General features: G+C 42.9%; 2 protein-coding genes across 6 annotated transcripts; one reads left to right on the top strand and one right to left on the bottom strand.

Annotated features, from left to right (window-relative positions):
* Window positions 1–19413: 19413 nt before the first annotated feature.
* On the top strand, window positions 19414–62516 carry LOC131202131 (solute carrier organic anion transporter family member 1C1-like). Of its 5 annotated transcripts, none has more exons than XM_058190764.1 (16): window positions 19414–19535; window positions 23750–24080; window positions 25507–25626; window positions 29174–29315; window positions 30809–30941; window positions 32369–32490; window positions 35149–35295; window positions 36464–36562; window positions 38910–39152; window positions 41742–41906; window positions 43894–44089; window positions 46808–46973; window positions 49297–49472; window positions 52225–52289; window positions 55759–55876; window positions 57950–62516. In XM_058190764.1, the coding sequence occupies exons 3-16, from the start codon at window positions 25516–25518 to the stop codon at window positions 58164–58166; spliced, it is 2100 nt and encodes a 699-aa protein (XP_058046747.1). In that variant the 5' UTR covers window positions 19414–19535; window positions 23750–24080; window positions 25507–25515; the 3' UTR covers window positions 58167–62516. The 5 variants fall into 5 exon arrangements, with proteins under 5 accessions (XP_058046747.1, XP_058046746.1, XP_058046749.1 ...); XM_058190763.1 differs by having other exon boundaries at window positions 19519–19535; window positions 23747–24080; XM_058190766.1 differs by lacking the exon at window positions 19414–19535 and adding an exon at window positions 23356–23461.
* A 1727-nt stretch (window positions 62517–64243) lies between these two features.
* LOC131201972 (solute carrier organic anion transporter family member 1B3-like) lies at window positions 64244–102938 on the bottom strand. Its single transcript, XM_058190455.1, has 15 exons — window positions 102856–102938; window positions 98196–98331; window positions 95085–95226; window positions 94184–94316; window positions 92547–92653; window positions 89605–89754; window positions 86978–87076; window positions 85345–85587; window positions 82294–82458; window positions 79996–80191; window positions 78834–78996; window positions 77411–77595; window positions 75018–75082; window positions 69092–69209; window positions 64244–64863 (listed from the first exon to the last, which is right to left on the bottom strand). Exons 2-15 carry the CDS (start codon window positions 98322–98324, stop codon window positions 64656–64658), a joined length of 2103 nt encoding a protein of 700 aa, XP_058046438.1. The 5' UTR covers window positions 98325–98331; window positions 102856–102938; the 3' UTR covers window positions 64244–64655.
* Window positions 102939–113852: the final 10914 nt, after the last annotated feature.

Here is a 113852-nt window from a genome sequence, read left to right as displayed (position 1 = left end):
AAATAAATAAAAGAAGTCCACAAGTCTTAAAGCTGCCAAAAAAAAAATTCCCCCATCGCCCCTTGGTTTTGCCAAAGGTGATTCAGCAGAAACAAGGGTTCCAGGTTTCATTATCTCATAATAGTAATGCAATCCACTTCCTCACAAGCAAGAATTAAAAACCTCTTCAGCGTTTCTCTCTTGTTACTTGCTTTGTGTGCCAAGATACCCTGGGAAACGGTGAAGGATACACTGTGTTAAGTCTCACAGCGTGGAGAAACAACTCTTTGTTATTTGAACACAGTCTGATCTCTCCCCCACCCTCTGCTCCATGTTTTTTTCCCCCCGGAAGGTTGCCAAGAATTTTGCAGCCCTTGCATGACTCTTGAACAAAGCCAGGGAACGCTTCAGAGAATCTTAAGGCTCCGAATGTTTGTTTAAAAGCTGGAAACAATTGGTCCACTGTGGAGAACGCGAACATCTGCTGACCTCCTGCGGCCTAGACCGTCCCCAGTTTTTCCAAAATGTCAGCTTCCATCTTGCCGAGCGTACGTGTTTCTCCTGCAGTTTGCAATGGGCAGTTTGCAGTGTCTTGCATGTTTCTCCTGCAGTTTGCGACTTTCTCTGGGCATAAGAGAGTTGTTGCTTTACAATGTCATCCGAATTCCTTCCTTCAAATATGACAGGGGTGTCAAACTTGATTTCATTCAGGGCCGCATCTGGGTTGTGTCTGACCTTCGGGGGCCCGGGTGGGCGTGGCCATGGTGGGTGTGGCCAGCTTGACGTCATTTGTGTCGGGGACGCCTGTGGCGGCCCGAGGGCTCTGCCAGCAAAAACAGGCTCCCAAGCCTTGTTTTCAGCTGTGCTGGCCTCCTGCAACCCTCTGCCAGAGAAAACGGAGTTCAGGAGGGCCGTATGCGACCCTCGCTAATTCCATTTTCTGTGGGCCAGTCCTTTGCTGTTTCCAGGGTGGCCCTACGGGGCCAGATCTAGTCATGGATCTGGCCTGTGGGCCTTGAGTTTGACACCCCTGACGTATGACAAGAAGTTTGCTTGGACGTGGGCCAAGGCAAGCACAACTGCACAATCCCTACACAAGGGAGATGTATCTCTAGGTTTGGGGAAACCCTGTGAATGATTGAGATACAAGTAAAAATAATATGTTTTTATTTAAAAAAAAAGATTTGTCTTATTAATCATGAGGGGGTGTGATGGCTCAATGGTTAAAGACGCTAAGCCTGGGTTTTGAAATCTGAGTGTCACATGGTGAAATGAGCTGCCGTTACTTGCCCCAGCTCCTGCCCACTGTTATGTACCATATGAGGAGTGAGCTATAGGCTTCACTCAGGTCCTCCAAAAAGGCGGGAAAATACTTGAAGCTCATTGGTTAAGCCGTCTGGCAGCCCTCTATAAAAGAGGATGCTGCCAGACAAGCAGGTTGTTGGGTTGTACTGGTCTACTAATAAAGGGCTGTTGTTACTGAAAGAGCTGTGTCCGTCTTTTCTGTCATCGAATCTAACACCCACCTAGCAGTTCGAACGCATGAAAATGCGAATAAATAAATAGGTACTTTGGTGGGAAGGTAACTTGTGTTCCTGATACTTCATTGTGTAGACACGCTGGCCACATGGCCACGGAAGTGTCTTCAGATATTGCTGGTTCCATCGGCTAAGAAATGGAGATGAACACCACACCCTCAAGTCTGAAATGCCTGGAATGGGGAAAAACCTTTCACCTTTTATTAATCATGATTAATTGTTAGCTTAAGCCCAGAAACTCATGCAACCCTGACAACATCAGAAGAAAAACACTTTTATTTTTTAGTTGATTGAGATGCATCTGCACCTCTATAACGGTCTGGTTTGGTTCTGCAACCCAACAAGACAGACACAGACTTCAGAGGATCATTAGAACGGCAGAAAAAACAATGGCTACCAACCTGCCTTCCACTGAGGATATACTGCACGAGTCAAAAAGAGGGCTGTGAAAATGTTCACAGACCCCTCAAAACCTGGATATAAATTGTTTCAACTCCTACCCTCAAAACGACGCTATAGAGCACTGCACACCAGAACAACTAGACACACCAGAACAACTAGACACAAAAGCAGTTTCTTCCCGAACGTCATCACTCTGCTAAACAAATAATTCCCTCAACACTGTCAAACTAGTTACTAAGCCTGCACTACTATTAATCTTCTCATTGTTCCCATCACCCATCTCCTTCCACTTATAACTGTATGACTGTAACTTTGTTGCTTGTATCCTTTTTTTTTCCTCAAAAAGGTTTTTATTGATTTTTTAATTTCCCCCCTACACACATACATGGTTTATGAACAGAGTATTGGCCATATCATGTCTTATACAATTCAATGTATTCAAATATATTTTACTTACTTACAGTTTTTGCCAAAATATTCTTTTTTCATAATTTTTATTCATATCTTAATATTTCCTTGTGGGATGCGGTGGCTGAGGGGCTAGGACGTTGAGTTTGTCGATCAAAAGGTCGGCAGCTCAGTAGTTCGAATCCCCAGTGCTGCCATGTAATGGGGTGAGCTCCCGTTAGTTGTCCCAGCTTCTGCCAACCTAGCAGTTTCGAAAGCACGTAAAAATGCAACTAGAAAAAATAGGGACCACCTTTGGTGGGAAGGTAACAGCGTTCTGTGCGCTTTTGGCATTGAGTCATGCCGACCACATGACCACGGAAACGTCTTCGGACAGCGCTGGCTCTTTGGCTTTGAAACAGAGATGAGCACCGCCCCCTAGAGTCAGGAACAACTAGCACGTATGTGCGAGGGGAACATTTACCTTTAATATTTCCTTGCTCATTTCACTAAGTCACATCTTCTTTCGCCCTCGAGTTCTAATTCCTCAATTTTTATTAGTATGCATTCTCTTTCATTCTTTTTTTTAATCTGTTTCAATTTTAATTTTTATCCTAATATATTCAAATATATTCGGGGTTACCGTTCTCCCATTTCATCTTGTATCCTTAAGATTTATATTGACTGTTTCCCTATGACTATCATTAAGTGTAGTACCTTATGATTCTTGATGAATGTATCTTGTCTTTTTATGTACACTGAGAGCATATGCACCAAAGACAAATTCCTTGTATGTATAGTCACACTTAGCCAATAAAGAATTCTATTCTATTCTATGAGACGATGGACTGACTGAACTGGAGGAAATGAGAGGAAAGTTCCCATTGTTTTTACAGATGATAAATAAAACGATTCTTGAAACAGAACTGAAAATTGTCCATAAACTTCAGGGGGGGGGGGGAAGCCAAAATTTTAAACAAGCTGGGATTTTTACAGATGCTTCTATGTTCCTCAAAATCCTTCACTCAAAAACGATGGAGGAAAAACTGGGAGGGACTGAATCCTGAACTCCTTCCTCATTTCTTAAATGCCATCATTTTCCACTTGTTCCCAAATTAATAGATGCTCATTTAGATCGGAGGTCTTCAAACTTGGCAGCTTTAAGACTTGTGGATTTCAACTCTCAGAATTCTAGGAGTTGAAGTCTCTGACAAGTCTTAAAGCTGCCAAATGTGAAGACCTCTGATTTAGACGATTTGAGGAAAAGCAACACACACTCAGCAGGGCTAATACTCAAAGGAATGTTCCTTCATTAGCGCGGCTCCCAAACTTTCAGGTTCCCCCCCTCCCTTCACAGTTTTGGGATGAAGACCAGTTGAAAAGGAGAAAGCATGAATACACTTTTTGGAACCAGCGGGAGGATAACCCAGTTTTTGAGACAGGTGGCTGATCAAAGAAAATAAGGGGAATGAAACCTCTTTAAAGTGGATTTTGTAAAGGGCAGAACATTTTTGGGCTGTTTCTAGAGGTGAAAACTGAGCAGTGGCCTACAACCAGCTGGATTACCACAAATTTCCCAAGGTTGCCTCCGTAGTACAGTGATTGACATTCACAATCATTTTTGATGCATTGTGGGCTATGGAGGGGGGGAAAAAAGGAGAACTGCAAAAATAAAAGGAAATTTTGGAGGCTAGCAATAGAGTTCATTCCGTGCCCCAATTTTTCTTTTTGTTACCTACTTAAAATTCTTCGCCTTAAGAGCATATCCAGCTCTCATTGTGTGTGTTGTGTGTGTTGTGTGTGTGTTCTACAACTATTGGGGGATTTCCTGAGCATACCAATTTCTTCCTTTTCTTCCTCCCTCCAAAAGATTGGCTTGGCCATCCCTTCATTAATTTCCAGGTTGGACATGCTGCTGGGCAGAGAGAGAGAGGGACTGAAAGTTACTCAGTGAGATTCTATGGAGGATGATGATGATGGAGTCTACCCATTACTAATCTGGCATGTTAACCGGTACGCTGTACTGGTTATTTATGTTCCCCAGCAACTGAGGTTGAGCAATCTCACAAGATATTGCCAGCCTCAGCTGAAATTGGAAGATTTAGAGAGCCACTTTGATGTAGTAGTTAAGGTACCAGGCTAAAACCTGGTGACTGTGAGTTCTATTTATTTCTTTTATTTTATTTATTTTATTTTGTCACAACAATATATGTAGGTATTATACAAAAAGATTATATAGTATATAAACATATATGAGTAAATATAAGGAAGTATAAGCATATATATAGAAAGAAGAAAAGAAAAACAATAGGACAGGAACGATAGGCACGTTTGTGCGCTTATGCACGCCCCTTATGGTCCTCTTAGGAATGGGGTGAGGTCAATAGTAGAAAGTTTTTGGATAAAACTTTTAGGATTATGGGAAGAGACAACAGAGTCAGGTAAAGTATTCCAAGCACTGATGATTCTGTTACAGAAGTCATATTTTCTGCAATCTAGATTAAAGCGGTTGACATTAAGTTTAAATCTATTAGTTGCTCTAGTATTATTGCAATTAAAGCTGAAGTAGTCTTTAACAGGAAGGACATTACAATAGATGATTCTGTGAGTTAAGCTTAAGTCTTGTCGAAGGCGACGGAGTTCCAAGTTTTCTAAGCCTGGGATTTCGAGTCTGGTGGGATAGGGTATTCTATTGTTTTCAGAGGAATGGAGAACTCTTCTTGTAAAATATTTCTGGACACGTTCAATTGTATTGATGTCAGAGATGTGGTGAGGGTTCCAAACAGTCGAGCTGTATTCTAGAATTGGTCTAGCAAATGTTTTATATGCTCTGGTTAGTAGTGTGGTGTTTTTGGAAAAGAAGCTGCGCAAAATTAGGTTTACAACTCTTAGAGCTTTTTTTGCTATGTAGTTGCAGTGGGCTTTGGCACTGAGATCATTTGACATGAAAACTCCAAGGTCTTTAACGGGATGGGGGTTGTCTGTAAGGTAATGTCCATCTAGTATGTACTTAGTTTTTGGGTTCTTTTTTCCTATATGTAAGACTGAGCATTTGCTGGTTGAAATTTGGAGCTGCCAATTTTTAGACCAAGCGGTTAGATGATCAAGGTCGTTTTGAATGATAGAAGTATTGTCTGTGATGTTAAATAGTTTAACATCATCAGCAAAGAGAACACAATTACTTGAGATATGGTCACAAAGATCATTAATGTATAGTATAAAGAGTGTTGGTCCAAGAACGCTGCCTTGAGGGACGCCACTCTTGACAGAGATTTTTTTTTTTTTACATTTATATCCCGCCCTTCTCCAAAGACTCAGGGCGGCTTACATTGTGTAAGGCAATAATCTCATTCTATTTGTATATTTATATACAAAGTCAACTTATTGCCCCCCCAACAATCTGGGTACTCATTTTACCTACCTTATAAAGGATGGAAGGCTGAGTCAACCTTGGGCCTGGTGGGACTAGAACTTGCAGTAATTGCAGGCAGCTGTGTTTAATAACAGGCTTCTTACAGCCTGAGCCACACCGCGGCCCTTTGATTTGATAAAGCATTGCCAATTTTGACCACTTGTTGTCTGTTAGACAGAAAAGCAGATATCCATTTGTGGAGGGGTCCTGAGATGCCATAGGTTATTAGTTTTAGGAGAAGTTTATCGTGTACTACTGAGTCAAAAGCTTTGCAGAAGTCTATGTAGATTGCATCTATTGATTTGCCTTGATCAAGATTTGAAGTCCATATGTTTTTGCAGTGTAGAAGTTGTAAGTTACATGATAATTTTTTCCTGAAACCAAATTGTTTTTTGGAGAGTAGGTTGTTTGTTTCTAAGTGTGAGGTAATGGATTGGTTGATGATAGATTCCATGACTTTGCAGGTGACGCAGCAAAGGGAGATTGGTCTGTAGTTTTCGACTAAGCTGGGGTCTCCTTTTTTGAAGATAGGGATGACTGTGGCTAGTGACCAAAGTTTGGGAAGAGAACTGGTAGTGAAAGCTTTATCAAAGATAATACTTAGGGGTTCTGCTATATTAATGGAAAGTTTTTTTAAGAAGTATGCACACAGTCCATCAGGTCCAATAGATAGCGATGGTTTTAAGTTATGAAGAGCTTTTCCAACGTTGTCTTCTGTGAAATCTATATGAGTTAAATCATCATAATCATTGCTGGTACGTTTGTGGAAAGTCGGATATGTGTTATCTGAGTTAACAAAAACTGAGCCAAAGAAAATGTTGAAGAGGTTTGCTTTGACTGTTTCGTCATTGCATTCTTTGTTGTTAGAATCTTTTAGTGGTGGGATGGATCTTGAGTCTTTAAGTTTATTGTTAACAAAATTATAAAAGGCACGATTGGAATTTGTGCGCAGAAGGTTCTCTTCTTGCTTGGTGTGGTAATTTGTGCATTCAGTTTTTATTTGGTTGCATATGTTTCTGTAGTGGTTTTTGAAATTTGCAACATAGTTCTGCCTTAGAGGAGGAGGAGGAGGCCAGGAGGTGGGGGAAGGGAAAAGGGAGAGGGAGGAGACAAAGACAAACTCCTGTACTTCTGAAATCTTATGAAGAAAACTGCAGGGATTGATCCCGGCCGCCGCCAGGAGTCAATGTTGACTTGAAAGCACAAACAATAATATGAATTTTAATTTGTGCTTTCCTTAAAGCAGTGGCCTCTTTGTGTTCAGGCTTATGCAGAAGCCTGCAAAAAGTCAGGCTAATTTTAATATACAGCAAGAAGGAGGAAGAAATCTCCTTTCTTCCTTTCTGGTCCAAATCTCTTAATCTTCAGCTACATTCAACGTTCTGAGTCTGAGACAAATGTAAATCTTCCAGCATTTTGCCCATAAAGTCCAGGATTCCCATCATTCTCAGTTTCTCTGCCTCGCCTCGCCAGATATACATAATGGATAAATAGAGCAAATGGATTAAGATAAATCTAATCTGTTTATTTGTTTTGCTTTTTGCAGATTTTTTTTTTGAGTCTTCCTTTCTCCCTCAAATAACCTCGGTAGATTAACTCTCCAGATTGTTTGAAAAAGAAAATTGGATATATTTTGTTCAACGGTATAAGTTCCACTGTAAAAAACACCTGTGTTGCATCACCCATGGGCGGCGGGGGGGGGGGGGAGTGCTTTCCAAAAGTATGCCCATAAAGAGGGAGAAGGATAATCTACAAATAAAAACAATTTCTTTTCCCTTGTTTTCTTTCCTTTTTCCTACCCCTCTAGTGGCCATTTATGGAGATGCTGGCCTTCAAATCCTCCCTTTGCCCCAAGAGCAGCGTTTCTCAATTTCGGCAACTTAAAAATGGGTGGACTTCAACTCCGTGCTGGCTGGGAATCCTGAGAGTTGAGTTCCACCCATTTTCAAGTTGCCAAGGTTGAGAAACACTTGGCCAGAGAGTTTTATATTGGCTGCATGCACATAAAACATTTAGATGGGATTAGAATCTTTGGCTAGCAACTGTAGGAGAAGCACAGGCAGAACCAGGGAGTGTATGTGTGGGCGGGGTGGAGTTTATTTATTTATTTTATTTATTTATTTATTTTGTCACACAGTATATATAAGCATAAGCATGAAATAACCATACAATATATAAGCATATATATAAGTATGAGTATGTAATGACTATATTAATTGGATATAACAAAAGGAAACAATAGGACAGGAATGGTAGGCACGCTTGTGCTCTTATGCACGCCCCTTACAGACCTCTTAGGAATGGGGTGAGGTCAATAGTAGACAGTTTTTGGTTGAAGCTTTTGGGATTTTGGGAAGAGACCACAGAGTCAGGTAGTGTATTCCAAGCATTAACAACTCTGTTACAGAAGTCATATTTTCTGCAATCAAGATTGAAGCGGTTAACATTAAGCTTAAATCTATTGTGTGCTCGTGTATTATTATAATTGAAGCTGAAGTAGTCTTTGACAGGAAGGACATTGTAATAGATGATTCTATGAGTTAAACTCAGGTCATGTCGAAGGCGGCGTAGTTCTAAATTTTCTAAACCCAGGATTTCAAGTCTGGTGGCATAAGGTATTTTGTTGTATTCAGATGAGCGGAGAACTCTTCTTGTAAAATATTTCTGGACACGTTCAATTGTAATGATGTCAGAAATGTGGTATTGGTTCCAAGCAGTCGAGCTGTATTCAAGAATTGGTCTAGCAAATGTTTTATATGCTCTGGTTAGTAGTGTAGTGTTTTTGGAGAAGAAGCTACGCAAGATTAGGTTTACTACTCTTAAGGCCTTTTTTGCGATGTAGTTACAGTGGGCTTTGGCACTTAGATCATTTGATATGAAAATTCCAAGATCTTTAACAGGGTGGGGGTCATCAGTGAGGTAATGTCCATCAAGCTTGTACTTAGTGTTTAGGCTCTTTTTTCCAATATGTAAGACTGAGCATTTGCTGGTTGAGGTTTGGAGTTGCCAAGTTTTAGACCATTCAGATACAAAATCAAGGTCTTTTTGGAGGATAGCTGTTTTGCTGGTGGTGTTAAATAGTTTGACATTGTCAGCAAAGAGAACACAATTACTTGTAATATGGTCATAGAGATCATTAATGTATAATATGAAGAGTGTTGGTCCAAGAACACTGCCTTGGGGAATGCCACTTTTGACAGGAACCGGATTTGATAGAGCATTGCCAATATTGTTAAACAAGTCATCAGCCTAGTGTTGTGGTATGCCAGCAGCCTGCGAAGCTGGCAACAGAATCGGACAGCGATGAGGCTGAGGTGAGGCCAGGGCCATCGGGGAGTGAGGTACGGACTCCAGAGCCTCCAGAGACTGATAGTAGTGAGGCAGAGAAACAGGAGGAGCCTGTTCCTAATGCACGCATGAGAAGAGCTGCCAGAAGAGTTGCCTTTCCTTTTAAACTCCATCAGCAGCTGTGCCTTGTAAAGAGGATCAGGTCCCTTTCCTTCCTCGTAAGCCATGCAACCCACGTTGCTCTTTTCTCCATTCCTCCCTGCACTGCCTAGGATGAGGAGGGGGTGGGCTTTGGTCTTCATCTGAACCACGTCTCCCTTGTTCTACCTCTCCTCTGCTCTGCCCAGCCTGACTTTGCTCTTCCCCAGTTCCTTCCACAGCCAATAGATCCACTCTCTCACTCTCCTTCAGCCGTTCCTCTTCCCCTTCAGATTCAGACTCCCACAGGGCCATGACACTTTGACTTACAACCATTCATTTGGTGACCATTTGAAGTTGCAACAGCATTGAAAAAAGTGGCTTACGACCATTTTTCACTTTATGACCATTGCAGCATCCTTGTGGTCACGTGACCAAAACTGAGATTTTATTTTATTTATTTATTTTTCACATTTTTATACCGCCCTTCTCCGAGGACTCAGGGCAGTGTACAGCATAAATAAAACATAAATACCACAAAAATTTAAAATACAGTATTAATTAAAAATCTAATTCAATAAACTGAGTAATTAAAATGAGTATATAAAATTCTAAAAATGAATTAAACCCCTTAAAAACCCCACTAAAAAACCCTCAATAAAATCGTTAGGCCAGCCCTGCTTGGTGAAAGAGGAAAGTTTTGAGCTCGCGCTTAAAGGTCCGAAGTTCAGGGAGAAGACGTAGCCCCACAGGAAGTTCATTCCACAGGGTAGGAGCCCCCACAGAGAACGCTCTTCCCCTGGGGGCCGCCAGCTGACATTGTTTGGCCGACGGCACCCTAAGGAGGCCCTCCCTGTGAGAGCACACCAGTCGATGGGAGGCTACTGGCGGCAGCAGGTGGTCCCGTAAGTATCCCGGTCCCATGCCATGGAGCGCTTTAAAGGTGATGACCAAAACCTTGAATCGCACCCGGAAGACCACCGGTAACCAATGCAGCCTGCGCAGGAGAGGTGTTACATGGGAGCTACGCGACCCTCCCTCTATCCCCCGCGTAGCCGCATTCTGCACCAGTTAGAGATGCTTGGCAACTGGCTCATATTGATGACGATTGCAGTGTCCCCGGGTCATGTGATCACTTTTTGAGACCTTCTGACAAGCGAACTCAACGGGGAAGCCAGATTTCACTTAACATACCGTGTTACTAATTGATCAGCTGCAGTGATTCACTTAACAAAGGCGGCAAGAAAAGTCGTAACATGGGCAAAATTTACTTAATTGTTTTGCTTAGCAACAGGAATTTGGGGCGTAATTGTGGTAGTCATTTGAGGACTCTCTGTAAGGCTTTGAGGACTAAGTTCATGTTTCAATGCACGCAGCCACCCAAAATTCCAAGACCAAAACTTGCAGCACGGTTTTGCATCTTGCATTGGAAGCCTCCGATGGCTGTAATCTCTATCTGTACCTGCCAATCAGCTGCTATTTTTATTTATTTTATTTATTTATTTTGTCTAGTACGTATTAGATAATATATGTAAGTATAAGCATGAATTGAATACATAAAATGAATACAATTAAAGGGAACATTAGGACAGGGACGGTAGGCATGCTGGTGCTCTTATGCACGGTTCTTACAGACGTCTTAGGAATGGGGTAAGGTCAACAGTAGCCAATCTAAGGTTAAAATTTTGGAGGTTTTGGGATGAAACCACGGAGTCTGGTAGTGCATTCCAGGCATTGACAACTCTGTTGCTGAAGTCATATTTTCTGCGGTCGAGTTTGGAGCGGTTTACCTTGACTTTGTATCTATTATTTGCTGATGTATTGTTGTGGTTGAAGCTGAAGTAGTCCTTGACAGGTAGGACATTGCAGCAAATGATTTTATGAGCTATGCTCAGTTCATATTGAAGGCAGCATAGTTCTAAATTTTCTAAGGCCAAAATTTCAAGTCTGGTAGTATAAGGTATTTTCTTGTGAGCGGACTCTTCTTGTGAAATATTTCTGGACAAGTTCAATTGTATTAATGTCCGATATGCAGTGTGGGTTCCAGCCAGACGAGCTGTATTCGAGAATTGGTCTAGCAAATGTTTTGTATGCTCTGGTTAGTAATGTAATATCACCGGAGAAGAAGCTATGCAAGATTAGGTTAACAACCCTTAATGCCTTTTTGCCAATGTTGTTACAGTGGTCTTTGGCACTTAGATCATTAGGTGTGAGTACTCCAAGGTCCTTGACAGAGTGAGGGTCATCTACAAGGTCGTGTCTACTCAGCTTGTATTTTGTGTTCTAGTTCTTTTTGCCAACGTGTAAGACAAAGCATTTGTTGGTTGAGATTTGGAGTTGAAATTAGATAGGTGGATCCCCAGTTAAGTGAGGAAAAGTGTTCCTGAAGGTACCAAGAGTTTAATTTAACCGAAGGAGGTATATTAAAGGTACGGTGTGCAGCATTTCCTGCCAACAGAGTCTTCAAACATACTTAGGTTCAAATGAGTTGTTGGCCAGAGACCAATTCCGGGGGTGAAAAGCAATAAAGAGGTTTTCCAAGAAGTTGGGTTCTGTGAATAAGTATGCTTCTGAAGAGAGCACAAGCGGTGTTTAATCATTGCTCCGTTCCAAAAGTTTCAATGCAATAATTTAACAGAGGCCAAATAAGTTTGAATGGGATACTTTTCACCCTGGGTGAATGGTGAAATGAAACAATGAAGTTCACGGTGCCCTTTTGGATACAGCCTGCACCGTTTTTGTAAACTTGCAAAAGGACAGCGATTGTTACGATGTGATCGTTATGATTCGTGGCCCAGGTTTGTCTTGAGGCTACGATTAGCAGAATGTGCCTTCTTCAAGGTCTCTTGGAGATTGTGATGACCCAGGGCATGATACAAAGGCAACACAGCCAGAGAACCGATATGAGTCCCTTTATTATCACCAACTGTGCCCCCAATGTCCCCTTCGACTCCAATACTTCAGTCCCAAACGTTGTAAGCAGAAAACTTCTAACAAAAAATCCAAAGGCAAGACAAGGTACTTAATCCGGCAGGGCAAGCAAAATAAGGAATTCCACAAGTAAAGTAGCACGGCAATAAATCAAGCCAGTTGGGAGGATGCCAGGATTCAAAGAAACACCAGATAAACTCAGCATTTGTTCCTGACAAACGCCCCTCCCAGTTGCCTTTCCTTTTAAGCTGCAGCAGCACCTGTGCCTTGTAAAGAGGACCGGGTCCCTTTCCTCCCTCGTAAGCCACGCAACCCACGTTGCTCTCTTCTCCATTCCTCCCTGCGCTGCCTAGGATGAGGAGGTGGTGGACCTTGGTCTTTATCTGAACCCCGTCTCCCTTGTTCCACCTCTCCTCTGCTCTGCCCAGCCTGACCTCGCTTCTCCCCAGTTCCTTCCACAGCCAATGGACCCAGTCTCTCACTCTCTGTCAGCCGTTCCTCTTCCCCTTCGGATTCAGACTCTGACAGAGATAGTGCGGTTGCGGTGAAACCTGAAAACGCAGTTCCAACAATGCTGGCTTTAAATTGGCTTTATGACAAGTTGTATCCTTTTCCTTGGTGAAAAGTTCAATATTTCAATCTTTCTGGAAAAGGCAGCATGCAAGAAAGAGTGAATGCGAACCGAACAATGAAAGATACAATAATAAGGATTTAGTTAAGTATCAAATCTCCACCCCGTTTTGCTTAGTTGCAATTTTCTATAAAAGAGATTAAAATATGATGATGATGACGATGACGATAAGATGCTGGCAGCAACCCGTATCAACTATCGAAGCCAGTCAATGATATTTGTGATACATTTTAAAATGTTCAGTTGACTGAGTTTCATGTTTAATGAATAAAAGAAATAATAATAAAATACAACTAACCTGTATCCAAAAAGTCATGGGAATATTCAAATAATAATAATAATAATAATAATAATAACAACAACAACAACAACAACAACAACAACAACAACAGAGTTGGAAGGGACCTTGCAGGTCTTCTAATCCAACCCCCTGCCCAGGCAGGAAACCCTACATCACTTCAGACAAATGGTTATCCAACATCTTCTTAAAAGCTTCCACTGTTGGAGCATTCACAACTTCTGCAGGTGAGTTGTTCCAACATAAAGTGGAAAAAGTTGTCGAAAATAAGGTGAACATCTTATGGGACATTTGAATGCAGACGATCTGTCCTTTGGAACACAGCATGCCAGATATAACAGTTGTTGAAAACCGAAAAATACAATTTATTGATATCGCTGTACCAGGAGGTGCCAGAGTAAAAGAAAAAGAACTGGAAAAAAATCATGAATTATCGCTACCTGACCATCGAAACTACACGACTGTGGATGAAACACGTAACAGTGATACCCATTGTGATTGGGTACCATGTCCAACAGCAATAAAATCTGGCTATCCCAGGTCATTGGGAAGGACTGGATAGGGGGTTCAAAATGCCAAATCCCAGCAAATGGCTGGCTATGGGACCAACCATATAATAATAATGATAAAAATATAAACAATTTAAAACATGTTCTTGCCTCTTATATGTTGGATGCTAAAAGGAAATTCCCACAGCTGGGAATGTCTGTGAGAAGAGATTAACTGGGCCTACAATGGAGAAGATGGTTTGTTAGATAACCAAATTCCAAAGTATGAGCTTCTATTGAAACTGGAGTAGTAGCCAAGCCAATTGTTTCAGTAATGAAGTAACAGCGTGTGTCAGATATTACAACATCTAGATCAAGGTCAGTGATAACCATGTATCTTCTAGAGTATGAAAAATGAAGGTATGTCACCCTTAAGTGAACCTCAGCTCCTAAAGACTGGCTAGTTCTACACGGAGCTTAGATATTTTCTTTAAATTTCCCAGTGTAGTCTATTAATCTGGGATTTCCTCTTGGTCTCCCATCCCAGTACTAACCAAGTTCAGCCCTGAGTAGCAACTAGAGACTGAGCAAGACCAAACTTGAAGCAGCTATTGGGAAATTTGAAGAAAACAACTTTTATATATGGATTATATATGGATACCATGATGTTCTACAAAAATTATCCTAACTGCAATATGGCTCATGTGTCTCTTTGCTACCCTCTAATGGTTGTTTGTACTATAGCTTAGTAAGAGAAATCAACCAGAGAGTAAGATATTAGCTCAGTTATTGTTTAGTTGAAGCTGTGAATATGATTGATGAGTAGACGCTTTAGTGTTAACCATTACACCTTCAATAAGAAACTATAGTTAGCTGCTCACAGGCCATTTTAGATGGCAGCCTTCGGTGATTATCCAGGTTAACCAGTAAGCTCTCTGTTATGGTAAGGATTTAAAGAAACCGATAGGAAAACTGATTTTTGACCCACAGTGTGACATATTACAGTGACTGTCTTATGTTCGCAACTGAAAACATGTTAGCTCTTCAGAGGGTAGAAGGAAAGGCCAAGGCACTTTTTAAATACAAGTAATCCTTGATTTATGATCACAATTGAGCCCAAAATTTACCATATTTTTTGGCGTATAAGACACTTCAGAGTATATGCATTAGTTTTTGGGGAGGAAAACAAGAAAAAAAATTCTACCTCTGCCTACCAGCATCCATTGATATTCATCTGGCTAGCGCAGGGGTCTGCAAACTTGGCTCTTTTAAGACTTGTGGACTTCAACTCCCAGAGTTCCTCAGCCAGCAAAGCAAAGCTGGCTGAGGAACTCTGGCAGTTGAAGTCCACAAGTCTTAAAAGAGCCAAGTTTGCAGACCCCTGCGCTAGCGTCCTTGCAGCAAACAGCAAACAGCCTCGTCAGCTTCAGCACTTTATTGCAGCCTGATTCAGCACGAGCAGCTGATTGGCAGTTGGATCGGCCTCCTGGAATATTGCCAATCAGCTGTTCCAGGCTGCAGGGATTGCCACAGCCCATCGCCGCCTCCGCGCGTTGCATTTTTGGCCTCCGCACACTCCATTTTAGACTCGTTCCAGGCTGCCAGGATCACCACAGTACATCACCACTGATCGCCACCTCCATGCATCGCGTTTTCAGCCTCCACGCATCGCAATTTTTGCCTCCACACGCCATGTTTTTGGCCTCCACACGCCACTTTTTTGGTCTCCACATGCCCCATTTTTGGCCTTTGTGTGTTGCATTTTTGGCCCGTTCCAGGCGGTGGGGATCACCGCCATCGCTGCTGATCCCCATTGCCTGGAACTAGCATGCACGGAGGCAGTGATCAGCGACGATGTACTGTTGCGATCTCCTCAGCCTGGAACGGGTCTAAAATGTAGTATGTAGAGGCCAAAAATGCAACACGTAGAGGCCGAAAATGGCCAAAAGGTGGGAGCCAGTGGATGGGCGGGGCTTTGGCAACATTCGCTGTATAAGACACACAGACTTTTCCACCCACTTTTAAGGGGGGATGTCCATCTTATACTCTGAAAAATACAGTATGTTGCTAACTGAGATAGCTCTAAATGAGTTTTACCCCAGTTTGCAACCTTTCTCACCACCGTTGTTAAGTGAATCATTCCAGTTGTTAAGTTAGTAACACAGTTATTACTAAAGTGACCATATTTCAGCCATGGCAAAGCGGGACACCATTGACAGGGGGGGGGGTGCTGCGCATGCGTGCTGAGTCTTGCCACCTGTGTGAAGGAGGAGGAGCGGCTGCTGCTTCTCCGCTCTTCTAGGTAGGCTCGGCTCTCCTTGACTGTCCTCTCTGCTCTTCTCTTCCTCTCGGGTGAAGTCAAGCGGCGTCTCTCCTCCCTCTCGCGCCCCCTTCTCCGCCACTTCCCCTTCTCCGCCTCCTCCTCTTGCGTTGCCGCCTCCCATTTTCAGAATGGGAGTGAAACAAAACAAAAATCGGGACTTTTTGGAATTGCAGCGGGACACGGGACAAATTATTAAAAAGTGGGACTGTCTCGCCAAAAGCGGGACGTCTGGTCACTATATTATTACATCAATCTTTGACTTTACTTGTCAGAAGGTAGCAAAAGTGACCTCCCCCGGACACTGCAACTGTTATAAATATGAACCACTTGACAAGCATATAAATTTTGATCCTGTAAATTTGGGCATGTTGCAACGATTGTGTGAAAAACGGCCATCAGTTACTTTTTTAGTGCCGTCGTAACTTCAAACAGTCACAAAACGAATGGTTGTAAGTCAAGGACCACCTGCCCTGAAGCATGAAGTTTGTAAAAGCAGCAGGTATTTCTGGTATTACGTTCCACCAGCCCAACTTGGTCTCTCTTTCTTCTCAAGCAGCAAAACTGGAATTTAGAATCAGGATCCAGAACATTTTCTGCCAGTGGAAAAAAACGGCTTTTGTAGCCCTGGAACCAAACTGTTCTTTGTCGTTTCCAAATGCCAGTTTAGACAAATTATTTCATACACATTGAATGGAGCTTTCCTTGCACTAGGGGTTACCTGAAGTATTACTATTGTCTGGAAAAGTTCATGTTCCATGGAGACAAATACGAAAAGAACAGCCCTTCTATAATCGGAATGTAATTATCAAGATTGTTTTCTTTGCGTGTAGTGTTTGCTGGGGTGTGTTTGCTGAGGGCACTCAAAAGCGGGCCCCTGAAAGCAGATTTTAGACCAGGTAAAGTATAAAATCGGAAGAATACTCGTTAGGCAACTTTAAGCCCCTCTATTTTTTTTTTAGTTTTCTTTTTAATCTAAGAAGAGGAAATTCATGAGGTAGATAATTCTCTTTCCAGAATGGCCCAATCCAGCAGGCTGTTCTTGAAGATTCTGAAGACTGAAGGCCACACAGACCTTGGAAGACGCTGAGATAAAACAAGGTGTCCTACATTCTGAAATACACTTTGAAAGCCATAATATCCCAACTTTGTAAGCCGATTTCTGCAATCTTTTGGATCCGCTGATGTTTAACAATTTAGAGCACGGGTGTCGAACTCGATGGTGTCGCGGGCCAGATCGTGTCGCGAGCTGGGGTGGGTGTGGCCTGCATGGGCCGTATCCGGCCTCCGGGCCACCAGTTTGACAGGCCTGATTTAGAGGGAAATTACACTACTAATTTATCTAAGATGCTAGGATAACCTGTAGGAGCAAACAACAATAGTTTCTCAGAAGAAATACCATCACCGTGTAGTGATGTCATTTTAGACCACCAGTCAGGGAACGATCAAGGTAAAAGTCCCCTGTCAGTCATGTCCGACTCTAGAGGTACTGCTCATCGCCATTTCTTAGCTAAGCTTTTGTCCAAAGACATTTCTGTGGTCATGTGGCCAGCATGACTATATGTCAAGGTGCACGGAATGCTGTTACCTTCCCACTGAAGTGGTACCCATTTATTTACTTGAATTTGCATGCTTTCAGACTGCTAGGTGGGCAGGAGCTGAGGCAGTAACGGGAGCGCAACCTGTCGCGTGGCACTTGGGTCTCAAACCTAGACTATCAGCTTTCCAGCTGATAAGCTCAGTTTCTATAACCACTGAGCCATTATGCCCTTACAGAGTGCTATATTCTAGAACTATTGGTGAGGCCACTGCAGAGCCCATTTTCACCCTCCATGGCCTGCTGCAGCACTCTGCCCGCTGAAAACAGGCCGCGTGGGGCTCCCGCAAGGCCTGTTTTCAGCCTCCCAGGCCTCCAGCAGCAAAGGACCAGTAGAGGGCTTGAGCCTTCAAACCATCAGTTGAGCTTTCAAACTTTCAGTATCGTTTTGGTGCCATCACTTTCGATGGTGACTTGAAGTTGTCTTTCAGTCACTAGATGGTGCCAGGTGGCAGATATTTTCAATCCAGACCAATTTCTCTCAACCATGGCAACTTCAATTCCAAGAATTCTGGAAGGTCTGATTGTTGAATTTCATGCCTCTGAAAGTTGAGGAGAAACAGTGGTCCAGAATATAGAATATATATATATGAATATGGTCACATGTCCCTTCCCTGAGGTGCAATTTTTTCAGGCAATAATAACAGAGGTGGGTTTCAACAGGTTCTGACCAGTTCTGGAGAACCGGTAGTGGAAATTTTGAGTAGTTCGGAGAACCGGTAAATACCACCTCTGACTGGCCCTTCCCCCATCTATTCTCTGCCTCCTGAGTCCCAATTGATCAGGAGGGAATGGGGATTTTGCAGTATCCTTCCCCTGGAGTGGGGAGGGAATGGAGATTTTACAGTATCCTTCCCCTGCCACGCCCACCAAGCCACACCACGTCAACCAAGCTACACCCACAGAACCAGTAGTAAAAAAATTTGAAACCCACCACTGAGTCATAACCACTGTAGTGCAAAGAACACCTGGTAATAATCATAATAATAACAACAGAGTTGGAAGGGACTTTGGAGGCCTTCTAGTCCAACCCCCTGCCCAGGCAGGAAACCCTACACCATCTCAGTCAGATGGTTATCCAACATTTTCTTAAAAATTTCCAGTGTTGGAGCATTCACAACTTCTGCAGGCAAGTCGTTCCACTTATTAATTGTTCGAACTGTCAGGAAATTTCTCCTTAGTTCTAAGTTGCATCTTTCCGTGATCAGTTTCCACCCATTGCTTCTTGTTCTACCCTCAGGTGCTTGGTATGTTGGAAGAAATATCCATCTGGGTTCAGTTCCAAGTGGGGACAAAGACACTGGAAACATGGAGACTGCTTGAAAAGATGGTTTAATGGTGGTCAGGATCACATGGCTTGAGTTCCTGAACAGAAAAGGGCGAGATCCTGTGTGCTCCCTGGTTTTATGCTTTTTCTGAGCTTTGAACTTTCTGGGGCACAGGAAGAGTATCCTGATTGGCTGTCAGACTCCCAGGGGGTGGGGGTCTTAGCTAGTCTTGCTGGCTGATGTAACCTTCCCAGGTGCCATGTGGTGAAATGGGTAGAGGCTAATCCTATCATGTCCTGAGGGCCATGTCTTAATCCCATCACCCTGGAGCTGAAGGTCTTCTGTGTTGTAGATAAGATGTCTTTTGTCTTTCTGGGGCTATTAACAAAGGTGGGGGGGTGGCAGGAAATTGCTTTGACTTTAAAACATGTTTCTCCATTTCTCATCCAGGGAAATATATTCTGCCTTTTTAAATATTTTCTAAAATATTTCATTCTTCTAGGAGGGGGGTGGGTGCTAAATTCCTACAGGTAAAAGAAGTGGCTTTTCATTTTTTTCTGAAGAAGTCAACTATTTACAAGCAAAGACCTGAATGCAGCCGGAGGCAAAATGCCCATTTCTTAACAATGCAAGCAATCGTGGTTAAACCTTGTACTGTAAACCTGCCCTTTCGGTTTGCTCTCTGGAAAGGATGGAAAGAAGTGAGAAAAAACAACAACAACAAACCAGCGAGGGAAAAAGTTATGCAATGTCCCGCACTAATTCTCCACCTTCCAAAGGAGGCTGATCCCTGAATACGCACATGATTTGGCTCCATGCCTCAGGGGATTGAGGAGTTCAGACCTGCCAGACTGAACAGTAAGTTTTCTCCCTTTTTTTCCCGGTTGGGATCATCTCATCAGCATTGCCCTACCTTCCTTAGTTGGGTGGGAGGGTGCTTGGTGGGAATCCTTTAACCCTTGGAAGATCTTGTGCTAGAAATCCCCCCCCCTCAACCCTCCAACCTCCAAAAATTCTAGAACTAAAGGAGTGTTTGAATGAATGGGGAAATGAGGGCAAGTGATGTGAACTTTTGACATTACTAAAGAAAAACAAATCTGATTTTTTTAGTAAGCTAATGAACGGCTGTAAAGTTTCTTAGCTTTAGTTTGTGTGTGTGTGTCTGTGTGCCTTTTAGCTTCTGCAGTCTGGCAACTGCAACATTAGTTAATAATAAATAGGTGGGATGGTTGGATTAGAGCTGAACCACTGAAATCAAGGGATTTGAGAGTCTAAATGAAATTGTGTTGATTCTAATGGTTAGGTTTAAGTAGCTATTACGATTTATAGCCTGCCTTTCTCTGCATAACTGAAACCGACCCTGCGTTTCGTAATGTAAACAGAGTAGGACCTTCCGCACCTTTCCAGGTGCGATGGCTCCTTCTTAAGGCTTGGATGGTTGGTCCTTACATACCTGAGAAAATCTTGTTTCCCAGATCAGGTTGCTGACTCCTCATGTCAACATGTTTTCAGGGGGTAAATTCCACCGTATCTGTAACCCGAGGTGAAATTGGAGATCCCAATAAAAAATGTGGGAGGGACTTCTTGGTTGCAATTGTGATCCTTCTTGGGAAAGATTTCATGTATGGGCAGAATTAAGATGTACTTTTTTAAAAAAATAATAATCCTGGGTTTTAACAACGCATAGGTAAAGGTAAAGGTTCCCCTCGCACATATGTGCTAGTGGTTCCTGACTCTAGGGGGGCAGTGCTCATCTCCGTTTCAAAGCTGAAGAGCCAGCGCTGTCCGAAGACGTCTCTGTGATCATCTGGCCAGCATGACTAAATGTCAAAGGTGCATGGAACACTGTTCCCTTCCCACCAAAGGTGGTCCCTATTTTTCTACTTGCATTTTTTTACATGCTTTCGAACTGCTATGTTGGAAAAGCTGGGACAAGTAATGGGAGTTCACCCCATTACACGGCACTAGGGATTCGAACCGCTAAACTGCCGACCTTTTGATCAACAAGCTCAGCATCTTAGCCACTAAGCCACCGTGTCCGTCCTTTTAACAATGCATAAAGAAGTATCTATCCACTGGCTACGGAAGTTGCATACTCCTACTCACAATCAGTGTTATATTATTTCCTGCATAGTTTTATCTCATCTTGTGAAAGTGAGCATTCTGGAAAATGACTGAAACTTGCCAAGTTTACCTAAACTAGGGCATGGTTCATATTTGCCATCCTGGCAATGGGCTGTGAAGCCATTTTAAAAACGAAATTGAAGACCTCATAGAATTTAAGGATTCACAGGGTTTGGGGGTTATGTGGAGAGTCAGGGGTGTAGTTACAGTGACGTAAACAGCATCATGCCATCTCACAACTTTTCATGGATATGGTGACATCATATATCCACCCAGAGTTAGTCTTTGGTAAGGTAGACAGCCAATAAATTTAATAGATAGATAGATAGATAGATAGATAGATAGATAGATAGATAGATAGATAGATAGAAGATAGATAGATAGATAGATAGATAGATAGATAGATAGATAGATAGTTGTTTTTTTTATTCAAAAAGTTTTACACATTTTTCCCCCCCTTCCCCCCCTCCCTTCACAACCCCCCTCCCCCCCCGACTTCCCGGAACGAACACAAGGTATAGTTAAAAATAAAACAAACCTATGCTAAAAAAAATTCATCCCAACTTAATTATACCCCTACAATCATCAATTCCTAACTTCCCCAAAACAATCAAAATAATACATCATAATCATTCAAAACAGTCTGATAACTCTTAGTCTGATATCTACGTTGAATATAGTCAATCCATTTTTTCCATTCCTTTAAGTATCTTTCTTGCGTGTTTTCTTTCAAAAAGGCTGATATCTTCGCCATCTCAGCCAAATTGGCAACTTTCAATATCCATTCTTCTATTGTAGGTACTTCTTTTTTCTTCCAGTATTGTCCTATTAGTAATCTTGCTGCTGTTATTAGATTTAAAATCAATTTAGTCTCAATTACTGTACAATCCGTAATAATTCCCAACAAAAAAATTACGGCAGGAACTTTATCTTCTTTTTCAAAACATTTTGTAAAATCCACCAAATTTTTATCCAAAAGGCCTTTATGTCCTTACAAGTCCACCAAATGTGAAAATATGTAGCATCATCACAATTACATCTCCAACATTTTGCTTGCATATCTGGATACATACACGATAATTTTTTAGGATCTAGATGCCATCTATAAAACATTTTATAAAAATTTTCCCTCAGATTCTGTGCCTGCGTGAATTTAACATTTCTAACCCAAATTTTTTCCCAAGTTTCCAATAATATTGGCTCCTGAAAATTTTGTGCCCACTTTATCATACAGTCCTTTACCAAGTCCCTTTCAGAATCTATTTCAAGTAACACATTATACAATCTCTTTATATGCTCCTGAGACTGATTTCTAATTTGCTTTACCAAATTTCCCTCGTTCTGCTCTATACCAATTTTCTGATCTTCCTTCCATCTAGCACGTAGTTGCTCATATTGAAACCAAGTATAATTTTTCCCTTCCTCTTTTAATACGTGCAGAGATTTTAATTGCAAATTACCTCTTTCAGTATACAAAAGATCTTTATATGTAATCATTTCCTGATTCTGTTCTATATTTATATTCTCTATTGTATATCTAGGACTTGCCCATATAGGAACCTTATAATTTAGTTTATAAGAGTATTTTTTCCAAACACGCAGAAGAGCAGTTCTTAGCACATGATTTTTAAAGGCCTTATCCACTTTTAGATAGATAGTTGATAGATAGATAGATAGATAGATAGATAGATAGATAGATAGATAGATAGATAATAGATAGATAGATAGATAGATGATAGATAGATATAAGATAGATATAAGATAGATAGATAGATAGATAGTTGATAGATAGATAATAGATAGATAGATAGATAGATGATAGATAGATAGATAATAGATAAATAGATAGATAGATAGATAGATAGATAGATAGATGATAGATCGATCGATCGATCGATCAATCGATGATAGATAGATAGATAGATAGATAGATAGATAGATAGATAGATAGATAGAGTGGTAGGATTCAGCCAGTTCGCACCACTTCAGGAGAACCGGTTATTAACTTTCTGAGCAGTTTGGTAAACTGGTTGTTGGAAGAAATCATTAGGGCAGAGAACCGGTTGTTAAATTTCTTGAATCCCACTACTGGATAGATAGATGATAGATAGATAGATAGATAGATAGATAGATAGATAGATAGATAGATAGATAGATAGATAGATAGATAGATAGAAGATAGATGATAGAAAGATAGATAGATAGATACCTTGTTTTCCCCCAAAATAAAACCTATCCAAAAAATAAGCCCTAGCATGTTTTTATGTGTGCGCCTAATATAAGCCCTACCCCCACAATAAGCCCTACTTAAGAGCCTGCTCAGCCAGCAGACCATCCATTCCGTCTGGTTCCTCATGGTGCTGCAGCCATGAGAACCCTGCGTGGCTGCCAGCCCACCTCTTCGATTTGCTCACAGCCATGGCACTGTGAGCAACCAGATGAAATGGGTAGCCGGCTGGCTGAACAGGCCCCTAAGCAGAGGCAGGAGTCAGGGCGTGGCTGGTGTGATGGTACAAAAAATGCCTCCCCCATTGCAGCCATGAGCAAACAGAAGAAGTGGGCTGGCGGCCATGCAGGGTCCTGCTGGACAGGGCTGCTGGAGCCACAACGAGGCGAGGCAAGTGTCAGGGCAAGAGTGGCCTGGCTGCAGGAGCCCTGAGGTAAGCTGGTGCGGGGTCTGTGAGACAGCTCCAGTACTCTGCTTCATGGCAGTGGCAATTACATGTTGTGCATCCTTCTGCCCCTCCGCAAGCAAACAGAAGTGGCCCTCCCCTACATGCCCCCCCCTAAAATAAACCCTTGTGCTCATTCTAGGGCCCAAAAAAAAATAAGACCCGGGCTTATTTTCGGGGAAACAGGGGTAGATATAAATAAATAAATAAATGCCTATAAAAGGGATATAACTTCTCCAACAGTGTGTTGCTTCTGTTTCATTTTTACAAAAGCAGCAAGGTCCTGCAGGCAACCGCAGGCGTTATCTAGAGACCATTGCCCCCTGCAAGATCTTCAGAGCAGGCGATTCCCGTCACGTACAGCTGCTCGCTCCTCAAGTCCGCCTAAAGTGGGACTTCTTTCAAGTTGAGACGTTTGAGAGCTAGCCAGAGTGTTCCTGGAACCACAGAGGTAGAAAAGACCAGAAGGATCACCAAGTCCAACCCTCAAGGCTTCTGTGGGACCGACACATGAAAACAACAACAGAACTTGACCTTCTGGCATTTCCAATAAGAAGCTCAGGAAGACCGTCAAGATAAATCCGAATGAGTTTTCCCCAGAATTAAGGTAAGGAAATTAGGCTCTCTCGCGGCGAAGAGGATTTTTGAAAAATAGAGGAGGTCGTCTTTAGCCCAAGCATTAATTCAATTATCTCCGGTGAAGGAACTCTCACCCTTCTTTGTGGTCACCTGCTCCACTTTACTCACATTTCACCTCCCGTGTGTTCTGATGGGAGCAGAAACAGAACGAAATGTCTCTGTAACTCAGAAGACTTGGGAGGAGCCCGAAACCTGACAAAAATATTCCGCCTTTATCTTAAGGAGATGAGAAGATGGATTGTCAGCCAAAGATAAAACACAAAGTGTAGGCTGTGTTTAACCACCAAGGTTGGTCCAAACGCATTCCAAGCTGTTGGCAAATTGTTAGCCGTGTTAAACACTCTTTTAACCTGATGTGGTTCTTGGCTCAGGGCCCCAAGATGGAAGGTTGGACCATTTCATATCCATGAGGAATTTACGAAAGAGATAAACACTGGAATTGTCTGGGTGGAGAGAGAAAGAGAGAGAGAGACTCATAAATTCAATCCTGGATTAGCTAACACAGGGACTTGATGAAAAGGAGGATCTAACTGGGATTGGGGTTACTTTTCACCTTGGGAATCCAGTACTGAGGTATGTTCATGGACAGCTCCCTTTGCTCCCTTTTATGAAAAAGTAAGTCCCACCAAACTTTGGCTGTTTGATGGTTATAAAAAAAGGGGGTATGAGCAAAGGGTTGGACTAGAAGACCTCCAAGGTCCCTTCCAACTCTGTTATATCTGTAATCTGTAAAGTATGGAATTTGAATAGGAATTCTTGTAACTCACTTTGTGATTCACTTCTATGTCAGAACTGGTCAGCATATTTTATAGTGTTTTTTTTTTCTTGAGGTGACAGGTGTAGGATTGTGCTATCCAACTGCAAAACTATGCATGCGTTTTGAAGTTTCCTTCAGATTAAAGTGATAGATAGATAGATAGATAGATAGATAGATAGATAGATAGATAGATGATAGATAGATAGATAGATAGATAGATAGATAGATAGATAGATGATAGATAGATAGATAGATAGATAGATAGATAGATAGATAGATAGATATTTCAATCCTCTTTATAGCAATTACAAATGAATTGATTACCTCGCCTCCCTCTTTAAAGTTACAACATGGTTCTGTTTGTGGACTAATATCACTTAAGCCTAGGAGAAAGAAGGTTGAGGATTAAAAAAAAAAGAATAGAATGTTGAAAGCGATGCGATATTATGGAAAGACAGAGCTTAGGGAAAGACTAGATTTTTATCATGGTATTTGAGATTGTAGGATGAACTTTTGAGTTTAGGATTCCCAATCAGAATAACAGAATAGCAGAATAGCAGAGTTGGAAGGAGTTGGAATCTAGAAATTTCAACTCTATTTTGGCTGCCAAACAGAAAAGTCTGTGTTCTCGGTTTAGATCAACAGCATGGATGGAAAAACAGCCTCACAGCAAGGAAAAGAAAATCCATTTGTCCTGGATAAAACCTTTGGATCACATCGTAGGAAGGTGACATCGCTCTCTATTTCTCAATTAAAGGTAATATAGCTGTCCTCCTCCCTCCCTCCAATTTTCGCTTCAATGAATCCCTGAGCTGCATCCCACAAAGGCTACTCTTTCTTTCTATTCTGACATTAAATAGCTTCCCATTTTCTCTGCAATAAATCCTCAGGTTACAGCCAGTGAAGGCTACACACACACCCTTTCTGTTTGAAAGCTGAAAGCAATCACTCGGCCGCTTTCTTTGGAGAGTTGGAAAATATTCATACGATTCACGCTTAAAATCACAGGGTAAAAACTACAGTAGGAAAAAGCCCAATGTCTGTTAGTGCAGGGGTCTCCAACCTTGGCAACTTTGAGACTTGTGGATTTTAACTCCACAAGCAAAGCTCAACAGCAAAGCTGGCTGAGGGATTCTGGGAGTTGAAGTCCACAAGTCTCAAAGTTGCCAAGGTTGGAGACCCCTGTGTTAGTGCCTTTTCCAACTAACTAACCCATATTACAATTTTCAATGGCCAAGTTGCCCTCCGACATTCATGTCATTGAATCTGGGGTGATGGCTCACGTTTAACAGCCTTTTTTGCAGCATCCATGCAACATGACTCTGATTTATAACGTATTTTGCCGGAAATTGGCATTTACAAAAAAACACCCATTGTGAACAATAGATTCCCACTGGTCTGTGCTTTAGAAGCACTGTCGTGTCCCACTCCTCCGCTGACGGCCGGGTCGGGGAAGTCCGTATCAGGCGTGCCTCTGCAGCTCTGCCAAAGTCCTAGCAAAGTTCTCAAGGCAGGCAGGAGACCAGGAAGTGACTTCAGCAATCCAAGGTAGACTTTGCCTGACTCAGAGAATGCCAGACAGCAGATCCTTTATATAGGCCATGGGGTGTGGCTCCATGACTCAGCACTTATCCAGGCCTGCCCCTCCCTCCCTTTTGCTGACTCCGCCTATCAATTCTCCTGAAGCAAGGATCTCTCCAGGCTCCAGCTGTTGGTAATTCACATTCTTCAGGCTCACAAGCTGTGGGGGAGGGGGAGGGGTCTAGTTGCTCCATTTGCCTGGGCATGGAGCCAGGGCTGGGGACTGGAGGCATGTCAGGTCCTTCATCTTGTTCGGCCTGTCTGGGCATGGTGCCAGGGCTGGGGCCTGGAGGCATGCCAGGACATTCCTCAGCATTCGGCAGGAGATAAGAAGGACCCAGCTGTGGGGAAAGCGAGAGAGACACAACAGAGCACTGTGTTTGCTTTATGACTGTTGCGTTCACTTAATGACTGCCACACACACAAAATAAGGTTGAAAGATCAGGCACATCATCCCCTGATGTCCTGCTAAATGGCTGCCATGACTGATAATCATAATTACGAGGTCAGTTGTGATCATACGTTGAGGACTATCTGTAATATCAGTCCAACCTATGTGATCCAACTAGGAAAAACTGTTTGTAGTTTCCCACTTTTGGGAGGATTGAGGGATGAAAGGCCCTTCTTGGTGGCAGCAATAGTTTTTTGGAGCAGCCTCCTGGTGGAACACGGTGGTTTAGTGGCTAAGATGCTGAGCTTGTCGATTGAAAGATCAGCAGTTCAGCAGTTCGAATCCCTAGTGCCGCATAACGGGGTGAGCTCCCGTTACTTGTCCCAGCTTCTGCCAATCTAGCAGTTCAAAAGCATGTAAAAAATGAAGTAGAAAAATAGGGACCACCTTTGGTGGGAAGGTAACAGTGTTCCGTGCGCCTTTGGCATTTAGTCATGCCGGCCACATGACCACGGAGACGTCTTCGGACAGCGCTGGCTCTTCAGCTTAGAAAGGGAGATGTGCACTGCCCCCTAGAGTCAGGCACGACTAGCATGTATGTGCGAGGGGAACCTTTATCTTTATCTGATGGAAATTAGGTTGTGTCTTCCTAACTACATTCTGCAAACAACTTAAAGCTCTCTTGTGCTCTTTTGCCTTGGAAGAGTGCATAATGTTTAATTTGTTGTTTTATGTTTCAATTTTCATTTTTTACCATGGGCATTTCACTTACTTGTGGGTATTTGGAGAGTAAAAATTAGTAAAAATGTTGAAGTACTGTCCCGGTGCTTGGAAGCCATACGGGTCTGGATGGGGAGAAACAGGCTGAAGCTCAATCCCTCCAAGACGGAGTGGCTGTGGATGCCGGCACCCCGATACAGTCAGCTGCAGTTGCAGCTGACTGTTGGGGGCGAGTCATTGGCCCCAATGGAAAGGGTGCGCAACTTGGGCGTTCTCCTGGATGGACGGTTGTCGTTTGAAGATCATTTGACGGCCGTCTCCAGGAGAGCTTTTCACCAGGTTCGCCTGGTTCGCCAGTTGCGCCCCTTCCTTGATCGGGATGCCTTATGAACGGTCACTCATGCTCTTGTTACCTCTCGCTTGGATTATTGCAATGCTCTCTACATGGGGCTCCCCTTGAAGTGCACTCGAAGGCTTCAGTTAGTTCAGAATGCAGCTGCGCAGATGATAGAGGCAGCCGCACGCGGCTCCCATGTAACACCACTCCTGCGCAGGCTGCACTGGCTGCCTGTGGTCTTTCGGGTGCACTTTAAGGTTTTGGTTACTACCTTTAAAGCGCTCCATGGCTTGGGGCCTGGGTACTTACGGGACCGCCTAATGTTACCTCCCACCTCCCACCGACCATACGCTCACACAGAGAGGGACTTCTCAGGGTGCCGTCCGCCAAGCAATGTCGGCTGGCGGCCCCCAGGGGAAGATCCTTCTCTGTCGGGGCTCCTACCCTCTGGAACGAACTTCCCCCTGGCTTGCGCCAAGTGCCTGATCTTCGGACCTTTCGCCACGAGCTGAAAACGTATTTATTTACTCGCGCGGGGCTGGCTTAAATTTTAAATTTTAAATTTTCAAATTTTAAATTTCTAGATGAATTTTAAGGGTTTTTAGACTTTGAATGTTTTAAATTTCGGCCAATTATTTAATAAGTTTTTAAATTTTGTTTTAATTGTATATTGCTTGTGTTCTTATCTTTGGCTGTAAACCGCCCTGAGTCCTTTGGGAGAAGGGCGGTATAAAAATCTAAATAATAATAATAATAATAATAATAATATAATAATAATAATAATAATAATAATAATAATAATAATAATAATAATAATAATAATAATAATAATAATAATAATAAATGCTCTATAACAGGGATGTCAAACTCAAGGCCCGGGGCCCAGATCTGGGTGCTTAGATCTGGCCCATGGAGCCACCTGGAAACAGCAAAGATCTGACCCAGGATGCCTCTGCTAGCAAAAAATGGAGCTCCGTTTTCACTGGCAGAGGGTTACAGGAAGCTGTGGCAGCCAAAAACGGAGCTCAGGAGCCCACTTTCACTGGCAGAGCGCTTGGGCCATCACAGGCACCCTTGACATGAGTGAGGTCAACCTGGCCACCCCACCCTGGCCACATCCACCCTGATACTCCCCCCCAGGTCAAACACAACCCTGATGTAGCCCTCAGTGACACTGAGTTGCTCTAGAACATTAGAATTGTGAGATGCCTCTAGCAACTTTCTAGCAACGGCTCCTTGGCCAGCTCACTATTTTAATCTCTGTTTCCATTTTAGATATTTCTTGGCGCACTGGCATTTTCTTTTTTTGCCAAAGCTTTTTCAGGAAGCTACATGAAGAGCATGATGACTCAAATCGAGCGGAGATTCGAGATCTCATCGTCTGTGGTTGGTTTGATTGACGGAAGCTTTGAGATAGGTAGGTTGTCTCCTTCTGGGGTGCAGAGGTTGCAGCTTGCCCATAGAAGCAAGGGGTGAATTCCACTTACTTTCGCTACCAGTTCTCAAATTGGAGCACATGCGTGTGCTCACTTGCTCAAGCCCAACACTTCTGTGCATGCGCAGGACCTTCTAAGCATGTGCAGAGCATCGAAAATGAGACGTGATGACATCCGGGCTGGTTAGTGGAGCCTCCTATCGCCGGCGCTACCGGTTTGCCCGAGCCAGATAGAACTGGCAGCATTTCACCACTGCATAGAAGGTTTTCCTTTTCCCCTAGAGAGCTGTTTTTTAAAAAAATTTGAAATAATAATAATAATAATAATAATAATAATAATAATAATAATAATAATAATAATAATAATAATAATAATAATAATAATATTTTAATTTGTATACCACCCTTCTCCCGAAGGACTCAGGGCGGTGCACAGCCAGAATAAAATACAAAAAGAACAACACATACAATACTAAGAACAACCCTTAAAAAACTTATTCAATTGGCCAAATTTAGAATACAATAACACCCTATAAAATTTACAAAAATTTGAAACCCATAAAATCAAATTAAAATTTTAAAAATCAAGCCAGTCCACCAAGGCGGAATAAATAGGTTTTAAGTTTTAACAAACATTTTTCCCCCTTTCCCACCCTCCCCCCGCAAAATCCCCTTCCCCCCTCCCTTCACCTCCCCCCGCCCCCCTGGCTTCCCGGGTCAATCACAAGGTATTGTTATACATAAACCAAACATAGAATAAAATTTTCCCTTCTAATCCAATTAACCTCATCCAAATCTTTTCATTTCCTAACCCCCCCATTATATAAAATAATACATCCTAATTATTCAAAGACAATGTGATATCTCTTAATCTGATATCTGTTTTGTAAATAATCAATCCATTTTTTCCATTCAATTAAATATCTTTCCTGCGTATTGTCTTTCAAAAAGGCTGAGATTTTAGCCATCTCAGCCAAGTTAGTAACTTTCAATATCCATTCTTCTATTGTAGGTAACTCTTTTTTCTTCCAATATTGTCCAATCAACAGCCTTGCTGCTGTTATTAAATTCAAAATCAATTTAATCTCAGTCACTGTACAATCCGTTATAATTCCCAAAAGGAAAAATTGCGGCAGGAACTTTATCTTCTTCTTCAGGACATTTTGACTAATCCACCAAATTCTTATCCAAATTCTTATCTTGCAAGTCCACCAAATATGAAAATATGTAGCGTCATCACAGTCAAATCTCCAACATTTTGCTTGGATATCAGGATACATACATGATAATTTTTTGGGATCTAAGTGCCATCTATAAAACATCTTATAAAAATTTTCCCTTAGATTCTGTGCTTCTGTAAACTTAACATTTCAAATCCAGATTTTCTCCCATGTTACCAACATTATTGGTTCCTGAATATTCTGTGCCCATTTTATCATACAAGAGAGCTGTTAATATCTCTTCTTCTGATTCAGGAAACTTATTGGTAATGGTTCTTGTGAGTTATCTTGGACCACGAGTTCACCGCCCAAAGGTGATTGCGACAGGTTCTCTAATTATGACCTTGGGATCCTTTGTATCGGTGATACCACATTTCATCATGGGACGGTAAGTGCTGTTTCTTTGACTTGACTTTCTACCTTGAAAGCTACAACCGGATCACCTGAATTGATCTGAGGATTAGTTGGCTTTTGTTTTTGTTGAGTCTCTTCCTTTTAGATGAATTGTGGTGTGACTTGTACGAATCCAGCCTGTTGGATTACTTTCTAATGAAAGACAGCATGTGCTTTCTTTGTTTCCTGGAATAACTCACGTTCTTATTTGGCAAAATTCAATCCATCGTAAACTAAACAGGGCAGGATTTGTACAAAATGGAAAAATATGCACTAAGCCCAGTGGTGGGATTCAGCCAGTTCGCACCATTTCGGAGAACTGGTTGTTAACTTTCTGAGCAGTTTGGCAAACTGGCTGTTGTAAGAAATTATTAGGGCAGAGAACCGGTTGTTAAATTACTTGAATCCCACCACTGACTAAGCCTAATTAAGGACTAACAAGAGTTAGTAGAACCAATCAGGTTTCTAGGTCTTTAATAAATCTTTAATGGACCTATTGAATTGTAGGAATACAGTTATTATAAGATAGGAGCCAGGAAATAGATAAACCCAGTACCAAAATTAAATGGATGATATGAATGTAGCCATACTGAGGCTTCTGTTGAAGATGAACGGGTATGACACATCTCATAGCTTCCATTGTCCTCCACTGGTCTGGTGGCTAAGGCACTAGATTAGAAAGTCGAAGATCATGAGTTCAAGTCCCTCCTTCACCAAGAAACCCAGCTTTGGGCAAATCCCTCTCTCTCTCTCTCTCAGCCCAATCTACTCACAGGGTTGTTGTTGTGGAGAAAATAGAAAGAGGGAGGTATGTTGGATACGCTCACCCCCTTGAGTTATTTGGAAAAATAATAAAGGCAGGATATAAATAAATAAATACTTATTCACTACATTCAGATAACCTATGTTCTGCACAACATAGAAAAAGACTAAGAAACCACAAGAAAGCATAATAAATGAAGGATAGGAACTAAGAGCTTTTAAGTTCATTAATAGAATAGAATAGAATAGAATAGAATAGAATTTGTTTATTGGCCAAGTGTAATTGGACACACAAGTAATTTGTCTTTAAACCTTCTTTCACATACACACCCAAACCGCAGAATTTAACTCATTTGATATTGTTCCTCCTTACCAGGTTCCTGAGAAAATAACGTAGGAGGAAGTTCTACACAATATGTAGAGTAGAACCTAGGAGAACATCCAAAAGCAAAATACTTTTTTTATCACAGATCTGTCCGGACATGGTACACGAGCACAATAATTAAGTTTGGTTTTCCTGGGTTTTGCATGTGCAGTCAACCCAAACCACTTATCCATCCACCCATCAATCAAGACCCACGGAGAAATAATTTTTCTCAAATAATAATGGAAGGAAAAGTTTAACTTTCCAATCCCCTAATGCTGGCTTTTGTTCTGCAGTTATAATTACAAAAGTATCATGGTTTCCTTGGCCAATTCGTCTACAAGTGTTTCAGCCTGTGCGTCAGTATCGCCCCATCACTACACACATCCCGAAACTTCCCACAACACAACGCTGGCTGGTAAGTAAAAAAATTCCAGTGGCCTTGGGCCTTTGTAGTGTGTGTGGGGGGAGACTTGCTTTATCTAGCACAGGGGTCTCCAATCTTGGCAACGTTAAGACTTGTGGACTTCAACTCCCAGAATCCCTCAGCCAGCTTTGCTGGCTGAGGAATTCTGGGAGTTAAAGTCCACAAGTCTTAACGTTGCCAAGGTTGGAGACCCCTGATCTAGCAGGGGTGGGGAATTATGGCCCTTTTATGACCTGTGGACTTCAACTCCCAGAATTCCAGAGAATGGCTGGCTCGGGAATTCTGCGAGTTGAAGTCCTCAAGTCATAAAGGAGGCCTAGTTCCCACACCTCTGAAAAGAGTGAGCACTCAGGTGTTAAGTATCCACACGGAAGTCTGGAAAAATTACCTAATTCTTTACATTTGTAATACCGTAAATCTGTTCTTTAGATGGTTCACATATTGTCCTTGTTTGCCTAGCAATCTCTACCATGATTTTCCAGTTTGATCGGGGTTTTTTTGCCCTTACAAATCAAAGGAAACTTTCTTGTTTAAAGTGGGCTCATTAAAAACTCAAGGTACGAAATAAACACTCTAAAGTTTAAGGACGTCATCTGAGAAAGCTTCAGAACAAAAGCCATATCGGACTTGATAGGTTTCTTGAAATGAAAAAAGCGGATGGGGTTAATTATTTGTCCCTTGAGAGAAATTAGTGTCAGTCTTTGAGGCTAAAATAGATGAAGCTAAAACATATGAAGAATGGTTGCAGGAATTGGGTATGTCTAGTTTAATGAAAGCCAAGAAATTAAAACATATTTGTCCTGGGGAGGAAAGCTATGGCAAATCTTGATAGCTTACTAAAATGCAGAGACATCACCGTGCCAACAAAAGTGTGTATAGTCAAGGCTATGGTTTTCCCAGTTGCAATGGATGACTGTGAAATTTGGACCATAAGGAAGGCTGAGTGCCAAAGAATTGAGGCCTTTGAACTAAGGTGCTGAAAAAGATTCCTGCAAGTCCCTTGGACTGCAAGGCGATCCAACTGGTCAGTCCTAGAGGAGATCAACCCTGACTGCTCTTTAGAAAGCCGGATCCTGAAGAAGAAACTCAAATACTTTGGCCACCTAATGAGAAGGAAGGACTCATTGGAGAAGAGCCTAATGCTGGAAAAGATTGAGGGCAAAAGAAGAAGGAGACAACAGAGAATGAGGTGGCTGGATGGAGTCACTGAAGCAGTAGGCATGAGCTTAAATGGACTCCAGAGGATGGTAGAGGACAGGAAGGCCTGGAGGAATGTTGTCCATGGGGTCGCGATGGGTCAGACATGACTTCGCAATTAAAAACAACAAAAGTTTAATGAAAAGAAGGACTAAGGGCTGATAGTAGTGTTCCAATATCAAAGGGGCTTCCATAAAGAAGAGAGGGGTTAACTTATTCTCCAAGGCACCTGAAGGTAGGACAAGAAGCAATGGATGGAAACTAATCAAGGGGAGAACCAACCGAGAAATAAGGAAGCATTTCCTGACAGAACAATTAATCAATGGAATGACTTGCCTCCAGAAGTTGTGGGTGTCCAACACTGGAGATTTTAAAGAAGAGATTGGCCAACCATTTGTCTGAAATCGTGTAGGGTTTCCTGCTTGAGCAGGGGGTTGGAGTAGAAGACCTCCAAGGTCCCTTCCAATTTTGTTATACTGTTATTCTCCCCCCAAAGTTACTTGTGCCCATTATGGGGGTGGGGGAGAAGAGATGACACTTACTGAGGACTTGTGAGGAAGTGCCTCTCCTGCCATCCATCAAAACTACTTCAGGTCTAAGAGTTCGCTTTTGCAATTGTTATCACCCTTGCTTGAACAATTCACCCACATCACAAGAACTAGAAACTTGTCTTAGAGTAGACATTGGCTTGCAAGGCTTGGAATTAGTGAACTTAAACGCCTGCTACAGGTAGTGCTTGACTTAAAATCATTCATTTAGTGACAGTTTAAAGTTACAACAGCACTGAAAAAAGTAGCTTACCATCAATTCTCACACTTATGACCATCATGGCATCCTCACAGTCAAAATTCATGCACTTGGCAACCGTGTGTATTTACAACGATTACAGTGTCCTAGATCATGTGATTACCATTTGCGACCTTCACAGCTAGTTTCCAACAGGCAAAGTCAATGGGGGAGGTTGGATGAGCTGGGGTGGCGCAGTGGTTAGAATGCAGTATTGCAGGCTACTTCTGCTGACTGCCGGCTGCCTGCAATTTGGCAGTTCGAATCTCACCAGGCTCTAGGTTGACTCAGCCTTCCATCCTTCCGATAAAAATGAGGACCCAGATTGTTGGGTGCAATATGCTGACTTTATAAACTGCTTAGAGAGGGCTGTAAAAGCACTGTGAAGCGATATATAAATCTAAGTGCTATTGCTATTCACTTAACAACCATGTGATTCATTTAGCAACTGCAGTGGTTCACTTAACACCCATGGTTAAAAGAAAGGTTGTAAAATCAAACGTCACTCACTTAACAACTGCCTCGCTTAGCAATGGAAATTCTGGTCCCAATTGTCTTCATAAGTCAAGGATTTACCTGTACTTTGGAAAGAAAATTGTAATGCTCAGGTAGTATTGTGATCAAGCTGTGGACCTCACAACGTCTTGGGACATCTTCTGTTTTCAGGATGTGAAAAAATGGCTAGTTCCTACTTGTGGGTCTTTGTGCTTGCTGGGAACCTTCTACGTGGAATTGGGGAAGCTCCTATCATGCCTCTGGGAATGTCTTACATTGATGATTTTGCCACAGAAGAAAACTCTGCCTTTTACATAGGTAAGATAAAGACTATCACCCTTTCTCTCCTGAATTTGAGTATTACAACTGAGGTGGGATCAAAGTTGTATCTATCCCAGCTCCCAGACTTCAACTCCCAGAATTCAACTCTGTCCAATGACTTCATTGACTGGGAACTCTGGGAGATGCAGTTCCAGCCTAGTTGGAAGGCACCTAGGGGGGAAGAAGGAGTGGGAGCTCAATTCTTGTCTTTAGTAAGTTCAAACCAGGGGTGAAATGCTCCCGGTTCAGACCGAATCTGTTCTGTCTCCTTCCCCACTTCGGATTAACGAGCTGGTCTTCAGCCAGTGGATTCACGGCTCCTATCAGTCCTGGCAGAGAAATCGCAGCTGCCTGCCAAAGATCAAACAAATGACTCACGTAGCAAGACTTTCAGCTCCTTTTGAAACAGTTCAGCTAAACTTTTGCTTCCCGTGGAGTGAGAGCAGTCTCAAAACTCCTTATATATCCTGTGGGGTAGGGCTCCTGCCCCACCCTTCCCTTTGATGATACCGCCTCTCTAATCTTCTGAAGCGTGGGTCAAGCCAAGCTTGATTATTATTATTGTCAGCTGGGTCTGAAGGCGTAGCCTGAGGAAGGGAGGAATCAGGGGATGATGGCCTCATTACGTCCTCCGACTGGTCTGGTTCTGGCTCCTGGAGCCGGGCCAAAGGAATTGGTGCTCCTGAGGTAAGCCTTACCGGCCCTTCCCCCTCACTCTCGGAGTCACTTTCGGGCATGGGGCCAGGTTCGGGGGCTGGAATCACAACAGGATCGGCCAATCCGGTAGCGATGGTGGCAGATGGTTCGGAGAACTGGTAGCAAAAATCCCTGTCCCTCCCCACCCAATGCCCAGTCGCCCGCTTCCCCACTTGCCGCTTCTTTTAAAAAATGCTTTTAAAAAGTAAAAAAAAATGCTCTGATGATCCCAGCTGAGCTTCCTGATCATCAGAGCCTATTTTTTTATCTTTTAAAAGCATTTTTTAATGCTTGCGCATGCGCAGCCAGCAAACCGGTAGTAAACCGGTTCAGATTTCACTTCTGGTTCAAACTGTGAGCAGTCAAAGTTGGTTTGATGCTGCCACCTGCTGTAGACCCCATTCCTCATCTGTAATTGAAGTCTTGTTCTGCAGGTGTTCGTGTACTTAGGTTAACTCATCTTTTGTAGGAACTGTACGGTCTGCAGGGATGTTTGGACCATCTCTCGGCTTTCTGCTTGGAGCTTTTTGTGCCAATTTGTGGGTAGACATTGGAGCAGTAAACCCAGGTAAGGAACAAGTATCATCGCCAATGTTTCTTCTCAGCCATTTTTGTCTTTTCATCTGGCAAACTTTTGCTAGCCAGACTTCAACGTTTTCATTTAATGAAGTCCTAGTAAGCAAACTTCAGATGCATCGGACAACATTATTGTCCAGACATTATTCCAAAGGAACTCTGGATCATAGTTTCTGACAATGTAAGAAAAGGTATGCATTGATTTTACATTGGTTTTATGAGATGGGGCGAATTAGTCCTTTCTGCCAATTTTATTTCGTTACACAACTTTCTGCCAATTTTATTTCGTTATAACAATACAAACAACATGCTTTGGGATTTAACAGTCATTTGGGAATAACTCACATCCTCTCCCCATATCCCCTCTGAGTCTATTAAACTGAGGTTTTAAGTTTTATATTTGTGGCTCGATAAGTATAGGAAGGAGAGAATGATATAAGAAAAGAACCACCAATGAATATTTAGACCACATTGCAGAGATCCTTCCCTAAGGACTTGATTACAACAAGCTAGACTAGGCTTAAAATAAACTTGCTTGCAATTTCATATGTCGTGAAAGCCCAGCTCTTGCCTTACCACTGAGTGTGAATGAGGCTATTACATGAAGCCATCCTATAGTTCAGTGATGGCAAATCTTTTAGACACCGAGTGCTCAGACTGCCCATGTGTGCATGCCCAAACTGAAAGGTGCACGCGTGCATGCATGAATGTGCGTGCCTGTGTGAATGTGCACATGCATGAACATGCATGTATGTGTGCATGCACAGATATGCGCACATGCGCAGCAGAGAGCCGAAGACCAGCTGGCCGGTGGGAGGCAGGGCATCCCAACACCGGAAGTGTGGCAAGAGGTAAGATTTTTTTTTTCGTGAGCTTCTGTTTCGTCGTTTGCAGGGAAACAGAAGCTCACGAAAGAAACGCCACAGAGATCTGACCTGGGGCGATGGTGCCTGTGCCAGGAGAGAAGGCTCTGCATACCACCTCTGGTACATGTGCCATTGGTTCACCATCACGGCTATAGTTGTTTCTGTGACAAGTGACTCATCCACAGAAAGTGAGTTAAGGCGTCAGACTAGAGATGGGGAGAGGGTGACTTCTAGTCTCGCCTACAAAGCCAGTTGGAAGACCTTGAGCCCGTCACTCTGTCTCAGCCCTAAGAAGGCGGTAATAGCAAACCACTTCTGAAAATCCTTGTCAAGAAAACTACAAGGCCATCTGCAAGAATCAGACACAATTGAGTGGCAGAAGAAAGCAACAACCCACAACCTACTGTGTTTCCCCGAAAATAAGACCCTGTCTAATATGTTTTTGAACTCTGAAATAAGCGCTTCGCCTTATTTTCAGGGAGGTCTTATTATTTTGGGACGCATGGAGCAAGATGGGGCTCCTCTTGCTGTCTTACCTGATTTCCAGCTCTGCGTTTAAATATTTTCAAGGAGGGCTTATTTTAGTGCATGCGCTCAAAAGCCCGATTGGTCTTATTATCAGGGGATGTCTTAATTCTGGGGAAACAGGGTACTTAACCTGGTTATTGGAAGAATCCAGTGTCTGAGCTTGTCTAATCGGTTGAATGATACACTAAGCAAGAGGTCAGGTTATGCACACGTAAAACAATATAACATTACAACATTATGATAATGGAACACCTTCAAATTTAGAGGAGCTGATAGGGTGCTGTTCAAATGGAACTGAACTGGGTGTTGTTAAACCACATTTAAAATTAAACATGCCATGTGAATACCATGAATGTTAAGTCCTGGTCAATCCAAGGGATGTACTTAATAGAAAATTTTTACATCATGGTCACCACGATGTAAAAAAAATGTTGAGACTCTAGAAAGAGTGCAGAGAAGAGCAATAAAGATGATTAGGGGACTGGAGGCTAAAACATATGAAGAACGGTTGCAGGAACTCGGTATGTCTAGTTTAATGAAAAGAAGGACTAGGGGAGACATGATAGCAGTGTTCCAATATCTCAGGGGTTGCCACAAAGAAGAGGGAGTCAAGCTATTCTCCAAAGCACCTGAGGGAAGGACAAGAAGCAATGGATGGAAACTGATCAAGGAAAGAAGCAACTTAGAACTAAGGAGAAATTTCCTGACAGTTAGAACAATCAATAAGTGGAACAACTTGCCTGCAGAAGTTGTGAATGCTCCAACATTGGAAGTTTTTAAGAAGATGTTGGATAACCATTTGTCTGAAGTGGTGTAGGGTTTCCTTTCTAAGCAGAGGATTGGACTAGAAGACCTCCAAGGTCCCTTCCAACTCTGTTAGTCTAAATTCTAAAATGTAGTAAGAGCCTTCATATGCAATTTTGCCTTCCCCCCTTTTTCTCCTAGATACGCTGACCATCAATTCCAAAGACATGCGTTGGGTTGGTGCTTGGTGGCTTGGAATGTTGATCTCTGGTGCCACCAGTTTCATGTCATCTCTCCCTTTCTGGTTCCTGCCTTACTCTTTGCCACAAGAAGGAGAACAAGTTGTTAAGAAGTCAACGGAAGTTTATGTAATCACTCAAGTCATCCCGAACAAAATGGAAGCTCCCAGACGGCCAGGGCTAAAGGTTTCAGAAGTTGCAAAAGGTGATTGAATGACCTCTTCACGAGTAGCTCATTCTGAGCTTTGCAACTAAAACTGTATTCTCCAAATCTTTTACTCAATTGCCAGAGTCACTTCTTAGAATGAGATGGACGGCATATCAATTTAATAAATGAATGCAAATGACATGGCTGTGTTTTCCAAAAAGACCTTTTTGGAAACTTGACCAGTTTTTAAACATGATTTTATTTTAAAAAATTACAATTAAAAGAGAAAAACTAATAGAAACAAATGGGAAGAGGAAAAAAAAGAAAGTGCAGGAAAGAAAAAAATAGAAAAATAGAAAAGAAAGAAAAAAATAAAGTACTGTAATATAAAAAAAGAAATTGTATATTTCTTTATAAAATGAGTTCCACCTTTATCACAAAAAGTATAAATAATTTTAGTAACTTATCACCTTCTTTGAAAATACAGCAAATATCTTCTTCCCATATCCAGCTCTTCTCTATAAACAAATCCTTAAACGCTTATCATTCAGTCCTAATCAGTAAAATCCATTAAGAGTTAGCAGAGATAACAACTTAGCTATTTTAACCTTGATCAAATAAACCAATTTTATATTCTTTTTTTACTTTTAAGGATATTGATCTTTAATCCCCCTGATTAAATTAGCCTTCAGATAATATCCTAGAATGGTTTTTTTTAAAAAGAATTTCCTTTGTCTTTTTCTCACAAAATTCTTCAAACCTTTAATAAGGTTTTTTTTTGAGGGGGGGGACAGCAATATTTCCAAATTAAATCCAATACCTAAAATTTATCCAGGTCATTCCTATGGTTTGTTTTCTGTATATCCCGTTTTATTATTAAGGCATTGGCTGATTTCATTTGTACAGCCAGGGTTGCATCTTTTTCCATATCGTTCTTCTAGGCTGACATTTTTAAATGCACTTTTCAGATCAGTCTGTCTTGTCCAGTAAAATTTGTTCCTCTTCCGTAACAGCTTTTAAACACAGTATCTATTGTGAAAGGCTTCCTTAAAATTAATTTATGCTCCATTGTTCACAATTGTTCAATATATCCAACATTAAAACACTTTGTGCATGCTCTTATTAATTAGTGAAATTTAATGGTCCTTCTCCTTTAAATGTAATTTTTTTATTCTTCCAGCTCCTATAGTGTCTGGCCTAAAATGTCACATCCTATCATTTCTTTTAAAGAGAACTGAAAACAACACCAAAATAAAAGTTCCCAGTCATGCTTTTGCTGCAAAAGAAGTTTTTAAGTCCTTAAACCTGTATTAAAACTCATTTCTCTAAAAACTGAAGGAAAGTCCATCGGTGCTGTAAAATTTGTTGATCCAAAAGTCCCTAGTAACTGAAGAGGTTTACAAGAGATTTCTAAAAGTGATTAGAAAAGTATGTCTCAGATGTCTAAATTGAATCCGGAAGCAGTGGTGGGATTTAGCTGGTTCGGCCTGGTTCAGGTGAACTGGATGCTAATTTTACATCTAGTTCGCCGAACCGGTAGTTGCAAGGACTGGCTGGACCCTCAACCCACCCTGACCCTCCCAGGAGTCTCCACACGACCCATTTTGTATGCAGGGCCTGTGTGGAGGCTCTGGGAGGGCGAAAAACAGGCCTCCCAGAAGTTCCGGAAGTCTGGAAATGGGCCTGTTTCTGACCTCCAGAGGCCTCCGAAGCCCGGGGCAGGCTGTTTTTGCTCTCCTCGAGGCTCAAGGAAAGCCTCTGGAGCCTGGGGAGGATGAAAAACGGGCCTACCGGAAGTACTGGAAGTCTGGAAATGGGCCATTTCTAGCTTCTGGAGGGCCTCTGGAGCCTGGGGGACGCTGTTTTCGCCCTCCCGGAGGCTCAAGGAAAGCCTCCAGAACCTGGGGATGGTGAAACCCACCCTCCGGTCATGGTGCAGGAATCTGAGTAGACCACGCCAACCATGGCCACACCCACCCAGCAACCGGGCAGAGAACCGGTTGCTAAAATTTTTGAATCCCACCCCTGTCCGGAAGTATCAGGTTTTTAAAGCTGTATGCTTTGGAAAGGATCTCTTTCTTGTTAGCATGTTGAGAACCTCTCTGAAAATGTCCTAGCTGTGAGTTATGGGAGTGCAGTGATTAGAATGCAGCATTGCAGGATAACTTTGCTCCCCTTGCCAGGAGTTCGATTCCTTAGATTCTGATCGGCTCCAAGTTGACTCAACCTTCCATCCTTCTGAAGTCAGTAAAATGAGGATCCAGATTGTTGGGGGCCAATATGCTGACTCTGTAAACTGCTTAGAGCAGGCTGTAAAGCACTGTGAAGCGGTATATAAGTCTAAGGGCTATTGCTATTGCTAGCTCACTTTGACCCTGGTACTGATTTTGCTGGGACTATAATGTCCAATTAGCCCTGTCGGATGAGTCATGCCAATAAATCTTAACTCTTGTGATGATTCTATTCCAATCATGTTAATTAATGATTTACTAAATGACTTGATTCTATAATCCATGATTTTTCCTCCTTGTAAAATCATATATTTTTTTCATTACAAATTTGAACAAAAATCAAAACTAGCTTCAGGGCTAATGGACTTGAATTTGGTTATCCTTTTAGTTTATTTATTTATTTTTGCTATTCCAGATTTCTTCCCTACTTTGAAAAAGCTGTTTGGAAACCCCATCTTCCTGATCTATTTGCTCCTTACAATCCTCCAGTACAATTCTCTGGTTGGCGTTATAACCTTTGAATCGAAGTTTATGGAGCAGCAGTTCAACATCGCAGTTTCAAGAGCCATCTTTCTTATTGGTAGATGAAACTCTTCTTTTTTCTTATCCATACATCTTCCTCCTTCTATTTTCTCCCCAACAACAAGTCTTTTGAGAGAGGTTGGGCTGAGGGACATCGATTGGCCTAAAGATACCCAGCTGGCTTTCATGGATAAGGCAGGATTAGAATTCACAGTCTCCTGGTGATTGGCTTTGATGCCTAAGCTAGAATTGGAACTCACCATCCCAAAGTAATTGGCCTAAAGCCACCCAGCTGGTATTCATGTCTAAGATGGGACTAGAACTCACTGCCTCCTGGTGATTGGCCCAAAGTCACACAGCTGCCTTTCATGGGCTAAGGGGAGACTAGAACTCACAGTCTCCCGGTTTCTAATTTGGTGCCTTAACCATTACACAAAACTAATAGATATTCCATGAAACTGAGCAGGCACACAAGATATATTGGTGGACATCCTTTTACTGTGAGAGTGAAATCTGCATGAATAGGGATGAGCTTTGGATAGTAGAGAGAAAGAGGAAGAGCAGGACAGAAGGCAGCGGTAGGCTTCAAAAATTTCAGCAATGGGTTCTTTGCCCAGTTGCTGGGTAGGCAGAGCCATGGTGGGCGTGGCCTAGTCGGCCTCCTGTACCACAGTAGGGGGGGTTGGATGTTTTCGCCCTCCCCAGGCTCCGGAGACTTTCCTCAAGCCTCTGGGAGGGCGAAAACTGCCTTTCCCAGGCTCCAGAGGCCCTCCGGAGGCTGGAAATGGGCCTGTTTCCAGCCTTTCAAATTTTTCTGGAGGCCCGTTTCCCCCCTCCCTGAGCCTCCGCACAGTCCCTGCACTTACCTCGCATCTAAAATGGGCCACGTGGAGACTCCTGGGAGGGGAGGGGCAGGGTGGGGTGGGCAGGGCCAGCCAGGGTGGGATTTGGAGGTTCTCCAAACCATCCATAATGTTAGCTATGGGTTCTCCGAACCCAGGCGAACCCGTAGCAGCCCACCCCTGATAGAAGGAAAGGCCAAAGAATATAGCAAGAAATGAGGATGCCAGAGACAGCAGGAGTGTTAAGAGAGAAAAGAGTGGCCAGTCTCAATTTTGGTTCTGACCAGACTCATCAAATTTGATTCTGGCCTCACCCACAGCTGGTGTTGTCTTGTGACCCTGCCAAAACGAGGCAGATAATTATTACAGGTAGTTCTTGGCTTACAACAACAACCGAGTTCAAAATTTCTAAGCAAGACGGTTGTTAAGGGAGTTTTGCCTCATTTTGCAACCTGCAGTTCTCAAGTGAATCACCGCGGTTGTTACCCGGTTGTTAAGTGATTCTGGCTGCTCCATTGACTTTGCTCATCAGAAAGTCACAAAAGGGTTATCTCACGTGACCCCAGGCCATTCATTACAACTGTCGTCAATGTGAGTCCGTGGCCCAGATTGCATGACTGCTGGGATACTGAAAGGGTCGTTAGTGTGAAACGTGGTCATAAGTCCCTCTTTTCAGTGCCGTGGTAACTTGGAATGCTCACTAAACAAATGGTTGTAAGTCGGGGACTCCCTGTACTCCTGACAGTGGGTTATGGTAACAGTTATTCTGAAGAATAATAGGGACGGGGTGGCTCAGGGGCTAAGACGCTGAGCTTGTCGATCGAAAGGTCGGCACTTCAGCGGTTCGAATCCCTAGTGCTGCGTAACGGGGTGAGCTCCTGTTACTTGTCCCAGCTTCTGTCAACCTAGCAGCTCGAAAGCATGTAAAAAATGCACGTAGAAAAAATAGGGACCACCTTTGGTGGGAAGGTAACAGCGTTCCATGCGCCTTTGGCGTTGAGTCATGCCGGCTACATGACCACGTAGATGTCTTCAGACAGGGCTGGCTCTTCGGCTTTGAAACGGAGATGAGCACCGCCCCCTAGAGTCGGGAACGGCCAGCACATATGTGCGAGGGTAACCTTTACCCTTATTCTGAAGAAGGAAATGTGTTTTGTGTTCAGCGACGTGTGTGATGATGTCATTGCTCCCTTTCCGTCGTAGGTGTGATCGTCTTACCTATCACCATTGTGGGAATGTTCCTGGGAGGTTATATCATCAAGAGGTTCAAACTGCACATCGCGGCCATGGCAAAGTTTGCCTGCATCACCTTCATGACAGGCTTCCTGTTAAACCTCTTCTACTTTGGTGCCAGTTGCCAAGTGCTTCAAGTGGCTGGTTTGACCGTCAACTATTCTGGGTTTGTCACCTGGTTCCTCTTTTGGGGGTGATGGGAGGAAGAGGCAGTTAATGCATGTTTTAGAGCCACAGTGGCGCAGTGGTTAGAGTGCAGTACTGCAGGCGACTTCTGCTGCCTGCCGGCTGCCTGCAATTTGGCAGTCCGAATCTCACCAGGCTCAAGGTTGGACTCAGCCTTCCATCCTTCCGAGGTGGGTAAAATGAGGACCCAGATTGTTGGGGACAATAGGCTGACTCTGTAAACCGCTCAGAGAGGGTAAAGCACTGTGAAGCGATATATAAATTTATGCTATTGCTATTTCTTATGCATGTTTTCTGATGCATGTTTTCTAGTGCATGTAGTATATTCTAATGCATTGCTCCCTCCCTCTCAGATGGGTACCAGGCAGAAACGTTGTCCTATATTTTGCCCCCCACTTTCTCATTTAATTTGATTTCCATCAAAAGTAGCCTGGGACATTTCTTTCAATGGGGAAGAGAAGATCTTAGTAATTCTCATTGTTGGAATGGGAAGTTCTTGCAATTGTTTGCAAGAACTTCCAATATCTGTGTTCAAGGGCTGGTTTGACTGCCAGCTATTCTGGGTTTTTCACCTGCTGTTCCAATATCTCAGTGTTCCAATATCTCAGTGTTCCAATATCTCAGTGTTCCAATATCTCAGTGTTCCAATATCTCAGGGGCTGCCATAAAGAAGAGGGAGTCAAGCGATTCTCCGAAGCACCTGAGGGTAGAACAAGAAGCAATGGGTGGAAACTAACCAACCAGCCTAGAACTAAGGAGAAACTTCCTGACAGTTAGAACAATTAACCAGTGGAACAACTTGCCTCCAGAAGTTGTGAATGCTCCAACACTGGAAGTTTTTAAGAAGAGATTGGACAACTATCTATCTGAAGTGGTGTAGGGTTTCCTGCTAACCACAGGGTTAGATTAGAAGACCTCCAAGGTCCCTTCCAACTCTATTATTCTATTCTATTCCTTTACAAGAAGGTCAAGGGTTGTGTGGGAATGGCCTGGCCTTCATTGTCACTTCATCTACCCAGTGGCCGAAAGCCTCTGGGGAGGAGAGCGCCAAAGGGCATGATCTACACATGGGAAGAAAAAGAGCCGAGATTAGCAGAGACAAAAGGCATGTAGAGGAACAGGCAACGAAAAGACACCATAACCCTCGATTTACAACAGTTCATTTAGTGAGCATTCAAAGTTATAACAGCACTGAAAAATGTGACTTATGACTGTTTTTCATGGTTACGATCCCCATGATCGTGTGATCAAAATTCAGACGCTTGGCCACTGGTTCATACTTATGACGGTTGCTGTGTCCCAAGGTCACCTTTTGCGACCTTCTGATGAGCAAAGTCAATGCGGAAGCTGGATTCACTTAACGATCGGGTTACTAAGTTATCAACTGCAATGATTCACTTAACCAATGCGGGAAGAAAGGTCGTAAAATTGGGGCAAAACCCACTTGACACATGTCTCACTTAACAACAGACATTTTGGGCTCAATTGTCATCGTACGTCGAGGACTACCTGCAGATCTTAGCTCTCTTTCTAGACCAGGGGTCTCCAAACTTGGGAAATTTAAGACTTGTGGACTTCAACTCCCATTGTGGAATTCTGGGAGTTGAAGTCCACAAGTCTTAAAATTCCCAAGTTTGGAGACCCCTGATCTAGACCTTGCTGCCTTATTGCCCATTGTGGTCAATAGCTCCCAAGGAGTCAGGGACACTAGAGCCACACATTTGCCAATGTAGAGTAGCTTCCCAGATACTTGTCCTTTTGAAATCTCTCTTTTTCAATTTGGAAAAGATCCAGTAGGAATTCGTCCAATCGGGATTTTTTTTTTCCTATCCAGGAGCTTCAGAGTGATGATCAGACAAGAATCAGAAAATAGCAACACTAGCAAATACTCACCACCATCTCTAACAGTAAACTACAGCTAGTCCAGTGGTGGGATTCAAATAATTTAACAACCGGTTCGCCCAAACTGGTGTGAACCGGCTGAATCCCACCACTGAGCGAACCGGCTGAATCTCACCACTGAGCTAGTCCTTGACCTATAACTGACCATTCAAAGTTACAACCAAAGCAAAAAGAGGCCTTATAACAAACATCTGAAGTTCTGACATTTATCCCCCTCCGGTCACATGACCGCAGTTCAGCATTTCTGGTTTTCGGGAAAAACTGAGCCCATAACTAACCATGGTTTCACTTAATGGCTGCGGTGTTCACTTAACTGCCATAAAAAGGTAGTAAAATCTGATCGGTCACGTGACTGATCCATTTAACAAACATTACGACTTATGATCATAAGGGGCAGCTTTCACTGTGCAGTTGTAATTCGAGGACTGTCCATAAGGTGAGGGCGGAGTGGGGAGGGGAACCACTGAGAGAGAATTTGGAATGAAACCCTCAATCATCCTGAGGTTAACATAGAAAACATAAACCTCTTTCCCTGGGATGATTTTTCCATAAAAAGGTACAAAGTAAATTAAAGCACAGCATTAATGGTTGTAGGGGGACGACGGCACATTATCATTCCAACAGATTCAGGAGTGTTCTTTCTGGGAGAATTCAGTCTTATTGGCCTGTTTTGGGATCCTTCTATCTTGCATTGGGTTATTTTCCAGCATTTTGTTATTCTTCTGCAATAGTTCTTCCAGAATAGGTCTACCTTTCCCTCTTTGGATTGATGATGGCTCCATCACTCCTCTTTTAGCATCAAAGAAGTCTCCTTCTCCAAAGAGAAGCCGTTATCTGCCTGCAACTCTAACTGCGGCTGTGAAACGACCCACTGGGACCCAGTTTGTGGAGACAACGGAATCACCTACATGAACCCATGTTTAGCTGGCTGCAAAACGTCCATGGGAAGTGGAAAGGATTTGGTAAATGTAGAGATGTTATACTGTATCCCTACAATGGAAAGGAAATATGTTCTCATTATCTATCCTCTCTCTCTCTCTCTCTCTCTCTCTCTCTCTCTCCCTCTCATATCTTTTTGTCTGTCTATATATTTTATCTATATCTATCTATGATCTATATCTATCTATATCTATTTATATCTATCTATATCATCTCTATCTATTTATCTATCTATCATCTCTCTCTCTCTCTCTATCATCTCTATCTATTTATCTATCATTTATATCTCTATCTATCATCTATAGCTATCTATCTCTATCATCTCTATCTGTTTATCTATCTATCATCTATATCTATCATCTATAGCTATCTATTTATCTATCTATCTATCTATCTATCTATCTATCTATCTATCTATCTATCTATCTCTATCATTTATCTTTATCATATATCTCTATTTATCATCTATATCTATCTCTATCATCTCTATCTATCTATCTATCTATCTATCTATCTATCTATCTATCTGTCTGTCTATCTATCTATCTATCTATCTATCTATCTATCTATCTATCTATCTATCTATCTATCTATCTATCTATCTATCTATCTATCTATTTTACTTATTGATTAAATTTATGTGCCGCCCATCTCACTGCCCAAAGCGATTCTAGGCAACTTCATGCTGAACGTCATGTTGTTGGAGCTAACGGCACAATGGCCTCTCCTGATTTTTCCACCAACTTCCTGGAAATCCAGAAGAAGATTCCATATGGACAATAAAGGGTAAAACAAGTCAATATGGTTGACAGAAGAGAGCAAACCCCACACTCACTCACACTGATGATGTTACTTAGTTGGATAATGAAACGTCTTCAGGAAAATAACTAAGCATCAAGGACTCCAAAGTTCAATCCTGAGCTACGAATGGAATGGAACGGAATAGAATAGAATAGAATAGAATAGAATAGAATACCCATTCCCTTCTACCCCTGATAATGTTACCTGGTTGGGTAATTAAACATCTCCAAGAAAATAACCAAGCTCAGAGATCGTTAAGGGCCAACATGGTGTCAGAAATTGTACAACGTCTTACCTCTTTTTTACATTCAATAGCACGGTTGCAGCCATCATCCTGATCTCTCCCATGAGCATCCTTCTTCCATTCTTTCAACGATAATTACTAGACTTGCTGGAGGGAAGGTTAAATAGCAAGGAGAACTTGTCATGCAACCAAAGAAAATGCCATTTCTTCTCAAAGGCTCAGAGAATGCAACTGGCTTTCCTGATTGACCCTATGTCATAACAAGGTCAAGGGACACGTTGCATTTATTCCCCTTTTTAAAATAAATCCCTGGAAATCCCATCAATAATTTAGGAAGCATATCTCTAATTCTCCAAATTGGGGCTACTTGGAAGGATCTGAGGACAGATGAAGACCTAGCAATTACTAAACCATATGAAGAACGGTTGCAGGAACTGAATACGTCTAGTTTAATGAAAAGAAGGACTAGGGGTGACATGATAGCAGCCCTCCGGTATTTAAGGAGCTGCCATAAAGAAGAGGGGGGAGGTGTCAACCTATTTTCTAAAGCACCTGAAGGCAGGACAAGAAACAATGGATGGGAACTAATCAAGGAGAGAAGCAACCTAGAACTAAGGAGAAATTTCCTGACAGTTAAAATAATTAATCAGTGGAACAACTTACCTCCAGATGTTATGGCTGCTCCATCACTAGAGACTTTTAAAAAGAGATTGGACAACTATTTGTCTGAAATGATATAGAGTTTCCTGCTTGACCAGGATTTGGACTAGAACAGGGGTCTCCAACCTTGGCAACTTTAAGCCTGGAGGACTTCAACTCCCAGAATCCCCCAGCCAGCAAAGCTGGCTGGGGAATACTGGGAGTTAAAGTCCTCCAGGCTTAAAGTTGCCAAGGTTGGAGACCCCTGGACTAGAAGACCTCCAAGGTCCCTTCCAACTCTGTTATTCTGATGCAGCAACTAAAACCTAGTTCATAACCCGGATATATTTATCGTGGCTTTATTGTACAATTGATACTCTGTGGTACAAGTTTGATTGATGTAGTTGATTAATACTTAGGGGCAGAGAACAAGATCATTATTAAATGATAATTTACCTTATTTTTACACTCCACATTGGCAAAGCAGGGGTTGGACTAGAAGACCTCTAAGGTCTCTTCCAACTCAGATAGTCTGTTAACTTTGGAAATGATTAACATTCCTAGAAACCATTAATTACATTGCTTGCATACAATTGCGCAGCTAGAGATTTGGAAATGAAGACCGCTCCTAACACTTACTTCAGTTTTCTTTTATCTTGCAGGTATTCCAAAACTGCAGTTGTCTAGGAGTTTCAGGAGCTGGTAATTTCTCTGCAGTTCTGGGTCAATGTCCAAGGGATAATTGTACCAAAGAATTCCCTTACTTTTTAGTGTTGTTGTCCATAATTGCTTTTATCTTCTCATTGGGAGGAACGCCAACGTATATGCTTATGTTTAGGTGAAGACTTTTTTATTCTTTCTTTCATTCTTTTTTAAAGCACGGGGGGGTGGGCAAAATGTAAAATTACTGTAAAAAAAAATGCTGTAAAAAATACCATAAAATCATGCCCTTCCGTCTGTTGCTTGTTTTGCAGTTCCTTCTAAGGGTTAAAAAGCAGTTCTCAGATTTCAAACACATTATTGTATTTTATTTCCTTTTATTGATTGTGCCCGCTTCAGCACAGGTAGTCCTCAACATATGGCCAGTTGCCTAACAATTGTTCTAAGTTACGACAGACCAAACCTTGGGCTACCATGAGCCATGGTGGCGCAGTGGTCAGAATGCAATATTGCAGGCTAATTCTGCCAACAGTTCTGCCAACTGTGGGGAGTTCGATCCTCACCAGGCTCAAGGTTGACTCATCCTTCTATCCTTCTGAGGTCTGTAAAATGAGGACCCAGATTGTTGGGGGTGATAGGCTGACTCTGTAAACTGCTTAGAGAGGGCTGAAAAGCACTGTAAAGAGGTATATAAGTCTAAATGTTAGTTCTAGTGCTACTAACGATCTGGAATTCAAAATTCCAACAATTGATCATCCCACAGTCATGTGACTAAACTGGTCACTCAGCAATAAGGATGCATTGTCCAACACTCCACAGTCACATGCTGACATTTTATGATGGTTTTGCCCATAAAACTCCTGGCATTTACCTCTGGCTTTCAGTAAAATTGCACCCACAGCAAACCACTGGTTTGCTTAACAACTGTGTGTGGAGATTCTCAATCATCCAGGTCATGGTTGTCCCAAAGGCGGGGTTTTTTTTTAAGAGGCAACTGGACTTTTTGGTTTTTAGAATAGAATAGAATAGAATAGAATAGAATAGAATAGAATAGAATAGAATAGCTGTTGTGTCTGCGCCCCCCGAGCAGGGCCTCCTGCCAGAAAGTGACTTGGAGCCGGGCCTCCTGCCAGAAAGTGACTTGGAAAGTGAGGGGGAAGGGCCGTCAGGACTTACCTCAGGAGCACCAGCTTCCCTGGCTCAGCTCCAGGAGCCAGAGGCAGGCCAAGTGGATGAGATAACGAGGCCTCCGTCCCCTGACTCTTTCCTAACCCCAAGGCCAAGCCTTCAGACCCAGCTGATGGCAATCAGGCTTGGTTGGACCCTAGGTTTCGTAGGCAGGAGAGGAGGGAACAACAGAAGCAGGGGTGGGGCAGGCTTAGGAAGTACTGAGTCATGGAACCACACCCCACAGGATATAAAGGCAGTGAGCACTGCTGTGTTTCTTCGTAGCAGGTAAATCAATTGATTAACTAAGAGCTGAAGTTTGTTCCTGAATGACTCACCAGCGTCGAGGGAGATATCAGAGAACTTGGCAGACGTTCGCTATTCTGCTGCCAGAGTTGATAGTGCCGGCTAATTAAGCCCTCGTTCGGACGGAGGTGAGGGAGGACAGAACAATAACAGAGTTGGAAGGGACCTTGGAGGTCTTCTAGTCCAACCCCCTGCTTAGTCAGGAAACCCTACACCACTTCAAACAAATGGTTATCCAACATCTTCTTAAAAACTTCCAGTGTTGGAGCATTCACAACTTCTTTTCTTTGAAGGCGTTTCGCTTCTCATCCAAGAAGCTTCTTCAGCTCTTCCATTCTCCACCATCCAGTCAGGGCTGAAGAAGCTTCTTGGATGAGAAGTGAAACGTCTTCAAAGAAAAGCCAGAAAGGCCAGTTGCCTCTTAAAAAAAGCACCTTTGGGACTTAACAACTGTGGCGTTTGCTGAATGACTGAAGTATTCATTTTATGATCGTGATGTTTGCTTTAATGAATGAAGGTAAATATATGCATCCTAGGATAATGTTGCAGGATCCAGTGTTTGCTTTAAGATCACAGTTGTGGCTTTCAACCACAACAGGTCTTAAAATCAGGTTGATCACATGACCAATCTGTTTTATAGCTGTCATGATTGCAGGCCCCATTATAGTCATAAGCCAAGGACTTATGACTTATAACAAGTAATGCATTGTTGAAATCCAATGATATTTTTTTTTACAACTGCTATTATAGTTCCCAGTGAAATTTCTAGATATGGAAACATATTGTTACACAAGTCAATTTTCCTGAATCAAAATTTGTAATTTTACATCACCAGGATTTGCTCTCACTTATTTATTTAATTTTTAATCCAAAGACTTGAGGATGAATACTCACTGTTTAAATATTAATATGAATACAACACTGTTTAAACATTAGAATAGAATTTAAACATTCTACAAAATGATACAAAGATTAAAATGACATTAACAAATAGGACAAGGAGAAAACATTTATTCATGTTTACGAGCATTTAAGGATATTTAATTCATGCTGATGGATTTTTTTTTCAATGGGTGAACTTTAAGCCTGTGCTTAATTTGAGTCATGACTGAGTTGATGTTTGATTACGCACCATTCCAGCTGGTTTTAATTCTGAACCATACTGGGAAATCATGCTGACTAGCTTGTTTTCAGATTTCATTTCTTTCTTTATTATTATTATTTTTATTAAGATTTTTTTCTCACTAAAAGACAAATTTAAAGCAAAAGAAATAAGAGAAAGAAAAAAAAGAAAAAAGGGGGAAAAAACAGAAAGAAATGATAGAAAAAGAAAGAAATTTAAAAAAATTTCTAACCAATATTTACGATCTTATTTTCTTTCTTCCCTCTAGAATGCATTTATTTCAATATTCCTTAACTAAACTCACTTTTGAACTTCTCTCCCTCATCTTTTTCAGATCGGTTTCACCAGATTTGAAATCTTTTGCAGTGGGCATTGAAGCTTTATGTGGAAGAATCCTTGGTAAATAGATTCCGATTTCATTTTAGTTTTTAAGCAGATAACCTTATCTATTATCCATGAGATGCTCAAAATTTTGGAGAGAAACTGAGTAATGTGGTATCTTTAAAAGTAACACAGCCTGATCATCTTTCTTCTAAATATATTCCATTCAATTGTCTTGTCATTTTGAGTGAAATTGGCCCTCAGGATAATGTCAATTTCCGGAGAACTGTTTTAAAGCTGTTGGTGATGAAGGCATAGACACTCCACTCTTTTAAGCTTCTCTTGTTTAGTTAAGTCTAACTCAATTTAGGCAAAACCTCTGGACCAGTTTGGCAATTCTTGAAAAGGCTAACTTGAAAAGGCTGGGCTTCTTCAGTCTAGAGACTGCAAGCTGCCATTGGACAATTTCTTGCTGCTGTCACATCATTTTCTTAATCTCTCTTGGCTGATAGAACTCCAGGAGAACCCATAGGGAAGCAGTGGTCAAATAATTCAAGATGGCAGCCTACTGTCACTTTATTGACCATCAATTGTGTTGTAAATGTTGTACCTTGATGAACGTATATTTTCTTTTATGTACACTGAGAGCATATGCACCAAGACAAATTCCTTGTGTGTCCAATCACACTTGGCCAATAAAATTCTATTCTATTCTATTCTTTACCATCTTAACCTCTCTTGATTGACAGAACCCAAGAGAGAATCCATAGGGAAGTGGTGGTCAAATAATTTAAGATGGCAGCTACTGTCACTTTACCTTTTAATCTCTCTCTTTTTTTTTATTCAAAAAGTTTTACAGAAAATTCCCCCCCCCTTTCCCCCCCTCCCCTCCCTCCTCCCTTCATACACCCCCGACTTCCCGGAACGAGCACAAGGTATAGTTAAAAATAAAACAAACATATGCTAAAAAAATTTCGTCCCAACTTAATTATACCCCTACAATCATCAATTCCTAACTTCCCCCGAAAACAATCAAAAATAATACATCATAATCATTCAAAAACAGTCTGATAACTCTTAGTCTGATATCTACTTTGAATATAGTCAATCCATTTTTTCCATTCCTTTTAAGTATCTTTCTTGCATATTGTCTTTCAAAAAGGCTGATATCTTCGCCATCTCAGCCAAATTGGCAACTTTCAATATCCATTCTTCTATTGTAGGTACTTCTTTTTTCTTCCACTATTGTCCTATTAGTAATCTTGCTGCTGTTATTAGATTTAAAATCAATTTAGTCTCAATTACTGTACAGTCCGTAATAATTCCCAACAGAAAAAATTGCGGCAGGAATTTTATCTTCTTTTTCAAAACATTTTGTAAAATCCACCAAATTTTTATCCAAAAGGCCTTTATATCCTTACAAGTCCACCAAATATGAAAATATGTAGCGTCATCACAATTACATCTCCAACATTTTGCTTGCATATCTGGATACATACACGATAATTTCTTAGGATCTAAATGCCATCTATAAAATATTTTATAAAAATTTTCCCTGTGACTGCGTGAATTTAACATTTCTAACCCAAATTTTTTCCCAAATTTCCAATAATATTGGCTCCTGAAAATTTTGTGCCCACTTTATCATACAGTCCTTTACCAAGTCCCTTTCAGAACCTATTTCAAGTAACACATTATACAATCTCTTTATATGTTCCTGAGACTGATTTCTAATTTGCTTTACCAAATTTCCCTCGTTCTGCTCTATACCAATTTTCTGATCTTCCTTCCATCTAGCATGTAGTTGCTCATATTAAAACCAAGTATAATTTTTCTCTTCTTCTTTTAGTACGTGCAGAGATTTTAATTGCAAATTACCTCTTTCAGTATACAAAAGATCTTTATATGTAATCATTTCCTGATTCTGTTCTATATTTATATTCTCTATTACCTTTTAACCTCTCTTGATTGACAGAATCTTAAGAGAATCCATAAGAAAGTGGTGGTCAAATAATTCAAGATGGCAATCTACTGTCATTTTGTCTTCTTAACCTCTCTTGACTGGCAGAAACCCAAGACAAATCCATAGGGAAGCAGTGGTTAAATGATTCAAAATGGCAGACACACCTGCACAGTCAAAACCCTGCTCCTTTTTTTCCCATCACACATATAAAAAAGAGGAGGGCCTCATGATCACTTATCAATTTCATTATTTTACCTTTGTCCTCCATGTGATGTTACTGTGAGCAACAATCACAGATGCTGCCATTGCTTGTAACATTTCATGAGGGAAATCCTTGCTGCACTCTTTTAAAACAAATGCTAAAGTGGTAATCAACCAAATTGGTCATTTAAAAATAAACAAGATGGCGGTCCTGATTGTTCTTCGAATTGACCAGGGTTTGCATCTCAGCATTCCACCAGCAAAGTTATTAAAAAAGAAGAAAATGCATAGCGGCACCAAATGAGCATGTACAGATAGTCCTCAATTTACAACCCGTTAGCAACCATTCAAAGTTATGACAGTCCTTCCCACAGGTACTTATGACCTGACTAACCTACATTTACATCCATTTTTAGTGTCCTGTGGTCTCATGACATCATTTTACAATGTTTTTTTGTCGAAAATTGGCATTTACTTCTATCTTTCAGCAAAAAATAAGGCCATAATGGGTTTGCATTACAACCTTGATGGCCACTTGACCATCCCAAAAAAGCAATCTTACAAATGGTCATGTGGTAACTTATTTTATGACTGTCATGACTTAGTACCATAATGGGCACACTCCATTACCAGTTGTAGGTTGGCGACTATCTGTACTATGAACCAGCTGAACCAGACAGTTTATCACCTGGCTCAGGTGATTTATACAGGAGGACAACATGTTGAAAGTGGAGGATCAAAATGTGCCTGTAGATGTCATTTGGGACAGGAGTTAGAATAGGATGTCCGTTCCACATAATTTATATATACATCCAGTAGTTCAGTGATGGGATTCAGCCAGTTCGCACCTATTTGGGAAAGCCGGCTGTTAACTTTCTAAGAGAAAGTTTCGGAGAACCAGTTGTTGGAAGAAATCTCCTTTTGTTTTTCTCCACTTTACAGGGCTAATCCTGTAAGGAAGGAGACATTCTGGTGGTGTTTCTAGCCTAATCTTTATTGCCCTGCTTACAGAAACTGCCTCTCTGGTTAACCCTTATTACATTGTAACAGCTAAGGCGAAGCGCCCATCGACGTGAGCGACGTTAAGATGGCCACACCCACACGGTCACATGACCACCAAGCCGTATCTACCCAGCTCTGTCATTAGGGCAGAGAACCGGTTGTTAAATTATTTGAATCCCACACTGCAGTAGTTGCTACACAGTCTGGAAATACAGCTCCAACCACAGTCCTTTGCACTTCCTACTCCTTGCTTCCTTTTTAGGAGTTTAACCGAAGTCATTAAGTTCTCACTGCACATACTCAGCCATTGAGTTTTTGTTCTTCTCAAGCCTTGCTGAGTAAGTCAGTTCTGCCTTATGTGTTTCTTTTGTCCTATTTCAGGAGGGCTTCCTGCACCGATTTACTTTGGAGCTTTGATTGACCAAACCTGCTTGAAATGGGGTGTGAAAACCTGTGGTGGATCTGGGGCTTGCAGAGTTTATGATACCAAAGCATTCAGGTAAGTCTCAGGGGAAGAAAAGAGTCTACAGCTCTAAAATTGTGAATGTCTGCTGTGTTGGGTGTGGATGAGTAAATCTGTTTTCACACCTTAAATAGGGTGAAGATGACCTTTCATAGAATACATGTCACATGTTGACAAGTCTTTTTATTTGCATTAATATAGCTTTCAGGGAGAGGAAGGAAGGAAGGAAGGAAGGAAGGAAGGAAGGAAGGAAGGAAGGAAGGAAGGAAGGAAGGAAGGAAGGAAGGAAGGAAGGAAAACAAAGAGAACATTGATGGATGGATGGAAAAAAGGAAGACAGGAAGCAAAGAGGAGATGGGTGGATGGATGAATGGATGAACTGATGGATGGATGGATGGATGGATGGATGGATGGGTGGGTGGGTGGGTGGATGGATGGGAGGGAGGGAGGGAGGAGGGAGGAGGAGGAAAGAAGGAAGGAAGGAAGGAAGGAATGAAGGAAGGAAAACAAAGAGAACATTGATGGATGGATGGAAAAAAGGAAGACAGGAAGCAAAGAGGAGATGGGTGGATGGATGAATGAATGGATGAACTGATGGATGGATGGATGGATGGATGGATGGATGGATGGATGGATGGATGGGTGGGTGGGTGGGTGGGTGGGTGGATGGATGGGTGGATGGATGGATGGGTGAATGGATGGATGGGAGGGAGGGAAGGAGGGAGAAAAACAAAGAGAGTGTTGATGGATGGAAAAAAGGAAGGCAGGAAGGAAAGAGGAGATGGATGGATGGATGGATGGGAGGGAGGGAAGAAAGGACAAGGGCAAGAACATTGACAGAAAGAAATGGACAGGAAAGAAAAAGAATATGAGAGCACAATTCAGTAATGAAAGGGGGGAGACTGCAGCACAGCTCCATAATTTTAATTTAGGTTCACACAAGACACTAAACCCAAACTAGGCAGACTGCACTGTGGAACTGTTAACATTCTGACATGGACCTCTTTAATTGTGGTTTATTAAATAAAACATTATTGGACAAAACACGACCGCCTGATATGTGAATACTGTGTAGGCTGTGAATCTTCTGACTTCTTTTGAAAGGCTAAAGGCATGGGTGAAATGCTCCCGGATTGGACTGGCTTGCGTAATCTGGTAGCGATGGTGGCTGCTGGTTCGGAGGACCGGTAGCAAAAATCCCTGGTCCCGCCCCCTGCCTCTGCTGAGCCCCACCATCAGCAGAGAGGTTTTTTTTACTTTTAAAAGAAGGTTTTGCTTTAGCCGAAACATGCCTTTAAAAGTAAAAAAAAGCCTTTGAGGATCCCACCCCTCAGCTGAGATCGGCAGAGCCTTTAAATTAAAAAAAAAATTAAAATCTACTCTGGGGATCTCACTTGAGCTCCTCATCAGCAGAACCTTAAAAAGCATGTTTAAAGTGCAAATCATGTTTCTGTAGAAAACATGTAGAAAACCTCCTTTTAAGAGAGTCTAAGGGACTTACCTGATTACTGATCGACCTCATGGCTTTTTTCCCAGCCGGAAAGCCCCAGTTTCATTTTCAGCACCAGACAGAACTAATCTAACTTAGCTAATCTATTTCATCAGTGAGTGATTAATGCTGGCTGGCTTTGCTGTCTGAGGAACTCTGGGAATTGAAGTCCACAAACCTTAATAATAAAATAAAATATTTGTGCAGCTTTCTGAGATTTGGTGTGTTTCTGTAGTGTTTCACTCTAACTACACAAACACACAAAATCTCAGAAAGCTGTATGTGGTATTTTGTGTGTGTGTGTGTGTGTGTCAGTTGTGTTGTGTTGTGTGTGTGTAAAGTGTGAAAGTTGGTTTTTGGTACCTCTTATTGTTTTTTTATACTTTTTTATTATTTTTATTATTTATTGTTATTGGCCACACCCACCCAGCCATCTGACAACCAAGCCATGCCCACCAATTAAGCCACGCCCACAGAACCGGTAGGGAAAATGTTTAGATTTCACCCCTGGCTAAAGATCATTATTAATCTGCAAAGGTGAAGATGCTAGAGCTCTTCTGGGAAACATTTCTGCTCTCTTCCAACTCAGCTTCTTCTTCCTCTGTGTTTTTTTCTCCTAGAAACGTCTACCTAGGGGTCGTTGCTGCACTAAGATTTGGAAGCGTCTTTCTTTATATCATCCTTTGCACTTTAATCATAAAACGCTGCAAGCAAGGCAATCAAATGACGAACGGCATTAAAACTGGAGAAGTATCTGACATGGCGTCCAATATCAGTCCAAAGACAGAAGTGTCCTCTCACAAGGAGATGCAAGTCACTGGAGACACTCCTTTTTGAAAATTATCTTGGATGCTCATGCAGGCATGGCTGCAAATGATGGACTCGTCATGAGCAAACCGTGGAACTGCTAACCGTACTATTCCTTGATCAAGCCAAAGCTTTTTTTTGGATGTCTAAGACATTCATTGTCTAAGCTCTTGCCAGTCATTGGCGTTAGACATTGACGTTAGCATCAATTGTTGCTTCAGAAAGAAGAATCTAGAACTCAGTCTAAGTCCAAGAACGTCTTAGATCCTGAGGAAGATATCTGAGGAGTTCCCACTAATGATCCAACTGAGATTGTGACATGACTCCTGGGTGAAACATGGTGGCCCTGAGAATTCATAAACAATGGGGCTGGTTAAAATTGTGCAGTGCCATATCAAGTCTGGCACAAGGACGTGGAAGTTGGAAAAGGAAGGTGTGGTTTTGAAACGCAAAATGTCCACAGTCCTCCTCGTCTTTCTTTAGTGCTAAATTTCCAAGAAACTCTTCCCTTCGGAAAAATTTCCTTCCTTTCTGGTTTGGGATCTCCACACCAAAGGTTGTCTAACCTTGCCAACTTTAAGACCTGTGGACTTCAACTCCCAGAATTCCCCATGCTGGCTGAGGAATTCTGGGAGTTGAAGTCCACAGGTTTTTAAGTTGCCAGGATTGGACACCCTTGCTCTACCCAAAGTTTACACAAGGAGGGTTTATTGGCTAATTTAGTTTCCTCGAGACAATCACTGTGCAAATTCCTGGCTATTGCAGTGTGGAAATGGCCAGTGTATATGATTAACAAGTTGTGAAGGTGACACAATAGCAGATGACACTAAAAGTCATGTCTCTTTCAAGAGATAATGACTGCCACATCCCAGCACACAATCTTGGTTAACGGACCTCTGGTTTCCCAAGTTAACTCAATATTCTATGTTTGTTTGTTTGTTTGACTGAACTGTAAACTAAGTTTTCCAGACTGGCCAGATTCATACTACAAAATAAGCCATTAACTAACCGAAGACATTTTGGACTAGAGCACTGTGAAAACACTGGTTTGAAAAGACATATTCTGATGTTTTTGGTTTCAGCACTTCATTATTTTAGCTATTTAATGAGTTTACAGCTATTTTCACCTTTTTTTTCAGTTAGTAAGTTAGAGAGACCTCAGCTGTGTTTACACAACACACTGATCCATAGTTTACAAAGCAGTTTAATTTCAGTTTGTCCTGCAGAAATGATTGTGTAAATTATAAACTAACCTCCCGTTGTTAATTTATAATTTGGTTTTCACAAAATAGTATTCACCTAGCAGCGTGTGGTTTTTACACAGTAGTTTATGGTTCATAGGAACCCGGCCACAGAGTGAAGAAAGATTTGGGGAAACTGTTTATATTGGAAGGGGAGGAAAAAAATTGAGATTCCAAGATGGTGACGACTTCAACATCCTTTGCTAATGGATCTGTTGCAAAAACTAATGAAGAAGTTCTCAGAGAGTAATTTTAGACAGCTGATTTTCTGGTTTGACTCTTTTTTTCCCCCTGACATTTTCAGCAGCGATAATGTTGTCTCATTAGAGTGATGATAAATCATACCTTTTTTAAAAAAGAAAAAGAAAATTAGCTCATGCCATTTAATTGTGCATTGTGGGAATGGCTCTGCCATCCATCAAGAAATACTTTCATTTCCTGGATACATTACTGCAATGTGCTAAAAGCCCTCAAAATAGAGTAGCTTTCAAATAAAAGAAGGGTCAGCTTTCAAGTATTTTTATTTCTTCCTTGTTAATTGGGGAGGCTGGGGGAGGAATAGGAAGTGCCTCTTCTTCTTCTTTTTTAGGATAAAAATAATGAAAGGAATGCCCTGTAAACTGGCAAGATCATTGTGTAGCTTTAAAAGTATTGGAAGAAATGTCCATCTGGGTTCAGTTCCAAGTGGGGAGAAAGAAACATGGAGGGTGTTTGGAAAGATGGTTTAATGGTGGACAGGACCACATGGTTTGAGGTCCTGGGCAAATGAGCACATGGGTGAGAGAAAAAGAGAAAGATTTATACCCACTCTTGCGCCCCGCTTTAGAGCTTTCTGTTCCTGTATAAGGGCAGGTATCCTGATTGGTTGTCAGATTCCCCTGGAGCCATGCAGGGGTAACTTTGTAGGTTGTCTTGAGTCCCGGCCTTGGTTGAATCTTGCTGGGTGATGATGTAATGAAGAGGGTTGTGTTCTGAAAGTTGTGTTGGGCAATTCCTATTATGACTTAATGGCTTTGTCCTGGTTTGGATCTTAAGTAAGGGCTAATCCTATCATGTCCTGAGGGTGAAGGTCTTTTGTTTTGTAGATAAGCTGGCCCAGTCTTTTATCTTGTAGATAGGTTGGCACCAAAATATCTGCTTGGAGTGGGGGCAGGGAGCTGAGGTTCTGAGTTTATGGCTTTAGAAACATGTTTCTTCTTTAGGGAAAATATAATATTTTGTCTTTTTAATATTTCCTAAAATATTTCATTTTTTCTATGAGAGGGCTGGGTGCTAACTTTCTACAAAAGAAAGCAGATTTTACAAATAACATCATGCTTAGAGATGAGTTTCACCTATTCACCCTGACACTATTAGTTTATTACATTTTTTTTTTGAAATTACTAATTACTAAGCCAATGACTAAGCTCTAAACTCTGACATAAAAGCTCGTTGGGGTTAAGTATTTATTCAGCGGTTTATAACAGGGATGGAAAATCTGTGATCTTCCAGAAATCCTGCTAGAGTACTACTAATGGTGGGTTGCTACCAGTTCGCCCAGGATCGGGCGAACCGGTAGTGGCAGCAGTGGAAGCTTTGCCCACCCGCCCAGACGTCTCTGTGCATGTGCAGAAGTGCAAGCGTGAGCATGCCCATGAGCAAACTGGTTGCAGCCAAAATTGATACCCGCTACTCAGTACAACTCTCATTAAAGATAGTCCTTGACTTACAGGGGACGTGGTGGCTCAGGGGCTAGGACGTTGACCTTGTTGATCGAAAGGTTGGCAGCTCAGCGGTTCGAATCCCTAGTGCTGCCGTGTAATGGGGTGAGCGCCCGTTACTTGTCCCAGCTTCTGCCAACCTAGCAGTTTCGAAAGCACGTAAAAATGCAAGTAGAAAAAATGGGGACCACCTTTGGTGGGAAGGTAACAGCGTTCCGTGCGCCTTTGGCGTTGAGTCATGCCGGCCACATGACCACGGAGACGTCTTCGGGCAGCGCTGGCTCTTCGGCTTTGAAACGGAGATGAGCACCGCCCCCTGGAGTCGGGAACGACTAGCACGTTTGTGCGAGGGGAACCTTTACCTTTTTATCTTGACTTACAACCATTCGTTTAATGACCATTTGAAGTTAAAACCGCATGGAAAAAAGTGACTTATGACTGTTTTCACCCTTATGAAAAACAGTTGCAGTATTCTTGTGGTCCTATGATCAAAACTTGGGCATTTGGCAACGGGCCTGTATTGATGATGGTCGCAACGTCCCAAGATCATGAGATCACCTTTTGCAACCTTTTTTTTTGAGAAGCAAAAATCAACGGGGAAGCCAGATTCACCTAACAACTGTGTTACTAACTTAACAACTGCAGCAATTCACTTAAATATGGCAAGAAAGAGGGGAAAGGCCACTTAAATACCGTCTTCTTTAGCAACAGAAATCTTGGGCTCAGTTGTGGTCATAAGTCAAGGACTACCTGTACCTTCCAGATAGACCAAGATCAATGATGTTATACTTCCACAAGAGCCCAAGTTCCCCAGCATTGTGCAAGCAACGTTAAAGAAAAGGAAAAAAAGGCTGATAAATGAGATTTTTTTGATCTCTATCCCCTTCCGAATAAATGATGTTTGAAATAGGGATGATTATCTAATAAAGGCTAAAAAAAAAATCATGGTTACTGATCAGACCCACATTTTTTTATGTGCAACACACAAACCGTGCAAGTTTTTTTCTTTTTTCATAGCTGAATCTCTCTGTCAATTTGTTGGTAGCTGTCAGAAAGCTGTAAAGGTTTTTTGGCTCTGGTAATGCAAACATTTTGTGTATAATCGTTTAAAATAAAAATCACGGCTTAAATCCCACAGGACTGAGGAGCATAAAATGCTGATCCATAACATATGGGAAAAGGCCAATTCCAGAACAGACTTGAGGATGAATGCATCACGGGCAGGTTTCAAAACCCATCGTTACCGTTCGCGCATGCACAGAAGTGTCCGGGCAGGTAGGCAGAGCCTCCCGCAACCGCTGCTACTAGTTCGCCCGGACTAGGACAAATTGGTAGCAACTCACCACTGGAATGCACCTTAAATATATTTATAACCTGGCTTTAAAATCAGTTGTTAATTATGAAGAGCAGGTTAACGTGAATAAATAGGTACAAAACCATAGATGCCCATTGTTTCATTTCTGTGTGAATTTTAGAACCTGCGGTACTAACCTTCAAATTGAGATTGCAGATCTGTATAACTTCCACAATTGAAAATATTAATCCCATTAATTATACTCCAGCCCCATCAAAACAAAGAGGAAGAGTTTTTTTTCTTTGTTTTTTCTTTGGTTTGTTTGCAAAATAGGGCAAGATTGTTGCATTAAATCAAAATGTACCTTTGAATGCTAGATTAGTTAATGGTTATATGACACAAAAGAAATTCATCATAGCATGAAATAAATTCTTGGACCAACTTAAGGGTTTTCCTTCCTTCCTTCCTTCTTTCCTTTCTTCCTTCTTTCCTTCCTTCCCCTCCTTCCTTCCTTTTCTTCCTTCCTTCCTTCCCCTCCTTCCTTCCTTTCTTTTTCTTCCTTCCTTCCTTCCCCTCCTTCCTTCCTTCCTTTTTTCTTCCTTCCTTCCTTCCTTCCATTTCTTTCTTCCTTTCTTCCCCTCCTTCCTTCCTTTTTTGTTCCTTCCTTCCTTCTTTCCTTCCATTTCTTTCTTCCTTCCTTCCCCTCCTTCCTTTCTTTTTCTTCCTTCCTTTTATGTCTTCCTTTCTTCCTTCCCTCTCTCTTTCTTTCTTTCTTTCCTTCCTTCCTTTTCTCCTTCCTTCCTCCTTCCTTCCTTTTATTTCTTCCTTCCTTCCTTCCCTCCTTCCTTTCTTTTCTTCCTTCCTTCCTTTCTTTCTTCCTTTCTTCCTTCCCTCCTTCCTTCCTTTTATTTCTTTCTTCCTTCCCTCCTTTCTTTTCTTCCTTCCTTCCTTCCTTCCTTTTCTTCCTTCCTTTTATGTCTTCCTTTCTTCCTTCTTCCTTCCTTTTTGTTCCTTCCTTCCTTCTTTCCTTCCATTTCTTTCTTCCTTCCTTCCCTCCTTCCTTTCTTTTCTTCCTTCCTTTTATGTCTTCCTTTCTTCCTTCCTCCTTCCTTTTTCTTCCTTCCTTCCTTCCTTCCTTCCTTCTTCCTTCCTTCTATTTCTTCCTTCCTTCCTTCCCCTCCTTCCTTTCTTTTTTCTTCCTTCCTTCCTTTTCTTTCTTCCTTTCTTCCTTCCCCTCCTTCCTTCCTTTTTTATTTCTTTCTTCCTTCCCCTCCTTTCTTTTTCTTCCTTCCTTCCTTCCTTCCTTCCTTTTCTTCCTTCCTTTTATGTCTTCCTTTCTTCCTTCCCCTCCTTCCTTTTTTCTTCCTTCCTTCCTTCCTTCCTCCTTCCTTCCTTTTATTTCTTTCCTCCTTCCTTCCCCTCCTTCCTTTTTCCTTCCTTCCTTCCTTCCTTCCTTCCTTCCTTCCTTCCTTCCTTCCTTCCTTCCTTCCTTCCTTCCTTCCTTCTATTTCTTTCTTCCTTCCTTCCCCTCCTTCCTTTATTTTTTCTTTCTTCCTTCCTTCCTTTTATTTCTTCCTTTCTTCCTTCCCCTCCTTCCTTCCTTTTTTATTTCTTTCTTCCTTCCCCTCCTTTCTTTCTTTTTCTTCCTTCCTTCCCTTCCTTCCTTCCTTCCTTCCTTCCTTCCTTCCTTCCTTCCTTCCTTCCTTCCTTCCTTCCTTTTATTTCTTCCTTCCTTCCCTTCCTTCTTTCCTTCCTTCCTTCCTTCCTTCCTTCCTTCCTTCCTTCCTTCCTTTCCCTGCCCACCCCACCCCCCCATAAAATGCTACCAAACTTTTTATTTATTTATTTTTCGAGAGGAACCACATTATCAATGCAGATATTACAGAAATCTTACAGAACCTGGGGGGTTGGGTTTAAATTATCCTTTGTATCAGTTCCAGAAATCAATGTTTTGTTTTTACTTCAGCACAACCAATGATCAGGTGTCGTTTTTTTTGTTTTTTGTTTAATAAGACCACGCAAAACGGGAGCTCTTTTGCCTTTCAAAGTTCCATTTTGCAAAAGGGCGGGAGAAACAAATCCTCTTTTTGCTTGGGACTACTGAAGGAATACTGATTTGCTTTAGTGGGTCACTTTTCCCTCTCGAAAATGATGGGAAGCAATGCCGCCATTTTTCAGCAGCTACAGCCAACGGTGGTTCTAAGAGTTACCGGTACGTGGAATGTTTTGGCAGCTTCCGACAGCCCTTCATCTTCTACCCTTGGTCTGTGCTCAGCTTGTTTTTCTAGAGGCAGGTATTCATGTCTACATCTGAACGATGTGCTGAAACTTCGGTATCCGTTACTTCATGAAGAGGTGCCCTTTCTTTGCATTCATTTTCAGCTTTCTCGGCCTCTTGTTTTCTAAGGGTTTTCTTCAGAAGCAGGTAAAAGATGATACCCAGCAGATAAGATGGCACTCTCAAGGCAATTATTAGACCGTTGAAAGAATACCTGTGTAAGGAGAAAAAAAAATGGGCTTGCGAGTCAACTGTGAATTTTAGTGGCTACCTGGACTAGTCCCTGCAAATTTCTCAGCCAGGTTTTTCGGGAGTAGTTTGTCCTTACAACCTTCTTCCTAGGGCTGAGAATGATTGATCAAGGTCACCCAGGTGGCTTCAAGTCTAAGGCAGGACTAGAACTCACAGTCTCCCAGTTTGAGACTGAGAAATGAGAATGAGAAATGAGAATGAGAATGAGAAAATTTTGGTGGTCTGCAGAAAAAATATTTGAATTTTTAATATTGCACTAAATACTATTTATCTTTTTAAAAAATTCGTATTAGTGGTCCACGGGATTTAAAATTATGAATTTAGTGGTCCCAGATGTCCAAAGGTTGGTGACCCCTGTAGCCTGATGCTTTAACCACTACAGCAAACTGCTTCTCAAGATAAACCCTGACAACGGTTATTTAGTGGATTATACGTAAAGTCTGCAACCTGCAATCATTCATTTAGTGACTGTTCAAAATTACAATGGCACTTACGACTGGTCCTCACATTTATGACCACGATCGCATGACCGCATCCCCACAATCATGTGATCAAAATTTGAGTGCTTGGCAGCCAATGGTTGCAGCATCCCAAGGTCATGTGATGACCATTTGTGTCCTTCGTAGCTGGCTTCCAACAAGCAAAGCCAATTGGGGAAGCCAGATTCATTTAACATCTGTGAGATTACCTTAACTGCAATGGTTCACTTAACAAGTATGGTAAAACGGCTCCCAAAATCAGATGCAACTCTTTTAACAACTGCCTTGCTGGAAATTCTGGTCCCAATTGTGGCCGTTAAGTCGAGGACTATCTGTATTTCTGTAAAACCTGGAGGTTTCATATAGCTGTTGAAAGGTCAATCTTTGCTGAATTTATTTATTTATTTATTTATTTATTTATTTATTTATTTATTTATTTATTTATTTATTTATTTATTTATTTATTTATCATATTTGTATACCGCCCTATCTCCCTAGGGACTCAGGGCGGTTCACAGGCGAATAAAAAGGTACATATAGATACAGAGTAAAATAACAGTTAAAAAGCTTATTCTACATGGCCCAATTTTTTAAAAAACAATATAAATAATAAAACCCATTAAAACCAATATAAAATTAAAATCTAATCCAGTCCTGCACAGATGAATAGATGTGTTTTAAGCTCGCGACGGAAGGTTCGGAGGTCCGGAAGTTGACGAAGTCCTGGGGGGAGTTCATTCCAGAGGGTGGGAGCCCCCACAGAGAAGGCCCTTGCCCTGGGCGTTGCCAGACGGCACTGGCTAGCTGACGGCACCCTGAGGAGTCCCTCTCTGTGAGAGCGCACGGGTCGGTGAGAGGTATTCGGTCGCAGCAGGCGGTCCCGTAAATAGCCCGGCCCTATGCCATGGAGCGCTTTAAAGGTGGTTACCAAGACCTTGAAGCGCACCCGGAAGGCCACAGGCAGCCAGTGCAGTCTGCGCAGGAGAGGTGTCACATGGGAGCCACGAGGGGCTTCCTCTATCACCCGCGCAGCCGCATTCTGAACTAACTGAAGCCTCCGGATGCCCCTCAAGGGGAGCCCCATGTAGAGAGCATTGCAGTAATCCAGACGAGACGTCACGAGGGTGTGAGTGACTGTGCATAGGGCATCCCGGTCTAGAAAGGGGCGCAACTGGCGAACCAGGCGAACCTGGTAAAAAGCTCTCCTGGAGATGGCCGTCAAATGATCTTCAAAAGACAGCCGTTCATCCAGGAGGACGCCAGTGACTCGCCCCCAACAGTCAGCCGTGGACTCAGCTGACTGTACCGGGATGCCGGCATCCACAGCCACTCTGTCTTGGAGGGATTGAGCTTGAGCCTGTTTCTCCCCATCCAGACCCGTACGGCTTCCAAACACCGGGACAGCACTTGATAGCCGTTGGGGTGGCCCGGTGTGAAAAGTACAGCTGGGTGTCATCAGCGTACAGCTGGTACCTCACACGAAGCCACTGATGATCTCACCCAGCGGCTTCATATAGATGTTGAACAGAAGGCGAGAGAATCGACCCCGCGGCACCCCACAAGTGAGGCGCCTCGGGCCGACCTCTGCCCCCTGTCAACACCGTCTGCGACCGATCGGAGAGATAGGTGGAGAACCACCGATAAACGGTGCCACTCACTCCCAATCCTCCAACGGCGCAGCAGGATACCATGGTCGATGGTATCAAAAGCCGCTGAGAGGTCTAATAGGACCAGGGCAGAGGAACAACCCCTATCCCTGGCCCTCCAGAGATCATCCACCAACGCGACCAAAGCCGTCTCAGTGCTGTAACCGGGCCGGAAACCGGACTGGAACGGGTCTAGATAGACAGTTTCATCCAGGTGTAGGGGAAACTGATATGCCACCATACTCTCTACAACCTTCACATGAGCGGGTTGGAGACCGGACGATAATTACCTAAAACAGCCGGGTCCAGGGAAGGCTTCTTGAGGAGGGGTCTCACCACCGCCTCTTTCAAGGCGGCTGGAAAGACTCCCTCCAACAAGGAAGCGCTCGTAATCGCCTGGAGCCAGCCTCGTGTCACCTCCTGAGTGGCCAGTACCAACCAGGAGGGGCACGGGTCCAGTAAACACGTGGTGGCATTCAATCTACCCAACAACCTGTCCATGTCCTCGGGAGCCACAGAGTCAAACTCATCCCAAACAATGTCAACAAGACCACCCTCAGACGCCCCATCTGAATCGCCGCAATTTCGATCCAGACCGTCCTGCAGCTGAACGATTTTATCGTATAGATAACCGTTAAACTCCTCAGCACGTCCCTGCAACGGGTCATCCCGCTCCCCCTGGTGAAGGAGGGAATGAGTCACCCGAAACAGGGCGGCTGGGCGGTTATCTGCCGACGCAATGAGGGAGGAGGCGTAGCAACGTCTCGCTTCCCTCAGTGCCACTAGGTAGGTCCTACTATAGGATCTAACTAGTGTCCGATCAGCCTCCGAACGGCTGGATCTCCAAACACTCTCTAGGCGTCTTCTCCGGCGTTTCATCTCCCTCAGCTCCTCAGAGAACCAAGGAGCTGGTTGAGACCTGCGCCGGGTCAGAGGCCGCAAAGGCACGACACGGTCTAAAGCCCCGGCCGCGGCTCGTTCCCAAGCCGCGACTAGTTCTTCAGCCGTGCCATGGGCAAGATCCTCAGGGAATGGCCCAAGCTCCGTCAGGAACCTCTCCGGGTCCATCAGGCGTCTGGGACGGAACCACCATATTGGTCCCGTCTCCCTGCGGTGTTGGATGGCGGTCTGAAAATCTAGACGAAGGAGAGAGTGATCTGACCATGACAACGGCTCAATGACTACATCTCTTAAAACCAGATCACTCATCCACTGACCAGAGATAAAAATCAAATCCAGTGTGCCTCCCCCAATGTGGGTGGGGCCATCCACTACTTGAGTCAGGTCCATGGCCGTCATGGAGGCCATGAACTCCCGAACCGATGCCGATGATGTGCCGGAAGAAGTGAATGTTTATCAAAGTGAATGTTATAAATTATAGGCAGGACTAGAACTCAGAATCTCCCAGTTTGTAGTGTGATGCTTCTAACCACTGCATCGATGTGATAAATAAAATCTAAATCCCTACTTAGAAAGATTTTTCATTAAAACCAAGTATCCATTAAGTCCGAATAAGTAACTATGCATTTTTACAAAATTAGCATATTTTATATTTATGTTAGCATATAATTATATTGTCTTCTTAGATAAAGTATATAAAATGCATGTAGTACCTGCCCATTGTTGCCTTAATTAATACCTCTGTCCATGAACTAATTAAAATGTATCCAAGTGCCCACATAGCATTTAAAAACAGCTTGATTGCTAACCTAGTGCCTGCATTCCTGTAATAACACTAAGCTCGCCTACTTTAAAATTTGGTTAGGTTTAATTATGGGCCTACTTTGCTGAAATCCAAGCCACTTGGCAAAGTTAGAATTCACTCTATCGGGCAGAAACCCAGAAAAGGGTTTGTTCATATCATCATTTCATGTGAACAATGCCCATTTGGATGATCCGTGAGAGTTTTGCATCAATATTAATTTCCACGGAATCATCACTGGGAAAATTCTGTTGTCTGGCTGGAACTCATGTCTTCTGAATGTGGCCACTGCATGAAGTGAATTTGGAAAGCCATTTTGACGGCTTTCTCAGAAGCCATGGGCTTGCAGGAGGACTCACTCACCTGTATTGTACTGCATCATATATCCTACAAGATCCTTTTTGGCCACAGGGTTTACTGCCCCATTTCAAGCAAGTCTGGTCGATCACTGCCCCAAAGTAAACTGGTGCTAGAATTCCACCTAGAAGTTATCGAACAGGAAATATATAGTAGTAGCTTTTATTTTATTTATTTATTTATTTGATTTTTATACCGCCCTTCTCCCGAAGGACTCAGGGCAAAATAAAAACGGACAAGAAAATATACAATTTAAAATGCAAGATTAAAAAACTTATTATAATTAGCCTAAAAAATTTAAAATATATGAAAAACTAAAACCCATTTAAAATTAATAATAAAAATTTTAAAATCGATAAAATCTAAGCCAGCCCCGCGCGAATGAAAAGATGTGTCTTCAGTTCGCGGCAAAAGGTCCGAAGGTCAGGTATTTGGCGTAAACCCGGGGGAAGCTCATTCCAGAGTGTGGGAGCCCCCACAGAGAAGGACCTTCCCCTGGGGGCCGCCAGCCGACATTGCTTGGCGGACGGCACCCTGAGAAGTCCCTCTCTGTGAGAGCGTACGGGTCGGTGGGAGGCATGCGGTAACAGCAGGCGGTCCCGTAAGTACCCAGGCCCTAAGCCATGGAGCGCTTTAAAGGTCATAACCAAAACCTTAAAGTGCACTCGAAAGGCCAGAGGTAGCCAGTGCAGTCTGCGCAGGAGCGGTGTTACGTGGGAGCTACGCGAAGCTCCCTCTATCACCCGCGCAGCTGCATTCTGGACTAACTGAAGCCTCCGAGTGCACCTCAAGGGGAGCCCCATATAGAGAGCGTTACAATAATCCAAGCGAGAGGTAACGAGTGCGTGAGTGACTGTGCACAAGACATCCCGATCAAGGAAGGGGCGCAACTGCCGAACCAGGCGAACCTGGTGGAAGGCCCACCTGGAGACGGCCGTCAAATGATCTTCAAATGACAGCCGCTCATCCAGGAGGACACCTAAGTTGCGCACCCTATCCTTTGGGGCCAATAACTCGCCTCCAACAGTCAGCTGCGGCTGCAGCTGACTGAATCGAGATGCCGGCATCCACAGCCACTCCGTCTTGGAGGGATTGAGCTTGAGCCTGTTTCTCCCCATCCAGACCCGTACGGCTTCCAAACACCGGGACAGCACTTCAACAACTTCATTGGGGTGGCCCGGGGTGGAAAACTACAGCTGAGTGTCGTCAGCGTACAGCTGGTATCTCACCCCGAAGCCACTGATGACCTCTCCCAACGGCTTCATATAGATGTTGAACAGAAGGGGCGAGAGGATCGACCCCTGGGGCACCCTACAAGTGAGGCACCTCGCGGTCGACCTCTGCCCCCCTGTCAACACCGTCTGCGACCGGTCGGAGAGATAGGAGGAGAACCACCGATACACGGTGCCTCCCACTCCCAATCCCCCCAACCGGCGCAGCAGGATACCATGGTCGATGGTATCAAAAGCCGCTGAGAGGTCTAATAGGACCAGGGCAGAGGAATAACCCCTGTCCCTGGCCCTCCAGAGATCATCCACCAATGCGACCAAAGCTGTCTCCGTGCTGTACCCGGGTCGGAAGCCGGACTGGAACGGGTCTAGATAGACAGACGGTTTCATCCAGGTATTGGGGTAGCTGTTGTGCCACAGCACTCTCTACAACCTTCGCAACGAAGCGAAGGTTGGAGACTGGACGATAATTACCCAAAATAGCTGGGTCCAGGGAGGGCTTCTTGAGGAGGGGTCTCACCACCGCCTCTTTCAAGGTGGCAGGGAAAACCCCTTCCAGCAAAGAAGCGTTGATAATCCTCTGGAGCCAGCCTCGTGTCACCTCCTGAGTGGCCAGTACCAGCCAGGAAGGGCACGGGTCCAGTAAACATGTAGTGGCGTGAAGTCTCCCCAACAACCTGTCCACGTCCTCGGGAGCCACAGGGTCAAACTCATCCCAAACAGACTCAACAAGACGTGCCTCCTCTCCCTTGCTTGGATCATCCCAATTTCGGTCCAGACCATCCCGGAGCTGAGCGATTTTATCGTATAGATAACCACTAAACTCCTCGGCACGTCCCTGCAAAGGGTCATCCCGCACCTCCTGATGAAGGAGGCGGGTCACCAAACAGGGCGGCGGGTGGTTATCTGCCGGCGCAATGAGGGTGGGCGTGGGCGCCTCGCCTCCCTCATTGCCACTAGGTAGGTCCTAGAATAGGACCTCACTAGTGTCCGATCAGCTTCGGAACGACTGGACCTCCAGGTGCTCTCTAGGCGTCTTCTCCGGCGTTTCATCTCCCTCAGCCCCTCGGAGAACCAAGGGGCCGGACGAGATCTGCGCCGGGTCAGAGGCCGCAAAGGCACGACACGGTCCAAGGCCCCAGCCGCGGCCTGTTCCCAGGCCACAACTAGTTCCTCAGTCGTGCCGTGGGCCAGATCCTCAGGAAATGGCCCAAGCTCCGTCAGGAACCTCTCAGGGTCCATCAGGCGCCTGGGACGGAACCAACATATAGGTTCCGTCTCCCTGCGATGGTGAGTGGCGGTTCGGAAGTCTAGACGAAGGAGAAAATGATCGGACCATGACATTGGTTCTGTTACTAAATCATCTAATTCCAGATCATTTAACCACTGTCCAGAGATATAAATCAGATCCAGCGTGCCTCCCCCCATGTGCGTAAGGTCATCATTTACTCGAATCAGGTCCAAGGCCGTCATGGAAGTCTGGAACTCCCGAGCTGCAGTCGATAACAAGCCAGCTGATGGTAGGTTGAAATCCCCCATGACTATAAGTCTGGGGGTCTCAACCGCCACTGTGGCAAGTACCTCCAAGAGCTCGGGCAGGGCTGTGGTCACGCAGCAAGGAGCCAGGTACGCGATCAACAAGCCCAACTGATTCCTATGACCCCACCTCACATAGAGGGATTCACAGCCGGCAATCTGAGGAACAGTGGCCTCCCTCGGCTCTAGATCTTCCTTAATAACAACCGCTACCCCCCCACCCCTAAGCTTGTCACTTCAGAAGCATTCTTCAGCTAAAAAGATATTAAAGTATATGGTTTCCATTTAGAAAAGACAGAGCTGGATAGGATACTCATAGGAACAGAGGATAAACTAATTTTTAAAAAAATATAACTTTTTATGGGGTATTGAACTAGAGGAAGAAGAAGTAAATGAAACAATGATAGCCTGGGCAAAGTACTTTGGATATTCAATTGTCCTAGATAAATGGCAACAGTTATTGGAAAGGAATTACAAATTAGCAATGTCCACTGCATATAAAGAAAATCAATATAAAATGTTTTATAGATGGCAAAAATTTTTAAAGATAAATCAGCTAAATGTTGGAAATGTCACCAGTTACCAGAATCTTATTATCATATGTGGTAGACATGCCCAGAAACTAAAAACTATTGGAATAAAATTAAGATATGGTTAGAAGAAATGACACAACAACATATTGATTTAAAACCCGAGCTGTTTCTATTGGGTATCCTCCCAGAAAAAAATAGTAAAGAAAATATTTATTTGATTATACATGTAACAACAGCTGCAAAGATTGTTTTTTGCGCAAACCTGGAAAGCAGAGAAAATACCTTTAGAAGAAGTAAGAATTTTTTTTAAAAATGTGCAGAAATGAATAGATTAACGTTGATAATTAAAGAAAGAGAGGATTCAGAATATTTTAAGATATGGGATCAATTTTACCATCGGCTGGAAAAGAGATAGAGATAAACAAATTAATAGTTATGTAAGAGAATGGTATAATTAAAATACTGTATTTTTGGAGAATTGTAATAGATTAAGCGTGAATGAAGACAGAAGAAAGAACAACAACAACAAAAAGATACGGAGAAAACACCGAGAAGTCACATGGAAAGAATGACTGATGTATTAGAATAGAATAGAATAGAATAGAATAGAATAGAATAGAATAGAATAGAATAGAATTTTTTTATTGGCCAAGTGTGATTGGACACACAAGGAATTTGTCTTGGTGCATATGCTCTCAGTGTACATAAAAGAAAAGATACGTTCATCAAGGTACAACATTTACAACACAATTGATGGTCAATATATCAATATAAATCATAAGGATTGCCAGCAACAAAGTTACATTATGTGTTTGTTTGTGTATAAAAGAAAAAAAGAAAAAAAAAGAAGCCTTCTTCAGCCATTTTCCTGGATGGGTTGACAGCAGAAGTAGGATAAGATATGCCCATGTATGAATCAGTGATGAAATGTAAAATTTGTTACTACTGGTTCTGTAGGCGTGACTTGGTGGTGGGGATAATGAGACTGGGTGCGCGTGGCCAACTTTTTTTTTTTTTACTTTTAAAAGCATTTTTTTGGCCGAAGAAAAAATGCTTTTAAAAGTGAAAAAAAAAACTCTTTGATGATCGCGTGGCTCAGCTGGGCATGGGGGGTGGGGGTGGGCAAGGATTTTTGCTACCGGTTCTCTGAACCACCCGCCGTCATCGCTACCGGATCGGGCAATCCGGTCCGAACTGGGAACATTGCACCCCTGGTATGAATACAAGCAGTCTTCAATTTACAATCATTTGTTCGGTAACTATTCAAAGTTACAATGGCACAGTAGGGCCTCTGGTGGTGCAACAGGCTAATGCAGCCTATTATTAACAGCAACTGCTTGCAATATTGCAGGTTCAAGTCCCACCAGGCCCAAGGTTGACTCAGCCTTCCATCCTTTATAAGGTAGGTAAAATGAGGACCCAGATTGTTGGGGGGCAATAAAGTTGACTTTGTATATAGTATACAAATGGATGAAGACTATTGCTTGACATAGTGTAAGCCGCCCTGAGTCTTCGGAGAAGGGCGGGATATAAATGCAAAAAAAAAAAAAAAACAGAAAAAAAGTGACTTGTGACCATTTTTCACTCCTACAACCCTTGTAGCATCCCCATGGTCATGCGATCAAAATTTGGATGCTTTGCAACCGATTCATATTTATGACAGCTGAAATTGTCCCAGGGTCTCGGGATCACCTTTTGAGACCTTCTGACAAGCAAAATCAATGGGGAAGCCAGATTCACTTAATAACCGTGTCACTAATTTAACAACTGCAGTGCTTCGCTTAACAACTGTAGCAAGAAACTTCGTAAAATGGAGCAAAACTCACTTAACAAATGTCTCACTTAACAACAGTACTGTGGGGCTCAATTGTGGTCGTAGGTCGAGGACTACCTGTATTTTCATGCCATACTAGGGATTTTTCAGAGGCCTATGGTTAATGGTTTTGGTTGGTAGATTGTACTTCGTAGGAAACTGACGCCAATTAATTTAACTCAAAAATCTCATCCATTATGTTATTCCTTATTATGAACACAGAATGCCTTTCTTTTCTAATTATTTGCCCATATGCTGAACAATATCAACGTGTCAGAAAACCTTGAAGAAAGTGTCCAATAATATCAGTAGTGGGTTCCACTTACCTTCACTACGGGTTCGGAACTGTGAGTGCACACATGGATCCGTGCACGCATGCGCAGAGTTTCTGTGATGGTGTCCAGGCAGGTGGCGCAGAGCCTGCCTCCGCTGCCACTACCGGTTCACTCGAACTGGGGTGAACCGGTAGAAACCCACCAGTGATGAGTTTCAAATTTTTTTCCTACCGGTTCTGTGGGTGTGGCTTGGTGGGTGTGGCATGGCTTGGTGGCCGTGGCAGGGGAAGGATACTGCAAAATCTCCATTCCCACCTTACTCCTGGGGGAAGGATACTACAAAATCCCCATTTCCTCCCGATCAGCTGAGATTTGGGAGGCAGAGAATAGATGGGGGCGGGGCCAGTCAGAATTTTTACTACCGGTTCTCCGAATTACTCAACATTTCCTCTACCGGTTCTTCAGAACTGGTCAGAACCTGCTGAAACCCGCCTCTGCAACCCACCACTGAATAATATCCCATGTAATCAGTCTGGTTTTTCTTACCCAATGATCTTATCACAAGCATCATGAGTCCAACTGCAAATGACTTCAGTTCTTGAGGTACAGATCTAACAAAGGACAAATCAACCATACTAGTAATCATGCTTCTATAGGGTTTGCCAAACAATTTATAAATGAACTCCATGTTACAAATAGGCTTAACTGATGGAGAAGGACCCCTTATGCCTTTTTCATTCCTGCCGCTGTGCTCGGATTAACACAAAGCAATTCCACAAAGCAGTTGGTATAGTGGTAGGAATGAGGACATTTAGAGCGTAATAATACGCCTTGGGAATGTTGAAACGTTCAGGTTTGATTCTTGGCAACTTCAGTGAAAAGGATGAGATGATGAAATTGTCAGCCAGCCACTTGTTTCAGGTTGTACAGGGTCTCCTGATTGAGCAGGCGGTTAGACTAGAAGTCCCTTCAAGCTGTATTCTGATTGATATCAGGAAGTGCTCCCTCCTCTACTCACAATAGAATCCCTTATGCCACCAGGCTTGCAATTTGGGGCTTGGACAATCTGGAACTGCGCCGCCTGTGGTCCGATCTAAGCATAGTACACAAAATTGTCTGGTACAACATCTTACCTGTCAACGACTTCTTCAGCTTCAACCACAATAATACACGGGCAAGCAATTGATACAAACTCAAGGTAAACTTCTCCAAACTCGATTGCAGAAAATATGACTTCAGCAATAGAGTGGTCAACGCCTAGAATGCTCTACCCGACTCCGTTGTTACAGTCTCAAACCTTCACAGCTTCAGCCTTAAACTGTCTACCGTGGACAGCACCCCATTCCTAAGAGGTCTGTAAAGGGGACGTGCATAAGCGCACCAGCGTGCCTACCGTCCCTGTCCTACTGTCCCCATTTATTTGTATTCATTTGCTTTGTCCATGTCCATGTTCATATTTATATCTGCTATCTTGTACATGTTTGACAAACATAAATAAATAAATAAATAAATAAATAAATAAATAAATAAATAAATAAACAAACAAACAAACAAACAAATAAATACCGTATTTTTCGGAGTATAAGACGCACCTTTTTCCCCCCTAAAAGAGGGTGGAAATGTTGGTGCATCTTATACACTGAATACAGCCATTTTTGGCCTTCTGAAGGCCCCACTCATCCTATTTTTGCGAAAAATGGGACACGCAGAGTGGGAGGCCTGCAGAGTGCTCCTGGGGGCTGGGGATGGGAAAAAACCTTTTTTTTTCTTACTTACCTCTTTGAAATCTTGGTGCGTCTTATACACCGGTGTATCTTATAGTCCAAAAAATATGGTACATAAATGTTCCTGTACAGACATAGCCAGTTGAAGCCAATGATGCTAGACTCAATGGAACCAATTGCATATAGAAGGTTTTTCCCCTGCTTATTTCTGTTTCCATAGTATGAGGCTAATTGGGCAACGTGCACTAGAATTGGGTGAAATCCAAAATTTTCCCCTACCAGTTCTGTGGATGTGGCTTGGTGGACGTGGCAGGTGAAAATCTCCATTCCCATCCCACTCTGGGATCAGCCAGAGGTGGTATTTGCCGGTTCTCCGGACTACTCAAAATTTCCGCTACCAATTCTCCAGAACCTGTTAGAACCTGCTGGGTTTCACCCCTGACTAGAATAGTAAATATTATTGTGTGACCCTGTCTCACTCCACACAATCAGAACTGGAAAGAGATGCAGAGCAGATAGATTTTCACAACTCCTCCCCTCAAACAAAATCTTAATTGTCTTAAAACAGTTTTTGACTTATCTCCCCTTGTATTGAAAGCAAAGGCAGATCAAATTCTATTCATATTAAGGCCTAGTAAAGCTGTGGACTGTTGAACTAGCAGTCTCAATCAGCAGGAATGAAAAATTATGAATGATGGAAGTTGTAGTCCCATAGGTCAACATTAAGATAAAACCTTACAGGTTTTTTTTTTGGGGGGGGAAGGAAATTAGACAGACACAAGGAGGAATTGTTTTAAGAAATATTCACCTCTTTGTCTTTTGTAAAAAAAAAAGATACCACAAAAATGGTTGACTTGGCTAGACATAGTGCGCCATTTTTATCCCTTCACTAAAAGGCAGAAACTACAACGTAATTATTTGGAAAGATATCATTGAAACAGCCTAAGAAACATCTGGAACGCTTAAATATTCATAGGTTTCTAGGATACATTTATTTTCATTGAGGTTTAATTTTTTTAAAAGTCTGAATGGAATCATAAGTAACTATGCTGCCTTATTGGCTATTTACTTAACTCGCCATGGCCCCTTTATGACTTGTGGACTTCAGCTCCCAGAATTCCTGAGAGCTTGGCCGGCTCAGGAATTCTGGGAGTTGAAGTCCACAAGTCATAAAAGGGCCGTCGTTCCCCACCCCTGACTTAACTCATTGCTTACCTGATAAGAAGCATGTATAAAGGAACGGCACCCAGTGCGTACATAAAGGAGCTCACAGCTTTGACAATGGTGTAAAATATAAAATTTTTTGAACACTCATCACTTCTTCGGCATTCACCCGATGCTGCCGAAGAATTCTTCCACACAGCACCTGCTTTCTCGATGCAGCTACAGTTGTGAAAAACCTATACGGAAAAGCATGATGGTCTAGATCAGGGGTGTCAAACTCAAGGCAGATGGGCTGGATCCAGCCCACAGGGTGTTTGGATCTGGCCCACAGGGCCACCCTGGAAACAATGACAGACCAGCCTGCGGTGCTCCTGCCAGTGAAAATGAAGCAACCCTCATGAGCTCCTTTTCACTGGCAGAATGCTACCATGTTTTCCCGAAGATAAGACCCGGTCTTATATTTTTTTGAATCCTGAAATAAGCACTTGGCCTTATTTTCGGGGAGGTCTTATTATTTTGGGGCACGTGAAGGAAACCAGAGGAATGGCAGGGACCTGCTGCACATGCGTTTAAGTATTTTTGGGAAGGGCTTATTTGGGGGGGGCTTATTTAGTGCATGTGCTCAAAAACTGGGCTGATTATCAGGGGATGTCTTATTTTCGGGGAAACAGGGTAGCAAAACAAACTAGTAGCAAAAGCGTCATTTGATCACACGGGTGAATTTGACAGGGCCACACCCAGTGGTGGGATTCAAGTAATTTAACAACCGGTTCTCTGCCCTAATGATTTCTTCCAACAACCAGTTTACCAATTGCTCAGAAAGTTAACAACCAGTTCTCCTGATGTGGTGCAAACTGGCTGAATCCCACCACTGGCCACACCCACCATGGCCACGCCTGCCCTAACATATCGAACATATCACACTGTTGACGGTGTTTCTAGGAGTTGAGATGACGACTTCTTTACTTTGATTATGGGTGTTTGAAGGATCCTGATTTCTTTACTTTGATTATGGGTGTTTGAAGGATCCTGATATCTACTGTTAATCACTGCAGTAGAAACCCATTTATTTATTTTGATCCCACCTTTATTATTTTTACAAATAACTCAAGGCGGTGACACATATCCAACACATCTTCCTCCTCCTATTTTCTCAACAACAACAATCCTGTGAGGTGGGTTGATCCGAGAGAGAGTGACTGGGCCAAAGTCACCCAGCTGGCTTTCGTGGCTAAGGCTGGATTTGAACCCAGAGTTTCCCGCTTTCTAGACTGCTGCCTTTACCACTAGACCAAACTGGCTCAGACATTGCTGTGTGAATTTAAAAATTAAGCCTTAGACTTTGTGCATCTTGTTTAAAAGAAAAAGGGAGGAAGCCAAAATCCTCTCGTGTGGGTTTTGCGCCTCTCATTTTTTCGCTCCTCGGATTCCAGCCCAGATACATACATGGAAAAAGTCAGACTTTTATCCTTACTGTTTCTTTCTTCAATCTGGTTATGTTTTTGCACCCAGCAAAACAGGCCGACACATATGTGAGTCCGTTATCTCCACAAACAGGATCCCACTGGCTTGTAGCACAGGTGCAGTTGGAATTGCAGGCTGAAGACAAGGAAGGCAGGTTCTGAGCAGCTGTGTTCCTTTAAAAGAAAGTGGGGGGAGAGAATTGCAGAAAGTTCTCCAGGAATTTCAATATAAAGCATCCAAAATGAGTCAAGATATTCTATCATCTATCATATCTATCACATATGCCTGCCTGCCTGCCTGCCTGCCTGCCTATCTATCTATCTATCTATCTATCTATCTATCTATCTATCTATCTATCTATCTATCTATCTATCTATCTATCTATCTATCTATCTATCTATCTATCTATCTATCATCTCTATCGATTCATCCATCATCCATCATCTCTATCTATCATCTATCCAATCCATCCATCCATCCATCCATCCATCCATCCATCCATCCATCCATCCATCCATCATCTATCTATCTATCTATCTATCTATCAACTATCCATCCATCTATCATCTATCCTATCTATCTATCTATCTATCTATCTATCTATCTATCTATCTATCTATCTATTCTATCCATCCATCTATATCTATCCTATCTATCGATCGATCTATCTATCTATCTATCTATCTATCTATCTATCTATCTATCTATCTATCTATCTATCTATCATATCTATCTATCTATCATCTCTATCCATCATCCATCAACTTTCTATCATCTATCTAATCTATTTTATTTATTTGATGTCCATCTCATAAGAGAATGACTCTGGGTGGCGTACAGCATAAAACATTACAATCATAATATATATCTCAAAAACAATAAAAGCAATAAAATTATGATTAAAAGATGAGACGGGAGGGAACCGAATGCGTAGGGGGGAAGGGGGAATTGCCTCTTAATTCACAAACCACCTCCAGTGAGAAATGCCAAAATCCAAAAGAAGGCCATCTCTGATGGGATACCTTAACTGGAATCTATTGATCATAGCCTGCAACCATGGTGTAAACTTATCTCAATGCCATACATACCTGGATGGTCTTCCAGCACTCATACACACACCATAAGCTTACAGACCTATGCATACTCACACACATATCAAAATATTGACCTACCCGTCATAGGTCACCGTCAATCCTGCCACTGGGTGGTTGTCACAACCCAGCATTAGATACAGAAACGTCAAGGCAAACCCGATGAATGATGCTGCGTATCCCATTTTTGTAGCACAAATCATTCCTAGCTTGCACTTTTTCATGATGAACCCACTTGAAAATATTCCAATGATGACCACCGGCAAAACAGCAACAGCTGAAATATATAGAGAAATAAACAAAGAGAAAGGGAAAGTCACATTCCTCTGTTGCTATCAGATACTCAAAATGAGTAAAAGAAACATGGACTGTTGTGGTCCACCAGCAGCCTGTGGAGCTGGCAGCGGAGTCAGACAGTGAGGAGGCTGGGGAGGACCATGGGCCAGTACTGGAGTCAGGGGAAAGCCCAGATGAGGGCTCTGCATTGGAGGCAGAGGTGGGGCCAGGGCCATCTGGGAGTGATGCACGGACTCCATAGAGGTGGACAGCAGAGAGGCAGAGGAACAGGAGGAGCCTGTTCCTAGTGCATGTGTGCAAAGAGTTGCTAAAAGGCAAGAGCAGCTAAAGCAAAAAGGATGGCTTGGGAGTAAGGCCAGGAGATGATTGGCCCCTCCCATAAGGCTTAAAAGAGCAGCAACAGCTCTTGGGCTCTTTGTAGGAAAGCAATGTTACTACATTTGTTTTGAGTCGGCATCTCTTGTTTCTGAACTTCGTGGGGTTCTTGCCAAGAAAAGCCTTTGGCAGGGTACCAAAGAAGACAAAGGTTTGTGATAAGGCTGAAGGACTTTTTCTGAAGAACTTGTTTTGGAATTAATTTGGACTAAGCTGAGAACGAAGTAATTCTCAGCTGTTCTAATAAAATATGTTTGTTTAGGACTGATTGTGTCCGGTAATAACTACTTGGGCCTGGGTCACAACATGGACATAATTGCAAACAGAGGGAAGAGGAGTATAGGTAGTCCTTCACTTACAATACTTTGTTAGAAGTTTCCAATGGCAGTGAAAAAAGTGACTTATGACCGTTTTTCACACTTCCAACTGTTGGAGCATCCCCACGGTCACGTGATCAAAAGTCAAATGCCTGACAAAATGCCTGTATTTATGACAGTGGCAATGCCCTGAAGTCATGTGATGACCTGTTGCAACCTTATGACAAGCAAAGTCAACGAGGAAGCCAGATTGACTTAACAACCGTGCTATTAGCAATAGCAGTAGCACTTAGACATATATACCGCTTCACAGTGTTTTACGGCCCTCTCCAAGTAGTTTACAGAGTCAGCCTGTCGCCCCCAATAATCTGGATCCTCATTTTACCCACCTCGGGAGGATGGAAAGCTGAGTCAACCTTGAGCCTGATGAGATTTGAACTGCCAAATTGCAGGCAGCCGGCAGACAGCTTAAGTAGCCTACAGTACTGGACTCTAACCACTGCGCCACTACAGCTCATGTTGTTGTTACTAATTTAACAACTGCAGGGATTCACTTAACCAATGCAGTTTGGGTAAGAGAGGTGTAACATGGGCCTCCCTCGGGGCCCCCAGAACTGTATGCAATGCTGCATTTTGTGCCAGCTATAACTTCTGAATATTCTTCAAGGCTAGCCCCACATAGAGTGTGTTGCAGTAGTCCGGGCAAGAGATGACTAGTGCCTGAATGCCTGATCATTAATTACATACTATTGACAAAATTAAAAATAAAATCAAATTTACATTTTCTTTTACATAAACACACCTACACACACACACACAGAGAGAGAGAGAAACACACACACAGAAACACACACATTAAGTGGGTTTCCTATCAAAGCAACCTGGTCTACCCAAATATGGGAGGGAGAATACTGCTTCCCTTTTGCCTTTCAGCCCCAATCCAATTAAGGAGAACCTGTGGTTTAGTGGTTAATACATCTGCCTAATAGGCGAGCAAGCCCAGGTTCGAATCCCAGAAGGGTATGGCTAGCTGATGAGAACTAAATAGTTCAGGTGCGCAGGCACAGATGGTTAAAAAACAGGACTTAATGATGTCCTGGCAGGTGGGTGGAGCCTCCCACTGCCGGTGCTACCAGTTCAGCAAGCTGGATAGAACCGGGGAGATTTCCTCACTGATACACATACACACACACACAAACATACAGAGAGACAGAGAGAGAGAATTGCCTCTCTCATTTATTTCTCAAAGTCCACCACCTTTGACTGAAAATATTGTTATTTAATATACTTGGCCTATTAGGAAGCTGTGGTAGAAGCAGATGTGGGTGTGTATTTGTGTGTAAAGAAGAGAAAAAATGATAACCAGACAGAGAGAGGGAGAGGGACTTGCCTGTTATAAAATTAGATCTCGACACTGACAGTCCATATTGCTGCTCCATATATTTTGCCTGGTAGGTCATGTAGCCAATAAAACTGCTAGCATTCAGCAGTGTTGAGCACAATAGTAATAAATACAGTTTGTTCCCCAACAATCTCTTCAGGGACTTGAAGAACTCTGGGGGGAAAAAAGGTAGAATATGTCTGTTAGCATATAGATATGAAAGATATCTACCAAATATTTGTCCAGAAAAGCTAAAAGTTATGATTTCTCCTGTCGTGTCTGACTCTAGGAAGTGGTGCTCATCTTCGTTTCTTAGCTGAGGGATCCAGCATTGTCCAAAAATGCTGGTCAGCATGATTATATGACAAGGCACATGGAATGCTGTTACCTTCCCACCGAAGTGGTACCTATTTATCTATTCGCATTTGCATGTTTTCAAATTGCTAGGTCGGCAGGAGCTAGAGCAGGAACAGGAGCTCACCCCGTTCACCCAGTGCTTGGGTCTCGAACTTCTGACCTTCCAGTTAACAAGCACGGCATCTTAACTGCTAGGCCAGGGGTGTCAAACTGGCGGCCCACAGGTCAGATGAATCACACGCAGGCCATCCAACTCCACGAATGGGAAGAACATCATCAAATGTCATGTGATGAGTGATATTTGTGCTAGGCCATCGCATCCCTCTTGTCCAGAAAGCCTTAGCAAAGCTGTGTCCGTCCCATAGTCCGAGCAATGCCTTCTGCTTTGCATCCCTGATTGTTGCTCTGGGTATTGACTCTATTGCCGGCCCACACCCTCTGGTTAAAATCAGATAACTAACAGCAAGAGACGTGTACCCTGGAGTTGTACACTCCAGCGATGGACTGTACTTGGATAGGTGTTGCTTCATGGGGCAAACCAGAATAGAAAACACGACGAGGTGAGCTAACTCTACCTTCCTGTAATGCTACATTGACAGAATCTTTTTAAGTCTGAAAGTAGAGTTCTTCCCCCAATCTCCTTTACAGCCTAAGAAACTAGGGAAAGTTTCCTATGAGCTTCTTGCCCTATTTACCAACCGACTGCAAGCTATCCTGTCTCTTATTGAATTGTTCCCTTGGCAGCATCTCTTTGCCCTGCCTCCCAAGTGTCAGCATTCCAGGGAAAACCCCCAACTCCAAGTAAAAACTCTAAAGCAAGCATCTTTCAAAGTTCTATTTACTAGGAAAGGTAAACTGGCACATCTGGGAAAAACAGAAACTGAGAGGTCTGGGGTTTCCCTCAGTAAATCAAAAACCCCAAAACCATCCCCTCACTCCTCAGTCAATCACATGCTCCCATCAGCATCCGTCCCATCTCGAGACAGCACTCCGACCACTCCTTTTCCAGATCAGTGGTGGGTTTCAAAAATTTTTAATACCAGTTCTGTGGGTGTGGCTTGGTAGGAGTCGCATGGCTTGGTAGGTGTGGCTTGGTGGGCATGACAGAGGAAGGTTACTGCAAAATCCCTATTTCCTCCCAATCAGCTGGGACTTGGGAGGCAGAGAATAGATGGGGGCGGGTCCAGTCAGAATTTTTACTACCGGTTCTCTAAACTACTCAAAATATCCACAATCGGTTCTCCAGAACTGGTCAGAACCAGATGCAGGATCGGCCTGACCTTGACCAACAGGAAGAATGCTATTATGTCTAAAGACAACTGTCAGGCCTGGAAACCATACTAGACTTTAGGGTTCCAGACGCTGCCACATTTTTCCCCTGAGGGGAAGAAGGGGGGTTGAGGGGTATGGTAACATTCTTCAAGCGGTCAAGGTCGGATGGTGTTCACATCTGCAGGAAGAGTGGCGAGAAGATATTCAAATGAATTGGGAGAACGTGAGACCATGTGACCAGCAAAGGGGTCAGGGGGGTGGGACTCTTGGGGTTTGTATAACTGGGAAAAGAATCCGGAAGTTCAGTTTTGGAATTTCACTCATCGTGTGCCAGTTTCCTCATGCTAGTAAAGAACTCTGAAAGACAATGGCTTCTGAGTTTTTTTTTATGCAGAAGAGGTTTTTCTGGAACCTTGATATTAACCTCTCTACTAACTCTCCCCTCCTACTTTCCCACACATGAGAAAGTGGCAGCACGGGAGCTTCTGGCTTAATATGGCTTCCAAAGCTGACACCAAGAGCATTCTCACATGCCATGACAGTAGGACTTTATTTACAGGTAGTCCTCGACTTACGACCCCAATTGAGCCCAACATTTCTGTCTCTAAGCAAGACACTTGTTAAAGGGCTTTGCCCCCACTTTACGATCTTTCTTGCCACAGCTGTTAAGTGAATCACTGCAGTTGTTAAGTAAGGGGCCCGGTCGTTAAGTGACTCTGGCGTCCCCATTGACTTTGCTTGTCAGAAGGTCGCAAAAAGGGGATCATGTGCAGCCGTCATAAATATGGACCGTTTGCCAAGCGTCTGAATTTTGATCGCATGACCATGTGGGGATGCTGCAAAGGTTGTGACTGGGAAAAAGGGGTCATAGGTCACCTTTTTCAGTGCCATTGTAACTTTTGAGCGGTCACTAACAAATGGCTGTAAGTTGAGGACTACCAATATAAGAAATTCTCAGCTTCTGCCTGTGGACCACTGCCACCAATCAACCCTGATATCCAACGTCAGGGTGCTCCCGAGTAGACTTGCCTATGCATGATGCTTCTCTATCTGTGACTTCCTGCTGTCTGGAACTTTACATGGAGATACCAGTGTCCCTATGTGGCCAGTGGAGGAAGCTCTGGTTCAAGGTCTGAAGCAAGAAGACTAGGAATCGTGGTTGCTAGGGCTGTGGCTCTAACTCTGTGTCCAATGTTCTGATTTCCATATCTCAGTCCTTCTCTTTTTGCTTTTCACCCCCATGATGGACCCCTCTTGATCTTCTCTTCTCCCGCTACAACAGATCTTGAAGCCTATCAATTTTCTCATCCTTACTGTAGAAAACAGTCCTGATCCAATTCTGACCCAGCCATATGGTCAGCTCTCCTAGAAGCCAGTTCTTGACCCTGGTTGAGTCTTGCCACAGCTAAACTGAATCATTTCAATGCTTACCACTTAATTGTCCAGAGTCTGCCATTCCACCTTCAATATTAAGCTTCTGTCCATGGCTATTGTCGATGTTGCTTTCCATGGGTTCCAGGTTTTTCTGGATGCAAGCATCCTTCTTTTTGTCCAGACTTTTAGGCAGGAACAAGAAAGGGATTCCGGAAATCAGAGCGATGACCCCGGCAACTAAAAAGCCCATCCACCATGCACCAACCCAACGTACATCAGTTGGACTGATAGTTATTGTATCTAGAATGAGGAATGGAAAAAGCTGGGTTCCATTATCTGGAACATTGGTCTCGTGGAGCTTTGTCAAGTCTGTGAGCGTTTCACAGATTCACAAACAACAATGCGGCTCTTTGCTTTCATAAATGTACAGGGTGAATGTCGGCATGGAAGAAGCTCTTGAGAGTTTGAGGGGAAGGGGAGGGAAGTGAACAAGGCAAGGATGTCTCCTCAAGGAACTGAATATGAAGGGCTTAGCATCTACAAGACGTCATGAAAATGAGTTTCAGGCATAAGCAACTGCAAGAGAGAATGAAACCTTTAGATGACAGAAAGTGGACAGATCTTTTGAGATAGGCTAGCTTGCCTCTCCTATCTCAAAATGGAGAGGAGAGGAGAGGAGAGGAGAGGAGTGGAGAGGAGACAAGACTAGAGGACAGGACAGGACAGGAGAGGACAAGACAGGACAGGACAGGACAGGACAGGATAGGACAGTTTGTCTTCAGAAGTTGTAGGTGCTCCCATCATTGGAGACTTTCAAAAAGAGACTGGACAACCATTTGTCTGAAATGGTATAGGGTCTCCTGCTAGAGCAGGAGGCTGAATTAGAACCGTGATGGCAAACCTATGGCACGTGTGCCTGAAGTGGCATGCGAGCCATGTTGCCTGGCATGCGCGGCGTTGCCCGTTCCTCTTCCAGGTTTCTGGAGCGCGTGCGCATGCGATGATCAGCTGTTCTAGAACAGGTTCACCATCAACTGGACTAGAACTCCTCCAAGGTCCCTTTCCACTCTATTATTCTATGTTGTAGGAAACTTAGACAGTGATTTGCCTACTGCCTAATATCCTACTGAGACTGTCCTCACCACTGCAAATTCAGGAGGTAAAATTCCACCTTTTAAGATTGATTAGTCATTGGTAGCTGCTCATCCCCCAAAGTCACTGGTTTGAGATGGACGGCTATTGCAGTTTAATAAATAAAGTTGTCCAGTCCATTTTTAAAGCCCCCTAAATCGGCTGCCATCCTCACATCTGGTGGCACCGAATTCCATATTTTTGCGATCCATTGGAGAAGCCATTGTTTCGTTTCATTGGTCCTGGATCTACCAGCATTTGGGTTCAATTGTGATCCTGAATACTAAGATTGTGAAAGAAGGCAAACAAAATTGGTCTTGGTTTTAAATATGGCTTTTACTGCCTTTTCCTTGAGCTGATTTTTTTTAAATGGTTCTGAGATTTATTTACTTTTTTCATTTAGAAGGGGATTATTCTGCCCCGCTAAGAATTCTGTTTGCTTTTAGTTTTACCCTTTCCAGTTCCACCACATCCTTTCTCAAATACAATGATACTAGATTTTCAGTGCCGGTTAACTGAGGCCAGCCAACTTTGCTGTCCAGTTCTTGTCCCATCTTACCCATGTCCACAAAACCAACGTCCACGTAGAGTCTGGCAAACACAGATCCCAAAAGGAAACTGGATAGTGGGCCAATCATGGCGATGGTGTGCAAAATGCCTGCAATAATGAAGGGGAGGAAAAATCAGCATTTGTTATATATATTCTTCACTGTTTTGTTTAGTCCATACCAGGGGACACTTCCAATATTTGATGTGATGGATAATGAAGCTGCAAAGATACACATTGAATGTGTTGTGTTCAAAGGTGGGATTCACATAATTTACCTACCGGTTCGCCCAGCACCAAAAACGTCAGTGTGCTTTGCTCGTGTGTGTGCCTTCCGCGCATGCGCCTGGCCTCAAGAACGTGCCTAAATAGGGCAGCATAGAGCGGGGATGGGGGGGGGTGGGCAAGCCCATCCATGATTTCTGCTACCGGTTCGCCCAAATGGGTCCAAACCGGCTCAACCACCTCTGGTTGAGTTCCTCCCTCTCCTCATTATAAAACCAGCAGTACCATTCTGAAGCTAAAGACAGGTGCTAATGTTCTTAGAAGAGACAGACCTTTACCATCTCAGAAGCTAAGCAGGGTTGGTTCTGTTTGTTAGTTGGATGAGAGACTGCCCGAGAATTTGAAACAATATCCAGGAAGAAGACAGCGGAAAACTACTTCCGTAATCAACAGATTTGCAAGAATGCCTTCATCAAGAGCAGGGATCTCCAAACTTAGCAACTTTAAAGACTTCTGGACTTCAGCTCTCAGAATTCCCCAGCCACAATGGCTGGTTGAGGAATTCTGGGAGTTGAAGTCCACAAGTCTTAAAATTGCCAAGAGATCCCTGAACTAGAGTTATGATTAGCAAGAGAGCATCTTTGCTTCTTATCAAACACTGTTTGTTGTTTTCACAGCTGAGCTAATAAAGAGGCATGTTTTCATAGCGCTGGAAGGCACTTTGGAGGTCTTCTAACAATAACAGAATAATAGAGTTTGAAGAGACTTTGAGAATCTTTAAGTCCAGCCTCCTGCTCGGGCAGGAAACCCTATACTAGTGATGGCTAACCTTTTACGTCAATGCGTGCTGATCTGCATGCCGGAGACGACATGCAAAACCATCCCGCCTGGATCACGCAGACTTGCTGGCCTTCGCACACGGGGGAGTGCCAAAACCTGGAAGAGCAGCGTTTCATCGCGCATCCGCATGCCGGCTCCTGAACTTCCGGTTTCTAGCATCGACGTGCACCTGACAAAAAGCTGGCTGTCACGCATGTGCCCGATGGAAACCCGGAAGTTCAGGTGCCGCCGCGCGCATGCACGATGGAACACTGCTCTTTTGGGTTTTGGCGCGCTCCCTGGTGCGCGAAGGCCAGCTGACCGGCGTGTGTGTATGCACGGAATGCGGAAGAGGAGCCAGCGAGACTGCGCATCCTTCGCGGGATGGTTCTGCATGCTGCTTCTGGCAAACGTTCCATAGGTTTGCCAACACGGCCCTATACCATTTCAGACAAATAGTTGTCCAGTCTCTTCTTAAAAACCTCCAGTGATGGAGCACCCATAACTTACAGAGGGAAGTCGTTCTATCGATTAATTGTTGTAACTTTAGTTCTAGGTTGGTTCTCTCCTTGATTAGTTTCCATCCATTGCTTCTTGTCCTGCCTTCAGGTCAGTGGTGGGTTGCTACCAGATCAGGTGAACCTGTAGCAGCGGCAGTGGAAGGCTCCGCCCACCATCCGTGCAAGCGCACGCACACACACAAGCGAACCGGTAGCGATGGGATTTGGAACCCGGCCCTGCTTTGGAGAATAGGTTAACCCTTCTGTTTTTTGGCAGCCTCTTAGATTTTTTTTTAATTTTTATTTATTTATTTATTTATTTTATTTTTTTATTTGCATTTATATCCCGCCCTTCTCCGAAGACTCAGGGCAGCTTACACTATGTCAAGCAATAGTCTTCATCCTATTTGTATATTATATACAAAGTCAACTTATTGCCCCCAATAATCTGGGTCCTCATTTTACCTACCTTATAAAGGATGGAAGGCTGAGTCAACCTTGGGCCTGGTGGGATTTGAACCTGCAGTAATTGCAAGCAGCTGCTGTTAATAACAGACTGTCTTAGCAGTCTGAGCCACCAGAGCCACCAGAGATATTGGAACACTGCTATCGTTAAATTAGGTGTGCCAACTCATTCTTTATATGTTTTAGCCTTCAGTCCTCTAATCATCTTTGTTGTTCTTCTCAGGCTCTTTTTTTTCTTGAGTCTCAACATCTTTTTATATCAGGCTTTTTATAGCAAAACTGGATGCCGTATTCCAAGTGTGGTCTTACAAAGGTGCTTATAAAGTGGTACTACACTTCACATGATCTTGATTCTATCCCTCTATTAATGCAGCCTAGGACTGTGATGGCTTTTTTTTCCCCTTCAGCTTTTCATGGGAATGTGGATTATGAATGCCAATTTCTATTATATCCAATAATGAATAGAATTAGCTGTGACCTAAATTCGGTATCTGATAATTTAGGAATTCCCCCGATTTGCCGAGAAGTAGGAAAACCAAAACTTGAATCATCCCAGCTTGAACATTCCCTATCCCTTCAGCATCATTAAGTTCAGATCAGGATTTGACAGACAAGCATTTTGGTCATTACTGATATAAAGAGGAACATCTTCTTCTCTAGAGAAATCATCAAGGTACGATATGCCCAGAGGAGTAATTGGGGTTTCTCCGATTCCACGTAGCAGATTCCCCAGCAAGACGAAAATCCATGCATAAGATGTAACAATTTTATGGTCACAGTCTGCAAAGAATAACAATTAAGGCAAGAAAAGTCATTACATGGGTCATATCTTTTGCTAAAAAACACTGATCGTCATACTTCTACAGAATAGAGTGCTAAATAATAAGTGTGGTGAAACAGGAGACGGAGGTATAATAGAATAAAAACGTGCTTATGATAATATACGACTAGCAATAACATATGACTCTGTCATTTGTCAGGTTTGGTACAGCAATCAAACGAGACAAGGACAGACTTCAACGGATAGATAGGACTGCCAAAATAAATAAATAAATAAATAAATAAACAATTGCAACCAGCTTGCCTTTCTGTACTGCACGAGCCAGAAACAGGGCTGAGAAAATATCTACAGACCCCTCACATCCTGGACCTAAACTGTTTCAGCTCCTCCCCTCAGGACATTGCTATAGAGCAGCGGTTCTCAACCTGTGGGTCGGGACCCCGTTGGAGGTCGAATGACGATTTGCCAGGGGTCACCTAAGACCATCGGAAATATGGCGAAGATATCAGCCTTTTTGAAAGACAATACGCAAGAAAGATACTTAAAGGAATGGAAAAAATGGATTGACTATATTCAACGTAGATATCAGACTAAGAGTTATCAGACTGTTTTTGAATGATTATGATGTATTATTTTTGATTGCTGTCGGGGGAAGTTAGGAATTGATGATTGTAGGGGTATAATTAAGTTGGGACGAAAATTTTTTAGCATATGTTTGTTTTATTTTTAACTATACCTTGTGCTCGTTCTGGGAAGTCGGGGGGGGGGGGAGGGGGATTGCGAAGGGAGGGGGGAGGAGGGGGGGAAAGAGGGAAAAAAAATTTGTAAAACTTTTTGAATAAAAAAAAAAAAAAGGAAATATGGGAAGTATACTTGTGAGTCGAAGAATCGCGCTCCAATGGTTGACTCTACAAGCCAGCTGCAGGCTCTTCAAATCGCTAGCCGAATTCGGCTTCAGGCGTGATCAATTAAAAAAGAGAGAAATCTTTGCTCTGATGTCTCCCTCTCAAGCCAGCTGCAATCACTCCCAATCACTAGCCTAATCTGGCTTCAGGCGCGATAAACTTAATAGGGGAGGAGTCTCCGCTTTAATAATACACCAAGACAAATTCCTTGTGTGTCCAATCACACTTGGCCAATAAAGAAGTCTATTCTATTCTATTCTATTCTATTCTATTCTAGTCTAGTCTAGTCTAGTCTAGTCTAGTCTAGTCTAGTCTAGTCTAGTCTAGTCTAGTCTAGTCTAGTCTAGTCCATTAATCTCATCTCATCTCTTATCACCATAGTGGCTAACCATCAAGAGATATTCTGTAGAATTAATCTGTACCAAAAGCAGTGGCACTAAAGTGGCATTTCCTGGATGTTTCCATAGTCAGGTGCATCCAAATAATGATACCCAAATCAGGATAAATCCGGCCAGCTATACTGTGACATTAGCTGGGTGATGTTCCATCAGCTTTTCCATAGATTTGAGCATAGTTTCCACATACACACACCCTGTATTTTCTCATGTAAGCTCTTTCTTTGAGTATGCAAAGTAGAAACTTTCTACTTTGCATACTCGACTTTCAAAGGCAGATTTGCAGGAGCAGACTCCATGCAGTGGCGTATTGTATTGGAGTCCATTTTGCTGGTTCTCATACGTATATTTGGTTAAAAAAAAATCCATGATGGATTTCTTTGCTTAATGTGGGAGACTGATATCCTCTGATGACACAATTAGCTATGTAAATAAAAGATTAGGGCCACCAAAGTAGGTGAAATTAAAGAGCATTGTTTTGTTGATAATAGGGAGAACTTTGGATTGGATCTTTGGAATGACAGGCCTCCAACACCAGAGTTGGAGTAACAGAGTTGGAAAGGACCTTGGAGGTCATCTAGTCCAACCCCCTGCTCACTCAGGAGACCTGTACTAGGAAGTCGAACCGCCGAACTGCCAACCTTTCTGAGGACCTACAGAGCTAGCTACAAGTTCTAAAGGGCTTTCTTAGAATCTAAATCTGCAATGTTGAATAATCATTTTGGAGCAGATTTGTTGATTATGCTTCGATCAATGCTATCTCTCAAGATCATGTCCTGCTCCATGAAGAACTCCCATGTTGAATTTCTCCCTTTTACTTCTCATGGTGTTGTGTCAACATCACCACCTAATGTATAGTGACCAGACATCCCGCTTTTGGTGGGACAGTCCCGCATTTTAATAATTTGTCCCGCGGCAATTCCAAAAAGTCCCCATTTTTTTTTGTTTCACTCCCATTCTGAAAATGGGAGGCGGCAATGCAAGAGGAGGAGGCGGAGAAGGAGTGGCGGAGAAGGGGGCGCGAGAGGGAGGAGAGACGTTGCTTGACTTCACCCGAGACGAAGAGAAGAGCGGAGAGGAGAGCCGAGGAGAGCCGAGCCTGCCTGGAAGAGCTGAGAGGAGAGCCGAGCCTGCCTGGAAGAGCGGAGAAGCAGCAGCTGCTCCTCCTCCTTCAGGCAGGTGGCAAGACTCAGCGTGCATGCACAGCCCCCCCCCCCATCAATGGTGTCCCGCTTTGCCATCGCTGAAATCTGGTTACTTTAACCTAATGGTATCATCCGGAGGAAACTTCTAATGGTGTGGCATCACTATGCCCACTCAGTGGCACTTAGCAAAGATGACACGTGAGTATGGAAACGTTAAGATTATAATTTGTGGTAAGAGACGTAATATGTTGCACCAAAGACACGAATTAGCATATAACATTTTGATTTACAGGCAACTTCATACCAGCAATTCAAAAGACAGGTCACTATAATTGATTATTCTTACCTGACCTTGGCATCCCTTTTATCGTGGGCAAATCCTGGGGATTTAATAAGCAGGGAGAGAAACTGGAAATGTTGTTTGATGTGAAGGATATTGTGTCATATTGATAACTGGAAAGGAAAGAGGTTAATCCTAGTGTGTGTACAAATACATTTAGAGGTACTGTATTTTTCGGAGTATAAGACACACTTTTTCCTCCCTAAAAGAGGGTGAAAATTTGGGTGCATCTTATACACCGAATGTAGCCCCGCCCACCCACCGGCTCCCATCTTTGGCCTTTGCCTCCCAGCAATTTGCTTTCTTGCAGCAAACAGGCTGTTTCGGTTTCAGCTTCAGCACAGCCTGATTAGCACAAGCAGCTGATTGTCGGTTGGATCTGTCTCCCAACCATCATCTGTTTCAGGCTGCAGGGATTGCCATGGCCTATTGCCACTATGTGTGCCCCATTTTTGGCCTCTGCTGTTTGCTGTTTGCTGTTTGCTGCAAGGAGGCAAATGGCTGGGAGGCAGAAGCAGAGGCAGATTTTTTTTTCTTCTTTCTGACATTTTCCAAATTATATCCTTGTCTGGTGGAGTATGCTCATTTCCCCAGTATTTTGCAAATATGACCCTTGCTGCTGTCAATACATGCAAAACTAAATATGTGGTCCCTTTATCATAACCGTAGCTTCTTCTCCGGTAAGATTACACTACTAACCAGAGCATCCAAACATTTGCTAGACCAATTCTTGATTACAGCTCATCTGTCTGGAACCCGCACTGCATATCGGACATTAATACAATTGAGCGAGTCCAGAAATATTTCACAAGAAGAGTCCTCCACTCCTCTGCTCACAATAGAATCCCTTATGCCACCAGGCTTCAAATCTTGGGCTTAGAACTACGCCATCTTCAGTATGACCTGAGCATACATGTAGCTCATAAAATCATCTGCTACAATGTCCTTCCTGTCAATGACTACTTCAGCTTCAACTACAACAATACATGAGCACACAATAGATTCAAACTTAAAGTGAACTGCTCCAATCTTGACTGTAGAAAATATGACTTCAGTAACAGAGTGGTCAATGCCTGGAATGCACTACCAGACTCTGTGGTCTCTTCCCAAAATCCCCAAAGCTTTAACCAAAGACTATCTGCTGTTGACTTCACCCCATTCCTAAGAGGTCTGTAAGGAGCGTGCATAAGAGCACCAGTGTGCCTACCGTTCCTGTCCTAATGTTCCCTTTAGTTGTATTCATTTTATGTTTTCAATTTATGCTTATATATATTATTTAATATGTATTTGATGAAATAAATAAATAAACCCTCCGGCATTATTCCTAACCATTTCTATTAGATATCTATGCTCAAGCACAGTAATTCTTTTTTGTCAACTTGTATTTAGAGTCAGGGATGCTATATGACCCCCCTCCCCCATTCCATTGTTTGTACAATATGGGCTTCCTACTTCTCTATGACTAACAAAATGAATGTAGGTCCTTTCCGAACGCCCCTAGATGAGACAAATCTAAATGACTCACTCACATAACTGGTGGAGTTTTGTATGGGTCCCGCATCGATATTTTATGAACCTTTTACAATAAAGGTCTTCTATGAAACGAGATGAAAGAGATCACTTTTTCTCACTCTCATACTTACTATCCCATGAAGAAATGAGGCAATGCCATCAAAAAGCTCCCCAAAGACATGATAAAACAACCAAAGGCGATGATCTTTGGCCGATGAAATTTTGCCCCGAAGTAACTCACAAATGCAATCACCAACAAATTTCCTGGGAAGATAAGATAGAAGCTCTCCATTAGGGCATGATGCCATACAGAACAAGAGAATAACAGACTTGGAAGAGACCTTGGAAGTCTTCTAATCTAACCCCCTGCCCAGGCAGGAAACCCTACACCATTTCAGACAAATGGCTATCCAACATTTTCTTAAAAATTTCCAGTGTTGGAGCACTCACTGCTTCTGGAGGCAAGTTGTTCCATTGATTAATTGTTCTAACTGTCAGGAAATTTCTCCTTAGTTCTAAGTTGCTTCTCTCCTTGATTAGTTTCCACCCATTGCTTCTTGTCCTGCCCTCAGGTGCTTTGGAGAATAGCTTGACTCCCTCTTCTTTGTGGCAGCCCCTGAGATATTGGAACACTGCTATCGTGTCACCCCTAGTCCTTCTTTTCATTAAACTAGACGTACCCAGTTCCTGCAACCGTTCTTCATATGTTTTAACTTTCAGTCCACTAAATCATCTTTGTTGTTCTTCTCTATATTTTTCTAGAGTCTCCACTCTTGCTTGGTGGGTGTGGCTTGGTGGGTGTGGCAGGGGAAGGATACTGCAAAATCCCCATTCCCTCCCCACTCCTGAGGGAAGGATATTGCAAAATCCCCATTCCCACCCCACTCTGGGGCCAGCCAGAAGTGGTATTTGCCGGTTCTCAGAACTGCTCAAAATTTCCGCTACCGGTTCTCTAGAACCTGTCAGAACCTGCTGGATTTCATCCCTGCCTCAAGCCCTCCAGTTGTCTTCCTGGTTTTGGGTTCCACCTACCCATTTCGAAGCCTCCGTCGATGAAGCCAGCTGTTGAAGAAGGAATGCCAAATCTCCTTTCCAGTTGTGTGAAGGAACTTTTCATCGTGGCCCCAGCGTATGCTTTACTAAAATACGAAAATGCCAGGGCAGCAAGGAAAACCTGAGAAAAGATGGGATTGAGCGAGAGGGCAGGAGAAAGAAAGAAAGAAAGAAAGAAAGAAAGAAAGAAAGAAAGAAAGAAAGAAAACTCTAGTTTTCTCTAGAAAAATGAGACTACTGTTTCCAGCCCTTGAAGGATTCAAGATCTTTTGAAGAATACATCTGGGTTTTCTCTCCATCCCATCACACCACCAGAAAAGAAAGTTAGGAGGTTGCTGGTTTTAGCCACTTTTTAATGGCAAAGGGTTATTTTAAAATTGTATACAGGTAGTCCTCGTCTTATGACCACAATGGAGCCCAACACTTCTGTTGCTAAGCGAGATATATGTTAAGTGAAGTTTTGCCCCATTTTTACATTTCTTGCCACAGTTGTAAAGTGAATCACTAGAGATGTGGTTGGGTGGCTTAGGAAGGCAACAACATCCAAGAGAAAGAACATAAACCTACAATAAACACACTGACAAACAACAACAAAATAGTAAAACCAAATGACAAACCAAGGAAGACTACTGTAAGTCCTTCCTTCCTTCCTTCCTTCCTTCCTTCCTTCCTTCCTTCCTTCCTTCCTTCCTTCCTTCCTTCCTTCCCTCCCTCCCTCCCTTTCTCTCTCTTTTCTTTCTCTGTAACTGTAACTTTGTTGCTTGTATCCTTACGATTTATATTGATATTGATTGTTTCCAGATTGCTTATTTGTAGCCTGTGACTATCATTAAGTGTTGTATCATTAAGTGTTAAATTTGTACCCTATGACTATCGTTGTTGTAAGTGTTGTACCTTGATGAAGGTGTCTTTTCTTTTATGTACACTGAGAGCATATGCACCAAGACAAATTCCTTGTGTGTCCAATCACACTTGGCCAATAAAAATTCTATTCTATTCTATTCTATTCTATTCTATTCTATTCTATTCTATTCTATTCTATTCTATTCTATTCTATTCTATTCCTCCCTCCCTTTCTCTCCTTCCTTTCTCCTTCTCTCCTTCCTTCTCACTCTCCTCTCCCTTATCTGCATTACTCTTTCTTTCTTTCTTTCTTTCTTTCTTTCTTTCTTTCTTTCTTTCTTTCTTTCTTTCTCTTTCTTTCCTTCCTTCCTCCCTTCCTTCCTTCCGTCTTTCTTTCTTTCTTTCATTCTTTCTTTTTCTTTCTTTCTTTTTCTTTTTCTTTTTCCTTCCTTCCTGCCTTCCTTCCTTCCTTCCTTCCTTCCTTCCTTCCTTCCTTCCTTCCTTCCTTCCTTCCTTCCTTCCTTCCTTCCTTCCTTCCCCCGCTCCCACTGGCTGATAATTGCTTAAAAATTATCCGGTTTGTCAACATCTTCTTTTCTCCTGATTATATAAGCTAAAAGCTACAATCATTGGTATAAAATGGTTACAGGTGAGTTGACAAAAAAATTCTCACTTTGAACTTTGGGATGTTTATGGCTGTGCGGCGCATGGTAATCAAAGGTCAGGGTTTTGTCCCATTCTTGTTTATCTACTGGCTAGCAGATGCATTGGTTTGCTGAAGGGGACTGGAAAATGTTGAAAGATAAACTTTCATTCTAATGTATCTTGAGGAGAGCAGTTTGGTGGAATATTCAGATCAATTTCCCTGATAACAGGGATGGAAATTTCAGTTTTCTTGACCCATGGATTGATCCCACCTCCTAGAAGGAAAGAACGATGGAATCTTCCAGAGCAGGGGTGTCAAACTTGCAACAACTTGTTGTTGTCATCATGTCATGTATCGCAACTTTTTTCCCCTTCCCTAAACCGGGGGTGAGCGTGGCCAGCACATGACACATCTGGCCCGTGGGCCACGAGTTTGACACCCCTGTTACAGTTTAAGATCTTGTCTTTGTTTCTCCCAAAGCAGAATAGCTTTAGATACAGATTAACAGAGTTGGAAGGGACCTTGTAGGTTATCTAGTCCAACCCCCCGCCCAAGCAGGAGATCCTACACCAGTGATAGCTAACCTTTTTTCGGGCCTTCCAGGCCCACCAGAAGTCGGGAAACGGACAGTTTCCAGCCTCCAGAGGGCCTTCAGGAAAGCCTCTGGAGCCTGGGGAGGACAAAAAACAGGCCTCCCCACTGGGCCATCGCGTGCCAAAAGCGGGGGTCGTGTGGGGGGGTGTCGCGCACATGTGTGCCCACACCCATAATTCAATGTGCCCCCGTGCCCCACTACCCCACTCATGCTCGTGGAATCCCCCTGCGTTCCCCTCGCTTTTGGCATGCGATGGCCCAGTGGGCTCAGTAGGCCTGTTTTTTGTCCTCCCCAGGCTCCAGAGGCTTTCCTGAAGGCCCTCCGGAGGCTGGAAACAGTCCGTTTCCCGACTTCTGGTGGGTCCGAAAATCAGCTGGAGCTGAGCTAAGGCAACGCTCATGTGCCCATAGATATGGCTCCGTGTGCCACAGGTGGCATGTGTGCTATAGGTTCGCCATCATGGCCCTACACCAATTCTGACAAATTGCGGTCCAGTCTCTTCTTGAAAGCCTCCAGTGATGAAGCTCCCACAACTTCGGAAGGCAACTTCTGTTCCACTGGTCGATTGCTCTTGCTGTCAGAAAGTTCCTCCTTATTTCTAGATTGAATCTCTCCTTTCAACAACTCACACCAGTCCCAAGTGCTCAAGAAGTTGCTTGAGAAGGGTGGTTGTGCGTTTTTAAACCAGATTGCCTGAAGATCCATTCAGGGGCACCCAACTACTTTGAAATGACATTTCTCCAGTTACGGTTCCAATGCCTTTCACACAAAGATCTTTCGAAACAGCCTGCAGTCTCAAAACTCTGACAGCAGAAGGACGATCATCCGGTGTCAGTCCTGGAAATACCATGTCTTTATCTGGAAGGCCTCCTTGTTGCAAAATTGAATACATTTTATATATAAATATATATATATATATAAAATATATATAAAAACATATATATATAAAAACATATTAAACATATATATATATATTTAAAAAAAGAATAATAATAAGGTATTAAACCTTGATTCCTTGACAGCCAGTTGTTTTTTGCTTTAACGGTCGTTCGTTGGTAGTTTTCTCCTCTGGTGGTTTGGTGTTTATTTCCATGGCTGATTTGTTCGTGGGGTCAATATCCGCCTGTTTCATCATTAGGTGTCTTGGGTGGAAGATAAAAATAAAATTCTCAGGTTATTGTTTCACTAGCTGGATACCCATGCTTCGCTACGAAATTATGTGATCGGGCTTGATAAATTGACACTTACAGGTTGAAAATTAATGAGTAGTTATGATTGGCTTCTTCTCTCCCCTTCTCTTTCTCAGCCTTGCCCCATACAAGCCTCCCCATCCTATCCGCTTCTGTCCCTCAGCCTTGCCCCACAGAAGCCTCCCCTATCCTACCCTGTTATCTCCCTCAGCCTTGCCTCACAGAAGCATCCCCTATCCTATCCCCTGCTGTTGCTGCTGTGAAAGTAAAACTGAAAGTGAAACTCCTCTCCTTTGCTTGTATTTTGCATTTAGAACAGAATTCTTTTTAGATGGGGAAGGGGACTAGAACTCCTTAGCATCAGAGCATGTTAATCATAATATAGGAAATACTAATGCTCTGATGGTCATTTCGAAAAATCCTTTCTTAGTGAGCACCTAGAAACCAAGGGGAAGATACATGGTGAATTTCAAATTTGTAGGCTTTACAGTTCTGGAGATTTTGTAATTACAGCATGAGTGGTTTTTGCTTTTAAATATATAGATAAATGTCTATGCTCAGTGATTCAGATCATGGTTGTTTCCTAAGACATTTTCCAGGTGTCTTTACTATCCTACATTCTACTGTCCACAGTGTGAGAGGTGTCCTCATACTACATAATCAGAGACTGATTTGAATCTTTTAGTTCTTACAACATGATAGATGCAGGCAGAGTAATATACCTATCCTCCCAAAAATGACAATTTTTGTGGCCATTTTAATGATACTAGATCTGTACTAGAAACATCTAGACAACCAGCAGATGGCAGCAGAGACATGTAAAATCTCCACCTTTTTCAGACCATCTAGAGCAGAGGTGGGAAACTACGGCTCCTTTATGACCTGTGGACTTCAACTCCCAGAATTCCTGAGCCAGCCATGTTGGCTGGGGAATTCTGGGAGTTGAAGTCCACACATCTTAAAGTTGCCAAGTTTGGAGACCCCTGTTGAAGAGAATCAGCCAATGTACCATGCAAGCCTACCTATACAGAATTCACTTCCTGCTATCCCGGAAACGGACACCATTTTATTTATTTATTTATTTATTTATTTATTTATTTATTTATTTATTTTGTCATAATATATGTAGGTATCATACAAAAAGATTATATAATATATAAACACATATATGGGTAAATATAAGGAGGTATAAGCATATATGTATATAGGAAGAAGAAAAGAAAAACAATAGGACAGGAACGGTAGGCACATTTTGTGCGCTTATGCACACCCCTTACGGTCCTCTTAGGAATGGGGTGAGGTCAATAGTAGAAAGTTTTTGGATAAAGCTTTTAGGATTATGGGAAGAGACCACAGAGTCAGGTAAAGTATTCCAAGCACTGATGATTCTGTTACAGAAGTCATATTTTCTGCAATCTAGATTAAAGCGGTTTACATTAAGTTTAAATCTATTGGTTGCCCTTGTATTATTGCAATTGAAGCTGAAGTAGTCTTTAACAGGAAGGACATTACAATAGACAATAGACCTTCAACAAGACCTAAGTTTAACTCACAGAATCATCTATTGTAATGTCCTTCCTGTCAAAGACTACTTCAACTTTAATTGCAATAATACAAGGGCAACCAATAGATTTAAACTTAATGTAAACCGCTTTAATCTAGATTGCAGAAAATATGACTTCTGCAACAGAATCATCAGGGCTTGGAATACTTTACCTGACTCTGTGGTCTCTTCCCATAATCCTAAAAGCTTTAACCAAAAACTTTCTACTATTGACCTCACCCCATTCCTAAGAGGACCATAAGGGGCGTGCATAAGCGCACAAACGTGCCTACTGTTCCTGTCCTATTGTTTTTCTTTTCTTCTTCCTATATATGTTTATATGTGTATATACTATATAATCTTTTTGTATGATGTTGTGACAAAATAAATAAATAAAATAAATAAATAGATGATTCTATGAGTTAAACTTAGGTCTTGTCGTAGGCGATGGAGTTCCAAGTTTTCTAAGCCTAGGATTTCAAGTCTGGTGGGATAAGGTATTTTGTTGTTTTCAGAGGAATGGAGAACTCTTCTTGTAAAATATTTCTGGACACGTTCAATTGTATTGATGTCAGAGATGTGGTGAGGGTTCCAAACAGGCGAGCTGTATTCTAGAATTGGTCTAGCAAATGTTTTATATGCTCTGATTAGTAGTGTGGTGTTTTTGGAAAAGAAGCTACGCAAGATTAGGTTTACAACTCTTAGAGCTTTTTTTTTGTTATGTAGTTGCAGTGGGCTTTGGCACTTAGATCATTTGACATGAAAACTCCAAGGTCTTTAATGGAAATGGGGTATTTTGGGGACCAGATGCAATTCTTAGCTTGTGAGAATTGTGGCTGCTTCCAAACTGGCGCCCCCTTGTGGGATGATGCAAGATGCCTTCTGTATAGCAAGGCTGCAAGGCATATTGGCTGATTCTCTTTCAGAAAGACAATCTTTGACTTAGAATTAGACTTAGAATAACTTTATTGTCACTTTGAATGTACAGTAATCGGCGTACGTTAAAAAAAAATTTCATTGCATACAGCTCTCAAAGGGTCACCACCTCCAATATACACTACATAAACATGACAAGATAAAGGGGAAAGTAGGGAAGTAGAGCAAAACGTGGTGGGATGGGGAGGAGGACCACGTATGACCCAAGGGCTGTGGGGATCCAGGAAGTAGAGGCAAGGGACTCAGTGAGGCAGAATGGGAAGGGGGAGATAGGCAGGTGGGAACCATTTCAGTGTCCCTGCGGTCAATCATAAAGTTGAGTGGGTTTCCAAACACCTAAATTGTGATTATGTGACTGTGGAGCCAATGACTACAGGCAGGGGTGGGATTCAGCCGGTTTGGACTGGTTCGGGCGAATCGGATGCTAATTTTACACCTGGTTCGCCGAACCGGTAGTTGCAAGGACTGGCTGGCCCCGCCCACCCCACCCGTCCCCTCCCAAGAGTCTCCACATGGCCTGTTTGGATGCCAGGTATGTGAAGCGCCCATGTGGAGGCTCTGAGAGGACAAAAAAATGGGTCTCCCGGAAGTTCCAGAAGTCTGGAAATGGGCCCGTTTCCAGTCTCTGGAGGGCCTCCGGAGCTCGGGGGAGGCCATTTTTACCTCTGGAGCTGTACTAAAGGGGGGAGGGTGAAACGCCCTCCCCCCTTTAGTACAGGAGGCTGAGCAGGCTACGCCCACCATGGCCACGCCCACCCAGCAACTGGGTAGAGAACTGGTGGCTAAATTTGTAAATCCCACCCCTGGGTACGAGTCATAAGTCTCTTTGTTCAGAACCTTCGTAATTTCAAACAGTCACTGTACAAACGGATATAAGTCAAGGACTACTTAGACAACGAAGCAATCAGAAAGTCTGGCTTTGAAAGAGGTTGTTACTTTATAAGTTGGGCATTAATGTTATTTATAAAGCCTTAGGCAGTGATGGGATTCAGCCAGTTCGCACCCCTTCTGGAGAACCGGTTGTTAACTGTCTGAGCAGTTTGGCAAACTGGTTGTTGGAAGAAATCATTAGGGCAGAGAACCGGTTGTTAAATTACATGAATCCCACCACTGGCCTTAGGGCAGAGGGTCTCCAAAACTTGGCCACTTCAAGACTTGTGGATTTCAACGCCCAGAATTGCCCAGCCAGCCATTTCAAGATCTAGATGTTCTTCATGATCATTTCCCAACCTTCTTGAGAAGTTCAGCATTATACTAGTACTTCAGATCAGGGATCTCCAACCTTGGCCACTTTAAGACTTGTGGACTTCAACTCCCAGAATTCCTCAGCCAGCTTTGCTTTGCTGGCTGAGGAATTCTGGGAGTTGAAGTCCATAAGTCTTAAAGTGGCCAAGGTTGGAGACCCCTGCTTCAGATGGAGTACTTTTTGGGTTGCTGAAATGCTCCACATTAGCAAGGTTGGTTGTAACTGATTCAAGTAATAAGGAAAATGATTTTTTTGTAGGGTTACCCACTTCTCTTTTTTTAAAGATGTTTTTCAAAGAATATGCTCCCATTTACCTGGGACAGAAGTCCCAACTGAATCTTTTGCAACAAGACTCTACAAAAGTTATGTAGGAGACATCCTCAGCACACAGAAAATAAGACAGGGGTATTTATTTTAATACACAGGAAAAGCTCAAATAAATAGGATAAGCTGTTGAGGTCTCTGGAGGAAATTGCCATTATAGCACAATCATAGGGGGCAGTTGAAAAATGAGGAAGAAGTAAATGGAAATGATGTAAAGAGTTCTCCAAGCTGAAATAAATTATATTAAATATAATCAATATTTAAGGGCATTCAGCCTCCTCCAGTCTATTAAATCAACACAATCCAGGATCAGCAGGTTATTTTAGACAGCGTATAGAAATCCTATCCATAGAAGTTCCTCAGCAGAAGCCAATAGCGATCAGCGGATTGTACGATATCCAAGAAGAAGTAAAAAAAAAAAGCTTACCTGGGTTATGGATCCAGTTCTGCAACGATTATGGTATCATGGGCAAAAAGTTGCAAAAAGAATTCCTGTCTTCAAGTGAGGGGATTCTGAAGTCCGTTTAGGAAATCATTAACTTTCTTAGCTTCCTAAAATAAACAAAACATTTCCCCCTCCCCCACCTCCACAACATTTGTGTGTTTTTTCCTTTTTCAAAAATAAACATTGTAGAACAAAAATGTTCTGAATGTAATCTTGGCACATTGGTGTCTTTGCTTTGAAAACAGCAGTGGGCTTGTTTGAATAGGGGAAAATGTTCATTGTTTCTTTTTGATTTCTGCTGTTGTTTCGCTCAAATCTCTTCCAGGGAAAAAGTATCCATCCACAATGGAAAAATAATAGAATAAACAAGCAGAATTTGCCTTTGCATTCAAATATCCTTTCCCAGAAAAGTCTTACAGTGATTTCTAGAAAAACAGGAACATGGGCACAATTGTGTCCAAGCTTCTTGCTACTCCTTATCTAGTCTAGCCAGAGGCCAAGGCCTTAGTAGGACAGTCTAGGGCAGAGGTCTCCAACCTTGTCAATTTTGTGGACTTCAATTCCCAGAATTCCTCAGACAGCTTTGTTTTGCTGGCTGAGGAATTCTGGGAGTTGAAGTCCACAAATCTTAAAGTTGACAAGGTTAGAGACCCCTGCTCTAAAATGGCCGTCGTACCATGTAGGGTTTCTTTGATAGGAATAGGTTAGTTGATTGGTGGATAACTAAGGACTTCAACTCCCAGAATTCCAGAGCCAGCATGGTTCAAGAATTTTGGGAGTTGAAGTCCAGAAGTCTTAACATTGCCAAGGTTGGGGACTCCTGGTCTAGGAGAGCCTAAGGAATAATCTCTGAGGAACCTCACCATATCCATCAGTTGCTGGATCAAATAGGTCATTCTTCCCTGCAGAAGCATAGGGGAATCTTAAGTGCAGACCAGGCCATTTTAGGCCCCAGGCCAGATCTGGTCCTTTGGCTATCTGTGTCCAGCCTGTATGGCTTGCTGTTCTCCCCCCATCCCTAATTTATATATGTATGGATGTTCATGCCTACACATCTTCACAGCCCTATTGGTTGGCCTTCCCATCAGCCCCAGTTTCTCATGTGACTTATAGGGGAAATTAATTGCCCACCTCTGATCTTAAGGTACCAGGGTGTGACCTGACCATGATAAGGTAAAAAGTAAAGGTAAAGAATAGAATAGAATAACAGAGTTGGAAGGGACCTTGGAAGTCTTCTAGTCCAACCCCCTGCCCAGGCAGAAAACCCTGCACCACTTCAGACAAATGGTTATCTACTATCTTCTTAAAAACTTCCAGTATTGGAGCATTCACAGCTTCTGCAGGCAAGTCGTTCCACTGATTAATTGTTCTAACTGTCAGGAAATTTCTCCTTAGTTCTAAGTTGCTTCTCTCCTTGATCAGTTTCCACCCATTGCTTCTTGCCCTCAGGTGCTTTGGAGAATAGTTTGACTCCCTCTTCTTTGTGGCAACCCCTGAGATATTGGAAGACTGCTATCATGTCTCCCCTAGTCCTTCTTTTCATTAAACTAGACATACCCAGTTCCTGCAACCGTTCTTCATATGTTTTAGCCTCCAGTCCCCTAATCATCTTTGTTGCTCTTCTCTGCACTCTTTCTAGAGTCTCAGCATCTTTTTTACATCGCGGCGACCAAAACTGAATGCAGTATTCCAAGTGTGCCCTTATCAAGGCAGGTTGGCCTGCTCATTGCTCATAAGATGACAGATAAAGGAGCTTTATTATTGACCAAACTGGCAGTAATCAGCCACAGCCAATAGCTAGGACAGCGATGGTGACCATTTTCGGCACTGAGTGCCAAAAAGGGAGCGTGCGCGGACATCTGGGCTGCAACCCAGAAGAGGAGCTGCTGCGGGTGCATGCGGGCGCTTGAAAATGAACTTCCAGTTTCAGCCAGCAACCCAACAAGATAGACAGAGACTTCAGAGGATAATTATTGTTAATAATTATTAACAATAATTATTGTTATTGGGTTATTGAGGGAGCGGTTCGAAGCCCCCACGTAACACCTATCCTGCGCAGACTGCACTGGCTACCTGTTGTTTTCCGGGTGCGCTTCAAGGTATTGGTTACCATCTTTAAAGCGCTCCATGGCTTAGGACCGGGCTACTTACGGGACCGTCTACTGCCAGCCTCTATCTCCCAGCGTCCGGTGCGTTCCCACAGAGAGGGACTCCTCAGGGTGCCGTCAGCCAAACAATGTCGACTGGCTGCCCCCAGGGGGAGGGCCTTCTCTGTGGGGGCTCCTACCCTGTGGAACGAGCTTCCCCCCGGGCTTCGACAACTACCTGACCTCGGGACTTTTCGCCGCGAACTTAAAACTTATTTATTCCGTTTGGCTGGATTGGCTTGATTTTAAATTCTAAATTTTAAATTTTAATTGTGGGTTTTAAATTCTGTAATTTTAGGGGGTGTAAGGTTATTTTAAATTTTCTGGCTAATTTGAATCAGTTTTTTAAGGGTTGTTTTAATTATGGTGTATGTTTCTGTTTGTATTTTATTTGCCTGTTCACCGCCCTGAGTCCTTCGGGAGAAGGGCGGTATACAAATTAAAACATCATCATCATTATTATTATTATTATTATTATTATTATTATTATTATTATTATTATTATTATTATTATTATTATTAATTAGAACTGCAGAAAAAACAATGGCTACCAACCTGCCTTCCATTGAGGACCTGTATACTTCACGAGTCAAAAAGAGGGCTGTGAAAATATTTACAGACCCCTCGCATCCTGGACATAAACTGTCTCAACTCCTACCCTCAAAATGACACTATAGAGCACTGCACATCAGAACAACTAGACACAAGAACAGTTTTTTCCCAAAGGCCATCACTCTGCTAAACAAATAATTCCCTCAACACTGTCAAACTATTGACTAAGTCTGCATAATCTTCTCCTTGTTCCCATCACCCACCTCCTTCTATTTATGACTGTATGACTGGAATTTTGTTGCTTGTATCCTTATGATTTATACTGATATTGTTTCCTGATTGCTTATTTGTACCAGTTCTCCTAGTTTCCAGCATTGCTGCATGCAAAAAGGCCAGCTGATCATCATGCACACATGCATGGCAGAAACCCAGAGGAGAAACAGGCGACGCCATGCGTGCCAACCGACATGGCTCCTTGTGCCACTTCGGGCATGCGTGCCATAGGTTTGCCATCACGGAGCTAGAGCCTCTGTAGGATAGCACAAGAACCAATGAGTGAAAGCTTTACGGAAAGAGACCCAAACTGCAATTAAGAGGAAGTTCCTGCATTAAGTTAATACAGGAATCTCCTCTATTAAGCCTGCTTTCTAGAATTATGGAGGTCTCTTTGTGGAGGTTTCTAAATCTAAGCCATTTGTCAAGGGTGGGATGAAGATTCCTGCCCTGACCAGGAGACTGGACTAGAAGATCTCGAAAGTCCCTCCCATCGCTAGAATTCTACGATTCTGTGATAAAACTTCCCTGCCTGCTGAGCTGAAGTGAATTAAAAGAGACGAAGATACTTGTACCTTCCTGATTCAGGATCTAACGTCAATAAAATTAAGCTTACTTCCAGTGAGTAATGAGACAATATCAATAAACAATGAAATTCAATGTAGAGAAAAGTAAAGTCTTAAAGTTAGGCAAGAAAAAACAAAAGTACACATATAGACTAGGTGAAAGCTGGCTTAATAGCAGTAACTGTGAGAGGGATCTTGGAATCTTAGTGGACAACCAGTTAAATATGAGCCAGCAGTGTGTGGTGGCAGACAAAAATGCCTAAATTGCATTAACAGAGGGATACAATCAAGATCAAGTGAGGTACTAATACCACTCTATAAAGCCTTAGTAAGACCAGACCTAGAGTACTGCACCCAGTTTTGGTCACCACACTATAAAAAAGCTGTTGAGGCTCTAGAAAAAATGCAGAGAAGAGCAATCAGGATGATTAGGGGACCGGAGACTAAGACATAAGACATATGAAGGACAGTTGCAGGAACTGGGCATGGCTAGTTTAGTGAAGAGAAGGACCAGGGGATACATGATAGCAGTCTTCCAATATTTGAGGGGCTGCCACAGAGAGGAGGGAGTCAAGCTATTTTCCAAGGCACCCGAAGGCCAGACAAGAAATAATGGATGGAAACTGAACAAGGAGAAATTCAACCTAGAAATAAGGAGAAATTTTCTGACAGTGAGAACAATCAACAGCTTTCCTTTGGAAATTGTGGGAGCTTCATCACTGGAGGCTTTCAAGAAGAGATTGGACTGCCATTTATCAGAAATGGTGTAGGGTTTCCTGCTTGGGCAGGGGGAGTGGGAGTTGGACTAGATAACCTACAGGGTCCCTTCCAACTTGGTTAATCTGTTAATATCCTCCACCAAGAGAGAAATAAAGTAGCTTAAAAGGCATAGAACAAATTTTTCTGACATTCTTGTGTTACTGCTAATTTAAAATTTGCAGGACGGCTGCAGAAGCAGGAGGACATTAAAGAAAGTGCCATGACTCAAACAAACAGCATCATGTTTATTTAGATTGCCCAATTAATTGATCACAACACCAGGGCCTTTTTCCTAATCTGCACAGCGAGCCCAAACGACAAAGTTTCCGGAATTCAACTCACAAAGGGGGTTGTGCGTTGGGCAATTTTTATAACCTTGCATCCTTCCTTTCCCCTTTCCCCTCCAGAGTGGCTTAGTTTAAGGATCTACTAGGGGAGAAGGTTAAATTTTAATGAAGATTAAGGATCTAACAAGTACCAGACACCAGCTATGACAAAAGAGAGAAATTACCTGTTTGTGGTTAGAGCAGGAAGTTTGTTATCTTGCAGCTAGCAAGAGGCAACAGGCAGGGCTGGCTTGTCTAAGCATCTCTCTGCCAGGAGTTAATTTAAAAAATGGGGGTCAATTCCAGGACATTTCTCAAAGGAGAAAATAGACTTTCTTCTTTCTTTCTTTCTTTCTTTCTTTCTTTCTTTCTTTCTTTCTTTCTTTCTTTCTTTCTTTCCTTCCTTCCTTTCTTTCTTTTTTCTTTCTTCCTTCCTTTCTCTCTCTCTACTCCTCCCTTCCTTTCTCTCTCTCTCTCTCTCCTCCTCCTCCTAATCTTCCTCCTCCTCCTCTTCCTCCTCCTCCTCTTCTTCTTCTTCCTCTTCCTCCTCCTCCTCCTCTTCCTCCTCCCTCCTTTCTCCTCCCTCCTCCCTCCTTCCTTCTTCCTTCTTTCTTCTTCTTGTCAGTCTAGAGATCTAAAGCTGATTCTCTGCCTGTGGATTAGCTGAACAATTATAAACTAAAGCTGGGAAGGCAGCTACACACTCTTGTGGCTTGGGAACAGGCAGAAATCAGTGCCTGGCATTCTTGAACTGGGAAGTGAGCCAGAATCAGCTGCTCTGATTGAGATGGGCAAAGGGGGGAGGGGAGGCCAAGACTGGACCTGTGCGAGGTTGAAGCCCAGTGCCTAAAAATATTTCACGCCAGAACCTGCAACTGTGTTAGATTATCTGGATTTTCTCCTTCCTGTGTTACTGTGGTTTATTAAAACATTTTTTGGGAGGATGTAAAACTGTTGCACAGGGTGTGCTCACTGGAATAAGAGTTGGACTTGTCAGATATCCATCCATTCATGCTGTTCCAAGTTCTGCCTTGTAAAAACTCACCCTTTCCTTCCCTCATGAAAGAGGGTTGTGTTTTTATTAAATTTAAATATCGGGAAGTTTGAGAGGTTGTTTTTTTTTTTAATTTCTCTGGTTAGTGCATCTGACTTGGCATTTTTATTGGAGACAGGAGTCTGGTTTTCCATCCTTCTGAAGCTATCCGAACTTTCCTAACCTCGACGTAACAACAGTTCATTTAGTGACCATTCAAAAGCACCATAGCACTGAAACATGGGACTTATGACCATTTTTCCACCTTCTGACCCTTGCAGCATCCCCATGGTCGTGCGATCGCAATTCAGACCGCTGACTCGTATTTATGACGGTTGCGCTTAATTACGGACCCAATCCAAACATTGAAAATGAGGCAGGATTGTGCATTTGTCAAAAATGTCATATTCAGCTTAAGGGTTTTTTTTTTTTAAAAATCCAAGTTTTCTGCTCCTTAATTTTGCATAGACTCTTGGGACCAATAACGCTATAGACAGTCTTTGACTTACAACCATTTGTTTAGTGACCCAAGTTATGATGGCCAGGAAAAAAGTGACATATGACCAGTCCTCGAACTTAAGACTATTGCAATGTTCCAGCAGTCACGTGATCAAAATTGGGGTGCTTGGCAGCCCACATGTATTTATGATGGTTGAAGTATCCGAGGGTCACATGATGGTCATGTGCATTGTTCCCAGGGGCTTCTGACATACAAGTCAATGAGCAACTCGTATTCACTTAATGACTGCCTGATTCACTTAATAACCACAGTGATTCACATAGGGACCTTAGCCAAAAGGCCATAAAATCAGGCACCTCCCTTAATGGCCACTTCCCTTTACTGATGCAAATTCCAGTCCCAATAATGGTTGTAAATTGAGGATTAGTTGTATTTTGAATCCTCTTATGTTTTACAGATTTTTTTTCTCTTCTGACAAACCGGGATTTGGGAGAATCTTTCAGGGCCAGGGCGATTTCTGAGTATTTAGGTAGACTTAGATTATCCTGGTTTTATTTAGCAGGAGTCTCCAATCTCTGGGCTACGGTACCAGGTTGCAGCCCATTTGGAAGCAGCGAGTACCTGCGAGTGTGCAGCTCCACCTGTGTTCTGTCTTCCCTCGCCTCCGTCCGAATGATAGTTTAATTAGCCGTCACTATCAGCTCTGGCAGCAGAATAGCCAGCGTCTGCCAAGAGCCTCCATTATCTTCCACGATGCTGGTGAGTCACCCAGAAACAAACTTCAGCTCTTAATCAGTGGATTTGCCTGTTACAAAGAGACACAGCAGCTCTCGCTGCCTTTTATATCCTGTGGGGTGTGGCTCCATGACTCAGCACTTCCTAGGCCTGCCCCACCCTTGCTTCTGTTGTTTCCTCCTCTCCTGCCTACGAAGCCAAGCCTGATTGCCATCAGCTGGGTCTGCAGGCGTGGCCTGGGGATGGGGAAGAGTCAGGGGATGGAGGCCTCGTTATCTCTTCCACCTGGCCTGTTTCTGTCTCCTGGAGCTGAGCTAGGCAAGCCGGTGCTCCCGAGGTAAGTCCTGACGGCCCTTCCCCCTCACTGTCCAAGTCATTTTCTGGAAGCAGACCTGGCTTGGGGGCGCAGACACAACAACCTGCGTGAGCAAAACCATTCCCCTCTCCTCCCAATGCCAGTCCCCAAAGTCAGAAAGGTTAGGGACCGCTCTTATTGTTGTGGTTCGCCAGCAGCCAGCGAAGCTGATGGCAGACTCAGACAGTGAGGACATTGGGGAGGAACATGGGCCAGTCCTGGAGTCTGGGGAAGGCTCTGATGAGTGCTCTGCACCAGAGGCAGAGATGGGGCCAGGGCCGTCTGACAGTTGTCAGCTGCCTTCGGAGTCTGATCTCAGTGGGACAGAAGAACAGCTGGAGCCTGTTCCCAGTGTGTGCATGCACAGAGCTGCCAGGAGAAAAGAACAGCTAAGGAACAAGGGTCGATTCGGGAGTAAAGCCACAGGTGGGCGGTGAATGGCCCCTCCTATAAGGAATAAAGAGGAGCGAAGGGAAGGAGAGTTTGCAGGAGACAGTTATTTCAATTCATTAGAGTGAAGATCGGTTCCTGACCTTGCCATAGAGTGGCGTTTGGAAGATATCGGCCTGGCAGCTCTCCAAGCTTGTTAAAGGTCTGTAGTTGTGAAATCTCTTGAAAGCCAGGACTTTGCTGGAGAGGAATTCCCTTTAAATTAAATAAAAGGGGTTTTATTGGGACAAGGAGTCGGCTTCGGTCAGAACACTTGTATGGCGTGCCAGATAGTGATACCAGAGCAGAGCTATAAAATTCTACATCTCCTCTACTGCGGCTTTAGTGGAAACAGCAAAAGGGAATGAGACGCAAATGACAATCACAACCTATATGTACCGGATTTTTTGGAGTATAAGACGCACCTTTTTCCCCCGAAAAAGAGGGTGAAATTAGCAGTTTGAAAGAAAAATTTATACTGCAAACGCAGCTTCTCAAATGGAGGTTTCAGAGGCTGAAAGAAGCTTCAGAAAAGGAGCCCCCAAACAGAGCTTAAGAGGCTTTTTTCCTGAAATTCTGTTTTGGAGGCTTTCAAGAGGCAGAAAACAGAGTTTCAGAGACAGAAAAAAAAAAGCCAAAAAAAGCAAGGCACAGAGCTCACAACCAAGGAACCTGTTGCTAAAATTCACCTCTGGGAACAGCTGATTGGAGGTATTCCGGGAGGCCAATCCACCTGCCAATCAGCTTTTTTCTTATTTTCCTCCCCAAAAACTAAGGTGCATCTTATACTCCGGTGTGTTTTATACTCCAAAAAATACGGGTATTTTCCACTTCTGAGCTTTAGAATCCAGTGTTCCTTAGATTAAAAATATGGGTGTCTATAGAACAGAGGTTCAATTCACATTTGAACAGAATAATAGAATTCTTTATTGGCCAAGTGCGATTGGACACACAAGGAATTTGTCTTAGTACATACGCTCTCGGAGTACATAAAAGAAAAGATACATTCGTCAAGAATCATAAGGTACAATACTTAATGATAGTCATAGGGAAACAGTCAATATAAATCTTAATTTGCATCAGTTTATTACTAAACCCCATTCAAGGTAACATCCATTCCATTTCTTCTGCCATAAATACCTCCAGAAAGAATCTAATTTTATTACGACAAATCAATCTCCGAAAATTTCCTGCCCTAGATTTAGACACAATCTTTCCCCTGAATCTGTTATATTGTCTTACGAGGTCAGTACCTTGGTGGGATTTGTTACTTAAGAATGTTTTGGATTACACGTCAAAAGGTGACTTCTTTTTATAGACTTTAAGCCCACTGAAGTTAGGGGGAAACTATATGGATTACTAATCGTACAGACAAGAAAGGCATCCTTTACCGAAAAGGCAACTGGACTTCCTTTGTTTTTTTTCCTTACTACCTTGCTCAATAGTAGTAACTGTGAGAGGGATCTTGGAGTCCTAGTGGACAACCATTTAGATATGAGCCAGCAGCTGCCAAAAAAGCCAACACAGTTCTAGTCTGCATAAACAGAGGGATAGAATCAAGATCACGGGAAGTGTTAATAACACTTTATAATGCCTTGGTAAGGCCACACCTGGAATATTGCATTCAGTTTTGGTCGCCGCGATGAAAAAAAGATGTTGAGACTCTAGAAAGAGTGCAGAGAAGAGCAACAAAGATGATTAGGGGACTGGAGGCTAAAACATATGAAGAACGGCTACAGGAACTGGGTATGTCTAGTTTAATAAAAAGAAGGACTAGGGGAGACATGATAGCAGTGTTTCAATATCTCAGGGGTTGCCACAAAGAAGAGGGAGTCGGGCTGTTCTCCAAAGCACCTGAGGGTAGAACAAGAAGCAATGGGTGGAAACTAATCAAGGAGAGAAGCAACTTAGAACTAAGGAGAAATTTCCTGACAGTTAGAACAATTAATCAGTGGAACAACTTGCCTGCAGAAGTTGTAAATGCTCCAACACTGGAAATTTTTAAGAAAATGTTGCATAGCCATTTGTCTGAAATGGTGTAAGGTTTCCTGCCTGGGCAGGGGGTTGGACTAGAAGATCTCCAAGGTCCCTTCCAACTCTGTTGTTGTTGTTGTTGCTGCTGCTGTTGTTATTTTTAGACATTTCACTTCTCATCCAAGAAGCTTCCTCAGTTCTGACTGAATGGTGGAGAATAGGAGGATTTATATCCCTTGCACTCATCTGGTCATTAGCTCTCTCTCTGAGAATTGTTCAGGCCACTTGGAGGTTAATCTGTGCCCTCAGGGCCGCCTGAATAGTGCAAATGGGTATGGAAACTTCTTGGAACTGCTGAAAGGACCATTGTCAGGCCTGGAAACTGAGTTTTTTTTTTATGCAGAGGAGGTTTTTCTGGAACCTTGACAACCATGTTGTCAACAGTGGGGGAATAATATGACCTGATCTATCTCCTGTTTCCTCTTCAAAAGAAAAAAAAACCAAGAAAGTCCAGTTGCGTCCTGAGAAAGCACTTTGGGACAACCATGACCTGGATGATTGAGAATCTCTACAGACTTTTAGCTATATACCATTTGGGATGGACGCCCTTTGAACGGTGTGGGAGTAGGAATGGATTTCCAGAGGAAAAATTGCAGACTACAGGAACCAGGATCATTACAGAGGTGGGTTTCAGCAGGTTGTGACCAGTCCTGGAGAACCCATAGCGGAAATTTTGAGTAGTTTGGAGAACCGGTAGTAAAAATTCTGACTGGCCCCGCCACCATCTATTCTCTGCCTCCCAAGTCCCAGCTGATCGGGAGGGAATGGGGATTTTGCAGTAACCTTCCCCTGAAGTGGGGAGGGAATGGAGATTTTACAGTATCCTTCCCCTGCCATGCCCACCAAGCCACGCCCACCAAGCCATGTCACGCCCACCAAGCCACACCCACAGAACTGGTAGTAAAAAAATTCGAAACCCACCCCTGGATCACTACTCAGGTGACTCTGAGGACACAGGCAAACCCCCAAGTGCTTCGACGACCCTCTAAAACAGGGGTATCAAACTCAAGGCCTGAGGGCCGAATTCGGCCTGCAGGGTGCTTAGATCTATCCCACAGGGCTGCCCTGGAAACAGTGAAGGAGTGGCCCAATGTGCCTCTGCCAGCGAAAACGGAGCTTGGGAGGACTGTGGGCGGCCCTCAGGAGCTCTGTTTTTACTGGCAGAGGGTTGCAGGAGGCTGTCACAGCCGAAAATGGGGCCCAGGAGCTGTTTTCGCTGGCAGAACGCTTGGGCACCCCCAACATGAATGACGTCGAGCTGGCCACACACACCGTCCCCTGCCCCAAGGTCAAACACAACCCTGGTGCAG

This window comes from Ahaetulla prasina, chromosome 7, assembly GCF_028640845.1.
Source record: "Ahaetulla prasina isolate Xishuangbanna chromosome 7, ASM2864084v1, whole genome shotgun sequence".
NCBI classification, from domain to species: domain Eukaryota; kingdom Metazoa; phylum Chordata; class Lepidosauria; order Squamata; family Colubridae; genus Ahaetulla; species Ahaetulla prasina.
Note: the sequence above shows the minus strand (reverse complement) of the source record. Positions and strands in the feature narration are given on the sequence as shown.

Coding starts and splice junctions, on each gene's coding strand:
- LOC131202131 (XM_058190764.1), top strand. CDS start 25,516: ATGGATGGAAAAACAGCCTCACAGCAAGGAAAAGAAAATCCATTTGTC. Junction 29,316..30,808: donor TGACGGAAGCTTTGAGATAG/GTAGGTTGTCTC, acceptor CTTCTGATTCAG/GAAACTTATTGGTAATGGTT. Junction 32,491..35,148: donor CCACAACACAACGCTGGCTG/GTAAGTAAAAAA, acceptor TTCTGTTTTCAG/GATGTGAAAAAATGGCTAGT.
- LOC131201972 (XM_058190455.1), bottom strand. CDS start 98,324: ATGATGAAACAGGCGGATATTGACCCCACGAACAAATCAGCCATGGAA. Junction 95,227..98,195: donor CTGGCTGTCAAGGAATCAAG/GTTTAATACCTT, acceptor ATCTTTTCTCAG/GTTTTCCTTGCTGCCCTGGC. Junction 94,317..95,084: donor CGACGGAGGCTTCGAAATGG/GTAGGTGGAACC, acceptor TTATCTTCCCAG/GAAATTTGTTGGTGATTGCA.